This window comes from Artibeus jamaicensis, unplaced genomic scaffold (assembly GCF_021234435.1).
Source record: "Artibeus jamaicensis isolate MK-2021 breed Jamaican fruit bat unplaced genomic scaffold, CSHL_Jam_final contig_755, whole genome shotgun sequence".
Classification (NCBI taxonomy): domain Eukaryota; kingdom Metazoa; phylum Chordata; class Mammalia; order Chiroptera; family Phyllostomidae; genus Artibeus; species Artibeus jamaicensis.
This window is the reverse complement of record NW_026521950.1, coordinates 2,410,026-2,521,722: the sequence shown is the minus strand read 5'-3', so window position 1 is coordinate 2,521,722 and position 111,697 is coordinate 2,410,026. Positions and strand designations below refer to the sequence as shown.

The following is a 111,697-nucleotide window of genomic DNA, read 5'->3' as shown; positions in this document are numbered from 1 at the left end:
ATGGAGGGGGAGACAGCCAACCCCACAGATGGGTGGAGACAGTAATCCCACAGATGGAGGAGGAGACAGTCAACACCACAGATGGGGGTGAGACAGTCAACCCCACAGATTGGCGGAGACAGTAACCCCACAGATGGGGGTGAGACAGTCAACCCCACAGATTGGCGGAGACAGTAACCCCACAGATGGGGGTGAGATAGTCAACCCCACAGATTGGCGGAGACAGTAACCCCACAGATGGAGGGGGAGACAGTCAACCCCACAGATGGAGGGGGAGACAGTCAACCCCAGAGATGGGCGGAGACAGTAACCACACAGATGGGGTCTGTGGGGTTGACTGTCTCCCCCCCCATCTGTGAGGTTGACTGTCTCTCTCCCATCTGTGGGGTTACTGTCAACAGGAGAGACAGTAACCCCACAGATGGGAGGGAGGCAGACAACCCCACACATGGGGGGGGAGACAGTCAACCCCACGGAAGGGCGGAGACAGTAACCCCACACATGGAGAGGGAGACAGTCAACCCCACAGATGGGGGTGAGACAGCCAACCCCACAGATGGGCGGAGACAGTAACCCCACAGATGGAGTAGGAGACAGTCAACCCCACAGATGGGCAGAGACAGTAAGCACACAGATGGGCGGAGACAGTAACCCCCACAGATGGAGGGGGAGATAGTCAACCCAAAGATGGGCGGAGACCGTAAACCCCATAGATGGGCGGAGACAGTCAACCCTACAGATGGGCGGAGACAGTAACCCCACAGATGGAGGGGTAGACAGTCAACCCCACAGATCGTTGGACATAGTAACCTCACAGATGCAGCGGGAGACAGTCAACTCCACAGATCGGTGGAGATACTAACCTCACAGATGCAGGGGGAGACAGTCAACCCCACACATGGGCGGAGACAGTAACCACACAGATGGGGTCTGTGGGGTTGACTGTCTCTCCTCACATTTGTGGGGTGACTGTCTCTCCTCCCATCTGTGGGGTGACTGTCAACGAGGGAGACAGTCACCCCACAGATGTGAGGAGAGACAGTCAACCCCACAGATGGGTGGAGACAGTCAACCTCACAGATGAGGGAGACAGTGAACCCCACAGATGGGCGGAGACAGTCAACCTTACAGATGGGCGGAGACAGTAACCCCACAGATGGAGGGGGAGACAGTCTACCACACAGATGGAGGGGGAGACAGTGAACCCCAGAGATGGGCGGAGACAGTAACCCCACAGATGGAGGGGGAGACAGCCAACCCCACAGATGGGCGGAGACCGAAACTCCCAGATGGAGAGGGAGACACTCAACCCCACACATGGGCGGAGACAGTAACCACACAGATGGGGTCTGTGGGGTTGACTGTCTCTCCCCCCATCTCTGAGGTTGACTGTCTCTCCCCCATCTGTGGGGTTACTGTCAACAGGAGAGACAGTAACCCCACAGATGGGTGGGAGACAGTCAACGCCACACATGGGGGTGAGACAGTCAACCCCAGAGATGGGCGGAGACAGTAACCCCACAGATGGAGGGGGAGACAGTCAACCCCACACATGGGTGGAGACAGTAACCCCACAGATGGAGGGGGAGACAGTCAACCCCTCAGATGGGCGGAGACAGTAACCCCACAGATGGAGGGGGAGACAGTCAACCCCACAGATGGCGGTGAGACAGTCAACCCCACAATTGGCGGAGAAAGTAACCCCACAGATGGAGAGGGAGACAGTCAACCTCACAGATGGGGGAGACAGTAACCCCACAGATGGAGGGGGAGACAGTCAACCCCACAGATGGGGGTGAAACAGTCTACCCCACAGATTGGTGGAGACAGTAACCCCACAGATGGAGGGGGAGACAGCCAACTCCACAGATTGGCGGAGACAGTAACCCCACAGTTGGTGCGGGAGACAGTCAACCCCTCAGATGGGGGTGAGACAGTCAACCCCACAGATTGGCGGAGACAGTAACCCCACAGATGGGGGTGAGACAGTCAACCCCACAGATTGGCGGAGACAGTAACCCCACAGATGGAGGGGGAGACAGTCAACCCCAGAGATGGAGGGGGAGACAGTCAACCCCAGAGATGGGCGGAGACAGTAACCACACAGATGGGGTCTGTGGGGTTGACTGTCTCTCCCCATCTGTGAGGTTGACTGTCTCTCTCCCATCTGTGGGGTTACTGTCAACAGGAGAGACAGTAACCCCACAGATGGGAGGGAGACAACAACCCCACAGATGGGCGGAGACAGTAACCTCACAGATGGAGGGGGAGACAGTCAACCTCACAGATGGGGGTGAGACAGCCAACCCCGCAGATGGGCGGACAGTCAACCTCACAGATGGGGGAGATAGTGAACCCCACAGATGGGCGGAGACAGTCAACCTTACAGTAGGGCAGAGACAGTAACCCCACAGATGGAGGGGGAGACAGTCAACCCCACAGATGGGGGTGAGACAGTCAACCAACAGATTGGCGGAGACAGTAACCCCACAGATGGAGGAGGAGACAGTCAACCCCACAGATGGGGGTGCGACAGTCAACCCCACAGATTGGCGGAGACAGTAACCCCACAGATGGAGGGGGAGACAGCCAACCCCACAGATGGGCGGAGACCGAAACTCCCAGATGGAAAGGGAGACACTCAACCCCACACATGGGCGAGAGACAGTAACCACACATATGGGGTCTGTGGGGTTGACTGTGTCTCCCCCCATCTGTGAGGTTGACTGTCTCTCCCCCATCTGTGGGTTTACTGTCAACAGGAGAGACAGTAACCCCACAGATGGGAGGGAGACAGTTAACACCATAGATGGGGGTGAGACAGTCAACCCTACAGATGGGCGGAGACAGTAACCCCACAGATGGAGGGGGAGACAGTCAACCCCACAGATGGGGGTGAAACAGTCTACCCCACAGATTGGTGGAGACAGTAACCCCACAGATGGAGGGGGAGACAGCCAACTCCACAGATTGGCGGAGACAGTAACCCCACATTTGGAGCGGGGAGACAGTCAACCCCTCAGATGGGGGTGAGACAGTCAACCCCACAGATTGGCGGAGACAGTAACCCCACAGATGGGGGTGAGGCAGTCAACCCCACAGATTGGCGGAGACAGTAACCCCACAGATGGAGGGGGAGACAGTCAACCCCAGAGATGGAGGGGGAGACAGTCAACCCCAGAGATGGGCGGAGACAGTAACCACACAGATGGGGTCTGTGGGGTTGACTGTCTCTCCCCATCTGTGAGGTTGACTGTCTCTCCCATATGTGGGGTTACTGTCAACAGGAGAGACAGTAACCCCACAGATGGGAGGGAGACAGACAAACCCACAAATGGGGGTGAGACAGTCAACCCCACAGATGGGCGGAGACAGTAACCCCACAGATGGAGGGGGAGACAGTCAACCCCTCATATGGGCGGAGACATTAACCCCACAGATGGAGAGGGAGACAGTCAACCCCACAGATGTGGGTGAGACAGTCAACCCCACAGATTGGCGGAGACAGTAACCCCACAGATGGGGGTGAGACAGTCAACCCCATAGATTGGCGGAGACAGTAACCCCACAGATGGAGGGGGAGACAGTCAACCACACAGATGGAGGGGGAGACAGTGAACCCCAGAGATGGGCGGAGACAGTAACCCCACAGATGGAGGGGGAGACAGCCAACCCCACAGATGGGGGGAGACCGAAACTCCCAGATGGAGATGGAGACACGCAACCCCACACATGGGCGGAGACACTAACCACACAGATGGGGTCTGTGGGGTTGACTGTCTCTCCCCCCATCTGTGAGGTTGACTGTCTCTCCCCCATCTGTGGGGTTACTGTCAACAGGAGAGACAGTAACCCCACAGATGGGAGGGAGACAACAACCCCACAGATGGGCGGAGACAGTAACCTCACAGATGGAGGGGGAGACAGTCAACCTCACAGATGGGGGTGAGACAGCCAACTCCGCAGATGGGCGGACAGTCACCTCACAGATGGGGGAGATAGTGAACCCCACAGATGGGAGGGAGACAGTCAACCTTACAGATGGGCAGAGACAGTAACCCCACAGATGGAGGGGGAGACAGTCAACCCCACAGATGGGGGTGAGACAGTCAACCAACTGATTGGCGGAGACAGTAACCCCACAGATGGAGGAGGAGACAGTCAACACCACAGATTGGCGGAGACAGTAACCCCACAGATGGAGGGGGAGACAGCCAACCCCACAGATGGGCGGAGACAGTAATCCCACAGATGGAGGAGGAGACAGTCAACACCACAGATGGGGTGAGACAGTCAACCCCACAGATTGGCGGAGAGAGTAACCCCACAGATGGGGGTGAGACAGTCAACCCCACAGATTGGCGGAGACAGTAACCCCACAGATGGGGGTGAGACAGTCAACTCCACAGATTGGCGGAGACAGTAACCCCACAGATGGAGGGGGGAGACAGTCAACCCCACAGATGGAGGGGGAGACAGTAACCACACAGATGGGCGGAGACAGTAACCACACAGATGGGGTCTGTGGGGTTGACTGTCTCCTCACATCTGTGGGGTGACTGTCTCTCCTCCCATCTGTGGGGTGACTGTCAACGAGGGAGACAGTCACCCCACAGATGGGAGGAGAGACAGTCACCCCACAGATGTGAGGAGAGACAGTCAACCCCACAGATGGGTGGAGACAGTAAAGCCACAGAACGAGAAGGAGACAGTCAACCCCACAGATGGGCGGAGACGGTAAACCCTACAGACGGGCGGAGACAGTAACTCCACAGATGGAGGGGGAGACAGTCAACCCTACAGATGGGGGTGAGACAGCCAACCCCACAGATGGGCGGAGAAAGTAACCCCACGATGGAGGCGGAGACAGTCTACCCCACAGATGGGCGGAGACAGTCAACCTCACAGATGAGGGAGACCGTGAACCCCACAGATGGGCGGAGACAGTCAACCTTACAGATGGGCGGAGACAGTAACCCCACAGATGGAGGGGGAGACAGTCAACCCCACAGATGTGGGTGAGACAGTCAACCCCACAGATTGGCGGAGACAGTAACCCCACAGATGGAGGAGGAGACAGTCAACCCCACAGATGGGGGTGAGACAGTCAACCCCACAGATTGGCGGAGACAGTAACCCCACAGATGGGGGGTGAGACAGTCAACCCCATAGATTGGCGGAGACAGTAACCCCACAGATGGGGGTGAGATAGTCAACCCCACAGATTGGCGGAGACAGTAACCCCACAGATGGAGGGGGAGACAGTCAACCCCACAGATGGAGGGGGAGACAGTCAACCCCAGAGATGGGCGGAGACAGTAACCACACAGATGGGGTCTGTGGGGTTGACTGTCTCCCCCCATCTGTGAGGTTGACTGTCTCTCTCCCATCTGTGGGGTTACTGTCAACAGGAGAGACAGTAACCCCACAGATGGGAGGGAGGCAGACAACCCCACACATGGGGGGGGGGAGACAGTCAACCCCACGGAAGGGCGGAGACAGTAACCCCACACATGGAGAGGGAGACAGTCAACCCCACAGATGGGGGTGAGACAGCCAACCCCACAGATGGGCGGAGACAGTAACCCCACAGATGGAGTAGGAGACAGTCAACCCCACAGATGGGCAGAGACAGTAAGCACACAGATGGGCGGAGACAGTAACCCCACAGATGGAGGGGGAGATAGTCAACCCAAAGATGGGCGGAGACCGTAAACCCCATAGATGGGCGGAGACAGTCAACCCTACAGATGGGCGGAGACAGTAACCCCACAGATGGAGGGGTAGACAGTCAACCCCACAGATCGTTGGACATAGTAACCTCACAGATGCAGCGGGAGACAGTCAACTCCACAGATCGGTGGAGATACTAACCTCACAGATGCAGGGGGAGACAGTCAACCCCACACATGGGCGGAGACAGTAACCACACAGATGGGGTCTGTGGGGTTGACTGTCTCTCCTCACATTTGTGGGGTGACTGTCTCTCCTCCCATCTGTGGGGTGACTGTCAACGAGGGAGACAGTCAACCCACAGATGGGAGGAGAGACAGTCACCCCACAGATGTGAGGAGAGACAGTCAACCCCACAGATGGGTGGAGACAGTCAACCTCACAGATGAGGGAGACAGTGAACCCCACAGATGGGCGGAGACAGTCAACCTTACAGATGGGCGGAGACAGTAACCCCACAGATGGAGGGGGAGACAGTCTACCACACAGATGGAGGGGGGAGACAGTGAACCCCAGAGATGGGCGGAGACAGTAACCCCACAGATGGAGGGGGAGACAGCCAACCCCACAGATGGGCGGAGACCGAAACTCCCAGATGGAGAGGGGAGACACTCAACCCCACACATGGGCGGAGACAGTAACCACACAGATGGGGTCTGTGGGGTTGACTGTCTCTCCCCCCATCTCTGAGGTTGACTGTCTCTCCCCATCTGTGGGGTTACTGTCAACAGGAGAGACAGTAACCCCACAGATGGGTGGGAGACAGTCAACGCCACACATGGGGGTGAGACAGTCAACCCCAGAGATGGGCGGAGACAGTAACCCCACAGATGGAGGGGGAGACAGTCAACCCCACACATGGGTGGAGACAGTAACCCCACAGATGGAGGGGGAGACAGTCAACCCCTCAGATGGGCGGAGACAGTAACCCCACAGATGGAGGGGGAGACAGTCAACCCCACAGATGGGGGTGAAACAGTCTACCCCACAGATTGGTGGAGACAGTAACCCCACAGATGGAGGGGGAGACAGCCAACTCCACAGATTGGCGGAGACAGTAACCCCACAGTTGGAGCGGGAGACAGTCAACCCCTCAGATGGGGGTGAGACAGTCAACCCCACAGATTGGCGGAGACAGTAACCCCACAGATGGGGGTGAGACAGTCAACCCCACAGATTGGCGGAGACAGTAACCCCACAGATGGAGGGGGAGACAGTCAACCCCAGAGATGGAGGGGGAGACAGTCAACCCCAGAGATGGGCGGAGACAGTAACCACACAGATGGGGTCTGTGGGGTTGACTGTCTCTCCCCCATCTGTGAGGTTGACTGTCTCTCTCCCATCTGTGGGGTTACTGTCAACAGGAGAGACAGTAACCCCACAGATGGGAGGGAGACAACAACCCCACAGATGGGCGGAGACAGTAACCTCACAGATGGAGGGGGAGACAGTCAACCTCACAGATGGGGGTGAGACAGCCAACCCCGCAGATGGGCGGACAGTCAACCTCACAGATGGGGGAGATAGTGAACCCCACAGATGGGCGGAGACAGTCAACCTTACAGTAGGGCAGAGACAGTAACCCCACAGATGGAGGGGGAGACAGTCAACCCCACAGATGGGGGTGAGACAGTCAACCAACAGATTGGCGGAGACAGTAACCCCACAGATGGAGGAGGGAGACAGTCAACCCCACAGATGGGGGTGCGACAGTCAACCCCACAGATTGGCGGAGACAGTAACCCCACAGATGGAGGGGGGAGACAGCCAACCCCACAGATGGGCGGAGACCGAAACTCCCAGATGGAAAGGGAGACACTCAACCCCACACATGGGCGAGAGACAGTAACCACACATATGGGGTCTGTGGGGTTGACTGTGTCTCCCGCATCTGTGAGGTTGACTGTCTCTCCCCCATCTGTGGGTTTACTGTCAACAGGAGAGACAGTAACCCCACAGATGGGAGGGAGACAGTTAACACCATAGATGGGGGTGAGACAGTCAACCCTACAGATGGGCGGAGACAGTAACCCCACAGATGGGGGTGAGACAGTAACCCCACAGATTGGCGGAGACAGTAACCCCACAGATGGAGGGGGAGACAGCCAACCCCACAGATTGGCGGAGACAGTAACCCCACAGATGGAGGAGGAGACAGTCAACACCACAGATGGGGTGAGACAGTCAACCCCACAGATTGGCGGAGACAGTAACCCCACAGATGGGGGTGAGACAGTCAACCCCACAGATTGGCGGAGACAGTAACCCCACAGATGGGGGTGAGACAGTCAACCCCACAGATTGGCGGAGACAGTAACCCCACAGATGGAGGGGGAGACAGTCAACCCCACAGATGGAGGGGGAGACAGTAACCACACAGATGGGCGGAGACAGTAACCACACAGATGGGGTCTGTGGGGTTGACTGTCTCTCCTCACATCTGTGGGGTGACTGTCTCTCCTCCCATCTGTGGGGTGACTGTCAACGAGGGAGACAGTCACCCCACAGATGGGAGGAGAGACAGTCAACCCCACAGATGGGTGGAGACAGTAAAGCCACAGAACGAGAAGGAGACAGTCAACCCCAGAGATGGGCGGAGACGGTAAACCCTACAGACGGGCGGAGACAGTAACTCCACAGATGGAGGGGGAGACAGTCAACCCTACAGATGGGGGTGAGACAGCCAACCCCACAGATGGGCGGAGACAGTAACCCCACGATGGAGGCGGAGACAGTCTACCCCACAGATGGGCGGAGACAGTCAACCTTACAGATGGGCGGAGACAGTAACCCCACAGATGGAGGGGGAGACAGTCAACCCCACAGATGTGGGTGAGACAGTCAACCCCACAGATTGGCGGAGACAGTAACCCCACAGATGGGGGTGAGACAGTCAACCCCACAGATTGGCGGAGACAGTAACCCCACAGATGGAGGGGGAGACAGTCAACCACACAGATGGAGGGGGAGACAGTGAACCCCAGAGATGGGCGGAGACAGTAACCCCACAGATGGAGGGGGAGACAGCCAACCCCACAGAGGGGCGGAGACCGAAACTCCCAGATGGAGAGGGAGACACTCAACCCCACACATGGGCGGAGACAGTAACCACACAGATGGGGTCTGTGGGGTTGACTGTCTCTCCCCCCATCTGTGAGGTTGACTGTCTCTCCCCCATCTGTGGGGTTACTGTCAACAGGAGAGACAGTAACCCCACAGATGGGTGGGAGACAGTCAACGCCACACATGGGGGTGAGACAGTCAACCCCAGAGATGGGCGGAGACAGTAACCCCACAGATGGAGGAGGAGACAGTCAACCCCACACATGGGTGGAGACAGTAACCCCACAGATGGAGGGGGAGACAGTCAACCCCACAGATGGGGGTGAAACAGTCTACCCCACAGATTGGTGGAGACAGTAACCCCACAGATGGAGGGGGAGACAGCCAACTCCACAGATTGGCGGAGACAGTAACCCCACATTTGGAGTGGGAGACAGTCAACCCCTCAGATGGGGGTGAGACAGTCAACCCCACAGATTGGCGGAGACAGTAACCCCACAGATGGGGGTGAGGCAGTCAACCCCACAGATTGGCGGAGACAGTAACCCCACAGATGGAGGGGGAGACAGTCAACCCCAGAGATGGAGGGGGAGACAGTCAACCCCAGAGATGGGCGGAGACAGTAACCACACAGATGGGGTCTGTGGGGTTGACTGTCTCTCCCCCATCTGTGAGGTTGACTGTCTCTCTCCCATATGTGGGGTTACTGTCAACAGGAGAGACAGTAACCCCACAGATGGGAGGGAGACAGACAAACCCACAAATGGGGGTGAGACAGTCAACCCCACAGATGGGCGGAGACAGTCTACCCCACAGATGGGCGGAGACAGTCAACCTCACAGATGAGGGAGACAGTGAACCCCACAGATGGACGGAGACAGTCAACCTTACAGATGGGCGGAGACAGTAACCCCACAGATGGAGGGGGAGACAGTCAACCCCACAGATGTGGGTGAGACAGTCAACCCCACAGATTGGCGGAGACAGTAACCCCACAGATGGGGGTGAGACAGTCAACCCCACAGATTGGCGGAGACAGTAACCCCACAGATGGAGGGGGAGACAGTCAACCACACAGATGGAGGGGGGAGACAGTGAACCCCAGAGATGGGCGGAGACAGTAACCCCACAGATGGAGGGGGAGACAGCCAACCCCACAGATGGGCGGAGACCGAAACTCCCAGATGGAGAGGGAGACACTCAACCCCACACATGGGCGGAGACAGTAACCACACAGATGGGGTCTGTGGGGTTGACTGTCTCTCCCCATCTGTGAGGTTGACTGTCTCTCCCCATCTGTGGGGTTACTGTCAACAGGAGAGACAGTAACCCCACAGATGGGAGTGAGACAACAACCCCACAGATGGGCGGAGACAGTAACCTCACAGATGGAGGGGGAGACAGTCAACCTCACAGATGGGGGTGAGACAGCCAACTCCGCAGATGGGCGGACAGTCAACCTCACAGATGGGGGAGATAGTGAACCCCACAGATGGGCGGAGACAGTCAACCTTACAGATGGGCAGAGACAGTAACCCCACAGATGGAGGGGGGAGACAGTCAACCCCACAGATGGGGGTGAGACAGTCAACCAACAGTTTGGCGGAGACAGTAACCCCACAGATGGAGGAGGAGACAGTCAACCCCACAGATGGGGGTGAGACAGTCAACCCCACAGATTGGCGGAGACAGTAACCCCACAGATGGAGGGGGAGACAGCCAACCCCACAGATGGGCGGAGACCGAAACTCCCAGATGGACAGGGAGACACTCAACCCCACACATGGGCGAGAGACAGTAACCACACAGATGGGGTCTGTGGGGTTGACTGTGTCTCCCCCCATCTGTGAGGTTGACTGTCTCTCCCCCATCTGTGGGTTTACTGTCAACAGGAGAGACAGTAACCCCACAGATGGGAGGGAGACAGTCAACCCCATAGATGGGGGTGAGACAGTCAACCCCACAGATGGGCGGAGACAGTAACCCCACAGATGGGGGTGAGACAGTCAACCCCACAGATTGGCGGAGACAGTAACCCCACAGATGGGGGTGAGACAGTCAACCCCACAGATTGGCGGAGACAGTAACCCCACAGATGGAGGGGGAGACAGTCAACCCCACAGATGGAGGGGGAGACAGTCAACCCCAGAGATGGGCGGAGACAGTAACCACATAGATGGGGTCTGTGGGGTTGACTGTCTCCCCCCCATCTGTGAGGTTGACTGTCTCTCTCCCATCTGTGGGGTTACTGTCAACAGGAGAGACAGTAACCCCACAGATGGGAGGGAGGCAGACAACCCCACACATGGGGGGGGGAGACAGTCAACCCCACGGAAGGGCGGAGACAGTAACCCCACACATGGAGAGGGAGACAGTCAACCCCACAGATGGGGGTGAGACAGCCAACCCCACAGATGGGCGGAGACAGTAACCCCACAGATGGAGTAGGAGACAGTCAACCCCACAGATGGGCAGAGACAGTAAGCACACAGATGGGCGGAGACAGTAACCCCACAGATGGAGGGGGAGATAGTCAACCCAAAGATGGGCGGAGACCGTAAACCCCATAGATGGGCGGAGACAGTCAACCCTACAGATGGGCGGAGACAGTAACCCCACAGATGGAGGGGTAGACAGTCAACCCCACAGATCGTTGGACATAGTAACCTCACAGATGCAGCGGGAGACAGTCAACTCCACAGATCGGTGGAGATACTAACCTCACAGATGCAGGGGGAGACAGTCAACCCCACACATGGGCGGAGACAGTAACCACACAGATGGGGTCTGTGGGGTTGACTGTCTCTCCTCACATTTGTGGGGTGACTGTCTCTCCTCCCATCTGTGGGGTGACTGTCAACGAGGGAGACAGTCAACCCACAGATGGGAGGAGAGACAGTCACCCCACAGATGTGAGGAGAGACAGTCAACCCCACAGATGGGTGGAGACAGTCAACCTCACAGATGAGGGAGACAGTGAACCCCACAGATGGGCGGAGACAGTCAACCTTACAGATGGGCGGAGACAGTCAACCTTACAGATGGGCGGAGACAGTAACCCCACAGATGGAGGGGGAGACAGTCAACCCCACAGATGTGGGTGAGACAGTCAACCCCACAGATTGGCGGAGACAGTAACCCCACAGATGGAGGGGGAGACAGTCAACCACACAGATGGAGGGGGAGACAGTGAACCCCAGAGATGGGCGGAGACAGTAACCCCACAGATGGAGGGGGAGACAGCCAACCCCACAGATGGGCGGAGACCTAAACTCCCAGATGGAGAGGGAGATACTCAACCCCACACATGGGCGGAGACAGTAACCACACAGATGGGGTCTGTGGGGTTGACTGTCTCTCCCCCCATCTGTGAGGTTGACTGTCTCTCCCCATCTGTGGGGTTACTGTCAACAGGAGACACAGTAACCCCACAGATGGGTGGGAGACAGTCAACGCCACACATGGGGGTGAGACAGTCAACCCCAGAGATGGGCGGAGACAGTAACCCCACAGATGGAGGGGGAGACAGTCAACCCCACAGATGGGTGGAGACAGTAACCCCACAGATGGAGGGGGAGACAGTCAACCCCTCAGATGGGCGGAGACAGTAACCCCACAGATGGAGGGGGAGACAGTCAACCCCACAGATGGGGGTGAAACAGTCTACCCCACAGATTGGTGGAGACAGTAACCCCACAGATGGAGGGGGAGACAGCCAACTCCACAGATTGGCGGAGACAGTAACCCCACAGTTGGAGCGGGAGACAGTCAACCCCTCAGATGGGGGTGAGACAGTCAACCCCACAGATTGGCGGAGACAGTAACCCCACAGATGGGGGTGAGACAGTCAACCCCACAGATTGGCGGAGACAGTAACCCCACAGATGGAGGGGGAGACAGTCAACCCCAGAGATGGAGGGGGAGACAGTCAACCCCAGAGATGGGCAGAGACAGTAACCACACAGATGGGGTCTGTGGGGTTGACTGTCTCTCCCCCATCTGTGAGGTTGACTGTCTCTCTCCCATCAGTGGGGTTACTGTCAACAGGAGAGACAGTAACCCCACAGATGGGAGGGAGACAGACAAACCCACAAATGGGGGTGAGACAGTCAACCCCACAGATGGGCGGAGACAGTAACCCCACAGATGGAGAGGGAGACAGTCAACCCCTCATATGGGCGGAGACATTAACCCCACAGATGGAGAGGGAGACAGTCAACCCCACAGATGTGGGTGAGACAGTCAACCCCACAGATTGGCGGAGACAGTAACCCCACAGATGGGGGTGAGACAGTCAACCCCACAGTTTGGCGGAGACAGTAACCCCACAGATGGAGGGGGAGACAGTCAACCACACAGATGGAGGGGGAGACAGTGAACCCCAGAGATGGGCGGAGACAGTAACCACACAGATGGAGGGGGAGACAGCCAACCCCACAGATGGGCGGAGACAGTAACCACACAGATGGGGTCTGTGGGGTTGACTGTCTCTCCCCCATCTGTGGGGTTACTGTCAACAGGAGAGACAGTAACCCCACAGATGGGAGGGAGACAACAACCCCACAGATGGGCGGAGACAGTAACCTCACAGATGGAGGGGGAGACAGTCAACCTCACAGATGGGGGTGAGACAGCCAACCCTGCAGATGGGCGGACAGTCAACCTCACAGATGGGGGAGATAGTGAACCCCACAGATGGGCGGAGACAGTCAACCTTACAGATGGGCAGAGACAGTAACCCCACAGATGGAGGGGGAGACAGTCAACCCCACAGATGGGGGTGAGACAGTCAACCAACAGATTGGCGGAGACAGTAACCCCACAGATGGAGGAGGAGACAGTCAACCCCACAGATGGGGGTGAGACAGTCAACCCCACAGATTGGCAGAGACAGTAACCCCACAGATGGAGGGGGAGACAGTCAACCCCACAGATGGAGGGGGAGACAGCCAACCCCACAGATTGGCGGAGACAGTAACCCCACAGATGGAGGAAGAGACAGTCAACCCCACAGATGGGGGTGAGACAGTCAATCCCACAGATTGGCGGAGACAGTAACCCCACAGATGGGGGTGAGACAGTCAACCAGATTGGCGGGCGAGGGGGTGAGACAGTCAACCCCACAGATTGGCGGAGACAGTAACCCCACAGATGGAGGGGGAGACAGTCAACCCCACAGATGGAGGGGGAGACAGTCAACCATGGGCGGAGACAGTAACCACACAGATGGGGTCTGTGGGGTTGACTGTCTCCCCCCATCTGTGAGGTTGACTGTCTCTCTCCCATCTGTGGGGTTACTGTCAACAGGAGAGACAGTAACCCCACAGATGGGAGGGAGGCAGACAACCCCACACATGGAGGGGGAGACAGTCAACCCCACGGAAGGGCGGAGACAGTAACCCCACACATGGAGAGCGAGACAGTCAACCCCACAGATGGGGGGGAGACAGCCAACCCCACAGATGGGCGGAGACAGTAACCCCACAGATGGAGGGGGAGACAGTCAACCCCACAGATGGGGGTGAGACAGTCAACCCCACAGATGGGCGGAGACAGTAACCCCACAGATGGAGGGGGAGACAGTCAACCCCACAGATGGGGGAGACAGTGAACCCCACAGATGGGGGGAGACAGTCAACCTTACAGATGGGCGGAGACAGTAACCCCACAGATGGAGGGGGAGACAGTCAACCCCACAGATGGGGGGGAGACAGTCAACCCCACAGATGGGCGGAGACAGTAAACACACAGATGGGGTCTGTGGGGTTGACTGTCTCTCCCCCCATCTGTGAGGTTGACTGTCTCTCCGCTCACCTGTGGGGTTACCGTCAACAGTAGAGAGAGTAACCCCACAGATGGGCGGGAGACAGTCAACCCCACACATGGGGGTGAGACAGTCAACCCCACAGATGGGGGAGACAGTGAACCCCACAGATGGGCGGAGACAGTCAACCCTACAGATGGGCGGAGACAGTAACCCCACAGATGGAGGAGGAGACAGTCAAACCCACAGATGGGCAGAGACAGTCAACCTCACAGATGGGGGAGACAGTGAACCCCACAGATGGGCGGAGACAGTCAACCCTACAGATGGGCGGAGACAGTAACCCCACAGATGGAGGAGGAGACAGTCAAACCCACAGATCAGTGGAGATAGTAACCTCACAGATGCAGCGGGAGACAGTCAACCCCACAGATGGGGGTGAGACAGTCAACCCCACAGATTGGCGGAGACGGAACCCCACAGATGGAGGGGGAGACAGTCAACCCCACAGATGGGCGGAGACAGTAACCCCACAGATGGAGGGGGAGACAGTCAACCTCAAGATGGGCGGAGACCGTAAACCCCACAGATGGGCGGAGACAGTCAACCTCACAGATGGGGGAGACAGTGAACCCCACAGATGGGCGGAGACAGTCAACCCTACATATGGGCGGAGACAGTAACCCCACAGATGGAGGAGGAGACAGTCAAACCCAAAGATGGGCCGAGACAGTCAACCTCTCAGATGGGGGAGACAGTGAACCCCACAGATGGGCGGAGACAGTCAACCCTACAGATGGGCGGAGACAGTAACCCCACAGATGGAGGAGGAGACAGTCAAACCCACAGATGGGCGGAGACAGTCAACCCCACAGATGGGGGAGACAGTGAACCCCACAGATGGGCGGAGACAGTCAACACTACAGATGGGCGGAGACAGTAACCCCATAGATGGAGGGGGAGACAGTCAACCCCACAGATCGGTGGAGATAGTAACCTCACAGATGCAGTGGGAGACAGTCAACTCCACAGATCAGTGGAGATAGTAACCTCACAGATGCAGGGGGAGACAGTCAACCCCATACATGGGCGGAGACAGTAACCACACAGATGGGGTCTGTGGGGTTGACTGTCTCTCCTCACATCTGTGGGGTGACTGTCTCTCCCCCCATCTGTGGGGCTGACTGTCAACGAGGGAGACAGTCACCCCACAGATGGGAGGGACAGTCAACCCACAGATGGGCGGAGACAGTAAAGCCACAGAACGAGAAGGAGACAGTCAACCCCACAGATGGGCGGAGACGTAAACCCTACAGATGGGCGGAGACAGTAACCCCACAGATGGAGGGGGAGACAGTCAACCCCAAGATGGGCTGAGACAGCCAACCTCACAGATGGGGGAGACAGTGAACCCCACAGATGGGCGGAGACAGTCAACCCCACAGATGGGCGGAGACAGTAACCCCACAGATGGGCGGAGACAGTCAACCTCACAGATGGGGGAGACAGTGAACCCCACAGATGGGCGGAGATAGTCAACCCTACAGATGGGCGGAGATAGTAACCCCACAGATGGAGGGGCAGACAGTCAACCCCACAGATCGGTGGAGATAGTAACCTCACAGATGCAGGGGGAGACAGTCAACCCCATACATGGGCGGGGACAGTAACCACACAGATGGGGTCTGTGGGGTTGACTGTCTCTCCTCACATCTGTGGGGTGACTGTCTCTCCCCCCATCTGTGGGGCTGTCAACGAGGGAGACAGTCACCCCACAGATGGGAGGGACAGTCAACCCACAGATGGGCGGAGACAGTAAAGCCACAGAACCAGAAGGAGACAGTCAACCCCACAGATGGGCGGAGACGGTAAACCCTACAGATGGGCGGAGACAGTAACCCCACAGATGGAGGGGGAGACAGTCAACCCCACAGATGGGGGTGAGACAGCCACCCCACAGATTGGCGGAGACAGTAACCCCAGAGATGGAGGGGGAGACAGTCTACCCCACAGATGGGGGAGACAGTGAACCCCACAGATGGGCAGAGACAGGAACCACAGAGATGGGCGGAGACAGTAACCCCACAGATGGAGTGGGAGACAGTCAACCCCAAGATGGGCGGAGACCGTAAACCTCACAGATGGGCGGAGACAGTCCACCTCACAGATGGGGGAGACAGTGAACCCCACAGATGGGCGGAGACAGTCAACCCTACATATGGGCGGAGACAGTAACCCCACAGATGGAGGAGGAGACAGTCAAACCCACAGATGGGCGGAGGCAGTCAACCTCAAAGATGGGGGAGACAGTGAACCCCACAGATGGGGGTGAGACAGTCAACCCCACAGATTGCCGGAGACAGTAACCCCACAGATGGAGGGGGAGACAGTCAACCCCACACATGGGCGGAGACGGTAACCACACAGATGGGGTCTGTGGGGTTGACTGTCTCTCCCCCCATCTGTGGGGTTGACTGTCTCTCCCACCACCTGTGGGGTTACTGTCAACAAGAGAGACAGTAACCCCACAGATGGGAAGGAGACAGTGAACCCCACAGTTTGGGGGAGACAGGCAACCCCACAGATGGTGGTGAGACAGTCAACCCCACAGATGGGCGGAGACAGTAACCCCACAGATGGAGGGGGAGACAGTCAACCCCACAGTTTGGGGGAGACAGGCAACCCCACAGATGGTGGTGAGACAGTCAACCCCACAGATGGACGGAGATAGGCAACCCCACAGATGGAGGGGGAGACAGTAACCCCAGAGATGGACGGGGAGATAGTCAACCCCACAGATGGAGGGGGAGACAGCCAACCCCACAGATCGGTAGAGACAGTAACCTCACAGAATCAGGGGGAGACAGACAACCCCACAGATGGTGGTGAGACACTCAACCCAACAGATGGGCGGAGACAGTAACCTCAGAGATGGAGGGGGAGACAATAAACCCCACAGATGGGCGGAGACAGTAAACCCACAGATGGAGGGGAGACAGTTAACCCCACAGATGGGGGTGAGACAGTCAACCGCACAGATTGGTGGGGACAGTAACCCCACAGATGGAGGGGGAGAAAGTCAACCCCACAGATGGAGGGGGAGACAGTAACCACACAGATGGGGTCTGTGAGGTTGACTCTCTCTCCCCCCATCTGTGGGGCTGACTGTCAACGAGGGATACAGTAATCCCACAGATGGGAGGGAGACAGTCAACCCCACAGATGGGTGGAGACAGGAAACCCACAGATGGGGGGGAGGCAGTAACCCCACAGATGGAGGGGGAGACAGTCAACCCCACAGACGGGGGGAGGCAGTAACCCCACAGATGGAGGGAGAGACAGTCAACCCCACAGATGGGGGGAGGCAGTAACCCCACAGTTGGAGGGGGAGACAGTCAACCCCACAGATGGGGGGAGGCAGTAACCCCACAGATGGAGGGGGAGACAGTCAACCCCACAGATGGGGGGAGGCAGTAACCCCACAGATGGAGGGAGAGATAGTCAACCCCACAGATGGGGGGAGGCAGTAACCCCACAGTTGGAGGGGGAGACAGTCAACCCCACAGATGGGGGGAGGCAGTAACCCCACAGATGGAGGGGGAGACAGTCAACCCCACAGATGGGGGGGAGGCAGTAACCCCACAGATGGAGGGAGAGACAGTCAACCCCACAGATGGGCGGAGACAGTAAGCCTACAGATGGGGGGGAAAGGCTGAATTCCTAACAAGCAGCCACTCTTCTGCCCCTGATTCGCTTTAACCGTGCCAAGGTTTGTGTTCACGATGCAGCCCTCGGTCACGGCGGGCTTGTCTGCCGCCCGATTCGGAAAACACGTCAGGAGACCCTGACCTCAAGCGCCATTCCTGCAGGGCTTGGCCGAGTGCCAGGAGCACCTCCTCTACACGAGTTCAGGGACCGGGCTACCGTGCCACCTGCTGAAGGAATCAGGTCCCCAAATGGCCTAGGCTCTTGTCGTTTTAAACGATGTGCACGAAAACTGACAAACACGACCACACAGATACTAAATAACTTGTTACCAAACAACGAATGGGGTAACAGTGAGACCCAGGGAGAACTCACCCAAGACACCTGGGAATGAAAATGAACAAACAACAACCCAGAACCCTGGGACACAGCGATGGCGTCCCAACAGGGCAATTCACAGCACCTGAGGCCTGCTTCGAGAAGCCGCAACCTAACTTCACACCTAAAGGGACCAGGAAAGGAACGAACAAAACCGAAAGGGAGTGGAAGGAAGGAAACACGAAAGATCGGGGCAGATAAAAATGAGAAGTCAGTGAGACCAAGAGTCAGTTCTTTGAGAAGAGTAAATATTAGACCAGACTCAAGATAAAAAGGGACGGGACCCAAACACACACGATCAGAAATGAAACAAGTAACAACTGAAACCATGGAAATAGGAAGGATTGTAAGGAAGTACCACAAACAACTAAGTACTGAGAAAACTGGACATTTGGACGCAATGGACAAATTCCTAGAAACATACCACCTTCTAGAACTGGGTCAGGGAGAATCAGAGAATTTGGACAAACAGATACGATTAGTGAAAGTGAGGCAGCAATCAGAAAACTCAACAAACGGGAGTTTTATTTGTTGACAACCTTGCAGAACAATTTCACCAAACATTCCAGGAAGAACCAACAGCCACCCTTCTCAAACCTTCCAGAAAATTCAAGAGGAGGGGAGACTCCCAAGCTCATTTTTGAGGGCTGCATTATCTGAATTACTAAACCAGATAAAGACATTACAAAGACAGGAAATTATAGGCCAACATCCCCAATGAATACAGATGCTAACATCCTCTACGAAGCAAACCGGGGATTTAGTCAGGGATGCAAGGTGGGTACAATACCCGCAACTCAATGAATGTGGTACACCGCACACACAAACGGAAAGATAAAAATCACATGACTGTTATCAACAGATGCAGAAAAAGCATCCAATAAAACCCAGCCCCCACTTATGACAAAACTGCTCAGCAAAGTGGGAATGGAAGGGACATATTGGTACCTCAACATAACAGAGGCCACACAGGATGAACCCACAGCCGGCATGACACCCCATGGGCAGAAACTAAGCGTGTTTCCCTTCAGATCGGGAGCAGGACGGGGTGACCGCTTTCACCTCTCTTACTGGACAGAGCCCAGGAGGTCCTGGCCACGGCAATCAGACCAGGAGAAAAGACAGGCCCCCGAACCACAAAGGAGGCAGCGGAACTATCGCTGCTCGCAGACAACATGGTGCTGTGCGCAGAGGGCCCTGAAGATCCCACCCGAACCACTAGACCTGGTCCATGAATCCAGTAAGTAGCAAGATACGAAATTAACATCTAAGTTGCATGTTTATACACCACCAGTGAACTGTCAGAAAGGGAAACTAAGAAAACCGTCCCATTGACAGCTGCATCAAAAATAAATACATAGAAAATAAACCTAGGGACAAATTTAACTGAGGACATAAAAACTTGTACTCAGAGACTTCCGCCAAGATGGAGGCATAGGTGGATGTGCCGTGCCTTCTCACACAACCAAGTTTAGAGACAACTAAATATTAGCAACAGAAAACACAGCCAGAACACGGAAAATTGAACTTTTCGGAAGTCCGTTAACAACAAATTCTTCAGCCTGACCGGTAAGGGGCAAAACCAGTGGCTGGTGAAGCGGGGTAGCACAGGAGGACTCAGTCAGACGGACTCAGGCGCGTGGAATCCAGGCACAGGGTTGGACCCAGTGAGCGACCCAGCGAGCGACCAGGCGAGCGACCGCGGGGGAGACAGAGGGGGAGCAGTGCTGCGTGTTGACTGCGGGTGGACAGGCGAGGGAGTGGGCAGTTGGACCGGGCCCAGTGGGTCCCCGCAGCAAGTGGCAGTGGAGGGCGCCGCCATTTCCCTGCTCTGACCCCACCTCCACATACAGCGTCATAACCCAGCGACTCTGAGTGGCCCGGCCCTGGAGAACCACCTAAGGCACTGCTCCTCACCCAGCTGTGAAAAACAGCAGAGGAGGTCGCCATTTCCCCGCTCTGACCACGCCTCCACATACAGCGTCACAACCCAGCGACCTGGGAGTCCAAGGCGCCGCTTCTCACACTTAAAGGACCCGAACAGACCAAAAGTGTCGCAAGAAGATCTCAAAGCCCCAGAGCCCATACATAGATCTAAGCGATGAAGAAATAGCAAAACTCTCAGACGCACAGTTTAAAACACTGGTCATCAGGATCCTCACAGAACTGGTTGATTATAGCCAGAAATTAGACAAATATATGAAGGCCAAACTAATTGAAATGAATGGAATTGCACAGGACACCAATAGCAATGAAAAGGAAACTGGGACTCAAATCAATAGAGTGGACCAGAAGAAAGCAAATAATGGCCAAACAGAAAAGAGTCAAGAAGCAAGAATTCAAAGAAATGAGGAGAGTCTTAGGAACCTCCAGGACATCTTTAAACGCTCCAACATCCGAATTATAGGGGTACCAGAAGGGGGAAAGGCACAGCCACCAGTGGAAAACTTATTTGAACAAATAATAAAGGAGAACGTCCCCAATCTATGGCAAAGGCGATAGACTTCCAGGAAATCCAGGAAGCTCAGAGAGTCCCAAAGAAGTTGGACCCAAGAAGGAACACACCAAGGCACATCATAATTACATTAGCCAAGATTAAAATGAAGGAGAGAATCCTAGAAGCAGCAAGAGATAAGGGGACAGTCACCTACAAAGGAGTCCCCATCGGACTGTCAGTGGATTTCTCAAAAGAGACCTTACAGGCAAGAAGGGGCTGGAAAAAGGTATTCCAAATCATGAAATCCAAAGACCTACAACCAAGACTGCTCTATCCAGCAAAACTTTCATTTAGAATGGAAGGACAGATAAGGTGCTTCTCAGATAAGATCAAATTCAAGGAGTTCATCATCACCAAGCCCTTATTATATGAAAGGTTAAAGGGACTTACCTACGAAAAAGAAGATAAAGAAGATGAACAGTGAAAGAACAGCAAACTCACAGTTATTAAGAACCACACCTAAAACAAAAGCAAACTAAGAGGACAGCTAGATCAGGAGCAGAACCATAGAAATGAAGATCTCATGGAGGGTTAGCAACAGGGGAGTGGGAGAAGGAGAAGGGGGGAGAAGGTACAGAAAATAAGTAGCACAAACGGTAGATAGAAAATAGATAGGGGGGAGGGCAAGAATAGTATGGGAAATACAGAATCTAAAGAAATTGAGACACATGGTCATAAACTAAAGGGGGGAATGGTGGGAGGGGGTGCAGGGTGGAGGGGAATGAGGGGGGAATAGAACAACTGTAATGGCATAATCAATAAAATATATTAAAAAAAAGAAAATGAAAAGACACTGAAGAACGGAACTGAAGTTACAAACAAGTGGAAGCACGTACTGTGCTCATGGATACAAAGAATTAACATCGTTAAAATGTCCGTACTACCCAAAACAATCTACAGGTTCAACGCAATTCCTATCCAGATACCAAGAGTCTTTCACGGAACTGGAACAAATATTCCAAAAACGTGTATGGACCCACACCAGGCTCCAGGTAGCAACAGCCATCCCAAGAAAGAAGAGCAAAGCTGGAGGGGTCAGGCGACCCGACGTCCAACTAACTGCACTGCACGTACACAGACCACACCTCGCGCCCAAGCCACCACCCTGGGCCGGCGTGGAGGGCAGCGGTGGTCGGCCGAGTGCAGCCCTCCCACGTCGGGTGCGCAGGGCTCGCTGCGGGCCTGCTGGCGACCTCCGGCCTTGGGGCCCAGCGGCCGGTGACCTACTTCCCATCGCTGCCTAAAATGAAGGCGCTCCCAGAACAGCATTCCCCTTCCCCTCATTCTGCTGTGACCCAAAATTTAGTCGGGTGACTGACGACTGAACACCCTGCAGATGCCCACATAGGTGGATTTTATCGGTGTTTCCATAAGGAGTTTAAGCCGTGGATCTAGGTGTAGAGAATTTTTTCAAAACACAGCAATCAGACACGGTTAGTCTCCACTTCAGTTTGCACGTCATGCTGCTTGATTTCCCACCTCCCCACGGACCGGACCGCAGGAGCCTGGCGCTCTGTGGGAGCACGGGAGCTCCCCCGGGCCCCCCCCCCCCCCGGACCCGCTACACCCACACCGTGCACTGCCCGCCCTGCCCGCCGAACACGGCCCCGACCCGCAGCGCCGCTGCTGCTGCGGCCAGACGGCAGTCTTCTCCCTCAGCAAGTCCTCGTTTTCAGTGGAAGGAAAAACATGTGGGAGGTGGTTTTCTAAGACTGATGAAAATTTAAAATATGAATTACAGCTGTGAAACGTCTGTATGTGTAAAACTAAGGCATTCACAGGAAGGAGGCCGTTCCGCATTTAAAAGCACGGTTAAAGCACGGTCACGTAAAGTGCACAAGCAACCCACGAGGAGGGCCCCTGAGCGGGATGCCGCACTCACCGGGAGCACGAGGCCGCGCAGTGTGATTTCCCCGGTCATGGCCATGTCCGAGCGCACCAGCCGCCCGCTGAAGAGGGAGGCGAGGCAGGTCACGATGGTGACCCCTGCCGAGGGCCCGTCTTTCGTCACAGCCCCAGCTGGGAAGTGCAGATGGACGTCTGTGTTGTCCAGAAGGTCAAAGCTTCCAGAGGCTTTAAAAAGGAAGACAGGATTTTAATGCAGGAAAGTTAAACCTGTTTTTACTCCTAAAAACGAAAATCAGTAATGTGTTGGATGAAGGACCACTCCCTCAGAACATGAGCAGGCAGGGAGGCCGAGGTGGAAAGCAATCTCGTTCTACTCACAGTGCGGCTAGAAATGACAAACCCTCGGAGTCAGCGTCTGGCTCAGGCTCTCGCCGATGGCCCTGGCGTGGGACCAGCGCTTCCACGTCCCCCGCCCCCGCCCCGTGCAGGCCCGTCCCTCAGTGAGGGCAGCTGCCCGCCAAAGCCGGCCTCGGTCTCTGCTGGGTTGGGACCTGCTGGGGCTCACAGTGCGTCTCCCGCCGCTGCGACCCCCGCCACTCACCGTTGGTCAGATGGTACTTCTTGGCGTTGCTGCGGAGCCAGCTGATGGCCAGGTGGGCAGACTCCTTCATGACGTCCCCCAGCTGGCCGGTCAGAGTTAGCTGGCCCTCGCCGTCCATGCGACTTGCCTCCACAAACATGATCTCCCCGCCCAGGGGGGACCACGCCAGGCCTATGGCCACGCCCGGCTGGCTCAGGCGCTCGGACACCTGTGCAGAGCGGAGGTGACGGCCGGTCGGCCAGGGCCCAGGCACCTCCGCCGGCTCCCTGGACCTCTGAGCACCTGCCTCACCAGGACTGGGAGGCCCCACGCCACCTGCCGAGGAAGGCTCTCCGCCGGGAGCGAGGCTGACTCCCCTCTCCTGACTTCCAGGGAGCACACCCATCCACCAGACTCTGCAGGACCGCTGTCTCGGGGCTGCGTGGACGCTTAGCCCTAGGCCCCGCTGCGTCGCCCCGAGTCTGTCTCAGGAGGCACAGACCCCCCCTCCACACAGCGAGGAGTCAGGGGCCCTGGAGGCTCCTGGCTCTGTTCCTGCCCATGCCCCGGGACTCCCTGGTCCCTCCCTGGAGCTTGGATGCCAGCAGCACTGCCTGGATGCCGCTTCAAACTGAACATGCCCCTCGCCTGAGGCCACGGGTCTAGTGCTGAGCCAAATACATGAGCAGAGCCAAGTCAGAGAAACAGAGTGGCCGTGGGAGACACCCTGCACCCTACTGAAGACACGGTGTCCGAGAGCGGAGTGCAATGCCTGCCAGCGCTCCCCGGAGAGTGTGACCTTCCCCGGGGCCAGTTACACTCGGGAGTGGCAGGGCTGAGGCCTGAGGACCAGCCAGGGCTGCTGATGCTCGGCCTTTTCCAAGGGACCAAGGTGGTGAGAACCCTGACTTTAAAATGTTCTCCAAAATCACGGTGGCAGCCAAGGAGGCTGCTGGGCACTATCACACATCACAGACCACTGGGACAGGAAATTAAACAGCTCTGGGGACCGAGATGACTCTCGGACTCAGACGGGGGGGGGAGGGTGACCATACTCTAGTCACGTCCCCAGAGCCCTGCGTGGGTCCTGTCTGCGGCTGGGACAGGTGCCACAGGGGAGGCCAGCCGGCACCCAGGACTGGAGACACAGGTGGCGCTGAGGGCCTTCCTTCCAGGGGCACGGCTCCCGCCGCACTGCCCACGCCCAACACAGGGCAGTGTCCCTCTGCCTGCTTCTACCAAGTCTGACTTGAGCCCCAGCCTGGACTCAGTGGCCAAGCCAGTATCCCTGTTGTAAATCTGTTAGAGCGGTGCCCACAGTGGGGAGGGCAGGCCCGCTCCCCATGTGGGGTGCTGGAGCCCCCGCCGCCTGGCGCAGGGTCGTGCGGCACAGCTGCCGAGGAAGAGGAGGGTCAGACCCCCAACTGTCTCTCATGAGGCACTGACGCTCACCCCCCTGGAGAAAACACGTCTCCAAGCTGAGGGCAAAGTGCAGCCTCCCCGAGCACCCGGTTCCACCGGTGCCCCTGTCCGCCAAGCTGCTGGCAGAGGGAGCCGCGTGGGGGGAAAACCCGAGGCCAAGACCGCTCACCTCCATCTCGTACATCGGCGGCCCCAGGATGTCCTTGAGCGCGTGGAAATCGATCAGGATGGGCATCTCGGGCGGCAGGCCAAGGTCAGCCGTGCCACTGATGGACTCGGGTTTGGTGTCCAGGACGTGCTCTCTGCACCCTGAGAGGGAGACCCCGGTTAGGGATTCTCAGAGCCTTGCGCGGGAGTCGGACAGAAGCACAGAGGAGTCCAACGGCTCAGCCCTGCGCATGTTCCCGAAGGCACAAGATTTCAGCTGTGTCTGCACCTCGGGCAGGAGACTCAGCCCTTCCGGAGCCCCCCCCAGGGGGGTGCCTCACCTTGTGCACGCAGCCCCCACGTGTGTCGTCTGCCCCCATGCCAGTGTGAGCTCCCGGAGGACAGTGACCTCGCCTGTCTTCCCCTTAAACGTTACATTCTTATCCCAAGAATGAGGCCCAGCAGTGTCCGATGGACAACCTGTGGGGGCCAGGGGTCAAGTGCAGCCAATGACCGTGCAGCCAATGACCTCGTACAGCTCTGTCAGACTGAGAGCACCAAGCCTTCCCGGCCCCTCTTCAGAGGGGTCCCACCAGCCATCCTGTTTCCTGAGAGGCAACGTGAACTTAGAAATGATGGACCCCACACAAGCAACGCCTCTTCGATAAACCGCGGCTCCATTCCACGGTTTCCCAGCGAGAAAGCACGTCCCCGCCACTGGCAGCCCCCCAGGGCGGGGAGCTGGGGCGTCCTCGGCTCTGGCCCCGGCCGGCACGTGAGGGTTGTGAGACACCACCTTTCTTTCGTGACCCTTGCCCCTCACACCAGGACTTTGGGAAACGACTACTGCGTGTGTCAGTGCGCAACGTGCAACAATCGCAGCCGCCTAGTGCCGCACAACCACAACACACTAGTTTGGCTGTGACTCTTCCGTTTTGCTTTCTCCCTAAGTTGAAAAGCTGTTTTTCACGAACTCCTTCCCTTTCAAAACTGGTTACTGACTACGTGTAATGACATCGCACCCTAATTTTAGGGCCCACTGATGACTGGACGCATCGCGAGTGTCCCTCAGTGGTGCCCACGCCCTGCGGCTCTGGTGTGACCCTCGGGCAAGGGCTCCTCCTGGACACGGAACCACAAGTGACACGGGAGACAGAGTGGACAGCGGGTCGGCCGTCCTGCCGCTGGCGGGCGACCGACCCTGCACGGAGCGTCAGGCCCCGTCTCTCTTCTCCCTGCAGGGCTCGGGGACCATCGGCCTCTTCTCTGTCATGCCACTGGATCTTTCGGAGTCTGGCTCAGCCACACCCGAGGGAGTCTCCGGATCTGCCCACTTTCCACGGCACTTGTCTGTTCCCAAGGCCTGGCGGTCAGCGGGTCACTCGGCAGCCTGAGGGGAAGGGCCTTCTGCCTGCAGCCGCCTGCGCAGGGTCAGAGCCCAGGCCCGTGGCAGGGAGGCGCTCCGCTGGCCAGCGCAGCTGCACGGCGCTCTCGGGGGAGAACCGGAAGCAGGTGCCACAGCCCCGTTAAAACTGACTCGGGGAAGAAACGCGCCGGTTTCCAGTTACCGCACCCTCAGGACCGAGCTCTGTGAAACCCCAGCTGACGCCGGAAGGGGCCGCAGGCTTCTCTGAGGCCTGATCACTGTCGCCGGCCCGGATCCCATTACCTCGGGAGGAGGGGAAGCGGGGGTGGGGGAGTTAGGGTGAAAGCCAACCCCCAGGTACGTAGCCAGGACACCTGGCCCCTTTGCAGGGAGCAGTGAACCCAGAGCTCTGAGCACTGAGGGGGGAGCGATTTCCAGAACAACCAGACCCAACTGCGTGAGAGACGATTCAAGCTTTAGGCACAGCAGCCGTGCCACGAGGAACTCAGCAACCGCAGAACCGACCTGCGTTTCGTCATGTTCCACGCTCAGGACACGAGCCCAGGGCACTGAATGAAGTGGCCTTCAGTGGTCTACAGGGACAGGCTGGGGGTGGCCTGAAAGACTCTCCGCCAGGCCTGTGGGAGGCGCAGTGAGAGGGGGTGCAGAACGCTGCCAGGGCTCCCCACTAAGACTGGAAGCAACAAGCAAAGTGTCATCTCCTGGAGACGCCACTGGGAATGTGCCCAGGACACAGCTGCACGCGTCCCCTGCACAAGCCTGTGGGGACCGCTCAGCTAGTGCCACACGTCCCCTGCCAGGAGGGGCGGCTGCAGCCAAGAGGAGGTGGGGGCAGAGCCCCCAGGATGCAGTGGTGGCCTCACCCAGACAAACATTCAAGCGATGTGGACTTTTTCGGGCCAGACGAGCAAAGCCAGGGAAAAAAGTCCAACCTCCCAACACAACGCGGGCCCCGCCCCCCAAGTCTTCCTGCTGGAATCGCGACCCTTTCTTCCTCTGGGTGCTGCTCTCGGGCTAACACAGCGGCCCTCAACACACGGAGCGTAGTCACAGGGAAAAGTGGCTGTTTCACCAAGGAGCAGAGGGCCAGGGAGAAGCACGTACGTGCTGTGGTTACCGAAGCGAGGGCGCTGGGAAAGGAGTTTCGGAAGTAACGAAGGGCACGGCTGAGAAAGCACAGGGACCGCCGACGCTGGCTCCCGAGGGCAGGGACTGGTGTGGCCTCTTGGGCGCACGGCACTCGGAGGGCCTGCCGGTCCGGTTCTGCAGGGACAGAGCCGAAGCGCAGATGGCAGTGCAGAGGGCAGCTCAGCCCTCGGCTCCCTCCCAGCAGTGCCGTCCACAACCGCCCAGGCCGGGCACACTGGGCTCGAGGAGCCAGGGCGTGAGCTGAGGCTGCCCTCCCCCTGAAATGCTCTCCTTGGTGGTTCTGAGCAACGTGAGAACATCCCTGGGAACCGGTATCGAGTTAAGGAAGGAGCGGTGTTCTCACTAATGCGGCACAAACACAGTGACAATGAGGCTAGTGACGTCACCTGAGGTGCCACTGAGGCTGCTCGAGCAGCTACGAGACGGAGTCAAGGCCACTGATGAGCTTCCAGTCAACGTGAGGTGAGGGTCCCGTCTTCCCTTCGCTGACGAAACTGTCCTCTCCCCAGCGGGAGGCCGGGGGACCCCAGGGGCGGGCCTTCGTTCCTGCGCCCTCGGCTCTGTGCCCTCGGCTCTGCACCGCTCTGCGGGGAGTTCGGAGCCAGGAGGCGTGAGTCGCCCACTCTGTTCTTCTTTTTCAAGCCTGTTCCGGCTCTTTGGGACCCACCCCAATCCCATAGGAAGTTTAAGATCGGTCCGCTTCTCTGGAAAGGCCGCTGGAGTTTTGGAAGAGGCCGCACTGCATCTGCAGATCGTGGCAACGTTAAGGCCTCCTGCCTGTGATCACACGGCCTACTAATTTCGTTTTTCTCTGTTGCTGTTCATGGACATTCTCCTTGCTTTCATTTTTAAAACGTCCTTTATTTCTCTTACTTTACTTCATTTTATTGTATTTCCCCGTCATCCGGCTCCCTAGCCTGGCTCTCCCACTGCGCATTTCGCTTACCACCTACACGCCGGTCCTTCCTAAGTCGCTGCTGTAACTGTCGTTTCCAGGCTTCAGCACCGTTGGTAGTTTCTCGCCCCAAATTCAGCAAATCCCGAACTTGTAAGAGTCGCATTGGAGGTGGACCGCACGTAGGGCCAGCATCCTTTCTCACCACCTGTCCCGCTGCTCCTAACCCTTTCTGGCGGGAGGACTGGCTGCCCAGCCTCAGGCCGGACCGTAACTGACCACTAGGGAGGACCGTGGTCTGGGCGAGGAAGTGGGCCCCAGGTTCCCGGTCTGTGAAGCGGAGGTCGGGCCAGGCGACCTCGCCCCTCTCCACCGCATTTCACCCGGTGCCGCACACAGAGCCGGTGGCTACTCTGGTCTCCTGCCTTCCACTGAGTTCGGGCTGTGTGGTTCTGAAACCTTAACACCACCTGCGGGCCTCTGACAAACCAAAATACTTCATCCCAACCCTCATCTGCCCCAAAACTACTCAGTTCTTAACAACGCTGACTTTGGCATGTAAACCACGTTTTTCATCAGTAAAAATTAACCACATGATGAAATTATTACTAAATGGTCAAAATTTTTCTTGAAAGTTGAACCCACATGCAGACGGCGCGCTGAGCGGCGTCCGTGAGCAGGTGGGGGAGGGGTCACTAGGGCCCAGCGCGCTGGCAGGGGGGGTGCTTGACCCAGTGCAGAAGGAACTGCCGACGGCTCAGCTCCAGTGCACAGGGGCCCGCGATCAGGGGTCAGGCCCCATTTACACGGGAAGAGAGAGGCCGGTGTGGCTGCAGGTGTAATAACAACTAAGTCTTCATTTTTTCCTAAACCAAGTTGACAGCAAAAAGTGAGCTGCTCGCTGAGATTATCAGTGGCTTTGTTGTTCCTTGCGCGATGGTGCAAGTGCGTGCCTCGGGGCACACCGACCACGGAGGCACTAGCTCTGAGAGGCTCCTCTTGGGAAGGCAGAAAGAGGAAAGCAAAGCATCTTCAAAACCAATCCGAGGAGCCTGAATGTTCCCAACTGTGTACCACGCGCTGTCAGCCTCAGGTTAATTTTTCCCAGAGAGGCCGCGCTCCCGGCCAGAGGAAGCATGTGCCCTCGGCGGGGATGTGAGACCCTGCGCAGGGCGGCCATGACCACGGTTGGGGCCTCCATGGAGACGCCCGAGGGTCTGATGCCCAGAAAAACCTACATACCAGCAAGAAAGTCTTCGAAGTCCTTTCTGCCAGTATTTCCTTCATTTTTTTTGGGGGGGGGACAATAAGACAACCCTCATATTACCAAATACAATTTCAAGTTCACCTACGAAACCTTTCTACTACGTAGCAACTATTGAGATAGAAATGGAACTTGTGACTATGAACCATTTCTCAACTTCAATAACAGTTACCTATTCCTGAAAATAAAGGACACCGCGAGAGAGCACACCCAGAAACACGCCTCCCATCTCCTGACCCCTGAACGGACCTCGGGATGTCGGCAGAGGATCGTTTCATCTCAGCTCCCGAAACCCGCGGTGCCTCGCACGGGGAGCGAGAGGGCACTCTCCACGGAGGGTGTGGGGGTCCCTGCCCCTAACAACTACCGTTCCCAACCCCCCCCCCCACGGACTGCCTGTCTGCTAGTGGTCGGCCATCCTCTCCCCAGAACGCCCCCCAGACCTGGCGCGTGGGAGCACCCCGGGACGCTGGCTGCCCACGGGTGAAATGGGTCCATGTCACTCACACGTGGTCCCAGACACAGGGCCCGGACTGCGCCACACGGGGGAGCCTGCGGCTGACTTCCAGTGAGCTTTTTTTTTTCATTAATAAATCTCATTTCCTGTATTACAAATTCAGAAAATAGACTATTAGTCCTGCTAATAGTCTGATTAGCAGTTGAAAGGCAGAGACCATCTGTAACATAAAAAGAGGTATTGCATCAATTTACTGTCTTGCAACTTTAAAGACCGGCCTTGAGGACGTGTGACCGGGACAGCCGCAGGCTCTGCCTCTCCCTCCCACTTGCTGACGGCCAGGGACCGGTCAGGTGGGCTCCGCCTTCGCCGAGCAGCCGCTCTGTCCCGCAAGTGGCACTGACGAGGGTGTAGTCACCCGTGTGCTGCCGGCAGTGGACACAGTGTTTTCATCTCCACACGAGAACACCGCCTGATGCTGGGTGTTTGGACACACCGTGCTTCCCAGCAGCCCCACTGATGCAAAGAACTCACTACACAAAGTCTGATCTCTGGGTGCAGTTGTTTGTAATCTCGATTGGCTGTCACGGAACCCTACACACGCCCGAAGCTTTGGGCCCGGCCAGCCGGGTGCCTGGGAGCCAAGCCTTGCGCAGACGCCCACGTGGCTCAGTGGTTAACCGAGGGGCCCAGGGCTCCCGGAGACTTCTGTACCCTGTGCCACTCACAGCTGCAGGGAAGGCAGGCGAGCACGGACTGATGAAGCGTGGCTGTGAGGGCTGGAGACGAAACACTGAGCCGGAAGCCGCAGCCTCCCGGGCGGCCTGAAGCTCCGGGAGCAACCAGCTGGGGTCCGAGGGGCTGTGCTCAGCGGCACCGACCACGATGCCGATGCCGGGGCTTAGAGAAGCCCCTCTGCTGACCCAGCGTCCCACACTGCGGCGGCTGCTGAACAGCTGGCCTTTTACATCAGTAAGTTCTATGGAAACAAAGCTAAATTCTCAAAGTTACGCTGCTTTAAGACTGGAACGCGCAGGCCGATTTAGGCCCCGCCCCCACTACATGACTGAAAGTAGGACCTGTCCCGCTGCGTTCCGGCCCCATCACCCCCGCACAGGCGCTTCTCTGGACACCACAGCTCTGGCCTCTGCGCATCACACCCATGGAGAAGCGCAGCCCAGCTTTAGGTTCAGAGGCACATGCAAATTACTCTCTTGTGTGTGTGTGCTAACTCCAGCCAGAAAGGAAGACAAAGGATTTCACTGAGATGTTTGAGGGCTTTTTAAGTAACTGGAACCAAGGAAGAGAAAAGTTCCAATTGTCCTTATTTAACTGAAAACAGCTAACACACTTTTAGGCCCCAAAGCAAAACAAATGAGAACACAACTCAATCCACATTAAAGGCTGAGAAATCAAGGCTCTTTCGGTTGTTGCTGAAGCTCCCGTTCGCCTGTGGGTGTCACCGAGCTCACCTTCCCGAGGCCTCCCCCCAACAGGCAGCGCCGCCCCCTCAGCGGTCCCTGCAGGGAGGGGAGGTCCGCCCTCCACCGCCAGCCCGACCACGACCACGGGCTTTCTGTTCGGTGCCCTTCCTCACGACCAGTGGCCCGGCCCCGTGCTGAGCCTGCGGAGGGCCCAGTGCCGCTGAACTGGAGACAGGGCCGGTGGTCAGCAAGGAGCTGAGCTCCGCTAACAGGCCCTCCGATGCCTGGGAGGGAAACTTCACTGTGAGAGAGAAACATCGGCCAGTCGCCTCTCCCGGGTCCCCCCACTGGGGACCTGGCCTGCAACCTAGGCATGTGCCCTGACTGGGAATCGAACCTGACTGGGAATTCAACCCTTTGGTTTGTAGGCTGGTGCTCAATCCACTGAGCCACACCAGCCAGGGCTGAATACTCTTATTTTTTAAAAACATAATTGAGACGCTCCGTATTCTGAGAAACCTTGCAAGGGTTGATCCCAAGACAAATCCTTTGCTGCGGACATTTTTTGAGGAAACATCCTCACTAGATATTAATGAGTGTACATGGTACCCGAGCACCTGAACAGTGGATGTGGCCTCTTCCAGAGAAGCATCCGCGTTGGCGACACTGGACCCATGGGGCAGCACCCTCGCGAAGAGCAGGCAACAAGCAGCAGCAGACCTCGGGCACAGCCTCTCTCTCAGCCCAGCTCAGGACGTCCCGGGGAGGGACGGGGCGGTTCTGAAGACATGCGCGGCCGTGAAGCGACTCCCGCGTCCACAGTGAGCAACCGCCCGCCAGTGCACGGCCCCCAGCACCATCCCGCCTGACGCTTTGCTGTTGTTTGCTGCTCCACTGCCGGCGAAGACCCCCCAACACAAGGGCCGGCTGTTCGCACACCGGTGCTTCTGGGGCCCCTCCAGGATGCCCCTTCGGCACAGTGGCGGTGTCTGTTTTGAAGCTGATGGCCCGAAATGCCTTCTTTCCTGGCAGTCACTCTGAGTCCGGCAATATTTTTAACATTCAAAACAACTCCCTCACCGCATTACTTGAAATTTCGAAAACAACTGCTTTATTTTAGACTCTCATTTTAAAGAATTCGCTTCCTGATGAGAAACTTTCAGTTACTGAGCTAGCGCGGGCTGAACTCGGTGGCACAGAAGCCCACAGTGGGCTTTTCTGTAGACGGTTTTCCTCTGGGCTGGCTGGGGTCAAGGACACCAAATTCAGGACACCTTGTCCTTATCTGGCTGGAACCTGGAGCAGAGTCACTGTAACTCTGGGACACCTTTCACAACATCAAAACTGCTTGGAGTCCTCGTGCCGCTGATAAAAACTACAACCAAAAGGATCCTCAAGAGACAAGCATTCATCCTAATTATTGATCGGAATGTCCTACGTAATGTTGTAACTGCCCAAATCTACTTGTTTCATTTGGGAGTTTTTCCTGTGAATCACAGATGTAAAAACCAAACCAAACCAATAGATGGCACGGTGAAAAACTGCATGTTCTCCCAAAGGACACAAGCTGTTTGAACAAGTTCTTGACTGTTCCGGGCTGTCTTTAAATAGCTACTGGGATCAGAGGCTGACGGGCGGCGTGACCAGTGCAAGGCGCGTACTTGCAACGGGCTGCCCGTGACAGCAACCCCCTCGAACGGCTCGTCACCAAAACACACCACCCAGACCCTGCGCGCGTTTCCAGAGCGTGCTGTCCACACAGACCCGTCCCGCTCTGCCCTTCTAGGGCCTCGCAGACAAGGACAAAAGACACCAGCTCAGGGCTCAGACCCTGGCACAGTGGGGGGGTGGGGGGGGCTGAGAACAAGAAGGGGAAATTCCAGGAGGACCCGGCCACCCGGTCAGAACAAAGGACGTGCAGTGACCGCTCGCCACCAGTGCGTCCATTCTTATTTGTTTCCTTTTTTTCACTTTCAGAATTTATTTTGAATTATAACAGATGTGCAGCATTGTGTTAGTTTCAGGCCTACGACGTTACTTCCCCACCTCACTGAGTGGTCTCCGTTAAGCCCCGCTCCCGCGTGCTCTGTGCTCGGTGTTGCGGCGTCCCTGGTGGCCACCCCGGGGGTGTCCCTGCGTCTCCGTGACGTGGAGAAAGTGCACGACCCCACTCTCCAGCCCCGCCCCTCCCCACCCAAGGGCTCCATTCCTGACAGACTACCACTCATGTAGGGTGCTTTTTAGAAACGCAGATTCTTAAAAAAACGGTGGCCTGAGCATGTATTTATCTTTAAACTTCCTCTCCAAGTCCTATGAAAATGAGAAGAAATTTAAAAAAAGAAAAAACCCACAAGATGCCCTGGCTGGTGTAGCTCAGTGGACTGAGCGCAGGCTTGTGAACTAAAGGATAGAGGTTCAATTCCCAGTTAGGGCACATGCCTGGGTTGCAGGCCAGTTCCCAGCAGAGAATGCATTAGAGGCAACCACACATTGATATTTCTCTCCCTCTCTCCTTCCCTTCCCCCTCTAAAGATAAATAAATAACATCTTTAAAAAAACCCCACAAGAACAAAAAAATTGAGAGAGAAGACCAGAGCTGACTGAGAGGTCAACAGGGCTGTGAGGAGCGGGAGGGCCTGCGGAGGAAGGAACCACAAGCGAGGGGGGCCTGAGCCCGTGGGGCCGGGGGCCGTGAGACCCTGCAGGGCTCAGGGACCTGAGGTCGGTCCTGAGCACGTGGGTGAGGGGTGGGCAAGTCTGTGTAAGAAACCGTGGGAGCTCAGGGTGGCGGGGGTGGGGTGCTCCCCGGGGCGGGAGGAGAGGGAACCCCGAGAGCCCCGGGTGCTGGGGCGGGGTGCTCCACCGCGCTGGGAGCAGGGGGTTCTGGGAACGCCGCTGTTCTGATGACCGTGCTGTTGATGCAACAGAAAGGAAAACAGCGAAGGTGTGTGAGTCTCTGTTCCGCGGGCCGACCACAGATCATGGCGCTTCAACCACGCTTACTGGCTCCTTTCTAGAAAGACCCACGGACACGGCAGGACATCTAATAAAGTCACTTTGCTGTGAGAAATTTCCAGTGCCCTACCACTGAGTCACATTTGAGTTTGGGCCACCCACGCAGCGGCGGAACTGAGGCCCCCCAGGGTCTGGGGCAGGAAGGCAACAGATTTTAACTGGGCCCTGGCTGGTGTGGCTCAGTGGATGAGTGCCAGGCTGCAAAGCAATGGTTCACTGGTTCAATTCCCACTTGGGATACATGCCTGTGTTGTGGGCCAGGTCCCCAGTAGGGGGCGCATGACAGGTGACCGCACATGGATGTTTGTCTCCCTCTCTTTCTTCCTCCCTTCCCCTCTCTACAAAATAAATCTTAAAAAAAAAAAAAAAAAGGATTTTAACTGGGTACCAAAAAAGTCCACATTTGATTAATTCTGGTAACAGAACCCTTCCCTTTCTTTCCCTTCCACCACCTGCACGTTATTTTTTAAAGAAACAATAACTTAGGTTACATTAAATCATGTGGCTGGCACAGACAATGCACGAGAAAGACAGACAAATCACCTACGAAGCCACTGCCCTGTCTGCGTCGGCCGACGGGAGCCCGAACTGTCGTGACAACTTTCGCAGCTGTAAACAGCAGAAGCCCGGACACCAATGCGCATCAGGAGGAGAGACGAGGCCCCGGAACGGGGGCACGAGGCGCAGCAGGTCCCCAGGCGGCGGTCCTCAGCCGCTGACCGTCCAAGGCGGGGGCCCCGGCCCCTTCTCCCCCTCATGTGGCCCAATGTAAACCCAGTGACAGCCCCCACAACAGCACCCGCCTGGGGAACGCCCTGCCTCGGACCACAAATGCATGGGTCACATGATCCAGCTGTGTCTTACGGGTCACATCGCATCCTGAGGTTGCACCGATGGCTTATTCTTGGCACTAGAAATGCTTATACACAAGTAGAGGCACCTGATTTTATAAAGTGTCACTTTGGAGCAAAAAGGGTAGGTAATTACTATTATCTATGATTATTACTTTTTTCCTGGTAAATCAATCAAATTATACCTCTTTTTGTCAAATCAGCAAAAAATATGTATTTTTTTTTGATGTGCCACAGAAGTTTAGTAGCTTATGTATCAGGAGATGAGAAAGACTAAAAATCGCAGCCTTAAAGCACCCGCCCGAGTGTGACCCCAGCTAAAAGTGTGTGGGCCTGAGAGGGAGAGCCCTCTCGGTGAACACTCGTGGGACCCGCTGACCAGGACACAGGGCCCTGCTTCTGGGAGCCCCGGCACCGCCCTCGCCCTCGCCCCAACCTTCTGCCTGCCCCCTGCTCCGCCCGAGTGCGCCGGTCAGGTCACAAACCTTCTGCCTCCGCGGCGTCAGCACGGTCCAGCCTGGCTTCCTTGTGCTGTCCTTCTGCGACCTTCACAGCGACGGCGCGGCAGATGGCCCCCAGCTTCCGGTCCAGAGAGCGGACCCCCGCCTCTCGGGTGTACCTGTCATCAGAGAGCAACCCGTGATTTTTGGCTCAACACCCCTTGCAGAGATAAAAGGACCGTGATCGGCATTTACACTAAACGTGTAAACTTCCACTTACAAGTTCACTGCGAGGTTCCTGAGTACCAAGCCCCTTGCACGTAAAACCTCCTTAGGAAAGCGCGATTAGTCCTTAAACAGGCAGGCATCACCTCAGCTACAACTGTTCCCTCCGCACACACTCACGCGGTCGCCCTGGGCTTACGGGTGAGTCCCTGGCTCTTCGGAGCCAAACTGGCCACACACAAAACATCACCTCCTTTTTGAGGGTATGTGTGAGCTCTTTCTTGAACAAAATCAGCTTAAGAAAATGCCAGAGAAATTTATTTTGTTTTGAGTATTGCTGATAAAAAAAACCCCACACGGAACTTTTTTTCCCACTAAAAGCAAAAAATCAGCTGAGACAGAAACTTAGTTTTCACGAGAAACTGCAAATCACCTCCACTCCGTGTCTTTCCATCGCAGAGATTTCTGAAGAAAGAGCACTAAGTGATGTTAAGTGTTGTGCTTTTGTGTGGAAGACACTAAACGAGCTTACGCAGAGCTGCCTTAAAACCCTCCATGTCCGACACGTGTCCCTGCGCCATGTCAGTGGCCACGCGGCTGCCCGGCTCCGGGACGGCTCGCACAGGCAGTGCGAGTCACAGAATCCGCTTCACTGTGCAGCATGGACCGACTGGCGGTCAGACCCTCTATTCTAGACTTTCAGGGAGGCGGGTTTTCAAGGTTCTGAGAAAAGACAACGGGAAGCTCTTGGCTAAACACTCTCAGACCCATTTCCATCAACAGGACGGGGGCTGGAAGGGTGAAGTCCGTGCTACACAGCCGCATGTAACCCCAGGAGGCAGGGAAGCAGGGAGGCATCTGAAAAGTGGACAAACCAACAGAGAAACAAAGCCAAACAGCCGAGGCAGCTCCCCAGACGGCCCTCCGCTCCGCTCTGCTCCAGTGAAGCGGTCCGCACAGGCGATGGGAGGGGGGAGCGGAGGAAGCTCCCAGGGAGTCGCACCAACTCTCAAAAACGGCAAAGGGCGCTCAGGCAGCACCAACAGGTCACAGCCATGAGGGCGGCGCCACCCTTCTGTCTGGAGTTTGGAACAGGAACGGGCAGGGCCTGTGCAGACATGGCAACGCTGCAGCTGATCAAAGGAGCCAGATGCGCCGCTGCACCGGAAGGGAAGCATCGCCGGCAGCAGCGCGAACTCCTTTGTCGTGATTCGGACAGGAAAGTGCTGGAGATTCCAACTTTCAGAGCAGAGAAAACTAACATTCTTCAGCACTTTCTTTGTAAGGGCAGAGGGCTGTGCGGGGGAGGAGCGCTGGACTCCAGGCGCTCGCGCAGGGCCCAATGAGAGAAGCGTGTCTTGGTGCCAAGGAGTGGCCGGTGGGGGGTCGGCCGCCAGGGAGGTGTATAGGTGGCAGCTCCCCCTGGGAGGGCAGCCCAGCTGATGACGTCTGAGGTCCCCCCTTCTCCAGGGAGTCATGGGTCCGTGACTGTGACGTGGAAAGGACGAAAGCGGCCTCAAGGAAAAAACACATCCTAAACCTGGTAACTCACCAAGTATTGAAAAAGGTGCCCAGAGTCGCAAATACCTCTGCTGCCTTTAAAAATATCAGAACTGCTTACAGCAATTTCCTGATGTCCATGGCTTTTCACACCTGAGGTTTTGAGCTAATAATAGGAAAGTGATAGCTCTCCAGGCAACACCCGGTCAATACTAAGTGATTACTCTTTGAGTCATTATTCAGACCCATACGGCCACGAGGATGTTGTTCCATCCCCCAAATTTTACAGGTGGAGAAGCTCTCAGTCGGTTACGTGACTTCCTGAAAGGGACCCAAAGGCACCAGGGGTGTCATCTGGAAGAAAGCTATTGCTGGAAGGCGCTGGCATATAAATCACCTGATTCACTTCTCCTGGCATCACCCACACAGTAAATCTCAAGTTAAGAAAACGAACTCTCAGGTCGGATGTAGTTTTATGGTTGTGCATATAAATTTAAACACACCTCCGAAGAAGGCTGGCTTCGACCACAAACCAGGCCGGGCAACCCGACGTCGAGGTGTGGCGGTCGCCGAAGGACCGCCTGTGGAGCGCTGGGCAGAGTGGCCCAGGGGGCCAGGTGACGCAACGGGCCGGCAACGCCGAGCCAGGGGAACCGGGAGAGGCGGCTGCAGATGTAAATCTCAACGGGCACACTCTCCTTCCAAACACGGGGCCTCTAACTCAGACGGAGCAGCAGCCTCAGCAAGTGTGCGCCTGCCCGCCACAGGTGTGAGGGCGGGGCGGCTGCCGGGAGGCACCTCCTCCATCGCTCCATTAACTCTGCAGACAAAAACTCTAAGGATTTTAAAAATCTCTTAAAGAGAAGAGAGGGAAATCCGAAAAACTTAGAGCAGATGTCTGAAAACAGAACCTCACACACTAAGGGAATCTGGATCTTAAGATCCTGGGCCATAAAAGGTGTCTCAACATTTTCCATGATTGGGTTCTTGATTTAGCGCATCAATCCCTGCACCGCTACGGTGTGTGCCGGGCTCCGCCGGAGGCCACTCTGCCAGACCCAACGTCACCGACGCTCAGGGGGCTGACCCACCTGGTGATGATGTCCAGCGTCGTCACCTGAGGGATCTGGATCTGCTGAGGGGTCAGCCCGTGCTGCCCCAGCTGCTTGGGGATCAGGTGCCTGTGCGCAATCTCGATCTTCTCCTCCTGGGTGTACCCTGTGGGGGGGTGGGCAGTGGTTCGAGGTGCTTGCGTGGCCGAGAGCTGAGCGCTTTCGGAGTGAGTTTGAGTGCTACTTCGACTGAGATTGCATAATCAGAAGAAAGAAAGCTACTGCCCCATCAACGACAACAATTCCCTGACTCTCCCCAAACAAAGCATTTACTCAGCACAGCATCTCACAGTCCTCTGGTTAAATGCCATCTCTCTCAAAGCAGAGGAAAGAAATCTTGAACCTCAGAGAGAACTATCTCCGTAGCTCATATTCAAGTTACTTCATTATTTAATAGGGAACACGTCCTTTTCTGTAGCATAACTTGGTACATATTTGAGAAGACCTAAAACGCAACACCACTTCCATTAAATATCAGCAGGTTCCACGGGGAAAGCCACACACAGGTTTCAGCAACAGGACAACCCCAGAGCTCAGGTGACCCTATAAAAGTTTATTCCCTCTGTAGGTTGTCGCTAGATATATAATTTATATATTTAAAAGACAACGTTCTTAGTTATTTAAAAGCCTCAATGAGTACAAATTTACTTTGTCTTTAAACCAGTGAGATGAACTTCCCCCTAAAAAACCACCCACTTTCCACTGCACAAGCACGAGTTAGGATGGACCAGTACGACACCTTCTGAACAGCACCAGAGAAGGGAGAGGAGGGGCCGCCTGCAGGCGGGGGGGCCGGTGTGCGCCCCCCTCTTGCCCCAGTGCATCTTGTGAGTGCTCTGCCTTAATTTGGGCTCTCCGGGCCCTTGGGTTTCATGGCTTACTTATTTTAGTCTCAGAAATGTGCACAAAGCAGCTATTTACTCCACTGTATTTTCAAACTAAGTACAGGAACTGGCAGGGCTCACAGGTAACCAAGAAATGCAGTCACCACTCACTTGCTAGTAACAATACACTTCAGATTCATATGAAATATATCCACTTGGACTACATTTAGGACCTAAATACAATTAGACTCTACGCTACTTTCATTTTAATGAATACCCACTGACATCAGATGTCTTCTAGGGAAAGATGATTCTGAGCAATTAAAGCAGGGGGCAAACACCAGGATTTACTTGCTGTTGGTAACTAAAGTGCACTCTGCATGTTCCAGTGGAAGAGGAAACACAGGGAAAATGCAGACAGACAGACAGACAAAAACACTACTTGACTGGCCCAACTAAATAGAGGGGATGAATTCCCCACACCAATGAGGAAAGCGAAGCCAGGCGAGGTGAACAGAAAGGCCACTGCCCTTCACGGCCTGCGTGTCCCCAACGGGCAGAGGTGGCCGTACTTGCCCAGAGACGGGGAAGCTTCGCCGTCGGACACACGGGGAGCTCCACTGGCCACGCAAAGACCTGCTTTCGGTTTTGAGAGACTTTGCAAAAGAATTATTTTTGTCTGCGATTTTAGAAATTGCTTCAAAGAAGAATGCCTTGTTTTTTAATAAGACATGATTATTCTTTAATGCTAAATTCAATCTGAAATTATTATGCAAAATTGGCTCCTGATACTTTTACTGGGTTAAAGTAAACAGAGCCAGTTCTCAGAACCTGAGAAGATTGTATGTCAGCAAATCAACTTTTCACTCCAAGCCCCGTAGCCCAGCCACCTTCCGAGGGTTGTGTTCAGAAAGCAACGTCAAAAAAAAAAAGGAAAGAAAGCAATGTCAAACAGCGCCTTGGTCTGCGAGGCCGGTACCTGGCACTTGAATGATCTCCATCCTGTCCAGCAAGGCCGGGGGGATCGTGGCTGTGGTGTTGGCGGTCGCAATGAAGAGAACTTGGGAAAGGTCGAAGGCCACGTTGAGATAATGATCGGTGAAGTTATGGTTTTGTTCCGGGTCTAACACCTGCAGGAGCGAGAAACTGCAGATGCAGCAGTTGCAACAAGGAGGGGGGGGCGCCGAGGCACAGGACAGCTTGGCGCGGCTGGCACTTGTGCTGGGCCCCGCACTGCACCTTCCCCACACACCAGATACCATTGTCAAAAGTGAAACCATTTCTGAGAACAGAAAAGCACAAAGCAGCAAAAATTACCCTTTCGACTTTACTCTTAGATCTATTTATTAACAACTGACCTACTGCGTGGCCACAGCTAGCCTGACGGCCCAGCCCCGCACATGCACACGCATGCACGCACTCATAGTCCCTTGGCAAGGAGTGGGGCCTGCTGCTCCAGGGACACGAGCAAATCTGTGTCAGATCGAGAGGTGACCACTGGACAGGGCGGACACCTTTGGTGGCTACCGTGAGGTGAGAGAGACCGCAGACCCCAGAGGACGAGAGCAGGGGCATCACTGAACCAACAGCAACAACACTGAGTCCCAGGGCGGGGACCCGACTCCATGATTTAAATATGATGACAGCACTTCACACATTCAGTTACAACAAAGAAATCACGAGACAGGAAGAAACACAAGGACCAGAGGTGGACTTCTACGAAGAGTTTAAATCAGCTATTTAAATACGTTCACTGCGAAGCAAGGGACCACTGGTTCGATTCCCAATCAGGGCACATGCCTGGGTTGCAGGCCAGGTCTCCAGTAGGGGGCGCATGAGAGGCAACCACACATCGATGTTTCTCTCCCTCTCTTTCTCCCTCCCTTCCCCTTTCTCTAAAAATAAATAAATAAAATCTTTAAAAAAATAAACACGCCCAAAAAACAAATGCTACTACATGGATGCACCTAAGGACGTTATACAAAGTGAAATAAACCAGTTACAGAAAGACAAGCACCACGATTCCACTTACACCAAGTACAGAGATGAGTCAACTAAGAGGAGCAGAAAGGGGCCAGGAAGGCAGCTGTGGGGCTGAGGGCGGGGGGAGGGCTGCCGTGCGGGGAGGGCAGCGTCTCAGCTCTGCGAGACGCGTGCGGTGTTGGTTGTGTAACAACGCGAACGTGCCTCACCCCGCTGTGCCGGACGCTGAACAACGGCTAAGGTGGCACATCATGTCGTGTGTATTTCACCACGGTTAGGAAACATGAACCAAAGGAACCCACGTCTAAAGCATTACAGGAAAATATGAGAACGATGCTCTGACAAATACAGGTCACCACGAGACAGGAACGATAAAGGAGCACACAGAGACCTTAAAGTTGAGAACCACAGCGCTTTAAATGAAAAACTCACTGGAAGGTCTAAACAGCATTTGCAGCTGGCGGAAGACAGAATCAGAACCTGAAGATGGGCCACAATTACTGTCTCTGTTTCTCTCGGGTGCTTGCTTTTTTGTTATTGTTTGTTTTCACTTTTTATTTTACTACCAAATCCAGTGAGGGTCCTTGTAGGGACAGAACTATGTATGACAAGGGCCAGGACGTGGGCCCCACGTTGGAATCCCTGAGAGAACGACCTCGAGGAAGGCAGAAAGAAGGCTTGGTGATGACCTAGTCACAGACTCATGGCAATGACCCCCAGCTACTCCACCAGTAATTTTCATGCAAATGACCACAGTCAAATCACCAATCAATGTGAGGGAAACATAAAGACATCATGCAAATTACCGTAGTCAAATCACCAATCAATATGAGGGAAACATAAAGACACTGCCAGACAAGCAACACCGAAAACCATTCACCACCCACGATAGCTTTCTCAAGGAACAACTGGGGGTTAAGCCAGGCAAGTGGGAGGGCAGGGAGAGAGGAGGACCCAGGACACAGGAAACAGAAAGTCCCACACGGTGGCAGACACAGGGAGGGCCCGGGAGGACAGCGGCGTGACAGAGGGGGGAGACGCTTAGCTCTCCCAGGGGCTTACACGAGATAAACCTGATAGAACACGTGGTGTCCGAACATCTCGGAAAATAAATCAGACAGTTGGTGAAAGCAAACCAAAGAAGCAGGCCAATTATTAACTCTGAAAAGATTTTTAAAAACGTGTACAGACAAACAAAAGGGGAAACAGAGAGTGAGGAGTGAGTTTACCACGCGGCTCAGGTGTGAAAGCACCCACATAACTGTAAAAATGTAAATACTCAGCGAGTTAAAGTCAGGATAACGTTCCCACTGGGAGACGGGGCACAAGACCCACAGCGGGGCAGAGGGAGGAGAGCCGACAGCACCCTCACCCCCTGGAAGGCCCCGAACTGCACGGCAAGAAGCAGCAGCCCGGCCCCACCACGGGGAGCAGCAGGAGCCGCCTCCAAGTTCAAGGTCCAAGGACGGAAGGGTACCCGGGGCCCAGGGAGAAGGAGGCTCAGACGCTCTTGCGTAATAAACAACCTGGTAGACTCACTGGTCTGCCGGCAACACGAGGCTGAGGTTTCGAAAAACTAGTTGATGAAAACAAAGAAACAACTGAGGAAGAGGAATCTCTAAGACACTAAAATGTAACTATCGCACTGCTTCTGGCCGCAGTCTGTCTCCCTGCAGTCTGTCTCCCTCCGTTTTCCCTGAGACTGCCCCACAGGGACACCCGCGTGGCTCCCACGTGCAGTAGGTCCCCCCCCCACTCACCTCGAGCAGAGCTGCGGCCGGGTCGCCCTGCAGGCTCTTCCCCAGCTTGTCCACCTCGTCCAGAAGGAACACCGGGTTGTTCACCGCCACCGTCTTCAGGCCGTTGATGATGCGGCCGGGCATGCTGCCCACGTAGGTGCGCCTGCAGAGAGCCAGCACGTGAGCGGGTGGGCGTGGGGGCGGGCGCGGGGGCGGCTCAGCGGTTACCCGAGTCTGGGGTAAGTGCCAGGGCACTGGGACCGCTGTGTCTCATTTAGGCCACTTTGTGAAACGGAGAAACACGCACTTGAGTCATAGCACTATGTATGGTCCCTGCCCCACGATTCTGAGACATCCAAACCCTGCCATTTAACCCCATACTGTGCAGTTTTCCAGAGCGCCCTCGCCATACCCCACCCCCGTTCACTAGGAACAGCAGAGTAACGAGGCCGGCGCCTGCCCACTGTCACTGTTACAGCCACACGAGTCTCTGGGTACAGCCTGGACAAAGTATGCGACCCCAGCCGCAGTTTCCTCACCTGTAAAATAGGGACTGTCACGGTGCCAACCTCGTGAGCACGGCAGGCACAGGACAAGCTTTCAGACACGTGACCTGTGCTTTCTATCAGTAACAACTACTGAAAATCCACGGACAGTATCTGCCCGCGACGGGCCCATCTCGCGCCAGGAGGAACGGCAGCGTGCAGCTCGCTGACGGAAGACACAGGGTACCTGTCCTTGAAGGGGGGAAGGGGCCTCTTTCATGCCCCTGAGGCAGGAGCGCGATGCAAACACAGCCAGGCCCGCACAGCAGACCCACGTCCCAATCTCCCTCAGACGCACAAAGCGCTCTGTGCCGCTCTGCGGGAGTGGAGTGGAGCGAGACCGCGGGTGCCGCGGGACACGGAACGCCTGCTCGGCCGAGCTCGCACTTGGCATGTACTCGGGGTTCCCGCAGTGATGTAACCACATTCTCTACCATGCAGCTGGTAAACTACTGCTGAAGAGTTTGTATCAGCCCTCGGCTGAGACCTGGCATAACGCTCGGTGCGCTCCTTCGAGGAGCAGCTAATGAGAAACAGGTCTTACGCAGACGTGATTCCATAAAAGTTCACCCTAAAAGAAGTCACGTTTAATTCCTATGAACTGACTTAAATTACTTAAATGCAACGCTTAAGTATAAAAATGTAAGTTGTAAAAACTGATACATGAGAACTGTGGCTTATAAGATTAGACAGAAAAATCCCAGTGGAGACAAACCCAGATGAGAAATGCGGAGAAGACTGAAAAACCCCACTCGTTAACACAGGGCATCAACATGACTGATCTTCCTTTAAGCCAATCGGAACGACAGGAGCAGAAAAACAGCTGGACCTTCTGGCTCACGGGCTGGTGCTCAATCCGCTGGGCCACGCAGCCAGGCCACCCGCGGACCGACACTCAGTCGGGTCGCTATCCCTTCCCCAGCGTGAGGTTTAAATGAAAACCGGTCTTTCTCGCGTCCCACCTCACTGCCACCGAACGCTCTGGCTCCTTTACAATCAGTTCCTACCATTACAGTAGCAGCTTCCTTCACATAAGCAAGCACTTGTGGCAAGAGCCCGCAGCCCCGAGCCTGGGAGAAGGAAGGAAAGTGAGGGGCGAATCGGCCGCACGACGAGGATGTGACATAAAGCAGCTCTGTTTGTCCTCAGCTGCTTCAAACCACAGGACAGTGCAGCCCACCCAGAGGCAGCAAAAGCAAAACTCCGCACGAGCCCCACTTGGGGGCATGTGACCTCTGCGCAAAGGCCCAAGACCGGCGACCAGCAGCTTCCGAATGCCCAAGGGTCACGGGGAGGGCTGGCCCCTCACAGCCCACCCTGCCGTCCCCCTCCGAGGCCCTGTCCTCAGGCTCTCCGCCCCCGACAACCGCACCCACTGTCCACCTGCTGCCCGACAGGGTTCCAAAGGAAAAGCCTCTGCAGGCGTGGACACCGACAACCAGACACCACAGAGGGCAGGCGGCTGTCCTGCCAAATGGAACCCCTGGCAGGGTGATGGCTGGGGGCGCTGCCCAGCGAGGCGCACGGAAAATCGGGCCTCGAGCCAACGCCGTGACCCGGAGGGGCCCCTACACTCCCCGGCTGGTGGCGAGCACTGACTCAGTCCACGCCGCACGCGTCCAGAGCACCACACCTGGGTGGTTCGGGCAGATGCGCAACCTTCTACCAAACAGTTTCTCTTCTCTACGTCCGGTTCTCCTCACGACAGTCACACGTGGGAGTCTACTCACTTGGAACGACGGAACACACTTCACAGCCATCAGTGTTGGCAGATGTAAGGCTGAGGTCTGCTCCTACCCGCCAGGTGTCACGGGAGGGGCTGAGGGCTGTGGTGCGGCCCACGGCCCACCAGCAGGGCTGCGAAAACACACCGCCCCACCGTTTGGCCACACAAATCAGACAACCACACCGAGGGCTGGAGGTCTGGGGTACAACTGAAGTCTCAGACTGAATTTTACAAAAAGGTGTATTGAAACATGAAAACCTAAACGCCCCCTGAGCATTTAGACTTAAAAGAGCAACGAAAGTTGACTTTGTGGACTGCTGCCCACGCCGGGGCCTTGGGGCCGCTTTTTGAGCCTCGAGGGATCGCCAACCCCAGTGTGGGAAGGAACAAGGGCTGACCACGTGTGTGTCACGTGCCCGAGATGCTAACTTCACACGAGAATAACCGAACCAGCCGTTCCCTGGCTCCCGTCAAAAACACGACACTGTGCTTGAGGTCACAAAAGAAGAAGTAACAAAACTACCCGGAGTGCCCGAGCCACATCACTCGAACGAGGAAGACCCCCCCCCCAAGCTCGGCAGCTGAAACTGGAGGACGCAGGCCCAGGAGCCAGCAGCCCCCAAACTGGTCTAATCTCTTTACAGAGCCGACTGCAGCCTCTAGTGGCGTGAGCGAGAATACACCACTCTCGGTAACAAAAAGAGCATTTGAAATTGCCAGAAAGAATGGTCCAAGTCCATTCCCTGACTAACCTGGGCGCTCACTGCTTATCCACTGAAATCTTGGAATGAGTTTTCTTTAATGCATGAGAACCGTAAGCAAACAAAAAAGAATAAAAAGAACCATTTCTCATGCCAGTTTCTGAAGCTTCCCTCCCGCCCCAAGGCCAGGGATCTTTGAAGAGCCAAGTGGAAAATCAGGTGCCTTAAAAGCATCAGATCCTTTCCCCACAACCCCAGTGCCATCCACACTGGCCTGTCAGTGTGCAGTGGAAGGGCCCTGGGCCCAGGGGGCACCGGCCACATGTGCAAGCCCCCACTCCAAACCTGGGTGTCCTCACTCCAAACCTGGGTGTCCTGCACGACCGCACGACCGAGGGTCTCATCTCGAGGGCAGAGGCTTTATGTCCAGCCTGATCGCTCTGACGGGAGCTCAGCAGGTTCTTTGGAACGCACATCTGAGTCCCGATTTGGCTCACACACACCCCCCACGTCACCGAGTCCGAGGTGCACAGCACGCCACGCCTCAGAGAAGCAAGTGCAGCCACGAGGTGCCCTGACCACACACATCACCTCACAGGCTGCCCTTGCTCTGTCCCCTGAGCCTGGGAAACAGGGGTTCACGCTGCCCCAAGCATCTTCCGTCTGAGCAGCAGCGTGCAGGGAGCTAACACGCATGCGATCCCACACAGCAGGAGAGCACTCAGTTCTCACAGCTCCATGTGTTTTCAGTGTCAATCACGCAAGGACGAGCCTGAACAGCGATGCTAACCTTTCCCCTTGTAACTCCTGTTCCCGCCATAAAGCAGCTTCTCAAACGAGAGTTTCAGCTGCAGACAGGAGAAACTGGCCATCGGGGACCTCCCACCCCTCCTCCCTGCCCTCTCCGCGCTGTGCCTACTCTTCAACCTCCCAGGGCTCTGGCCGCTACACCTGAGAGACTACGGGGCCAGAATGCGGTAAAAGTGCCTTCATCGTGGCCGATTTACACCTGCACACACGTGAGGCTCTGGGAGAGCGGAGGGGACCCCGTTATGGTGAGGCGCATGCCCCTTCCACTCACTCAGCACCCCTTAACAGTCCTGCAGAGAAAGCCCCGCTGTGCCTCCGGGCAGCCGAGTCACGAGGGGAGGGCGAGAGCAACAGACGCGGCCGGGGAAGGGCGCTACCTGTGTCCCCGGATATCGGACTGGTCGCACACGCCTCCGAGCGCGATCCTGTGGAACTCCCGGCCGAGGGTCTTGGCCACGGACCTCCCCACGCTTGTCTTCCCGACTCCAGGGGGGCCAACGAAGCACAGGATGGGGCCCTTCAGGTCGTGCTTCAGCTGCCGGACAGCCAAGTACTCCAGCACCCGCCTCTTCAGCTTCTCCATGGCGTAGTGGTCGCTGTCCAGGAGGGCCCGGGCCGCGCGGATGTCCAGGCGGTCTGCGGAGGGACCCGACAACATACCTGGCGTGAGCGCGCGGAGTTGGGGGCGGAAGGCTCCCCTCAGGCCTGGCGGGGCCCAAACATCGCTCGCGAAGAGAGGGGCGCAAGGGCAGACTCGGACCCCCCACTGCCTCTCCGGGGCAGACCCGACCTGGTGGCCCCCCTAAGACGCAGTCACCACAGAAACAGGAGGGGCTGCACCCAAACGTGAGGAGCTGACACTCCCACCATTTTCTCTGGGACGGTTTTCTGGATACAGGTTTCTACGGAAACAATTTCTGCACATTCTGTCTGTTCGGGCACTTGCTTTCGAAGTGTTTTTTCCTCCTACTACTTCTGTCCTGTGTGCTCATGCCAGAAACCCCGATGGCATTCATCAAAAAGAGTCACCTGTCACCTCCCGCCCCAAGACGGCACCGCTGCCCCCTCTCTGGTAGGTGCTATTCCAGGTTCTCGGCGTGTGTCTCCTACGTCCTGCTTTTCAAAGCGGCAGCCTCATGAGACCGGGTTTGGCGAGGGGTTTTCTCACCCAGTACACTACGCACATCTTCCCGCGTCCAATGTATTCCTCAGTGGTACTGGAGTGGCTGCGTAACATCCCGTCATTTACGTATGTGTGCTCATTTAACTCATTCCCTGCGGCCGCGCGTTTAGGTTCTCTACAGATCTCACAGTTACAAAGCACTCTTCCCAGTGCCTCCTTTTAGCTAAATCTCCACATTTACCTGGCATTCTTTCCTTTACCTGGTCTTCTATAGACAGAAGTGCAGGAGGAAAAAAACACACTAAGACACAAGGACATGCCCGAGTCCCGCTGATCACGGCGTCACCAGAGGTGTGAGCTGGGCTGTTTCCGAACACAAGCTTTCACCAGGTTCCCTGACGCGCTGTGTACTTAGAACACTCTCACAGATGAAACGGCAGGTCGGGGAAGCCAAAATAAATGGCTCCACGGGCAGCAGTCGGGGTGAGGCACGGCCGCCGGACCACATTCCCAGAGAAAGGGGGGGAGAGGGAGGGAGAAGCGCACACAACCCACCCTTTCCCCGGGTGTTCGGGACTCGCTGGTGTTTTTCACAGGAGAAGAATGTCTTTCAGTAAGAGTTCAGCTCCCGAGACGCTGTGTAAAACCCCAGCTAAGAAGCAACACACGTAATTTAATTGAAGGACTATTGATTTCAGTGAGTCCCGGCTGAGTGATTAGGCTTTGTTCAGAACCCAACCAATAAATGTGAATAAACCAAAGAGTGGAAGTTCCCCAACTGTTTGCTCAGCACTGACCTTGGCACTGAGACCTGGCCCAACAAACTCCAAGGAAAACTCCAGAATGATTCTACACAGTGTCTCCAAAGACCAAAAAGTCCCGCGGGGTTTGCGTTAGCTGGGCCGATACGAGGACACCAAGGCATTTATTGTATCACCACAGCCACGGAGAAACCGTCTCACTGAGGTGTCATTTTGTTGGTAACGGTTTTATAATGCAACATCTATTCCTAATTAACGTCTAGTAAATTAAAAACCAAATTCTATGCAACGCAGAAAAAAAAATAATAATACTGTGAAGGAATTTCTTCCAAGAAATGTGCCAAGTAAAGAAAATTTTAAAAAGGAAGTTCCTCCGAACTTGTGAGAAGAGACCAATCCCACACTCTACACGCGTTCCTTCCGGCTGCCCTTTTCAACGGCTCGGATGGCACACTTCCTGTTTTGAATAATACAGGTGGTTACGTGGGAAATAGTTTAACCTCACTTGAACAAATTTCCCTATTTACACTGGAAGTTTGAAATGGTCCCACTGGCTCCTTCCGCTCAAGGACGGAACATCAGAAAACCTGCGCCCCCCCCAACGCTTCTGCTCCCCCGGCTGAGGGCCTCTGCTTGCGTGGCAGCAGCGCCCTGGGGCGGCACAGAAGGCCTTTCCGCGGTCTCCTCGCCGCGCCCACAGCGCAGTTAGACCTGGGTCTGCCCGGGCCGGCGGGGCCAGGCACTCGGCACACGCCTTCGCCATAGTCCCCTACTCTCTGCCCGACGACGGGCCGCGGCCTGGCTCTACAGCAGACACGTGCTCAGTTTCTGGCACGTGAGTGGCCCCCTTCCCTAGGTGTAAAAACAGTCATTGCTTTGCCCTGTGTGTATGCTGTCTTGGCTATTTTCGTAAAAAATGGGAATCAGCTCTCTGTTCAATAAACATTCCCCCCCCCCCCAAGTCGCTACACTTGTACTGCACACACCCAGTAAAAACTCCCGGAATGTAATTAATTTCACGTTGTAAACAGGACGTGTGCGAGGCAGGAAGCTGCACGCCAGTTCCCAACGGCGCAGAATCAGAGCTGCATTTCCGTGTCCTCAGGTCATCACACCACATGCCCCCTGCGTTTTTCCTCGGTCACTAGTGAAAATCAATCCTGCGACACAGGACAATGCTACCGAGAAAATGCGTGTCGTGCAAAGAGAGAGGCGTCGCAAACTCATCGGCAACACAGACGGAGGCCTATCGGTCAGGCACTGGCTGCGAAGGGAAACGCCCCTTCCTCTGCGGGGGGCCGGCAGGACTGGGCGGGTGGGCACAGGTCACTGGGGGGTCTGCAGGGTCCGGAGTGAGGAGAGGACCACCTGAACCGAATGGTACTGAGAAACACATGTTTCTCAGCTACGGAAACCCTGCTTCCTCTGAAATCGGGCACACGGGACTTGCAGGGGTGCCTCCTTTTCCCATCCAACCCCAAGACCTCGGCGCCGGGAGTTCCGTGTGCACACCGTTCACGCCAAGGGCAGGAGGACGGCCGCGGGCCAGCGTCCCCGCAGAAGCTGCGCGCACGCGTGTGGCCCACCAACGGGACCATAACCAGGCTGGTGCCAGCCAGCTCACCGGTCGTGCTCTTGTTCCAGGGAAGTTCCACCATGAGCTCCAAGTAGCTCCTTGTCAGGGTGTATTCCGGCATCGACTGAGGCATCTTTTTGAGTCTGCGGGGAAAGAACACATAGCAAACATGTTCAGGAAAAACGCACTCCATAAAAAGAAAAAACTCAGCCTTATCTCCGCTTTTTGGCCAGACACGTCACCGTATTTGGTTAACCGAATCTGGGAAGTTTTGCCTGTCTAGTGAACAAAACATTTATTCTGTTTGGAAGGTACGCTGCAAAACACAATTAAAGCGATACCTGCAAACTGGGGGGAGGGTGGGGAACCCGGGTCTGACGGTGGCCTTGAAACGTGGCCTAATCGGAGTCGGCACATCACGGAGTCTCACGTCACGTGTGGCCACGATCTCCTCACCACAGTGAGACTTCAGTGCCCTGCCCCACACAACTGTGTTTTACGTCGGAGCTGAAGTCGCACAAGGACGCTCTGGCACTGGCTGTCAAGATGCGGCCCCGACGGTGTACGCAGGGTGGCCGTGTTCTGTTCACACAGGGCGTCACTATGAAACGTCCCTCAGCTGTGCACATTGAGGCTCATAACTGTGAGGCTCAGACAGTGAGCCCTGAGTGGGGCCTGTCATGATTCACCGATACGAGACACTAAAATGTGGCTGTGATGGCAGAGGCACCCCATGGCCCACCCGAACGTCACCCCCCACAGAGAGGCGGACCGCCCCGCCCTCTGAAGCACACGGTGACCGTGGAGGACACGGTGAGCAAACAGGCATGCCGTCTACCCCCAGGGTGGCCTGCTCCCCAAGACAACAGACACGGCAGTGACCGCATCTGACGCACACCCAGCATGTGGAAGGGTGGACCCGCGCATGCTCAGCATCGCAGGAGGAGAGGAGGGGCAGTGCCGTGAACCCAGGGGCAGGAAGGCCGTGCCAGGGGGTGAGGGATGAAGAGGGGACCGTCCTCCTGACCACGGCGAGAGCCTGAGAACTGGGGAAGGCAGGGGGCCGAGAGCTGCCGACGCAGGGACAAAGGTGGACAGAGTGGTCCGAGTCCACGCTAACGAAAGAAATGGAGAGAGAGCGGAGCACCTTGCTGACCGACTCGCCTCTCAGTTTCCGATGCAGAGCAGCAGGTCCGTTGTCACGGGCGACACTTTCACACATGAAGGCGGGGAGAGCCACCGACTCACCGTCTGATCTCTTTGACACAGACCTTGTGGGCCTGCTCCGGCATGTGGGACGTTCGGATTTTTTTCTCTAGCATGACAATGTCATCGTTATCTTCCTCCTCCTCCTCGTCTTCTAAAGTGCCCGGGAGGGGCATGACCCTCCGAGTGGGGCGGACAGCTATCACCTACGGGAGAAAGGGGGGGGTGAAACCGGGTGTCAGCCCACCCTGGAGATGGACGGAGCTCCCAGCCACACTGAAGCTCACGCTCGGGCTGAGTAAACACTCTATGGCTGCTAGCGACTAGATCCTCAGAAACCAAGGTTCAGAGCAACCCCTCCCAGGCACACGCAGAGGTGAAGGTGGCAGAAAGCGACAGTCGACCACGACCACGTGGTGTGACTCTGTGGCATCTGCCCACAGCACCTTGGAGGAACATCACTGGGAAACCGACTGCCAGAGGCAACGAAAGCATGAGGCGGGGCACCCTTCTTCGCACTGCTGTCCCCGCCACTGGGCCCCGGACACACGCACCACCCACGGCTCCACAGCTGAACCGATCCCACCCTGCCTCCGACATCTCAACCTCTCCACGTGTCTGTCCTCCCCACCATCACCGCGGGTCTGTGTCTGGGACACACGGGGAAGGAAGCCTTCCTCCTCTCGGAACAGCTGCTCTGACCCGCATCCCTCCCAGGTGCCACCCCCAGCGACTTCCTTCCTGGGAAGCTCTGCCTTTCCAGCCGGGTGCGGGGCTTCCCCTCCCCTCCCCTCCCCTCCCCTCCTCCCCTCCCCTCCCCTCCCCTCCCCTCCCCCTCCCCTCCCCTCCCCTCCCCTTCCCCCTCCCCTCCCCTCCCGCGCCACACTGCTTCACCCAGGGCACTTCCTACAGGCTTCCGTCTGCACCCCGCGGACACAGTCCTTCACACAACCATGTTGAGAGCCTGCCTGTGCGCCTGTCCCATCCCTGACGTAGTGACTGAGCTCCAGCTGTCACTGCAGCAAAATGTGCTGCTGGCATTGCATTCAGAAGCCTCAGAACTCTCTTTTTTAGCCCATGACATGACCCATTTACTACGTTGAAATATAAAAAGTTAAAAATGCAAAGCAGGGAACAATAACGTAACTTTATAAAAACAGAAATGTTAAATATATACTTTTAGCCCTACACAAGCTGGTAGCAGGTAAAAGTCAATAAAGTATAAAAAACTGAAAATGCAATATTTTATTTCAGAGTGAGATTAAAAATAAAGCACATCAATAAACAAAGCTTCACCGTTGGGATGAAGCGCTTTTTCACGCAGAACCCCTCCCCACTGCTCCGAGAACAGTGCTCAGAGTCCACAAGGAGGTTGTCGACCCCAAACAGGGCCCTGAGTTTCCCATTTTTGAATACTGCCCCCACCGGGTGATTTTCTGGAAAGATTCTGAACAGTTTCTTTTTGAGTAATGACGACGTCTACTGACAGCGAGCTGCCGTTTTCTACCTCCCAATGCAGAGGGTGCCCCGGCCTGTCCTGCCTCAGACGAAGAACTGAGTTAACAGTGTGATCTCATGCCAGAAACGATTGGGACTCGTGGCGTTTGCTTTAAGCAGCGCGGTGTGTGGGAGTACACACCCCGGAAGGCTGCTCCCTCTCTCGGCTTCCTGTCACTCCTCCTTCCATCTGTCCACCCATCCGTCAGTCCGTCCCAGCAGGGGCAGAGCCTTCGCCTCCACTCTGCAGCTGTCAGACCTCTGGCCTGGCCCTTGACCACTGGCTGCGTCTCCGAGGGCCTGTGAGGACCCTCCTTTCCACCCCTGCCCGGGTCGGGCAGGGTTTCCTGATCTCAACTCTGCCCACGGGGCTCGCGGTCTTTGCCTAATGTTACGTTCCGTAAAAAAAAAGTTATACTCAGACACTCGGAGTAAACCTTTGCTGATTTTTAAACCATAAAAAACAGTGAAAACTACACACAATGTCTGGCAGAAAGGAGAATGGCTGAGTACATCATTCTTTTTTGATGATCACCGAAACAAAATCTGAGAAGAGAAAATGTTCACCTGCTCAGAAAATAAAAAAAGATTCTGGCATGAAAAAGACTAGAGGGAAACATACTAAAATGGAAAATTTTATCGGTAGCTCGATTGGTAAGAGACAATAAACTTTCCTTCTGCTGGCTGCTTTATTCCCTCCCCCCTTTTTTCCTTCAAAGAGCACCGAGTCTGGTGGCACGTGAGGACAACTGGGAACCTGGGGACGTGGGTCACTGGAAGTACTTGCCCGCTCATCCCCGTCCTGCTTGTGTTTCCTGGTTTTCTGGAGCAGCTTCAGGCCTTCGATCTGCCGCGCGAGCAGCGGGATGGTCATCTTGAAGCGCTCCTCCAGGCTCACGGCATCTAAAATCTAAGGGGACCGCGCCGTGAGAGACCCGCTCTCCCGGAGCCACGCACGCCCGAGGCCGGCGCCCACAGTCTTCACAGCTGCCCTGTGGCTAACGCGACCCAATTAACTAGACCAATCCCACTGTCTGACGCCAACACCAGAACCCCCCGAAGCAGGAAAAGGGCAGCCCGAGTTTTCATTTAGAAATGAAGCTGCGTGTGCTGTTCCAGGAGCAAGAACAAAACCCACGCTTCATATCAGCTCCTTCTGGGAATTCTCTTACAGCTGAGACTGTGTGTCAGTATTAGGTGTGAGCAAGTTCCAGGTTCAAGATATTAAAGTCTCTCTCTCTCTCTCTCTCTCTCTCTCACACACACACACACACACACACACACACACGAGACTAGAAGCGCTTTAAGCACCTCCCACGCCAAGTTGTCCGAGCGCTGAGCCCCTACACCCTCGGACTGCTACACCCAGCAGAACTGCTGTGCCCGCGCCTGCCCGCGCCAGGGACTGGGGCCCCTGCGACCCCCACCCCGCCGGCCGAACCGAGCTCCGGGGCTACACCCAGCGGTCTGTACTGGCTGCACCTGCTGGACTTGAGTGTTAAATAAACAGATGAAGTAAGGAGGGTTGTTCCATTGCAAACCAGCTTCAATGTTCTAGGACGATTCCAAAAAGCACACTGCTAAAAAATACTATAAAAATAAGTTTGCAAGAGAACTTTCATGGTTTGGGGGAAATGCAAATCTACAACTTTGTACTTGTATTCTTTTTCACTTGAAAGACACAGAAGTGGAAATCTGCAGTGAACTTGCCCTGATGGCAGTCCCCGTGAGAAACACCAGACATGGTAGTGGCAAGATCGCGGCGCCACTGGCTCAGAATCGCCGAGACAGAGTTTTTCACAGCAAACATCTGCCGTCGTCACTATTCTCTGCTTCAGCCTCCTCCGTGAACTGACAAACAGCTACCGCTGACAATGTGGTAATGGCCATCGCCTTCAGAGTGGACGTAACTACTTCCGTGAGCCGCAAGTGTCCCTGACCTGGGTCCAAGTTCACTCCCCATCTAGACCCAACCGACAAGTGGCAACCCAAGTCCGCCCTCCAGCAGGGGGCGCTACCTGGAGCTTCTCCTTGTTGCTGGTGCGGATGATGGAGGTCAGAATGTCGGGGAGCGCCTCCCTGGGAAGGCTGTCCAGGAGCTGCCTCAGCTTCGCTACGGCGGGGACAGACATGTCCAACATTTCGACCAGCTGCAAGGGGAGAGAAAGACGCCTGGTGTGAGTGCCGAGTCTCGGAACTCAGCTGCACACGTGCCATGTCTGGGCCTTGACCCCTGTGGCTGTGGTCAAGAGGTCACTGACTGTCACAGCGCAGGGTCCGTGCGGCCTCAGAGGGGTCCGTTCAGGACACCCACCAGAATGAAGAGCAAAAATGGCTCAAAGAGAAGTGCATAATAGTAATGTTTAAAAAAGTGTTATGAATTTGTGATTTTATTTTAAATTACATTGAGAAAATAATGGACATCTACAGAAAAGTGGCATCAGTGCAATAAACTGTATGTCCTTCCCTAACCTCACCAACTGTGAACACTTGCCGCACTGCCTTGCTTTCTTTCCACACTTCCACTCCCACCCGTGACCACTGCGCAGCACGGCAGAGAAGCTGCGGGCACCCTGGCCCTCGCTCCGAGAACAGGGCCTTCTCTTACAGAATCGCAGCACGATCGGTAAGTTCTGGAAGCTGAATGTAGCTGACGCTTTTCCGCCAACCAGTCAGTAGCTGAAACACTGCTCTTCAGGAGGACATTTGGGTCCACGAGAATCTGAACACGGACTGTGAACGAGTTTTGTGAATCAGCTTCCAGGGTGCATGGTGGTGTGGAGCACGTTCTGTTCAAGGCCACTTTCAGTAACAGTAGCTGGGGTCGTTGGCGGGGCCGCTGACAAAGACCCCGCCTTCCTCTGGGCACCTGGTAGGACTGCTTTCCCACCTGTCCTGGACACCCAGGTGGCTGTGAGCCCCTCCTGCCCTACAAACAGGAGGGGGAGCGCCAGCTCCTGCTGGCAGAAGCCTCACGGCCTCTGAGAGGCACTGTGCCCTTTTCCCGCCCCAGGGCAGCGGAGGCACTGTTGAGACCAGCCTCCAACTCGCCTGGGTCCCTCGCTCAGAATTGATCTGCTACTCGCTGCACCTTCCGGCGTCACCGTCGGGCACGGTGTCAGCTGGCACAGTGTCAGCTGGCGCAGTGTCTGTGACCAGACGTCCAAACCAGCGTAGCTTGTGTAACTCGGTGCCTCAACACTCTGTGATGAACAGCAGTATTTTCATTTTTAAAGTTGTTTACTTTCAATAGCTGTCTGGTTCGGAGATACTTCAGCAGCTATAAGGACAATTCTAGGAATGCTTTTTGGGAAAAATGTCCAAAGGGTTGACTGGTATGTCCTAGAATGACTCAGGTATCATCCTGGAGATGGGCAAGTTGAAATTAACGCACTGCTAAATCAGGTCAACACAGGCTGCCCTGAAACTTCACCGCCCGCCGAACCGGCCCTCTCTCGGGGCGGCAGAGGCGCCGGAGGGCAGGCGCCCCGAGGACAGGTCTGGCGGCGGCTCACCTGCACGGCGTACTTGTAGAACTGCTCCGACAGCTCGCCCAGCCCCTCCCTCGCCCCGCCACCGCGGGGGCGCTCCTCCAGCCGGTCCAGCTGCTCCACCTCGGCAACCGGGTACGGCTTCTCCTTCAGAACCTGGATGATCTGGAAGCGGCACAGGCCGGTGATCAGCAGGGTGTAGTGGGGCTTCGGCCAGTTGCTGCCCACCACCTGCACGGCCAGGGCGGCCGTCCCGATCCTGGAACACACACACAAGCACCCGCATTACAGACGTTCAGTCTACGGACACAGGCACCCACCTCCCAAGCCGCTGCCTCATCTGGGAGCTTCGCTCGGACTCAGAGAACGTGCTGCTCCGTGTGACTTGGCACCGGGGCTCGGGGGCCCGGTCGCTGCCATCGGCCCGGGGCAGTGCCTTCTCGTCAGCACCCCTTTCAAGAATTGGGTAGAATCCAAATCCTACACATTTGGATTCTTTAGGCATAAAAACATAAAAGTAGTTGACAACTACATAACTTGGTTTTCCTACCTCGGCATGAGGTAATCCTACGGCAGAGTAAGTGTTAGCGATTTAAACAGACTTACTCAGCATGATGTAAACCAACGGAAGGGTCTCTGCTCCAACACCCAGTCTGAGCTGGGACTTTCACGAGGCCTGCAGAGCTCCTACAAACCCTCAACACCAAGTGAGGTCTGGGAATTCACACACACTCTTAACCATGGAGTTTCTACAAGCGGTGGTTAAATACCAGAGGCCCACAAGGTCAAGGTCACGGTCACGGAGTGGGGGAGTTAGAGACCTACATCCATCTCCAGAGGGTACACACTGAATTCTGTTCTCTGGTAGTCACCTCGCCTGATACAAGTTGAAAAGCCTGTATTACACTTAAGTCTAAACTGCTTGTAAAACACATGATGCTGACCACATAACATACAAATTTAGTTCACAGAGAGGAAGTCCCATCCAAACTAAGCCGAAGTGATACAGAGTAGGAAGATCGATGTTCAGAAGACACTTCCAGATCCTAAACTGAGACTGTATTTTCTCTCTTTGGCCAGAGAAAAGGCCATAATTTCAGAAAGGAACTGAAGGGCCCAGAGCCCCCGACACCCTGGGCACAGTAACACTGCCCTCGCCCCTCAAACAGGACACGGCACCTGCAGACGGGGCACAGGATGGACCTGGTGCGTCTGTGCACAGGCACCACACACGTGGCCGCTCCTTGCAAACCCCTCCTGTAGGTTGCGAGTTACCTCGGCTGGACAGCGTTCCCCACCACCCTTCCAGCCCTATCACGGGCACAGGGGTAAAAACTGACTTAAACACTCGTTTCCACCAAAAAGGCAGGAAGATAGTTTGGTGGGGAGAAAGAAGCCCTACGCTTTAGAAACTGGACACGCCGTGGCAACGATCTATTACAGAGTCATCTGTGTTGTGGCTGCTGAAAGGGGGTGTCTCCCCCGTTTCCTGGAAACCAGCTCAGGCTGCCTGAGCAAGTTGGCGCAGCCGGAGACAGAGACCAGCTGAGACCTGAGTTCACTGCGGACGGAGCTCACTGATCGAGCTCTCTCAGTGCGGGAGGAGTCCAGGACTGTCCACTGGCCGCAGCAACCGGTGGGGAGCCGGGTCCCTGGCCCCAGGGGTTTGCAGCCTGGGAACCAGAGGGAGAGGGGAGGTGACCCCAATGCCCAGATCAGGAGATGAGCTTATTTATTTGGGCCGCATCACTGATCATAGGAGAGACTAAAAACGGGTTTTCTCACAATGCCGATAAAATGCTTCCGCTACCTGGGAAAAGAAGAGGTACGTACACTGCGTCCTTCCTCCTGAGAAGACAAACTCTCCAGAGGTTCGAAAGCAGGCTAGTCGGCTCTCACTCCCAGTCACTCACAGCTGACTCGAACGTGCCCCTTCAAAGAAACCCAGTGTCGCACGGACTTTGGTTCCCAGGGCACACAGAGGCTGTGCTCGCCCCGTGTGGCAGTCTGCTCAGCAGCACGGTGCCTTCGGTGACAATGCCCATCCGTTCACTAGGAAACGCTTTCTGACTTTCTCCCCAACAGACTCAGACACCCCGTCCCAGTGGCACTCCGTCTCTCTCAGCGCCAGGTGTGGGGCCGAGGCTGGTGACGCCCCCCACCCCAGGGTAGGTGGGGGGACAGGCCTGCGCACCCTCCCGCTGTCCGAGCACCTTCCATTCCTAGCAACCCTCCAGACCAGCCGACTCAGAGGAGGGAGAAGTGGGGACGTCACTAAGGGTTTTGAAAACAACATCCTATCACCTTTTTTTAAAAAGAGGGCTTGGCGCCAGGAGGAGAGAGCCGGTCAGAGACGGATTCTCTGTGCGGGTCTTGCAGGGGGAGAGGAGCCAACTAACGGGACGAGGGAGCCACAGTGTCACTCAGGAGCAGGTGCTTGGCTGTCACGTGACTGCGCTGGTGACCGGTGGCACTGTCCCCACCATCCCTGCCCTGTCTCTGGGTGTGGGGGAAGGCAGGAGAGCTCACCCAGTGTGTCGATGGGCAGCTTGAAAAAGAAAGGAAAAAAAAGAAAATGCTTTACTGGTAGCAAATGCGCTCCGCCTCTGAGCCTTCACGGCCGTACTCCCTTTGTGGGGGGGGGGGCGGCCGGTGGGGAGGAGGCCTCGCCGTGATGCCGATGGCTGCCCACTGCTGGGGGGGGTGCTGGGCGCTGTGGCAGTTTCTTGACACGAGACAGCACGAACCCCAGTGCACCGGCTGACTCCTCCCTTCAGGAGGGACTTCTCTGCAGTGCGCACTGCCGTCACCGGCATCTCACCCGCCGAGCCCGGGCACTGGAGTCAACCCCTGCAGTCCTGCCGCTGCGGTGCTAGCTAGAGCTTTGTGACACCCCAAACCCTCCGCTACCTTTCTACTACCTCCCGCTGCGGCCACTGAGTGGGCTCCATCTCGGGAAACTGCTCCTTGCTCGTCCGCCAGGTGCGCCCCTCACCCACGCGAGTCCTACACCGAGGCCACGACAGCCGCTCCCACCTCCAGGCCCACTGCCGATGCCAGACTGCCCGCCGCTCCCTCCACGGCCGCAGTCACTTCCTCTGCCGGAGTCACCCCAGGGGGCTGGAATCTCATTCTTCCCAATTCCTGCTGATGCTGACACTCCGACTTCTTCCCACGGGTTGAGAATGCCCCTGGTGGCATCAGGAAGGTGACTCCTTCCCTGGGGTTTCCACGTCGCTCTGCCCAGACCCACCGGGGGACCCCTATCTAGGAGATTATTTTCCCCAGTAGTAAGACCCGCAGGTCGGAATTACTCCTTGGTCCGCGGGCTGCAGAGTGGGCGCCATGTGAGCAGGCGTGAACGCACTCGCCAGCCTTGTCCGTCTCCGTTAGAGCTCTTGCAGAGGGAGCTGCATTACCAATAGTGGTCGTATTTGGAAGAAAATTCGGAACAGGTCTCAGCAGTGGCCTTAAACTAACCAGTGACCCGTGCTGTGCACAGGTGTGTGCGCCCCAGGGCGTGCGGTGCGTTTACCGGCACCGGCACAGTGGAGTTAGCATCACTCTGACGGTCCCCAGGGTTTCCGGGCGGCGTGTGAGCATCGGCCCCGAGGAGGGAGCCAGCCTGTCCACCTCCGGAGCTTTGAAGCCCGGCACCGACTCCTCCCCAGCCACAGGAGTCCTCATCGGCATCTTCTTCCAACAGAAGGCTCCTCTCTGCTTTGGAGACCTGCTGTTCGCCGCAGCCACCTTCGTGCATTGTCTCAGCCAGGCCTTCCGGAGACCACGCCGCGCCCCCTGGCGCCTCATGGCGTGGAGAGGGCTTCTGTCCTCAGCCCCCATGAGCCCCTCTGCCAGCGGCGAGCCTTTCTTCTGCAGCCTCCTTGCCTCGCGCAGCCTTCACAGAATTGTGGAGCGTTCGGGACTGGCTCTGGACTAGGCTGTGGATGGAGGGAAGGTGGTGGCTGGGCCGGTCCTCCCTCCAGACCACTGACACTCTCCCCATGACCAGCGACAAGGCCGTCTCCCTCTCCCATCATCTGTGTGCTCCTCAGAGCGCTCGGCACCTTGATTTCCCGCAGGAATGCCTGCTTCCCACTCGCCCGGTGTCAGCTCGAGCTGGCTTTCCACACACTTCCTCACTGAGCTTAACCCTTTCTAGCTTTTGATTTTAAGGGAGAGATGTGAGACTCCTCCTTTCACTGGAATACCCAGAGGCCATTGCAGGGTTACTCTACGGCCTAATTTCAAAACTGTTGTGTCTCAGGTAACAGAGAGGCTGTGGACAGGGAGTGAGATGGGCCACAGCCAGTCGCTGGAGCAATCAGGACACAGCCCGCCAGCAAGTTCCCACTTACATGGGTGCAGCCCACGGCACCCCAAAATGACTGCAATAGCATAGCAGCATCAAAGATCAGGGGTCACAGGTCACCAGGACACGTACAACAACGAAAAGGGCTGGGACACTGAGAATGAGCAGGCTGTGACAGAGACAGGACGTGAGCATGCGCGGTGAGGAGCGCGTACAGACACCCGCCCAATGACGCAGGGCTGCCCCAGGCCTGCACCGCGTGCACACCCAGGGTCTGAGAAGGGCCCACAGCACACACACCTGTACTTCAAAACAGGAGTTAAGCAAACAAAGTAGCCAGTTAACTGAATACTTTCCTTCTTACTAGTAGCACTTGATACATAGTAGACCTTGTATCAAGTTGGTCACCTTTCTAAATAACACACCCTTTACTGGGCATGACCAAAAAGCAACACTTCGACTCTGCCGCAGATCAGGGTCTGGACCGACCACCGGCGCTGCTTCCTCTCCAGGCTGCAGCCGTTCTGGGGATCCGCACCCTGAGCGCTGTCCTCTTTTAAGGTCCAAAGACTTTCTGAAAGTCCTAACTGGGATCTACCCTCAGATGAATGCAAATTTAGGAAGCTCTAACTAGAGCTAATCATGACACATTTGCTACTATAGAAGATTAAAATTTAAAACCTTACTATCACCAGTATTTCCTTGGTCGGTGCCGCAGAATCCTAGCAGATAGAACCAGGAATCAGGCACAGGCCGTGGGTCCAAATGACAAAACTGAACACCTGCACTACATATATGACGCATTCGTTTCCCGTTAGACAACTGCTAAGGAAACTAGTTTGGGGTCTCGGAGGCGGAGAAGGAGCCACAGGATGCAGAGGCGTAGAAACCAGCCCTGATGAACAGGAGGGCAGAGGGAGGTCAGACAACATGACCTGCATGCAGGCGGTGCAAACTCGTACACGTATTCATTAAGAAAGCAATGGGTCCCTCCGGAGCCACTAAAAATACAGCCCAGTTAAGCAGGGTGGCCTGCGGTGGCATGGGCGCTGGGTCCCAAGTCCCAGCCTGCAGGGATGACCCACAGCTCTTCCTGGGAAGAGGCCTGGCGTCAGGTACTGCTTGCACCCCAACAGGCGGAACAGGGCTGTGGTTCGGGACCACAGAGGAGCTGGTTCCGTAAGTCAACATCTGGCCCCGCTCTTCCGTGTGGCAAGGAGCCCAGGGGACAGACTGACTTCTGCTGCTCCTGCAAGACTCTGTCAGTGTCCCCTGGATGGTGTAAAGGAACAGACGGGAGCAGAGGGAGCCCCGGCCTTCCCCACGGAGACTGCCGTCTGGCAGAGCAGGTAACCCACGAGGGAAGACTGCATAGCAAAACAGAATAATGTTATGAGTAACTCGATGTCTGTGCGGGTAAAGTGGGTTTTTTTATTTTTTTAAGTAAAGAGTGCTCCAAGATCATGTCAGAGAAAAAAGACAATGGGAGCGTGGCCGTTCCACACCGACTGTCCAGGAAGCAAACAGTGTTCCTGGGAGAGCTGGGTGGTCTGGTGGGTCCTTCTGAAGCTGGAATTCTATGAAAAATTTTCTAACTTAAGTGAATAAATTTTAACATCGCTATTCATGCAAAACAAAGGCAGCAACGTGAGCCTCGAGGGCCAGAGGTCGCCCCATCTGAATCTCAGTGCCCACTTCCGGGCAGGAGGGTGCAGGGTCCAGTTACTGGTCTTTTCACAGGGACTTACATCAAAGAAATTAAAAAACCCTCCAGTATCTGGCCAGAATAATACCGACACCCAGTCCCTCCAACCTATGCTAGGGCTACACACGCCTCTGAGACTCACAGCGTGCCCACGGGTAATCACCGTGCATGCGCACAAGAGGAAGACAATGCAGAAATCAAACCCTGGCCGCTCCGATTCGACAGGCACCTAAGTGCCTGGGCACGGGAACTCAGGGAGGGGTCAACAGAGCCTTTAGGGTCGGGTCAAGAGTCAGGGGTCAGGGTAAGGAAACCAGCAACTGGTACAATTCACCAGAGTTCACTGGACCTGGAAAGTGTCACCCCAGCCTGGCTCCGGCAATCCCCGACGGACCGAAGCCAAAATGTTGGGAAAAGCAAAGTTTTCCCAACACAGGCTGATAATGGGCTGTTCGCTCTCTTGGGGTTTGTTTTGTTCAGCTTTGTTTTGGGGGATGGGGGAAGAGGCTCTAGTCTCCTTTGGGAATTTGAAGAAAGCTACTGATTTGCTTTTTAAAAAAATGTATCCAGTCACAAGGTTTTGGGTAAAAACGAGGCTGTCTTAAGGCTCCCACGGAAACCCACGGAGCCTGAGCCTGGAGGCCTGAAACTTATGTGAGGGTACCTGCAGGCAAACAAGGGGCTCTAAGGTGGAGACCCCTCAAGGCGAGCTAGGGATGGGAGGCGGGGGCCTGGGAGGTGGGTCTGAGGGGCCAGCAAATGCAATGCAAGTCACACACACAGTTTTAGTGCTCGCATGATAAGATAATCAGATACAGGCAAAAATGCTAATGTTTTGTTTAAGTGCGAAGAGCCAAAATCTTACCATTCCAGGGCCTAGTCTACAGAAAATGTAGTCCTTCAGTGGATTACTAAAGGACATCAAGTCTTCAGATCAAGTTTTCCAAATCTAGTGTGTGTGGTACATTTACGGTGCACGTTTAGGGTGAGGGGTTTGTCTGGGACCAAGGACTCTTTCAGTGAGAAAACCAGGAGAGTCCTCAGCAAATGGGGACGATGGGCCATTCCAGCGTCCCAGTCTGCACCAGTGGCTAGTGCCCACCATCTGGACAGGCAACTAACTCCCTGCCAGGCAGTGCAAAGCAGACGACACATTATTTCACTTGATCTTCCCCCACACACCCAAGAGATGGACCATTTGAGTCCACGTGCGAGAGGAAGAAAGACACAGACACAGACACAGGTCGAGTCTCCCAACCAAAGTCACACAACCACAGCCAGGGCGCAGGGCGCTCTTTTGGAAAACAGGGGCCTGAGAAATGCTCAGAGACAAGGTGCAGAGATGAGGAGCGAGCGCCAGGGGAGGAGTCAAGGGCACCTGTGAGCAGGAAAGGCCTGTTCAGAAGGAAAACAGGGAGGGGAAGAGATGGGGCAGGCACGGGAGTGTGGAAGACAGGCGGCCGCCAGTTAATGGCAGGGGTGATGCGGTTCAGGATGGGATAGAAAAAAAGGAAAACCTGCGGAGTAGCGAGTGTCACAGTCCAAAGTCTGAAGTGACAGGCAGGAAGGGAAGGAAGGTAGAGAACGGAGCGGCCTGGAAAGTTAAGACCTGGGGGTGGGAGGTGGCGGTTCGTGAAGGGGGATTCCGATCAAATTGTTCGCAGTGACAGCTCACTGTAGCGTCGCACTGCCTCCTGAGCTCTCTCACTGAGCGGTCGCGAGCGGACACCAGTCGCCTCTACTTCACCTGTTAGGGGGCAGCACCCAGCCGCGAAGGCCGCCCCTCCCCCCTCAGGAGCCGCGCCGGCCGGGCCGGGGTCAATGTGCCACCGCGGGGCCGCGCGCCCACCTGTGCAGCGGCGGCAGGTCCTGAGCGTCGCTAGCCGGGTCGGGCGTGTTGGGGATGACGCCCAGGATGGTGCTCTGCAGCGACGTGCCCTTGAGCAGGCGGCTGCGCACCAGCTGCAGGTTGCGGGCCGAGTCCACACTGATACGCATGGTGGAACCCGGCAGCAGCACGCCCTCGTGGGTGAGCAGCAGCGGCAGGCGGCTAGGAATCTGGATGGGGCTCACCGACGACATGGCGCCGGCCGTGGGCCCGGGCACCTCGCACCACGGAGTACAGAGAGCTCTACGCGTCCGACTCCGGAGCTGCCGGCCACGGGCGCGCACGCACTTCCGGCCCCGGGCTACGGCCCGCCCCGAGGCTCAGACGCAGCGGCGGCGCGCTCGCCACTCGCGGGGCCGCGCGGCCGAACGCGCGTCGTAATTACGCGAAAAGAGGCGCAAATGCGTCTCACCCCGTGCGATACACCTCTCCTCGCCTGCCCACCCGCGCCTGCTTTCTCGTGGGACTGGGACGATCGAGTGTAAATTCTAGCTACTCGAGATGTTTTTAAATGATAATGGGAAAACATACAATAAAAATTTTTAAAGAGGAAGTGTTTTAAACCTTTGATTCAAGTTGAGTTAAGCTGTACAAAAGCGTTGCAGAAATCTAATGACAAGGTCCCGTGCGTGCATCTTCTGTTCAACTTCCTCTGCAATTATCTTACAATGTCACAGTTTAATGAGAGCAACCAGGCGCTGAGTCATTGTGCTCTGAGCTAAGACATTACTTAAATGTTGCCCGTTTTCTGGCTACTGCCCTTTTTTTCTGGCTGAGGAACCCACATTTCATTTAGCTGTGACGCTTGCTCAATCAGTTTGGTTTTCCTTTTAAAACCTTGGTAGTTTTTAAATGTTTTTGGTCCATTGTTTTGTAGAATGTTCTTCTATTTGGGATTATCGGCTGTTTTCTCTTGGTGGGGTCAAGAGAAAACATACGCATTTTGGGGAGAAAGACCACGAAAGTGGTGTGGGGACTACAGACGAGGAGGAGGCCCTGGCGGGGAGCCTCGCTCTTCTTACTCCAGGCCTGATGCAAGCGACTGCAGGTTTCAACTTGCATGAAAACATTGCCAGGCTTATGTTCTCAAAAGAGCGTTTTTGCTGCAGTGTGAAGAATGGAGTGTAAGGGTTTAAGGTAAAAAACAGGGACGCCAGTGAGGAGGGGGTTGCGCCTGTTGAGGCAATAGGTGAGAGTGATCAGGGGTCACGCCATGTTCCAATGTAGCTGCAGCAGAGCACGCTGGTGGATTGGACATGGCGAGGGAAGGACAGCCACTGTCAAGGGTGTCTCCTAGACGGGGACGGAGCCTCTAGGGCTTAGAGGGAAGTTCAGGGGCGACTGAAGATGCTGAATGGTGTCCCTGGATGTGCACCGTGCGTCCTCTGATCGACGCTGGGGGTGGCCCAGGACCACAGGGGCTTACCTCTTCATCGAGGTCTCTCCCAGGGCACGGGGTGGGGGACGGCATTTTTGAGGCTCCCGGTGTTTTAACAAAGAACTTCAAACACCAGTGCATCTTACAAACTTCGCAGTGTATTTTTTTTAAACACGTGTTTAACGCTTTTAATGCACACGCCCCCGCCACCACCATCAACAAACCTTCCCAGTGTTTTATTCCCATAACGATGGCTGGATCAATTACTTTCTGAAATACAGTTTCAGACCCACCATAGGAGGTGTACAGTGAGAATGGGCCCGTGTTTAAATCACTTGCTCGGCGAACACTTCCCTTTCACCCTTTTGGTGCATCTCTGCGCTGGGATAGGTCAGTCCACTGAGGCCAAGGTCAAAATACAGACGCGAGGCCTGCAGAGCGCATGTGCAGCTCTCCTGCTTCAACGGGCTCTGCGACTGCTTCTTGCTTGCGGCCAGCAGGCATGCGTACTGAGCTTCTGCTACGTGCTGGCGCAGTTCCAGATTCCAGCGTCAACCAGCGCTGCAAGGAGCTGGCGGGAGGATGCTCTCGGCAGAGATCAGGATCAGAGCAAAGATGAAGGAGGGAAGGAGCCTCCCAGTGTCTGGGACAGAGGAAAGGTGCAGGCAGTGGCATGTGGGGGCTCAGCAGTCGACCCCGAAATGGCCAGCGATGGCCTCCAGAAGCCATTGGAACTGGCAGAGGGAGTAAAGCTAAGAGCCAGGAGGGTAACCGGCACGACCTGCCTGGGTGAGAGACGTATAGGAGGAGGAAGGTCTGACCTCCACCTCCTACCAGGCCTAGCTGGCAGGTGGCTCTGCCCTGTGGCTCTGGGCACCTTCTGGCCTTGGACCTGGGCCACAGTTTACCTTGCTCCGGTGCCCCCTTCCTGTTCACAGGCCATTTCAACATAGGCAAATAGCCCACATCCAAACCAAGTTCACAGCCATGACTTTGGTCCCCGGGGGTTGGGGAGGACACAGGCTGGAAGCATGGTCCCTCTCTGTTTTATTCCCAGCCATGTCCTGGTTCCCACCCTGCCTGCAACGACTGCCTTGCCACTAAGTAGAGTGAATGACCTTCAGCTCTGACTTTCTCCCGAGAGGAAGTCGGGAGGCCAGGGAATTTCTCAAGAGCTGCTGAAGGAAGCTCTGGCTCTGGAGGGAATTCTCCTGGCCAGTCCAGGAACCAGAGCTGGGCCCCTTCGGGTTGGAAGGCGGCCGAACTAACACGGAGCTAAGCCCCAGGTACGCTGGAGCGAGTGGCTGGTGTTCTGCAAACATAGCGATTTCGCAAGTTCGCATCGCCTTCCCTGTCCCTTGGTTTACTTTTCCCTGGAGTTTCTTTCCCGGACCCGCCCCTCACAGCCCCACCTTGGACAGCCTCATTGCCTCTCTGGACATGTGACTCTAAAGAGACCAGGTGAAGAAACCACACTGCAGCTGAAAGGAGGAAGAAAGGGGAATTTCTTGAGCTGCTCCCTAAGAACCTGGCCTTCCTCCTGAAAACCTCCCTGCTGTTTAGTGAGGAAAAAGCAGATACTGATGCTCCCTCCCCATTGTAAGATCTGGTTCCAATCCAGTCACTGAAACAGCTCCGTGAGCAGTGCCCTGTGAAGGCTCGGTCTCAGATGCGGGGTCCTGGGCACACTGTCCTTGGCTCCTCAGCTTTCCCAAAGAACGTCTTTTGTCCACCTGGTCACCGAGTGACCTGCTGTCACTGGAGGATCTGCTGGAGGCTTCAAGCAGCTTTTGGCTTGCTCATGGCCTGGTGCTGTCCCCAGGGTGGCTAGGCCTCTCTTGGCACCAGACTCCCCTCCCATGGTTCTCATTTATTTGCAGTCTGGGTGGGCCATTAGGCCCCACGGGCAAGGCCTTCACCCCGACTTCCAGCTACTTCTTGCTCCCACCCGCGTCTCGGGGGAGCCAGGAAAGCGACTCCCAGGCACAGCCAAAAGGAGCCCGTGGAGCACACGGGAGTGAATTGGACAAAGATGTTCCTGATGAGAAGATTTATTTTAAAAGTGCCACTTTTTCTGGATAGATGTGATGGTGGTCTGGTCATTCAGGTCCGTGGGACCGACTGTCAAATTCTCAGGGACTTTGAGGGCCCCATTGTTAAATGCAAGCATCCGGAGAAATGACAGACACGCTTCCTGAATATACTCTGTCAAAGACAAAGGGAGGACTCCAGGTTCATCTCTCCCCCGTTATTTTACTTCATTTGGCATTCTTGAGGCAATTCATGCACCTTGGGTCTGCACAGTGGACAGGCTGCCTGAAGTCTGACCACCCCTCTCTTCCAAATTCCACACTCCACTGTCCTGCCGGTGGCTGGAAGTCAGTCATGGTGGGAGTATTTTCACTGCCATAATCAACAAAAACTCCAGATCAGGGTTTGTTTTATTGCTATTTCATTGAGTATCTAGGCTTAAGAAATGTGGGCAGCATCAATCACACAGACAGAATTGACAAGCGGGTGGTGTCTGCCGAGACTTTGTGAAGAGCACCGAACGACCGGGGAGCCGTTCTTTCCCTGTTTGAAAACCGTCCGGCACAGCTGGTCCGGCCGTGGGCACACGAGTGCAGATCCAACGAGCACCGTCTTGGACGTTTCGTTCTCCTCTTGCTCCTTAGCACAAAGCAAAACGCCAAGCGGTCTTCATGTGTAACCATGCTGACTCACAAGCTGCAACAAGAGGCTGGTGACGTGCAGACACCTGTGGGCACAACCCAGTGCCAGGGCGCATGACTTGCAGTCTAGAATTTGCTGACCGCTCCCCCTGCCCCCCAGCTCCCTCCCCTGGGGACCTTTGCACAGTGAACCAAGCGGACAGCAGCAAACACGGTCCTCTGCCCCAGGCCTCTCTCCGTGGAATCGGGCCAACTTTACTTGAATGTGTCTATGAGCCCAGCTGGTTCAAGGCAGCCAGAAACCTGGCCTCTTTGCAGAGTCTTCGACGAGGAGCTTGCGACACCCTCTTACCTAACACTTCTTCTCTCTTTTTCCTTTTGCATCAGCCCTGGGAGGCCCACTTCGACCCTGGCTCTAGCTTGTGCCTGGCGCCTTCCCGGGGAGTCAGTCTACCTGTATACTCTATAGGAAAATTCCAGAAACGGAGGCCACCAAATTGGGCTCTGATTTGCAAAAAAATAAGGTCAGGGGGAGGAGGGATACAAGAATTGAGCAAATCTTGTCCCAGGACCATAGGCTAGCCTGCAAGGCTGTTTACGTGAAGCACAATCCAAGATGTGAACGTCAAACTCTGTATCGCAACGCCAGGGCAGTGTGAACATGTGGGGCTCCGTGTTGGAAATTATTAAGAGCTTCAAGTTGGGCCCTGGCAGGTGTGGGCTCAGTGGGTTGAGTGTCAGCCCGCGAACCAAAGGATCACAGGTTCGATTCCCAGTCAGGGCATGTGCCTGGGTTGCGGGCCAGGTCCCCAGTTGGGGGGCGCTCGAGAGGCAACCACACATTGATGTTTCTCTTCCTCTTTCTCCCTCCCTTCCCCTCTGTCTAAAAATAAAATAAAATAAATCTTTAAAAGAAAAGAATTTCAAGTTCCAGGGGCCCTAGTGAGGCACCAGTCATGCCCCAGATGCTGCTGGGGTGTCCACGTTCTCTTTTCGCCCCCTCATCGCGGTCCTTCTCCCTCAGGCAGCAGCCATGTTGGGACAGAGTCACGACATGACTCTGAAAGGCGGAAACGAAAAGCATGTCAGTACATTGTAAAAACGCCTGGTTATTCAAGGCTCCCCAGTCGTGCCCGAACCCCCTGCCCTGGGTTCTGAAAACCAAGAGTCAGGAAATGGCAAAATCACACGCCTTTCCCTTTTTTGTCATTTGGTCACTGAGCACCTGGCCTATATACCTCGTGCCGTCCCTGGGGTTCCCCAGTGAGCAAAGCGGACAGGTGCCTGCCTCCCCGTGTAGTGCAGGAAATGACCCGGGACAAATAGCGATGGGCCTGAGTGCACAGTTACAGACTGGGAGAGGGGAAGAAGCATCGTTTTGTGAGCAGACTGGTCGATCGGAGCAGACGGACGTGGCACCAGGGTGTGGGGTCTGGGGTAGTTGTTTCAGAGACAGTTTCCCTCGGTGACATTGGGCTGAGGCCAGAGTAGATGTTTGAGAAGAGGGAGCTGAGTCCGTCCCAGGCAGAGGGCAGGGCAGGGGCCAGGATGGTGGCCTACCCTGGCCACGGCTGCTGCGCGCTCCCTGCCGGGTGCCGTCCTCCCTCCTGCCTGTGCAGGTCTGGACCTGAGCTGCTTCGGCCTGTTGTGTTTGCAGATTCTCTGATTTTGGACAACGAGGAATTGGCAGGACAACTGAAAATGACCAGGAAGAAGGAACACCAGGTCACCAGGTCTTCAAATGGCCTCGTGAATCTTGGCCTGGACATGGGTGACGACATGGTCTTGGGACTTAGCTACGTAAGTTGGTCTCCTTTGCATCAGAGCCCCCAGAAACGGAGTTGGCAGGGTGATCCCAATGCTCAGAACTTAGGTCAAGGCACGATGTCCCGTACGTATTCAACCTTGATTTTTTTAATGGCCCCCAGGCTTCTATAATTAGATAAACCATAACCCTTGGTCATGACCCAACCTTCACGGCTCATGCATGTGTATGTATGTATTAACTATTATCTATGTATCTATGCATTTATTGCATACATATGTATCTATTACCTATTACCTACACATCATAATATACGAGCGCCCACGAGCCCACCAGTGATGTGCCAGATTGGACCTTGACCACCACATCCAGCTGTCGGCCTCCTCCTTCTCCCCCAACCCCTCACCCCTGCCCTAAAGGAACCACCTGAACCCTTCCCCAGCGACCCATTGCTGGGCTTTTAAGGTCATATCACTTACTCCATACAAAATCCCAGAGATGATATATCTCTTTTTTATTTTAGTCACTTCCCACTTTCTCAGAAGGGTAACATCATGTTTTGGGATTTGATTTTTTTACGTACTGATTTCTTTTCAGGAGGTTGGCCCTCGGAGGGTGACTCAGCCTCACATTCTGTGGGCGACTAGCCGTCGCCCCCTCTTCTTGTCTACGTGGGGTGTCTGGCGACAGATGACAATCCGGGGAGGTGGAGTGACCTGCCCAGAGTCACCAAGAGACTTTGGGGCGGAGCCAGGGTTGGCACCTGGTTTTCCTGACTCTTGGCTCAGTGCTCACTCCCTGCCTGCCAGCATTTCATTCATTCATTCATTCATTCATTCATTCATTCTTATTGAGATAGAACTGACATGCAACAGTGTTGCTTTCTGGCGTACAACCTAGTACTCAGTATTTCCGTATGTTGTGAGATGGTCGCCGCCATCAGTCTAGTTAACACCCATCACCGCACAGAGGGACACATTGTTTTCTCATGATGAGAACCTTTAAGATCTCCTCTCTCGGTAACTCCTCGGACACAATGTGCTATTGCTACCTATAGTGGCCGCGCCGTGAGTTCCATCCCCTGCACTTTTTTATTCTGTAGCTGGAAGTTTGCACCTTTTGACCTTCACCCACTTACCCACCGTGTCTGGTGACCACCATCTGTCTTCTGCATCCATGAGCTACCTTATTGTTTTTTTTAAAGATGCGACGTGTAAGTGAGAGCATCCAGTAGTCTGTCCGTCTGACTCTGGAGCTGGATGTGGAAGGACCCATCTTCTGTGGGTGGCTGCTCTCCTGCTCCCTCGGGACAGTAGTTATGAAACTAACGCTCTTTGGTTTTCTTTCCCAAGAAAACGTGTACTCTGGAGGACACGCCCCGGAGCCAGCAGGCAAGGAAGCCGGAGGAGGCAGCGGGGAGTGCAGGGGCCCCCCCTGCAGGGAAGGACAGGGACTGGAAAGTGATGATCCCCTTCCAGCTCAAGTCAAAGTGAGTCCTGGGCAGGGCGAGGGGCAGGCAGCAGGAACCGGCCCCTCCCGATGCTTCCCCTCTGTCTCCTATGGGATGGACATGCCGCACTCTCCTTTCTTTGAAACTCAGTCCCCTGACCACGGGCATTGTCCCACTACCACACGTAACTGAGTCATTAGAACACACCTGTGTTTGTACGTCTGGATGGCCATGTGGCGACTGTTACAGAGTCACACTGTTCATCAGCTCAGAGCCTTGCCCTTGACCTCACTTTCCCTCTCGAGAGCCGGCACCCTCGTGGTGACCGTGTTATCTGCGACCCCTAGGTCTCCTTCCCCTAACCCTATTGACAACGCTGGCCTGTTCTCCTACCTCACGGTGTCCTGGATCACCGGGCTCATGGTCCGAGGCCTGCAGAGACGCCTGGACGAGAACTCCGTGCCTCCTCTGTCGCGGCGCGATGCCTCAGCTCGGAACTCCAGAAGGTGCGGCCTTGCCGGGCGAGCCGCCGGGTTGGTGAGAGACCGTGTCTTAGGGGGAAGGAGACCGGAGATGTTGAGAGTAGGTAGGGCCCACGGTCAGGCAGCCGGGTCGGATCTACCTCTATACCAAGGGCCTCCCTCTCATCTGGAGTTCCCTTACCTGGGGCTCAGGAATCTCCAGAAAGAGCATACATTCTTGAGGCATATGGCTAGAGATTTTTTTTCTGGACCAAGAATTCACATCTTCTGCCCTGGCCGGTGTGGCTCAGTTGGTTGGAGGGTTGTCTCATAACCAAAAGGTTGCGGGTTTGAGACCCCGTCGGATCCTGGGCCCGGCACGGAGGACCCCCGGTCCGGGCGTGCGCAGGAGGCAGCCAGTCGATGTTTCTCCCTCCCATGGAGGTCTCTCTGAATCCCTTCCGCTCTCTCTAAAAGCAATGACACAATGTTCTCGAGTGAGGGTAAAATTTTTTTAAAAAGAATTCACATCTTTTATCAGATTTTCCCTAGGGCCCAGGACCCCAAGAAAGGTAAACATGACACTTCTAGTCCCTTTTGCTTTTCCTCCTGGATCAGGTGTTTATCAGTGTCGTGGGCCCTTCTCTTTGGGGTTGGTGGCTTTGTCTCTCAGTCCCTGAGTCACTGTGAACTGGTTGTGGGATTAACTTTCCTGACTTACTCACCCTACGAGGTAACACGGGGGGAAATGAACTGACCGGAAATTCCCTGCACACTCTTCCCACCTCCAGGTACCTCCTGAGAGTCAGCGGGTGTGGAGTGTCCATTCCAGACTCGTTCTGGGACCTGGCGGCCCCGGGGGGCCCTGAGGAGAGCCTTCAGGGGCCAGGCAGTGTCCCGTCCTGGAGCCAGGCCTCAGGGGTTGGCAAAGCAAATCAGAGTCTGGTTAAATGGCCACCACCTCGCAGGGAGGCACTCATCAAATCCAGAACACGGGACACTCTACACATACCACAGGCTGCAAACACGAGGCCCGCGTACTGAACCCGGCCCTCCACCGGTTTCATCCGGCCCGGCACCCCATTTCTACCGGGTAGCAGTGCCGAGCTCTTGCCCCTAGTTAAGCAGTAGTTACACGTACACAGTCCTAAAATGACATTTGGCCCTTCGAAGGCCACCACGAGGCTGATCTGGCCCCCAGTGAACATGAATGAGTTCAACACCCCCGCTCTGCAGCATAAAAACGCGGTTTCTGTCACTGAAGAACGGCAGAAAGTGCACAGAAAGAGAACCGCTACAGGTTAAAATGAGATGTGAGAGGCCTCTCAGATGTGTTTTTTGAAAAAGATCCTATGCGCCCCGTTTGTATCTTGCGGTAGGCAAGCTACCTGCAAGAAGATACTTTCAAAATGAGATACATTTGAAAACAGACTGGGTGTTCAACACCACAAAGAAATCGTTACTATGTTATTAATGTGTAACTACTGATTGTGAGGAAGAAGTATTGTTATTATGGCTGCTGTGGGGGGAGTGTAAAAGGCTTACCTGGCAGAGATCCACCCTGAGTCCCTGAGATATGTCTGGGATTTGCTTGGCATGTAACGAGAAAAAGAAAAGTGCAGGGGAGACAGACCTGGCCGCTGTCGATGATGCTCGAATGGGTGTTTGCGGGAGGCCCTCTCTTCTGGCCGCCTTCGGCTACGTTTGGGAATTTCTTTAACGGAGCCTGTGCTAGCCAGACCTGGGACATTCGGGGGACACTGGCAGAGAGACTTCACGTGGCTCAACGTTCCTCTTTTCAAGGCTCCATCGCCTCTGGGAAGAGGAAGTCTCTAGGAGCGGGATCAGAAAAGCTTCCCTGTTTCCTGTGTTGCTGAGATTCCAAAGCACACGGGTTATGATCTACATGATTCTGGCCATGTGCCTGTCGGTCTCAAGTGTGCTGGGGCCGGTGAGTGGCGGGCTTGGTGACATCTGGGGGCCCCGGGCTGGGGAGGTCAGCACGTGCCAGTCTGCACCGGGAGTCGGGGATGTGTTTGTCCCCCAGACGCTGCTCCGAACGTGAGGCTCTCAGGTGGGTGGGGGTGGAGTGGAGCAAATGAGAAGAGTGTGAATTCTGCAGCCCTTGCTTGGGTTCAAACCTTGGCCCTTCTGCTCAGAGGCTGGGTGACCTTGGGCAATTTGTTTACCTTCTCTGGGCCTTCATTCATCACGGAGCCCCATGACACTGTCAGAGATAGACGTCCTGGAGATGCTCAGGCGTCACCTGCCTCAGAGGGTGACGTTAAATGGGTTAAGTCTATAAGTACACAGAGCGTGACCTGGTTCATTCCATGCTAGCCGCTCTGAGAAATGGCCAAGCAGCCCCAGGGGATGCAGGTGGAGGGACCTGGTGGTCTCTTCTGTGCGCCCTGCTTGGGTGGAACCAGCTGTTCTAGGTCCTCGGGTTCCTCAGTTCAAGATCCAATCACAAAGAGAGAGTGGGTTGTCCCAGCCGGGGTCGCTGTGGGCCACCAGAGGGGAGGGCAGCGTGGTCTAAACCACAGGCAATGGGGCAGGTGACGGTGCTCCCCAAGAACAGAGAAGTGCTGTGACCAGCTAAGGGGAAAATGGACACAGGATGAGACAACAGTGGAAGTCACCCCGGAGATCACAGAGCACAAGAGTTGGGGCCCCTTGCCTCCTGCCTTCTGGTGGGGCGTGACCAGTGGGAGGTGCCAACAGGAGACTCTCGGGGAGAAGAAAGTCAGGGTAGAAGGTACGTTCCTCTGACCGCCTCCCTGTCCTTCGCTGGAGGCCACTAGAGTCTTGTGAGGGGCCTTTTCTGAGGGGCTCTTCCCCTGGGCTCCAGGAACCCCACCCCTCTCTGTCTTCAGGCCTGGGGTCATGAGTGACCCTCGCGGTCCCCAGGCCCATGGTGCTCCATCAGCCCTGGTGGGTTGCCTCAATTCTGCACACACATTCAGAAATGGCCCGATAACTCCCGGTTACTCTGTGTGTGTGTGTGTCTGCCAGGGCCAGTGAGGAGGTGGCAGAACTGGGGTTCAGATCTGGGTCAGCTGAACTAAGCTTCCCCCTCTTGACTATATGACCCCGAGGCAGGACCCCGAGACCCTGGCGCCCAGCCGGTGTTTGACTCCTCCCCTGAAAGAAGAATTGGAAGGTCTGCACGGCCCGAACTCCCGGCTCTCATTTCAGACGCTGCTCATCCCAAAGATCCTGGATTATTCCCAAGAGCCGTCCAAGGACCCCGTCTACGGCGTGGGTCTCTGCCTCATCCTGCTCTTCACCGAGTGTATGAAAATGATGTGCATGTGCAGCGGCTGGGTCATCCAGCAGCGCACGGGCGTCAGGTTCCGCACGGCCGCCCTGGCCGTCGGCTTTGAGAAGCTGATGCAGTTCAAGTCCCTGACGCACATCAGCACCGGCGAGGTCAGTGCCCGGGCTGCACCCTGGTTGCACCCAAGGGAGACGCACGGGATCATCTTTGGGGTCCACTTTTACATGAAAGGGACTATGTGACTTACGTCGGTTTGTAGCTTGCCCCCCCCCCTTTGTGTCCGAGCTTCCGTGTTCGCACACCGAGGTTTCCTCCGAGCCCCGGCCCTGCCCTCCCTCCCGGTTTCTGTCGGGACCTAATCCGCACGCGGCGACCTTGCGTTAGTCCGAGGCACAGGACGGAACGATGGGGCCTCCACGTGGCAAAACGGCGACCACAGCAGGTCTAGTTAACGCCCTTCGCCACGCAGTTACACGTTTCTTCTTTTGCCTGATGAGAACTTTGAAGACCCACTCTCACGGCAGCCATCAGGTGTACACAGCGCTGCTGTGGCCTCCGACTCCACGCTGTGAGCCGCATGCCCGGGCGACCTATCCCATCACCGGAAGCTGGTACCTTTGACCCCCTCCTCCCACCCCCAGAGCACGTTCCACGTGCCCGGATCGCTCAGTGGGCGTCGTCCCCTCCCGCTGTCCAATCAGCACCACGAAGCGGGCTGCGTCACCGTCCCCGTGTTCCTGGGGAGCTGAGCGAGGCCCAGAGAGACTGAGTAGTGTGGCTGTGGCTGCACAGCTTAGTCGACAGCAGGTCTGGGACCTCGTGGTACCCGGTCCATCCTGGGCGGGCCCATCGGCCTTTCCCACTGACGAGGGTCTGGGATGTTTCCACGGTCTGGCTGCCGTAGGCGGTGCGGCAGGGAACGTCTTATAAGGGCTTCCCCGGCCCGTGGAAATATCTCATTGTGAAAGATACGGCGAAGCTGCCCTCGGAAGGGGCCGTCCGAGTTACACTCCCTCATACACTGAGCATTTTTATAAAGGCTCAGCCTGGGCACGTACAGGTGGCTGGAAGGAGGCCAGGTTCAAGTTCCAATGAAATCATTTCTGAAGGGATTCAAATGGGCCAGTCTGAAAGACATTAATGAGTGGGTTCCTTAAATACGTCCTGAGTTGGACTGTTGGCTTTTGTATAACACCGGGCTCAGTGGTACATGTCGGGGAATCGACAAGAGGGAAGAAGAGTTAAGCCAAAAAAAGAAAACGCAGAGGAGAAAAAAACCCCTCAGGTCCTACCTAAAAAAACTCAGTTATTATTACTATCCGTCATGGCAGGAGTAGAATGGAACAGGGTGGCGGAGAAGACCAGACACTGCTCTCTGGAGTCTGGGTGTGAGCATTAGCAGCAACAGTATCGCCCAACGGAACTCTCCTGGGGCACAGTCCCTGAGCACGGACACTGTATCTCGTGGCGAGTCTCAGCGCCAAGCAGGCGTGGTCATTCTAGGTTTCCAGGGAGCGAGGCTGAGGCTCAGTGCGGTCGCATAGCCCGTCTGGGGTCACCCCCGCAGCTGGGGACCCGCCTCTGGGGCCATCCTGCCAGGAGGAGGCCCGGTGAAGCCGCCTGCCGGGGGTGCACGGAGCCCCATCTGGGTGACGGGAGAGGTGACGCCTGTGCGCTTGGGCTCCATGTCTTCCAGGCCATCAGTTTCTTCACCACCGACGTCAACTACCTGTTTGAAGGCATGTACTACGGCCCCATGATCTTCATCTCCTTCGCGGCAGCGGTCACCTGCACCATCAGCTCCTGCCTCCTGCTCGGCCCCACGGGGCTCATCACCACCGTTTTCTACCTGCTGGTTCTGCTGCTGTTGGTAAGGTCGGACGCGCCCCAGAACCCCCTGCGCTCCCGGGGGCGCTTCTGAGTGGGAACGTTGGCCCTTCGCCTTCCACTCCCACCTCAGACGGTTCTCTGGCCCCAGCGGTCAGCCCAGGGACCTGGAGGTGCCGCTGGCGTCCGTGGCCGCCGCGTAGCTTTCCCCGGAGGGGTGTCCGTTTCGTGCTGTCCTCATAGCACGAAAGCGTGGGCAGCCTCCCACACTTTTGCCCCTTCTCTTCCACCCAGAGCTTGCTGATGTAAGAACACAGACAGCTTTTGACAGCTGGCTGAGCACCAGATTATGGGGACGCAGGGTGCAGGGAGTGGGACTCACATGCTGCCTAAATTTCAGGGGAAATCGAGGGGCCGATGCCTGGATTCCCAGTGCTCTGACTCCCTGAGACCGAGGTCTTCCTCCCTCGGCACAGGGCTGCGGGGAAGGTGGCCATGACCGGTCCAGGGTTAGGATTCCCCACAGCAGAGGTGTCCGACTTCAGTTGGTTAGCCACATCCTGGTTCAGCAGCTAGGAGAGCAAGACGCCCACCCCCACGGGGTGTGGGAGGTGGATGCCCCAGGGCATGAGGGCCCCGGGGTGGACTGGGGCGTGGGGGGCTCCAGAACAGCCTCCAGTGGGGACCTGGACTCGGCCTGCCTGGATTTGAACAGTGCGGGGGGACACCCGGGGGTCCAGGGCAGCTGCGGTTTCCCTTGGGGAGCCCTGCCCTTCCCAATGGACATTCCTGCTGCATCCCGGCCACAGGGGCTCCTAACCCTCAGGTTGGTGAAGACTCACAGGCAGGTCTCCAAGGTCAGCGACCAGCGCATCCGTGTGACCAGCGAAGTTCTCACCAGCATCAAGCTGATTAAAATGTACACATGGGAGAAAGCATTTGAAAAAATCATTAAAGGTACAGAAAATCGGGCTTTCCCCTCAGAGCCTGCGGACCAAACGGGGGTGGGGTGGGGGTGGGGGTGGGGTGCTGAGCCTCCCCCACCGCGGGGATTTCCTCCGTGTTCTGCGGGTGGTTCCGCGTCTTTGCAGAAGGCTAGAGTGCCTTCCCTCAGGGCGTCTCCTCGTTCCCCCCCAGATCTCAGGAGGAAAGAGAGGAAGTTGCTGGAGAAAAACGGGCTCATCCAGAGCCTGAACACCACCATCCTGTTTGTGGCCCCCTCCCTGGCCATGGTGGTGACGTTTCTTAGCCACACAGGCTTGCAGCTGAAACTCACGCCCTTGGTGGTAAGTGTGTGGCGCTGTCTCGTTTTTCCTCTTGTGGTCGACAGGGTTTTTCTCGTGTGCCTTTTCCCAGCTCATGCCCCTCAAAGATCCAGAGGCACTGCCAATGGAGACTAAGAATCCATTTAAAGTTTCCAGGCTTTCTTCCATCCCAACCTGAGGGAGAAACTGGCAGCCCTTGGAGAGCAGCCCTGGGAGGAAGGGAGGCAGGGAGGGAGGGACGAGGCGTCTCTGGGTGCGGGGGAGGCAGAATGTATAGTTGTAACCCCAATGACTCCGACACACGTCTTGAGTTCGGGAACCCAAAATCAATGAGTTTCTCTGATGCCCACAGAGATCCCTGAAAATACCCTTTAAATGAAAAGATCTAGTTTCTTCTGCATTTCTCTTTGTGGCCTGACCCTGGCCTGGGGACAGATCCACTGCCCTTTTGGGTTAGGGATCCCAGGTCTTTGAGGAGAACAGGACAGGGTGTGAGAGGTTGGAATCAGCTCGGACAGCCAGGGGCCTGCACCCAAAGGAAAAGGGGTGTCCCTTGGGAGCCCAAGGCCAAGGGCGCACTGCCCTGGGACAGCAGTCCCCTCTGCTGGGCGCAGGCTTGCCCCAGGGAAGTGCTGGAGTCGGAGGGTAGAAGCAGGCACCTCCAGCTCTGGGATCCTGAAAGCCGGGGTGGTTTCCAATAGTCAGGTAGGCTCCCCTGCGGAAGAGGGAGCCGTGGATCAGGCCTGACGAGTAGGGGCATTTCGAATGACAGAGAATAACGGAACGTTGAAGGCGAAGAAGAAGAAATTGGCTCTTAACAGCAATAATAGTGCCACGCCGTGCAGACAGCGGAGAAAGCTGCCTGGCCCGTATTTCCTTTGTGTTGCCCAGACTCCCTTCTGGTCCCAGGTTTATGGTTCTGGGCAATATGTCCACTGGGGCTCCCCACTGGCTGAGTGACTAGACGGACCCGGCCTTCGGATGGGGAGGCTTTAGACAGCTGCTCTTTTTCACCAGCTGTTTGTCTCCCCAAGACGGCAGTCCAGCCCCTGCCGAGTGAAGGACCTGCTTGTGGGAAACTGCGGGTCGGAATGGGGATCTGCGGGGTGGAGGGGGCAGGGCAGGGCCAAGACCCTCAGCGCCACCCCCCGCCCCACCCCCATCCAGGCCTTCAACGTGATGGCCATCTGGAACATCATGCGGGTATCCATGTTCTTCGTGCCCTTCTCCGTGAAGGGCTTCAGCAATTCCATGTCTGCAGTGGAGAGGTTCCAGGTGAGGGCTTGGGACCAGTGGCGCGGCCCTCAGCACCGGGTGGGGCTCGCCTGCAGCTTCAACCCGCTCTCCCCCGGATGTGGGGTCAGTGGTTACGGGTGGTGCTTGGAGGGCGTGGAGCACCTGGGGTGTCCCTGCGGGGGGCTGAGCGGCTCGGGCGGGACCCCGGGGATGGGGATGGGTCTTGGCTCTCGGGCTCCGTGCGGCTTCTGGGAAAGAGTGAATGAAGAGGGACGTGCTCGGTTATGAAAGAGGGACCCTGCCGTCTGAAAACTGGGAACCCTCGAAGCCTCCCCAGCCGAAACGAGCCTGCTCTCCGTCGATGGTAGTTTTTCGAACTTATCCTGATTATGAGTTCAGAAACCAGTCCCAGGGCCCATCCAGCCAAAGGGGTCCTCATTCCTGCTGGAGTGGGGACCACAGTGCATCCTCTCTGCCTTTCTTCTGTCTGCACAGAGGTTTTTCCTGCAGCAGAGCCCCAGTTTGTACGTCCAGGCCCTGGAAGACCCCAGCAAAGCACTGGTTTTGGAGGAGGCCACCTTGTCCTGGAGAAAGACCTGCCCTGAGGTCGTTAACAAAGCCTTTGAGCTGGAGAGGAACAGACATGCTTCCCCCAAGGGGACAGCCAGGACCCAGCCACCTCTGGGTGCCCTTGGGCCAGAGGACAAAGGGGAAAACCCGGCCCCAGAGCTTCGCAAGATAAACCTGGTGGTGTCAAAGGTAACCTCCCCCGGCCATGTGGGCAGGCTGGGTGCCAGGCTTTCAAGGCCTGAGGCTAGGAACCTGGCCTCGCACACCACCATTTCCTAGGCTAAAAACTGCTTTCTCCAAATCTTCCTTTAAAATACAAAGTTTTCATGGAAGGCACATACTGGCAGTCTTTCACACTTTAGTGTGAACCAGCTGATCATCTGAAATTGTTATGCAATGGAAAACCCCAGAAGAGTAGGCTGCATGCATGCTGGTCTTTGGAGGGACTGAGGACACGAGGAGGGGATGGGGAAGGAGATCACACCAACAATAAGTTCCTAGTATGTGCCAAGCGCTGCCCTACCCCTGAACGCACCTTCTCTGGCTTCCTCTCTGAGTAGTACTGGCAAGAGCTGGCTTCCCTGCTCTGTCCTCGCTTGCTTCTGTGCCATCCTTCTCTGTGATCTCTTCATGTCTTGTGATGGGTAATACAGATATATAATAATAATACAGGTGGAGCTTGTAGACACTGATCTACATCTCAGGGTAGAGGTACGTCAAATACATAGTTGTCTTTAGTAGGAGTCAAGGTTACCCTCTAATAGCCCTCTGCAGGGCACCGCTTTAAACTCCCTCTCTGAGCCGCTCTCTGCAGCTGGGAAGTCTCCTCTGAGCTGCAGACTTGACTGGCAATTTATGGACTATTTCCTCTGCGACAATTACCGCGCATTTCCAACCCAACAAGACCCCCTCACCCCGTCTTCCCCTCTCCGGAGCGGGTGCAGAGGACCTGGAAGTCAAAGTCGAGTCCTTCCGTTCGCTCCCACCAACCTGACTCATCTGTGAGAACGGTCGGCTCCCCTTCCACATCTCAGGGCCGCCACTTCCCACTCAGCCCCCTCCATCACCCCAGCCTAGGCGACGGCTCCCGGCTCCTCCTGGAGCCTCCAGCCAGCCTCTCTGCTCCCGCTTTGCCCTTTTCCAATTCACGTCACCCAGAGGGATCTCGTTAAGGCGTACACCAGTCTGGTTCTCTCTCCCGCTTCAACGCCTCAGTGACAAGACACAGGGGAGGGATCCCGGGTTGCTGAGCACTCTGCCCACGTCCTGCTGCCTCCTTCTCCCACTGACTGTCTGCATGCCACCCACACCGGCCCTGCTCTCTGGCAGCCAGCCTCATTCCTGTCTCAGGACCTTTGCACCTGCCGTTCCCATAGCACCTCCAGGTCTTCCTGTGTCTGGCTCCTTTTTGTCAGTGGGTCTCAGCAGCCACGGCACCTGCTGTGAGAAGCCCCCTCCTTGGCCCTACAGTCACCTTAACCCCCAACTGTCTGAAACGGTCGCCACTCTCATCTGGCTTCTGCCACTTGTCACCACCCGCTGTGGCTTGTTTGTTGGCTTATGTCCTGGTTTTCCTCTCCCCACTAGCACGTAAGCTCAATGAGAGCTTCTTCTTCCTTACTTGGTACCTAGAAGACACTCAAATGACTGTTTGATGGAGTGAATGAATAAGTGCGTGGATGAAGGCATGAATTCGGCAAAGCTGGCTTTGCTGCCCCATTTTACAGATGCAGAAACTGAGAGCAGAGGGGCACCGTGGCTTGCCCAGAGTCGTAGAGTAGAATGCAGGCAGGACTGGACTGTGGGTTCCCCGAGACCGGACCACCTATCTATCAGTTTCTCTGTGCCGCTCGCCCCAGACCACCTTGCCTTGCGGTGGCCCAGCCCTGCCTCGGCAGACTGGCCGCACACCTCCTCCGGAGGTTTGCTTGTCTGAGGGGCTTTGGAGGGGTGCGCTTATTTTGTTTTCTGTTTGTACCTGTATTCAAACAGCAGCCCCACCCTGGGTGAGTGGGAGGGCCGTGCTGTCCCAACGCCTGTCCGTCCTCCTTGGCTTTGCAGGGGACCATGGTAGGGGTCTGCGGCAACACGGGGAGCGGCAAGAGCAGCCTGTTCTCGGCCATCCTGGGGGAGGTGAGTGACCCCTGACCGTGCGTGTCCACTGTCAGCCAGACCAGGGCCACCCAAGTTCAAGTTCCCCCAGTGAGCAACGCCATCACTTCCTTCCTCAGAGGGGTCTGAGCCAACCAAACACGTCTCGATAAATTGCAAACAGTGGTGTGGGCCCCGAGGGGCAGGGGAGGCAGAGCGGTGCCCTGCCCAAGGTCAGAGCAGGGAAGGCACGGGGCCGGGGCTGAGGGCCAGGCCCCCGCCCGGAGGTGGTCGGAGCTTTGCTTCTCCTCGCAGCCGCATTCCCTGGTGGCTTCTGTTCAAGGCCACCCTCCTACGTAGCCAGTGGTTTGTTTCCTCTTCCAAGGAACCAGCTGCTTTCAGGCCAAAAAAAGTAAACAGAAAGATGTCACTTTAAAGACTTGTTCTTCCAGATCGGGAGCAGGGAGCCCAGGATAAGAGAGAGAAAGCAACACGGGGCGCGGGCCCCTTGGCTGCGGTGACGAGGCGAGGGCTGTGGTCTCTACCTCATTAACACGTGTCTTTAAGTGGAGCGCCCAGAAAAGCAGGCGGAGCCCCCGAGGGAAGGAGCCCCACGCCCGGTGCCCAGACCGGACAGTCAGTGGCGCTCGCCCCATCTGTGCAGAAATATATTTTGTGGAACTATTTTTGAGGACAGAGGTGATGGCGCTGTCCCACTAGCCACTTCCTGGTGAAGTCCAAACCAGGAGGCCGTTGCCCATCTCACCTCTGTGACACCGTGACACTAGCAACAGCTTTGGCGTGTCCAGGGCCAGGCCCCAGAGGGGCTGGGACGTAGGAGGGAGAAAGCCCGGGGTGTTCAGCCGCTGCGGGGTCTGGCCTGGCTCGGCTCGTGTCCTCAGGGCCGGGCCCCCTCCACGCAGGCGGGGCCCAGGGTCCGCAGGGCCTGCCGGTGCTCAGGCTGGGCTCCGTCTCTCACAGATGCACCTGCTGGAGGGTGAGGTGGGGGTGTGCGGGAGCCTGGCCTACGTGCCACAGCAGGCCTGGATCTTCTCCGGCAACGTCAGGGACAACATCCTCATGGGGAAGAAGTTCGAGGAAGCCTGGTGAGCCTCTGGGGAGGGACCCGGGGGGTCCGCTGGGGCCAAGACAGGCACCACTGGCAGGCCCGGCCCGCTCCTCCCGACCCAGAAAGACAGGTTCTCATCACGCCCATTTTCTAGGGGAGCCACTGAGACCCCAAGAGGTTAACCAGCTGGCACGAAGGCAGGCAGCCGGTGGGGTTTGGAATGACCGGCATTGAACCCGGTCGCTCTCAGACATTTCATGTTTAACTACATTATTATCGGGACTGAAATAATCCTCACCATCCAAAGGGCTCATTTAAAGCTTTGTACCGATTCGTTCCTGACCTCTAGGTCTCAAGGTTAGTCCCTCGGGGGATGAGCTCATGAGTGTGGAGGGACAGCTTTTGGATCCACGGCCTGGGGGGGGGCCTCCCCTCCCTGGGTGCTGGGTGGACCCGCGGGGTCCAGTCACGTGGAAATCGCAGTGAAGTCTCTTCAGAGGAGGGTCCCACCATTGTTACCTCTGGCCTCTGGCTGTGGGGCACAGGCCTCTGCGGATTCTTGGCTCCATTTTGCAATCTGCCCCTGCCCCCCGCGGGAACAGCCCTGAGGGCCTAGACTTGTGGGTGTTTGTACTGGCCAGCTGCGGCCGAATGTCCGGCCGCCTCCTCGACACCAGGCCCGACCCCCAACTGCCCAGTGCGGTGTCACGACATCACAGAACTGCGTCCCCCAGCCGGCCGGCCGCCCCCTGCTCAGCTCCCCCGCTTCCCATTGTCCACCAGCCCCGGCCCAGTCCCTCCCGTTTCTCTCTGCCCGCGCCTCTGTCTCTCTCTGCAGCCAGGCGGGGGCTGCGGTCTCCGGCCGGGACTGTCCTCCTGCCCCGGCCCCCAGTGCCCGATCTCCTCTGACCGTCGCTCTGCCCACAGATGGACATGACGCGGGCCCGTTTGGAAACATCTCCACAAAATTACAGCAGGCTCGGCAACGCTGGGTGTTTAATGGGCAGATGGTTTCGCCCACGCACACCAAGACCCGTGTGCAAGAGTGTTCACACTGCACACTGACCACAGTAAAGACCAGAAAGGGCCCAAGCGTCCCCGCCGGGGCACTGGTTGAAACCTTCACGGCGCAGCCATGTGGCGGCGTTAGGGTGATACGAGCCTGTGTACCCTGCGCACAAAGAAAGGGAGAGTCCGTTTCTCAATAAATACCCGAGAAAGCGCAAGGGCGGCGGCTTCTAAGAGAAGCCCCTGAAGGTCAAAGACACGAGAGAGACGCATTCCCTCTGCCTCTTCTTTTTGTTCCGTTCAAATATTCATGAAGTATCCATATTAGATTCAAAGCGAAGGAAGGTAGAGGAAAGGAAAAGAGCCCCCGTGGTTAGCCAGTGCGCGCACGGCCAACCCGACCCTCCTAGCGCAGGGTAACGACGGTCCCTCTCCCTGTCCCCTCCGCTCCCTGACCTGGCAGGTACCTGGAAGTAATCCACGCCTGCTCCCTGAACCGCGACCTGGACATCCTGCCCTTCGGAGACATGACGGAGGTGAGTGGGAGGTGAGCACCCCCCAGGTCTGCGGTGCTGCTCCGGGGTCCCCCAGCTGCCTCGCCGGGTGAAGGAGACCGGGACCCCGGCTTCTTCCCAGAGCTGCCCAAGCTGCTACTGCAGAGCCTCCCCATCAAGGAGAAAAAAGTGAGGAGATAAGAAACCTCCACCTGCCTCCTTGGCCCCCACCCACCTGCCCCTCACTGGCCACCACTCCCCTCCCTGGGGGGACATCAGCCGCGGCGTCCCAGAGGGGCGGTTTGGGTTCTGACTTGCATTTTTTGGATAATTCACCACCTCTTCCACCTGCAGCCGCCTTCGCTCCACAGATCACCCTTGGTGAGACAGAAGCAGCGTGGTCGTCTCGGTTTTAGTACCTGGCCACGGCGCAGCCTGTGGCCCCCTGGCCCTGTGCAGAGTGCTGTTCTGGCACCTTGAGGGCAGGCATTGCTTCCGGGTGGGGGGCTCAGACGCCCCGCCCCTTCTCCCTCTGAGGGCTGCCATCCTGTTGTGTTGCCGATGAAGTTGTTAGTCGTGTTCTCGATGAAGTTGTTAGTCGCGTTCATGGATCTTTTGCCTTCTGTTCCATTTCCCACTTGCGAGTGGAACCGCGTGTCTCTGTCCTTTTCTGCCTGACTTTCCTCACCCAGCCCGACACTCTCCAGGTCCACCCGTGTTGTTGCGAGTGGTGGGACTTCACCCTTTCCTGTGGCTGAGTGGTGTTTTGTTGTACACACCGGCCACACCCTCTTGGCATGGTCGTCCATGGGAGGACACTGGCCACTACGCCAACTTTGAAACTATTTTTTAAATGCCAGGGATGCCAAATCATGAGGTGGCTAGGAGTGTGTGCAGTGGGGGTTTAGCCTGCTCTGTCTGCCCACTGGGCCGGTGTGAGCATGCCTGGCTGTGCCCCCTGCACTAGACACGGTGCCTTGGCCCCTGTCCGCAGATCGGGGAGCGGGGCCTCAACCTCTCCGGGGGGCAGAGGCAGAGGGTCAGCTTGGCCCGCGCCGTCTACTCCAACCATGACATCTACCTGCTGGACGACCCCCTGTCGGCCGTGGACACCCACGTGGGACAGCACATCTTTGAGCAGTGCATTAAGAAGATGCTCCGGGGGAAGACGGTCGTCCTGGTCACCCACCAGCTGCAGGTGACCGCTCCCTCTTCCCTGTTGTGATTTAATAACCACCTCAGAGCAGCTACCCCTTCGGTTCAGACTGGACCCCAAAGTTCAGAGGTTGCTGTAAAGAACTTGGATTTCCTTTGCATTCCGTGGGAAGGAGATAGGCTGGTAAAAACTGAAACCCAGTGTCTGAGCGGGCCAGCGCTGGTGAGGAGAACACGCCCTGGAGGGGAGGGTCAAGGGCGACGCTGAGCCCCAGGCTGCCACTGAGCCCCGGGCTGCCGCCCACAGGTCTTTTCTACTGGGTATTTTCATACTTGGTTTTGGCCTTGATGCATTCTTGTTATTTCTCCCTCCTCATCTTGCATTTTGGCCTTGAGGTTTTTTTTCCGGGTTAGAAGATTTAAGATGCATAAAAAGGCTTTACAAAGCGATTTAACAAAAACGCACCCATCTGGCTCCTGGGGGACCTCAACAGACACCGGCCCTCCCGGGTGGCGCCTGTCCCCTCCCACCTTTGCCGGCTGCGGTTGCGTGGTCGCAGCTCCCGGGTGTGTTTTCGTCCCCTTCACCACACACGTGTGGACCTTCGAGCCCCGTAAAGTCTTGTCTCCTTTCCCACATTTTTAAATCTTCATCCAGTTGCTATTTTCCTCTCTGCGTCCTGGGTTAACTTGCCTTTTCACTCAACCCCACATTTCCTGGGTCTTCCCTGTTGACACGGGGACCTGAATTCTCCCCGGTGAGCGTTCCAGTACCCGAACGTGCCACCGGAATGTATTTCTCTAAGGTGGACATTTCGGGTTCGCCCTTCATTTTTCACTTTTACAAAAAAAAAAAAAAAAAGAAAGCTTCAGTGCGCTCTTGAGAGGTTTTTTTGTTTTGAGGACAGAGTTTTAACGGTTTGACTGCGGTTCGTAATTCTTCAGAAACCTTTCGCTTGACGAGATGCGGTCACATTGTTTTCCAAAGGCATCGTACCGGTCTACGACCCACCCCCACGCCCCTCTAGGAGTTGCCCCCCCAACCTCCAGTCACCACTGCTGCCCGGGGTTGTCCAGCGTGACATCATGATATTTTGTCATGAGGTGAATCTGCGTTTTCCTTCTGAATAGCGAAGTTGAACATCCCTGTACATTCCCCGGGAAACTTATTCCTTCCGACTCTTCAGTTTTTACAGTTCTGTGACCAGATCATTTTGCTGGAAGATGGTGAAATCTCTGAAAGAGGGACTCACAGGGAGTTAATCCAGAAGCAGGGGCAATACGCCCACCTCATCTGGAGGACGCACAGGGAAGGCAAGCAGGTGACGTGCACCCCCCGTCCCACCCCCGAAGTCCCCAGGGGCAGGAGCACCCCTGCACTCACGGCCCCGCCTTCTCCCAGGATGTGTTTCAGGACACAGAAAAGGCGGCCCAAGAGCATCAGGTGCAAGGTCAAGCCCAGGCCACCTGCCAGCAAGAGCCTCAGAGTGACAATGCTGGTAAGGAGGCTGGGGACAGGCCAAAACATCCCTGTGTCTGCCGGGGTCCCCCAGAGGCCCTGGCACTTCCTCCCAGTCCTAGGCCGGGCCAGGTCCCTCGTGGTGGGGGGCCCCAGACACCACGCACACCGCAGGCTACAGGGCCCTACGGGCCCAGAGCCGTGGGGGTGCCAGTCAGGAGGCCAGAGTGTCCAGGAAGTGAGTGCCATGGGGGTGCGGCGGAGGGTGTGCAGAGGCTGAGGCAGGATGGGGGGCGCTGTGGCTTGAAGTGGCCTGCGTGGAAAATGTCACATCTGGGCTTCCACTCGTTCCACCTCTGTGGAGAGCAAACGTTGAAAACGAAGGGACTGAAATCAGAAAGGCCCCGGGCCCGGGCCCGGCCGTCCGGCCACTCAAGGCCTCGTCCTTTTCTTCATCCGGGCAGCAGGGACAGGCAGACCTTGAATCTGAAGTGACACAAGTTCTGGGTGCTGTCGCAGACCTGCCGCCACAAGGCTGTGCGGCCTCACCCCTCTGACCTCTCCTCGGCAAACGGGGGAGTCACAGGGTGGACTCTGCAGCGTGGGGGTTGGACAGAGTCCGGTGTAGAGAAGCCCAGCGCCTGCCCGGCACCTCGCAGGCCCCTGTCACTCCTCGAGTCCCCACCTGTGGAGGACAGACACGGATGTGGGCAGAAAAGTAACTGGAAGGCGAGGGCAGAGACCACAGAGTGGAAAGTAAAGTTGGAGCGCCAGGCCTCCGCAGCGCTGGGGGCGCTCAGGAGCCGGTGCAGGTGCAGGGCCCATCTGAAAAAACCTACCCTGGCCCTGGCTGGTGTGGCTCAGCGGACTGAATGCTGACCTGCTAACCAAAGGGTCACCGGTTCAATTCCCAGTCAGGGCACATGCCTGGGTTATGGGCTGGGTCCCCAGTAGGGGGCGCGTGAGAGGCAACCATACATTGATGTTTCCCTCTCTTTCTCCCTCACTTCCCTTTTCTGTAAACATAAATAAATAAAACCTTTAAAAGAAAGAAAAGACAAGATACCTACCCTGAATATTTCCCTCCCTGGTATAATTTCCCTCAAGATTCAAATTCCAGGAAGAGCCCCTCCTCCCCCAGGAAATATCGGGGCATTGCTGTAGGACGAGAAGGGGCATCTAGAGAGACGTCAGGGCACCTAGAGATAAGGGACGTCCTCCACATGCTGCCTCCTGCGTGGTTGTCGTCAGCAGCCCCTGCTGGCATCCCCGGGCCCCGGCCTCCGGGCCCTGCTCTGGACCAAGAACCCGCCCAGGCTGTTGTTGCAGAGGTTTTGGGGGGCTGTCCAAGAAGCATCTGGCTGCAGGGCACCTTCCCCCCCCCGGTTTTCAGATGAGGACGCAGAGAGGTTCGGTGGTCTGCCTGAGGTTGCCCAGTCTTGTGGTGACAATGATGGAACCCAGTTTTCTGGTCCGAGGTCACTGCTTCCTCCACTCTCCCCACCTGTCTCTCTCAGTCCGTCTGGCCGTCGGGAGCCCCAGGCCCGCTAGGGTTTACTGCAGAGTCGGGGGTGGACCCCGATTTCCCAGACTCTGGAGTCTAGAGTCTTCCGTGGAGAGTCGGCCAGTTTGGGTCGGGCGGAGTGGCGCACAGCAGCTGGGAGGCGAGGGGCTGGGAAAGGGGGGCTGGGAAAGGGGGGGCCAGGAGCAGGAGGCTTTGCAGGGCCCCTCATGCAGTGGGATGGATCCCATGAGCACACTGGTTCCTTCTTCTCTCCCCCACCCGCAGGGCTGGAGAATCAGCTCACCACGAAGGAGAAGGTAGAAGAAGGGCCCATGACCTGGCGTGTCTACCACGCCTACATCCAGGCAGCCGGAGGTACGGTCTGTCAGCTGCCTCCTGCCCAGCCCGGGGCTCTCCGGGACCAGCCCTGCCCCCAAGGCTGGGTCAGGTTGGAAGACGTGAGGTCACCCGCGGTCCAGAGGCGCAGAGGAGCGGTGCCTCGCAGGGCGGTCCTCGCACAGTCCCGGCCACCCTCAGTTCTGGCAGCTCCACCCTCAGCCGACGCTGGGAGGCGCCCCTGTGTGTCCTTGTGTGACAGCGCACCCAGGCTTTGTTTTGTGTGGGCGGGGTCAGACACATGGACACAGAAGTGACAGTCACCCAGGAAGAGCTGTGTGCTCACAGGTCTCTAGAAATAGCCGGCACTCCAGGCACGTGGGGCCGCACAGGGAGGCCCCTCCGTCAGTCAGGAGGCCGGGGGCAGAGAAGGGAGAGCGAGGCCCGGAGCCCTTACTTGGGTTTTCGTGGGCAAAGGCAGGGTGAACACACTGAGTAAGCTTAGGATTGGATGGATGACTCGAATGCTTTCGGGAGGCTCTGGGCTCTCGGGGTGTCCCCTCATTGTTCGGTGGCTGGCTCTGGGGCAGTGCAGGGCAGGGGGAGCACTGGCGTGATGAATGAGACCTGAGGTGTGTGGGCTGTGGATGGGCCCACGGTGCCTGCTCTAGTCACGGCTGACCCCGGGAAGGGCGGCCTCTCTGGGACCAAGGCCCCAATTCCAAAGCACCCAGATACACAATCTGAGAAAGCATGGTTTGTGTTTTCCAAGCTGCACCGCAGCGAAATCAATGGAGCTGCATTCTTAGCAGCACGGAGAGATGGAACAGGACGAACCGTCTGCACTGCTGGACCGGGGGTGCAGCTTCTTTTACGATGGCATTAAGTTGCATTTCTGAAGGCGGGTGGCTGTGAGGTTCAGAACCCCCGCGTCCTGGGACGGTGCGGGCTGTGCAGTCCACGTGCGTGCCGAGGCACACTGTTGGCACCCCGAAACCGGGGCGTGGTTCTGCATTCTTCGAGTGATTTAAGAAACTCAGAGCCATTCTGACTCCGTGACAACTTTTTACACTTCCCTGACTTTGGAACTCTGTGAGAGGTGGATCCGTTCTCAGAGACTCAGTGAATGGGGAGAGGGGGGAAGGACCCCTAACTCGGAGATGGCGCACATGTGTGGGGCCACCTCTGGCGCGTCACACACAAGAGCTCGCACCACAGAAGTGGGGCTGGTGTTGTTATTTTGAAAACTGAACCCCAGCCCCTGCATAAGAGGGAGCTGGCTTCTCCAGGACGCTGCTTGTGGACTGACACGGGGCTGGGGGCCAGACCCAGGTCATTCCATGTCCTCGTAACAGCAGCCCTGGAGGCTGCTGTGACTACCATCACCATTTCACAGCTGAGGAAGTGGCGTGTCACTGACATTTGGTGCCTCGCCTGGGATCATACCGCTTGTAAGAAGCAGAGGTAGAATTTGAACCCAGGGCTTTCTGACCTCAGAGCCCAGCTGTTTTTGGTCCTTCACGGTGTCCAAGGTGGATGGGAGGGGGTCGGAGAGATCCAAGGGCCTGGGGTGGACGAGCAGCTTTGTCTGTAGTTGCTGTGTGCTGTCCTGGGGCACCCATGTCGCTGTCCCGGGCACCCCCGTCACCGCCCCCTCCCTCTGCAGGGTACCTCGTCTGCATCATGGTTTTACTCGTCCTGGTGACGTTCATCTTCCTCATAGCCTTCAACTTCTGGTGGCTGAGCTACTGGTTGGAGCAGGGCGCAGGGGTGAGTGTGCGGTGGGAGTGGGCGGCCTCTCTGAGGACCAGAGCACAGGCTGGGGACCCCACGAGCTGCCTGGGGCGCCAGTGCTGAGATGACGCGGGGAACCCCAGGAGGGCCTCTGGGAGGAGGCGTCTGGGGCTGCTCCACCCCAGCTCGAACCGGTGTTCACCGCATGAGCCGTCACCTGCGCAGACTTTTGGTGACAAAACCAAGACGTTTCTGTCCGCAGGCAGCTCCCCAAGTCTGCTCTCCATCCCACCCCAGTGACTTTTTCCTGGGGGGGGCAGCTTTACCTCCTGGCTCTGTGTTATTTCAGATACGCCCCTGCCCTGGGTGGGTGCTTGAGCTTGAGAGGCTTCATGGAAGAGAAGCTTAGTGAAGCAGGGAAAACGGGTTTTATCCAGTCACTCCTGGCAGCCAGCGGAAGGGCTGTGCTCCACTCGTGCTCCACTCTGGTGCGGGGGTCTAGAGGGAGAAAGAAGGAGCGGGTGGGCGGAGCTCTGTGGAGTCAGATACGTGACACCTCTGGGGGAGGCTTCGTTCAGTGCCAGCTGGCTCAAGCCAACCCTCCCCCAGACCCTTTTAGTGAGTGGAGAAAGGCAGCTCAGGGGAGTGTGGAGGCGCTGGCTGGAACCGCCCGGAAATTCGCGGGGCAGCCCCTCAGCTTTCTCAGACAGGCATTTTAGTCGGAGGGGCCGGGGCCCTGCTGTGGACACGCCTTGAATCGCTGGCATCCATGCTCCAGTCTGCCTGTGCCACAGAGGCGGTTAATGACGTCGCCAGCCCCTCCCCCACTGGCAAGAGCACGTGGTGGGGCTGAAGAGTCCAGGTTTTTACTGATGGCTTGGTCTCCCTGAGACCAGCCCCACCCCGAGGCCAGGCAGGGCCCCGGCCACCTGCCGCCCGTCAGCTACGAAGCCTCTCTTACTGCTCGGGAGACTCCGAGGGGCCCCGATGCTCCCGTGTCAGAATCAGAGTCAGAGGCCAAGCTCTGGAACAAAAGGAATGCGTAGCTCCGCCTCGAGTGGGAAATAACGAGGGTTGCAGGACCTCTGTGTCGGGGTCCGGACAAAGACCAAACACGAGCACTGCCACACCCTGTCCCTGTTCTCTCCCGAAGACCAACAGCAGCCGAGGGGCCAACGGGACCGCCACAGGAGACCCGGGCGACATCCTGGACAACCCCCACCTGCTCTTCTACCAACTGGTGTTCGGCCTCAGCACCGTGGCCCTGACCTTCGTGGGCTGCTGCTTCTCGGTGCTGTTCACCAAGGTCACAAAGAAGGCGTCCACAGCTCTGCACAACAAGCTCTTCCACAGGGTGGGGCCTGGCCTCATCCTTCTCGTTCTGCCTTCATTTTCTTTCATGACTAGATTTCACTTTCTGAGCAGTTTTTGGTTTCAGAAAAACTGAGTGGAAGGGACAGAGGGCTCTCACCTGCACCTGAGCAATCTCCTCCCTTTCATTAACCTCCTGCAGCCCTGTGGGGTGTGTCACAGTGGAGGAACCCGCGTGGGTCTATTATACTGTGTTATTAACCGAGACTCACAGTTGGCATTAAGGTTCGCTCTCGGCGCTGTGAGTTCTAGGGTTTTGAGGAGGGTGTGCCAGCGTGGATCTGCCATTTAGTATCGTGCAGACTATTTTCTCTGCCCTAAGCACCACCCCCCCCCCCCCCCAGGCCCACCTGCTCCTTCCTCCCCCACCCCCCACCCCTGGCAGCCACCCAGCTGTGGACTGTCTCCCTAGTTTTGCCTTTCCCAGAGCGTCTCATGGGCGCAAGGGGGCACGGAGGCCCGAGGCAGAGGCAGACAGGTCAGAGCCGGTGGGCTGAAGCGCCCCCTGCTGGCGGCGGGACTCCAGTGTCCCGGTGAGGCCTACAGCTCCGCTCAGGACCCGCGCTCTGGTCCCCACAGGTTTCCCAAAGCCCCGCGAGCTTCTTTGACACAACACCCACAGGCCGGCTCCTGAACTGCTTTGTGGGGGACTTGGACCAGCTGGACCGGTTGTTGCCCGTCCTGATAGAAGAGTTCCTGGCGCTGCTCCTGGTGGTGATCTACAACCTGGTGGTGTCCAGCTTGCTGTCACCATTCATCCTGCTGATCAGCCTTGTGCTGATGGCGCTGTGCCTCATCGGTCACATGTGAGGGGCTTTCTCTTGCTTATGAGTGGGCTTTGCGACTTGGGGTTCGAGGTGGGGACCTACCCAGACCCGGGTGGTCCCAGAGGCAGGCAGCCCAGGCCACTCCCTGTCCCTCTCGACGCAGGAAGTTCAAGAGGGCCATCTTCAAGTTCAAGAGGCTGGAGAACTACAGTCGTTCCCCTTTATTCTCCCACATCCTCACCTCGCTGCAGGGGCTGAGCTCCATCCACATCTACGGGAAAACCAAAGACTTCATCAGCGAGTGAGTCCTCCTGCCGCTGGGGGTGGGAGCCGCGGGTGGCAGGGGGCAGGAGAGTCCCAGGAACAGCGCCATCTGCAGGAGGCTCAGAGAAAAGCTGGTTTTACTCCGTGTATTCCTCGGAGCTTCCACAACCTCCTCCGTTCAGATGATACCGAGAGGAACGAAACCTACAGCGATACAGAAAATGTGTGTGACCTTGATACCCGAGGGGGTGAGGACGCCTCTCTTTGTAGGGTTACAGGGACAAGTCTCTCTGGGGCAGCACTGCTTTCCTGGTTTTCCCTTTCACGTCCAAACAGGTGTCTAAATTTCTTAGCAGAGGAAGGAACAAGATCCATCTAAGGAACAGACTTTCCTTTACTGCTCACATGCGCCGGTTTGCTGTCTAAAATGTTGGTTGAAACAAACAAAAATCCAGTGGTAGTTGCTGGGGGCTCACCGTGCCCTCTGAGCTCAGCTACTTGCAAAAATTGGTCCCATGTGGTCTGCCCTGACTGACAGGAAGCTCACACTCTGGAGGAAGATGGGAGACGCCAACTAGTGCATGTTTTGGGGATAACCTAGGGCTGACTGTGAAAGGCAGCAGAGGGGACGAGCAGGCGAAATACCAGACGGGTTTGGGGGGAAATGAGGCGGCCTGCTGGGGATATCAGGGAAGGCTCTCAGGAGGAGGTGGTGTCTGAGATAGCTCTGGAGCCTGCCGAGCTGTGGGCACGGGAGATGGCGAGAGCCCAGCCACCTGGAATATCAGAGGGATCGTGGCGAGGGACCTCGAGGGCGGTGAAGACAGTAGGGCTGAGGGACCTTTGGGGTGATGCCTTCATGCAGTCAGCCCTAAGAGCCCACGTGGTGCTCAGCACCCACTGGGGACACTCAGTGGACCAGGCACACACAGCCCCACTCGGAGGGGCCTCCCCCCCACTCACAGATCCCAGCACCCACTATTCCCTCTCCTCGGCCCATCGAGAGTCACTTAGCTGTCCTTGAACCTGTCACCGAGGCTGGGATGAGCATGGGTAGGGAGGCCGACATTGCCCAGAGCCCTACTCCTAGATCTGGGGTCAGGTCTATTCTGCAGCCTGAGAAAGGGGCAGGGAGGAGAAGTCCCCCAGAGCAAGGTCAGGTCGTATGGGTGGAGGCAGGGAGCTGGATGCGGGGGCGGGAGGAGCAGCTAGTGTCTGCCCTTGGTAAACCTCGGGCCCGCCAAGCCCGCGCATGTGCCTTTCAGGTGGTCCCTTCTTTCCCAGGTTTAACAGGCTGACCGATGTGCAGAATAACTACCTGCTGATGTTTCTATCTGCCACTCAATGGTTGACGTTGAGGATGGAGCTCCTGGCCAACCTGGTGTCCTTTACTGTGGCCTTGTTTGTGGCTTTCGACATTTCCTCTGCTTCCTATTCTTACAAAACCATGGCTATCAGCCTCGTCCTGCAGGTGAGGGAGGGGGCTCAGTCTGGGGCCTGCGGGCATGGGATTGCGATCACACCTTGGGCCACTGGTGATCTTATGGGTCGTGGCCTTGGCCTCCTGCATCTGTTGCTGTTTCCACGTCACCTCTGAACTGGGAAGTCTGTATTTAAAGATATTACATGGAATCATAGAATATTGGCATCAAAGGGGAAACCAACTCTCTATTGCGAAGATGGGTAAACTGAGGCCCAGGGAAGGAAAGGAGTCGTTGGAACAGACAAGGGCATTAGAAGCACAGCCAGGGTGAGAATGCCCACCCCCTCGGTTGCCCAGCTGGTTCTTTTCCTGTCACTGTTCACGCCCTGCAAACCTGTCTGAGTCACCTGGGGAGGTGGCATGGGTCCCAGGGCTCCCAGGCTAGCTCAGTGTGGAGTCACAGAGTCAAGTCCTGGCTGGCAGGGTCTGGGGTCTGATTTTAAAGCCAGGTTGCCTTGGAGGGGGTCTGATGTGGTGGTCTGCCTACCTCCTGGGGCTCTGGGGGCGAGAGGGGACTGGGTGGTCAAGGTTCATGTCCGCAGATTCCTGCAGAAGGGCTGTCTGTCCTTGAAGGGCTGTGAGGCCAGAGGCCGGCTCAGCAGCCACCTCCACGAGCCCAGGCTGCCGGTCCCCGTCCCCCCAACCCCCGTCACCCACTGCCCGGAAGGTTCATGAACCGTCCCCCGTGCTGTGCGGCTTCCTCTGGAACTGCTTCGGAGCTGAGAGCCCCAGTGCCGGCGTCTCCTTTTGGGCAAGCGAAGGGCTCCATGTTGCTCTTGGGCGGGGCGGTGCAGCATGTCCGCACACGTCTGCACACGTCTGCACACGCACCCTCCCCCGCCCACGCCTGTGCGCACAGGCCCTTCCCCAGCACACGGCCACTCGGACCGCCGTGCCGTGCTCACCACAGTGTTCTCATCACATGCTAAGGGACACCTCGAAGTGGTTAAGAGCGTGTGGTTTCAGACAGGCGGCGGCGCCCCGGGCGTTGCCGCCACTCGCAGTGTGACTTTGGGGAAGTCTATTGTCCTTGTGCTTGGGACTCTTCATCTGTGAAGTGGAGGTCACGCCTCTCAGCCTCGTGAGGAGTGCGCGTGGGCCTGAGGGTCAGAGTGTGTGGAACACCAGGAAGACCTGCACCTCCCCCATTTGCAGGGGGGACGGGCTGCAAGAGCTCGTGTCCCCACAGCTGGTGGCAGGCTTGCGGTCTCTCTCCTGGTCTCCAGCACACAGACACACACCCCCTGGATGTGTTCCTCCCAAGCCTCCCAAGGATGCAGGGCGGAGGGGCCACATGGTGTCCTAGGGGACTTAAGAGTCATTAAGGCCAGAGACCGCCCCTGGCCGTGGGGAGGACCAGGTTCAGGGGAAAGGGTGTCCTGAGCCGGCGCAAGGGAGCGTGGGCAGAGGCTCACCTGTCCCACAGGGCGCTGCTCCCAGGAACTCCTGGCTCCGTCCTGCAGGAACCAGTGAGGGACTCTGCCTGCAGGCCTGGCCTGGCCACAGAGCAGCCCCAGGTGTGTCCTTTCTGCTTGAGGTCAGCTGCCCTGCCCCATCTGTGTCCTACCTGAACATAGCAGAAGAAAGAAGGGATCAGCTATGGGTTAGGCAGGCAGTGTGTCTGATCTGCTGATTGGAGGAAAGACAGTCCCCCAGCCTGCCCTTGACCTCCTTTCCCAACCTAGTGCCACGACAGGGTTCCCCTTCTCTCACGTACAGAAGGCTCTCCCACCTGGTCCCGGACCCTGGACTTCTGGGGCCTGGGCACATCCTGCTATTTGATGACCTTCAGCACTTTGCCCCTATTTGCAACACCTGGCTCCGCCCACTTTTCACCTGCTAACTCCCACCTCTCCTTCAAAGTGTACCTTAGTGCCAACTCCCCGTGACCCCCGCCTGGGTGACTGTCCCTTGGGCCGCGATGGCTCTCCATGCTGACTGTGTCGTGGAGAGCACCGTTCTCTGTCGACCTGTCTTCTCTCCCCATCGGACGGGATGCTCCTGGCAGGCGGGCCCGTGTCGGTGGCACTCGGGGGCATGAAGCGCAGCCTCGGGGTTTGGTGACCGACCACGGTGGGAAGGGGTCGCCCAGCACTCTGCACCGCCTGTCTGCCCAGGTCTGGAGCCCGGAGGCGGGGCCCCGCCCGGCTCTGCCACTGGCTCCCGGACACGCAGGGAGGCTCCTCTGCCTCCGTTCCCTCAGCTGTGGTGCCACCAGTCCTCGGGAGCCCCCAGGACTCCGTAGCCTGCCTGGGCTCCCCTGAAGGCAGAGCCTGGCACCAAGGCCGTGGGTGCGGGCGGATTGTCCGGGCGATGCTCTGGAAGACAGGCCTCGGGTGGCAGGGAAGGGGGCACTGCGTCACAAGGGTGTGTCGTCGAGGTCTCTGGTCTGGGTCGCCAGCACAGGACTGACCGGGATCAGCGTACAGGATGCTCCCTGGGTTGTCGGTGAAGGCTGAGAGAACGGGGGCCTCGTCCCCTGTCTCCTGTCCCCATTCGGTGAGGGTCCCCCCTGGGGCCTGCACTCTGCCCTTTCTGGGTACTGAGGTGCCCCTGGGATTCTCACCTGGAACTGCCCACCGCAGCCGCGCCTCCCCTTGGGGCATGGCGGTGGCCCGGTCTCAGGAGCATCGAGAGCCTGGACACACACCCGCGCAGTCCCACGTGTCTCCTTCCTTCCAGCTGGCGTCCAGCTTCCAGGCCTGGGGCCGCATGGCCTCGGAGATGGAGGCGCACTTCATGGCGGCGGAGCGGATGCTGCGGTACATGAAGGTGAGCGCACTGCCGGGTCCGCGCGGGCCCGGGGCTCGGCCTCTGTGGTCTCCGCAGGTCCCCGGGGCCCTGAGGCTTTGCCAGGAGGCCACCAGGGCTCGGGGCACTTGCTCCCTGTCTTCCTGGAGCGACTTCCTCTCCGAAGCCCTTCTGTACTCACTGGCTCGCACTGACCAATCCGTCTGCGCGCCAGCGTTCCTGGGTGAAGAGGGAATGATCTCCCCTTTCTAGAAACGAGGGGTTTGTCCAAGTCTAACAACAGCAGCAGTAGTCCTTGCTGCTGCTCTGTTTATGTCAGAGTAGTGAAGCACGCAGGTGTCGGACCCCAACCAGCTGTGCAGCCAGGGGTATCTGATGCCGCCCTCTGCTCCTCATCTCTGAAACGAGAGACATCCCAGGCACTCGTCACTGGATTAGTACACAGGTTAGACAGTGTGGCCTCTGAAGCTCTGAGCGGAGCCTGGCCTGTAGGGAAGCCTCAGTCAGCAAAACCAGAAAACCCTTGTGTGAGTTCGACTGAATTCGTATCATTCTCCTGCGGCCAGGCCCCTGTGGGGTCCTATGAGCGGAAGTTGTGAGCCGCCCAGTTGGGTCCCGTGCCCTGGCAGCGGGCTGCGGTGACCCTGTGCCGGGGAGTGGGGGAAGGGCAAGCTGTGCTGTGCCCCAGCTTCCTCTCCATGGTCCTTTCCTACCCACTGGGCTTGTGGCCTTGGAGCCGGCGGCCCTGGGCCGGAGTCCTTGCCTGTCCAGTCCCCAGCTCTGGAACCTCAAGCTCGCGGTGGGCGCGGTCTGAGCCTCTGCTTCCTCGCCCGTCTGTGAGATGCGCTCAGGAAAATGCGCACCCACCTCGCAAGGAGAGAAGGAGGGAGGCCTGGTCTGCCGCAGGCTCTGCGCTGCCCACCTCGCCCTGCAGGGGGCGTGCTTCCCTGCTGCCCCAGTCACCATGACCCTGGACCCTATTTCTTTTGGGTCTCAGACAGTAGATTAGAAAAAGTTCTCTCTGCCAGTAACAAGGGGGCTGGCTGCGTGGTTTCTCTCACTTTGGGGATAAAGCTGTGTGCCTTTCATGGGCGTGGGGGCAGAGAAGTTCCTCTGGGGGTTTTTCTGTGATCACCCCACCTGGGGACTGGACCACACCGCAGGGCGGCCTGGGTGTCCGCACACACCCCACGGCTGGAGCCGGTGGGTGGGCAGTGGGTGGGCGAAGGTGGGTGGTAACTGTTGATTCCTTTTTTCTTTCTTCAAAACCCAGATGTGTGTCCCCGAGGCTCCTTCACACGTGAAAGGCGCGAGTTGTCCCCACGGGTGGCCGCAGCACGGGGAAATCACCTTCCAGGACTATCAGATGAAGTACCGGGACCACACGCCCCTTGTCCTCAAACGCATCAACCTGAGGATCCGCAGCCAGGAAGTGGTGGGAATCATAGGCAGAACGGGCTCCGGTGAGCTGAGCGTCCCGCACGCCCCGTCCTCAGCTTTGGTCTTGCGGTGTTGGACCTATTTGGGGCGTGGGTTTGCTCGGTGCCCCGCAGATGTTTGCTGACCCTCCCTGTGTGCTGGGCCCTGTCCTGGACACTGGCCAGTAAAGCCCCCAGCCGCTGCTGTTGAGGGATCGCAATGGAGGGGATGGGTGTGGAACCAGTGGTCAGACGGGGAAATGAGCAAGATACGGACAGGCGTGGTGTGCGGAGGAAGTAGGAGGGGTGGCATCCAACCTAGTGGCGGGTTGGCGGTCCTGAAGCCACAGTGGCCTGGGCCCTGAGGCCAGCATCGGAGCCGAAACAGGAAGACCAGGGTGCAGGGGAGGAGCGCTTCAGGCAGGGGGCAAGCAGGCCACGGAGTGAAATCTGGGTCCTCTTTTCCTTCCTCCCACCCCGCCCTCCCTTCCTGGACCTTTATCGGCCCCCTTCTCCCCTCTCCTTTCTGACTTCTTTCCTTCCCTCCCAGCACGTTTGGGAGATCTGGCCCAAGGTCACTCCCTCCTGATCTTCACCGGTTCAAAGACGTCGCTCAGCCTTGGTTCTTGCCCTACCTTTGTGCGCTTTGGAGCTGCCACCTCCAGGAAGCCCCCCAGGGTTGAGCATGGCCTTCACTGGGCTGCTCCTCCTCAGGCCCCTGCAGGGCTCACACCGCTGCTGGGTGAAGGGCTTCAGGTTGGACCCTGTAGCGCACTCGCGGGCAATGGGACTGGGGGGATTGACTCTGAACTGAAGTTCTCAGCTGACCCTGGGCCAGAGAACTGTGTTCACTCCGTAGGCATTAACTGAACATCAGTGAGCTTGGCAATAGGGACGCCAAGGTCAACAAGAACAAGCATTGACCCTGTCTTTTCGAGCAGAGGCTGGCCACTCACGCGTGCTGGGGCCTGGCAAGTGGCCTGGATGAGTGGAGTGGGGATGGGGGCAGGGTGGGCCTCGAGCTGCGCTGGGGAACACAGGTCTCTCTCTCGGGGAAGCAGCTCCAGCTGCTGGTCACCCGGGGTCGTGGGGCTAGAAGCGTGTAATCCGGATTTTATGTACAGGACCCTTTGGCTGTTGGAGATGTCGGCAGAGGATTTTTTAAAGTAACAGTAACACCATGTGTGTGAAATGAAACACAGACCTGGCTGGATTTGAGACTCTGGCCCCCACTCCCCACCCCACCCCACCCCGCCTCCCGATCCCAGCTCTAAGAAGGCTACCTGTCGGACGCCGCCTGCAGGGGAGATTCTCGCCCTCTCCCCAACTCTGTGCCCGTGCTGACCAAGAGTGTCCGGGGAGCAGGTCCGGTGTGCGCGTCGGGGTCCCTGTGCAGACTCAGGAAACAGACGCCCCCCTGTCTCTCGCCTGACAGGGAAGTCCTCCCTGGGGGTGGCGCTCTTCCGGCTGGTGGAACCTGCCGAGGGCCGGATCCTCATCGACGGCGTGGACATCAGCAGCATCAGCCTGGAGGCCCTGCGGTCCAAGCTGTCCATCATCCCCCAAGATCCTGTCCTGTTCTCAGGGACTGTCAGGTGAGGGCTGGGACCCGGTGTCAGGGCTCGGCTGCCAGGCAAGGCCCCAGGGCACTGAGCTGTCCTTGAAGATCGAAGGAGACTCTGGTAAACACAAGGCCTCTTGGGGACCCGTCACATCCAAACCAGAGCGAGGTGCAGTTTTCACAGCCGATTTCAGTTCACTGTTCGGCATGTGCACCATGATGACCAGACACTTCTCTGTCTGGGGCCGTTTAGTCATGTCTCTCCACCCGCTGGGGACAGTTGAGGCCAGACGTTGTTAGCAAGGGGTCCTTCCCAGGACATACATTCTAGGCAGGGGGGAGCGAGAAGCGGCCCAGGTGGCTTCTCTGTGAGCACACAGAGGAGACACAGGCTGTAGCCCCCTGAAGGCAACTCAGGGGCCCCACTTCAGCTACTGAGAGCTCCCGGTTGCCCGGCGTGTGTGTTAGCTGTGTGGGACCACCAAGACTTGGCGACCGAGGGGGACTAAGGCACTGAACATGAAGCTCAGCTTCACTGAACATGAAGCAGTTTGGGGGATGGGGATATTGCAGAGACGTAAGACCTGACTCATTATAAGGCCAGGAGCTAATTGCTGGGTCAGAGGTGTGAGCAAAGTGTCATACGCACGCTGTGTATCTATCGACACATAAGCTACAGCACAGCTGGGCCTCGGAGACATTGTGCTTTGTGGAATGAGGCAGGCAGAGAGGACAAATATTATGTGTTTCCACTTAAACCAGGTAACTGGAACAGGCAAACTCACAGAGACATAAAGGAGAACCGATGCTCGGAGGGGCTGGGGTGGGGAGGGAGATGGTTGGATGGAAGAAATTTTGTTGTGGCTGATAAGTTTTAGCGGATGGTTACACGACATTGTGAATACATTGATACCACTGTTTGTATGGTTAGAAAAGTGAAAGTGATGAGCGTGTTATGCACATTTCTCTCTCTCTCAAACACACACACACACATACACACACCCTGCAAATGGCTTGAGCTAGAAAGTCCCCTTTTGCCTCATGACCCGGGGAGGCCTGGGCTGATTCCAGGGCCAGGGTCCCCTCCCCAGCCCTGCTCCATTCTCAGACCCCAGTGAGGGCCCTGGGGGGCTCCATGTGCCCCTCCTGGAGCAGGATGGTCGCAGCCTCTCCTGCTGAGTCAGAGAAAGAGTTTCCTTCCAGTGAATGTCTTAAAAGTCCCGAGATGCACTCGGCACGGTGACCTGCCACCCCCAACTGACCCCTGTGGCCGGGGGCTCACCGCACATGATCTGCTCGTACCTGAGTCACTTGCTCCGTCCACTCCCGGGGTTGCTGAGAGGGCCCCGCGTGGACCACGTGGGCTTGGGGGCTGGGGGCCAGGGGGCCACCAAACCAGACTGGGGGTGCTGCCGACAGAAGGAGCAGGTCCCGACCGGCACGAGACAGACCCACGCGTGGCAGTCCCGTGGGCTTCTGTGCCCCAGTGTCCATTCTAAGCATCCTTGGTCTTTCCCAGTGTCTAGGACAGACCGCTCGGTGGCTGAGATGGTCACCGAACTCTCGCCTTCCTCTCCCGGGCAGGTCCAACCTGGATCCCTTCAACAGCTACACGGATGAGCAGATCTGGGGCGCTTTGGAGAAGATGTCCTTCAGCCAGACGGTCAGTGGCCCGACGGGATCTGAGCCTGCACCTCCCACAGGGCGCGCCCCGCACGGTGCTCTCGAGGGGGCCACGCTGGGTGGTAGGCAGGGCCGTCTCATGCAGATGGCGTGGCCTGAGATTCCTTGGCATGGGCCGATGGCGCCCAGACATGAGCAGTGTACCAGGCACATGCCGGGCTTGGGGACGGAGCAGAGAAGAGGCGAGCGGGGTCTCTATGCTCCAGCATTCGGTGGGAGGTACAGGCAACCAGCCTGTGACCAGGGAGATCCTTTCCGATGGTGGATGGGGCTGGAAGGGGTGCAGGGAGACCACTAGCCTTTCCATGGGAGTGGGGGTGGGGAGCAGCCCCTGTGCCTGGGCTGGCCCGGCAGGGCCCCTTTAAGGACCGGAGCTGGGACCAGACATGGACAGGCGGGCGCAGGCAAGGAAGGAGACCGCCATGGTGGAGCGCTGAGGAGGAGAGGGACAGGACGGGACAGCAGCCTCAGGGGGGTCAGCGTAGGTCCCACCGCACAGCACGCACAGGCCCGCATGACCTCCTCTCCTCTGCACCGATGTGACAGATCTTAAAGCTGCCCCAAGGGCTGCAAGCCGAAGTCTTGGAGAATGGCAGGAACTTCTCCGTGGGGGAGAGGCAGCTGCTGTGCATCGCCCGAGCCCTGCTCCGCAACTCCAAGGTCAGGCCAGGGCAGCGCCAGAGGACGTCTCCCTCCGCTGCTGCAGGGTGGTCCACGCATGGTGGGGGTGGTGAGGTGTAACAGGCAGGGCTGGCACCTGTGTCCTCAGCCCCCACGCCCCGCACCGGAGCCCAGGCGCGGGCCGCAGAACCGAAAAGCTCAGGGGTCAGGAGCTGACTGATTTGAAAGTGGTTCACCGCACATTCTTCTAACACGAGGGGGCAAGGATGCCCCCTTGTCCTTATTAGAACCGAGACTGAGAGCTCCGCCGTTCCAGGGCCAAATCATACAGGTTTGAGAAATTTCCTCTGACAGTGTTCCTTGAAGTTTTCTAAATAATTTCACCAGTAATTACAGGTAGTTGACCCCCTGGGCTCGTTAGCAGCAAGCTTTCTCTCACCAGCAAAGCACAAGGTGCACACACATATGTGTGCATGAACTCCTGATTTTGCCGTGTCTGCGTGCCCTCTGATTCACTCACGACGCCCCCTCTTTAGGAAGGGTCTCCTGGTCAACAGTAACATTCGTGAAACCACACTCCATGCTTGCCGTATCTCCCTAACGCGGATCGTTAGTGAAACAAGTTAAAAGATGCTGCAGTGAAAAGAATGATGGTCTGTGGGGGAGGAGGGCTCTCGCGGCTGGTGAGGTGCCCCCCCCACCGCCCGGCCCTGTGGCATATGCCTGACCCCGCTGTGCGAGTCCTTGATCTGCATTCATTCGGCAGAAAAGTGGTTCAAAAACCAGAAGGGCCACTGGGGCATTTCCAAGAGTTTGATTCTCACTGTGGCTGGGTGCTCAGTTGGTCAGGCATCACTCCAACAGGCCAAGGCCGAGGGTCCCAGGCCCAGGCCGGGCACGTACAGGGATCAACCCATGAACCTGTGAATACGTGGAACAGCAGATCAATGTTTCTCTCTGTAATCAGTAAATTCAGAAAAAGATTTTAACTGGAAAATAGTTAGCGCTTGGTGGTGACCTAATAGTGTCTTCAAAACGTCACCAGTAACAAGAGCTCACAGGGGATTTCGGACGCGGTCCCAAGCTCTCAGCGTGCAGCCAAGGGTCTCGGCAGATTAGGGTCTGACCCACGGCCAGACCCAGGCTCAGAGCCCAAGGCCACCTTCACCCCCTATCTGTGTCCGCCAGATCCTCCTCATCGACGAAGCCACAGCCTCTGTGGACATGGAGACCGACGCCCTGGTCCAGCACACGATCCGAGAAGCCTTCCGGGGCTGCACGGTGCTGGTCATCGCCCACCGCATCACCACCATCCTCTACTGCAACCGCATCCTGGTCATGGACAACGGGCAGGTGAGGGCGGCAACCTGGGCCGGAGGAGGACTGGTGTGCACGCCAGTGCCCGGTGCGGGGGGGGGGGGGGGGCCTTCCTTCCTTCCAGTCTGAGCTCAAGCGGGTCGCTGTCCCTTCCTTTCTCCGCCCTCCAGGTTGTGGAGTTCGACAAGCCTGAGGTCCTGCGGAGGCAGCCCGGGTCCATGTTCTCATCCCTGCTGGCCCAGTCTCGGGGCTTAGGAGAGGCGGGGGCTGAGGGCCGAGCTGATCACCGTGGTTTACTGGGTGCGTCGCTGTGACCCTCTGGGGCAGGGGCAGCAGAGAGGTGTCCTGAAAGCCGGGCTGATGGGGGCTGAGGGAGGGGACGCAAAAGAAGACCAAGGGAGGTTTGGGGAATGCTGAGAACCTCAGCATTCTCTGAGACCATGGGGTCAAATGATCTTGTGTCTCTTTTTAACTGATGCGTTGAGTGATTTCATGGTAATGTAAAAGCTTATTATACTTTTCTGATCTGTGTGAAGAGTCTTGCAAATGATGTATTAACTCTGCAAAGAAAAGTCTCATTCTTCATCCTGCTTTCTACTTGAGCTAATACTCCTTCGGCCGCTAGGAGCAGAAACTCCCTTAAACTAATGTCTGGGAAAGGGAGCTTGATCGGCTCAGGTATTGGAAAGGTCCAGGAGAAGGATGCCTGACTTGCCGACGCTGCCCCTCTTCTTCTCTCAGCTCTGTTTTCCTTTGTTTGGCTTCACTCTCTGGCCACCGCCCTCCTCGTGGTGGCAGAATGGCTGCCAGCAGCCCTAAGCTTGCATCCCACCAGCCTAGCACCCTGGGCTCTGGAACCTCCAATGACTCTACCAGAAGCTCCAGGGCTAAATCTCATCCGGGCATGTGCTCATCCTTGAACCAATCACGTGCTAGGCTGTTGCAATACAGCATCACAGATCACAGGCCCACACCTGGGCCTGGGGATGGGCTCAGCTGCCCGGAATCACAGAAACCGAGAATGGAATTGTTTCTGCCAAATAGCCTCGGGGGGGGGGAGGGCTTCTACAGTACGGACGAGGGGCGGATCTGGGGGCCGGGCAGGCCCCAAGCAGGAGCTGCCTGACCTTGTGTTTGTTTGGGTGGAATGAAGAGTTAGTTGGTAACAGGACAACTGTAAATAAGACCATTTGCTGCCTCTCCCACGTTGGTTATAGACAGGTCATTAAAAAGGTAATTGTGTTCGATGTACCTGTCAGTGCGTGACACCTCATTGCTGTGGGGAAATACGTTGCGGGTGGGGGTGCGTGCAGGGATGCCCTGCCCTCGTGGAATCTGCCCTCTTGAGCAAACAGGGAACAAGAGAACAGAACCAAGTGACAGGAGGGGAGGACAGTCCGGGAGGGCTTCCTGGAGGAGGGGAGGTCGTGGTTTACTGAGACCTGAAAAACAAACATTTGCTTGGATGAGAGGGATTGGGGCAGGAAAGACAGCTCCAGGTGGAGAAGAGCAAACCAGTCCCCGTGGCAATGAACTCTGGCAGCAGGCCAAATTCGGAGAGCACCCTCCTGCTGAGTGACAGGTGTGCCTCCCTTCTGTTCCCACCTGGGCCTCCTAGGCAGCACCTGCCTCTCTTCCCAGGGCAGTTTCTGGGTGAATGTCTTCTCTTTCTTAAAAGCCCCTTTGCCCGGGTGGACCCCCTTCCGCTCAGTTCTCGTCATTTCCCCTGGCGCCTGAAGGGTGCCTGAGGACTCCTCCTGCCCCCATCTCAACCCAGCCCCGCAGGGTTTGCAGGTTGGAGGGGACCCTGCTCACCTGGCCAGTCCCCTCCAAGAGCTGCCCTGAGAAAATGCTCCCAGAGGCATGTTCCTCATGGTGGCCAGCAGATGGCAGGCTCTTCCTAAAAATCCAGATCCGCTACAATCCTCCAGGGAAAAGGGCTGACCCCTGAGTCAGAGGCCGGGAAACAGGCCCCATTTCCATTTCATCCTCAGGTTGCCCCGCCCCTCGCCCCGCCTCACCTCTCAGCAGCCTCTCCCCGGAGCCTCTCGCGACCAGGCTGCACACTGGAGTCACGCACATTTTTTAAAATGCTCCCAGAGGGTCTGGTGTCCCTGGTTTGGGGTGGAGACTGAGCTTGCAAGTGCATCTGAAGTGCTGCAGAACTTGAGAACCTCCGCTTCCAGCTGCAGTAAACGATATAGAATTTTTTAAAGTCGGTTTCCCCCCCCTGGCTGGTGTGGCTCAGGAAATTGAGTGCCAGCCTGTGAACCAAAGGGTCAGTGGTTCGATTCCCAGTCAGGGCCCATGCCTGGGTTGCAGGCAGGTCCCCGATTCAGGTCGTGTGAGAGGCAGCCAGGTGCTGTATTGCTCACACATCGACGTTTCTCTCCCTCTCTTTCTCCCTCCCACCTCTCTAAAAATAAATTAATAAAATCCTTTAAAAATAAAATGTTTTTTAAAATAGCATATTTTTAACAGCATTGGCAATATTTCATCTCTTAACCTGAGTGATGAGATATGAGTCTGTTTCCTTGAAAGAATTCTTTACGTATTTGGGGGCACCAGACTATTTTGTAATACAATTATAAAAAATTGATATTTAAAAATAATACAAAAATAAGTGTAATGAGGGAACGTACACCTTGGTTCTACTTCCGTATTTGTATTCAATGGTTCGCTCTTGCTTTTTCAGTTGTGCCCCGGTGGGGAGGGTGCCGGGGGTTCTGCACCCTCCCTCTGTCCCAGGGGCGGCCCTCCACGTGGTCAACACCTTGAGCACGAGCTCCGTGACCCTGGCCCACCAGTGACAGTGGCTGACACTCCCCCACCCATGCCCCGCCCCCTGTCCCCACTCTGACACCCTTTAAGAGAACCCTGGTAAACGAAGCTCTTCCAAGGACAACCAGCAGGGGGGGCCTGAAAATCCGCCGTGAGAGGACCCAGGGAGGAAGGGCCCAGATTCCATCTCCGCCCTCCTGAAGTCCTCTTCTGGAAATGGCTCCCGGGGACTGGCTGCGTGAGGGGCCTCCGGGGGCTCTGGAAGCCCCCCCGGGTCAGGGGTGGGGACTCATACCCTCCGCCCCGAGAGTGGTCCCACAAGGCCCGGTGGCATCTGGAGTCTGCTCAGAGGGGATATTGGACGGGGTGACTTCCGCAGGGGACATGGCTCTGGGTACAATCGTGGGCAGGACACGGTCTTGCGGGGGGGGGGGGGGGGTCCTCAGACTGTGCGAAGCATCAGAACAGCCCCACCCCCAGGCTTTCTGACTCAGTAGGTGCCTGGTAGGGCTTACGAATCTGTCTTTCTCACGACTTCCCAGTTGTTGCTGGTGCTGCTGATCTGGGGTGTCCGTCCCGAGAACCCCGAGGTGAGCCAGGTGGCCCTGTCGCATGTGATCTAGAGGGGAGGGGTTCGAACCCCCATTCTAACATCATCCCACGAGTTTCTGTGCTTTTAGGGCACTTTTGTGTTTATGACCCATCCTGGTTTGGGCGTCCCGAGCGCCTCATGAACGCTCATGGCTTCTGCTTCACATTGACCTAGAAAGAGAACTTCCTTGTTACCATCAGTATTTTTTATATGTCAGTGACCTCAGGGAAGTTTTGGACTAGAGGAGGGGTTTCCACCCCAGTAATTCCACAACTTCCACTTGAGAATTGAGCACCCATTTTCTTAAGGGGTCTCCGCATCTCCACCCTTGGGGTCTGGTCTCTTCCCTGCCGTTATCCCCGGAGTCCTCCCGGCCCCCACCTCCCCGTTCCTGGACCCCCGTCACAGACAGCAGCTGGGCTCTCAGCAGGGACGGCGCCCCTTCCTGCCGACGAGTCCTCGGGCCTTGTTGTGTACCCCCAAGAGACACACCACGGACGCTCTAAACCCACAGTTTCACCCTCCGCTGAGCTCTGGCGCCAGCTGTTAAGGCTGTAAAATTTCGCCCCATTATCCTAAGTGTCCCCTAGTCTGCCCCTGTCTCATTAAATAACACTGGACTCCCGCTGCGTGGGAGTCGGAAGCAGCCTCAGAGATGGGCCTTCCGGATGTGCACGCCCGTGGACTGGCCCGCGGACTCCTGAGCGAGGGGCAGGGGAGGGGCACCTGGGTGTGGCTGGGACCAAATGATGTCTGTGTTTTTACTAACGGAGACTCAGCCTTCCCAGTCACCGACGAGGCAGCGGACGACGCTAGCAGGCACGGTGCTGGGACCCTATCCCCGACCCCAACCGCGGACACGCCTGGATCGCGTTCCCACTGTGGCAAACACCCCCAGCGGTCACTTCCGTGCTTCCCTGCTTTGAGATGAGGGCAGTTATGAAGTCCAACAACCACTTACTGCTAATCATGTGATTAATGCCACGATAGGGAAGCATGTGTTACCATATTCGATTTGGGTTTTTTAATGCGTATTTTGGTTACCCTGCTTTAGTGTAAATTGGTTTTCTTGGCAAGCCTTTGTATTTTATTTTACACACTAGGCACGCTATTCTGAGAGAGCAGGATAAAATGACAGCGATCCAGGCACCTTGCCCGCAGGGCCCGTCTTCCCCACGACTGTCCCCAGGCCTCCCCGGTCCCCACCACCCTTTGGGTAAGAAGAGAAGTCTCTTCTGGGGCCGGCCGCCTCCTTCCTCCTCTGTGAATTCCGTCCCCAGAAGCAGCCGGCAGGGGGAGGGAGTGGCCGGATTGTGAGTAGGGAGAGGGCTTGGGCAGGTTTAAAATCCTACAGCTTCAAAATCTGTCCTAGATTCACGGGAGTTAGGTGAAAGCAGTCTTCTAAGGCGTCTGAATAATTCTCGAAGACATGTCCAGATATGTTATGTCTGAATCTGGACACGTGGCTCCCTTCCAGCCGCCCACCTGTCACCGGGGCTTCGCTGCCCCTCCCAGCTTGGGCCCGCTTTCTGAGCCGAGCGCTGCGTGGGGCCGGGCACTTAACGAACGGGACTCGTGACGTCGGGAAAGGCCTGTGCTGGAGTCCAGCGAGCCCGGAATGAGGTACACAGGACCGTCTCACGTTCTTCAGGAACCTGTCTCACACTCGAGAGCGCGCTGCGGGCACCGGTGCCCGGCTCTCACTTAATGGTGACAATGGGGCTCGACGGCCATTCACTTTTGGGTCAGTGCACGGGAACGAACAGACTGGTCTGTCTTGGAGATGGGCGTCCCCTCCCACCCCTGACGGCGGAACTGCCCCCATGCGCAGGGACACAGCGGGGGCTCGCCTTCTGGGAGCAGGAGCCTGGCCCCCAGGCCTGCTGTCCCTGGGTCCTGCAGTGGGCAGAGTGGGGACTAGGGGAGGATTTTGTTGTCCTCTGCACGGAGCTGGGACGTGACAGGCCGGGGAAGGGGTGACAGTGTCCTCCCAGGAGGAGGCAGAGCCCTTCCCTGAGTGTGTGAGGGCGGAAGGAATGTTGGCCCCCCCAGAGTTCCCTCCCCAGGTGCAGGGTGGGGGGGCGGCAGTTGACTCGGCGGTTGGGCAGGAGGCCTCGCCCGGTGCAGCGAGGCAGCCGGATCTGGGGCCGCGCAGAGGGGCCCAGCCAGCACCCTCAGAGCCCCGCGCCTGCCTGCTGACCGGCCCTCCTCTCGCTCTCCTTGGGGCCACAAGTGCTTCCTGCCCAGGTAACGCTGCTCCCTGCGGCCAGCAGCCTCGGGCAGCCCCGGGGCCTTGTCGGCTGCGCTGAGTGACACAATCCAGTACTGCCGTGTGGGAGGGGACAGAGGCCGGGCACACCGGGCTGGTGGGGGGCGGGGCGGGGGCACCTCCATAAAAGAAAGAGTAGCAACATCAACCACAGGCTTTCCACATCTGTGACCCACAAAGGCCTACGTTTACCAAATGAAGTCTCCTCTCTCTCACTGACTCTCTCTCTCTTTCTCACACACAATTTAATCACAGGGTTTATTTTTTAAAGCCTTGAATTCAGGGTCCACTACTGTGTGGCCCGCACAGGTCTGAAATGAGAGTCCCCATTTTTCTTCCTTGTCTTGTCCGAACCTCGCTAACTGAATGGGTGACCTCACCTGGAGAGGACAGACACCGCCACCAGCTTCACTGTTTGGGGCCTCCGGGAATGAGAGCACTGTAGCCAAGCCCCGCCCCCCGATCCTGCCCCATGCCCTCCCCTGCTCCTGCTGCCCAGTGCACTAACACCAGCTGCAGGCACTCACCGGTCCTTCTCTCGGTCTGGCCACTCAGGTGGCTGCTGCAGACAGCTGGGAGGGCAGACAGGAGTGGTGAGGGACAGGGGCTGAGGAGCGCTTCTGGTAGCTTCTCCTGTGAGCTGGAGGCTGGTCAGGGCCTGGAGGGAGTGGCTGAGAGCTGGGGGCAGGGCGTGGGACCACCAGATGTTGGACGGGGGTGGTGTTAAATGAAGGATGGACTCACTAAGAAAGGAACAGGAGGCTTTGTGATGAAGAGTGGACCTTAGAGCACGTGGCTAGTGCAGGGGAGTCCTGCGGAAGGCTTCAGAATCCAGCTCTCAAACAAGGTGTCGTTCGTCACTCATTTTCTGGGTTAGAGAGGCAAAAATAGAACATAATCGAGCGAAGTGGAAAGTGTTTCTTCTTGAAATGCCCTCTGGGCATCTTTCATCCCCCTCCTGGGGGAGGAACAAGGAAAGAGGAAAGTGGGTCTGCTGTGAGGAAGTCGGCCGGGCACTGTGGTGCAGGAGGGCAGGTCACGCAGAGCCCCGGCACCGGGGCACAAGAAGGCGTGGTGGGGACTGTGGCAAACTGCGGCCTGTGGGTCCTGCCTGCCAGGGGCTGACTCTGTGCGGCTCGAACCGACAGCAGCCGCAGGGAACACAGTGCTCCTTCCCGGGGGGGACAGCCACAGGGCTCCGTTTTTTATTGTGATATCTCTTCATTCAAATTCATAAAACTAAAAGCACTGTGCGTGCCTTGGCTCAGTGGGTTGGGTGTCGTCGTATGGCCAAAAGGTCATGGGTTCGACCCCTGGTCAGG

The 111,697-nt window shown here is 56.8% G+C and overlaps 2 protein-coding genes across 2 annotated transcripts; one reads left to right on the top strand and one right to left on the bottom strand.

Moving 5' to 3' along the window:
* Nucleotides 1-22,860: 22,860 nt before the first annotated feature.
* On the bottom strand, nucleotides 22,861-65,042 carry LONP2 (lon peptidase 2, peroxisomal). Its single transcript, XM_037144797.2, has 14 exons — nucleotides 64,705-65,042; nucleotides 56,863-57,097; nucleotides 55,366-55,497; nucleotides 54,135-54,257; nucleotides 51,893-52,056; nucleotides 50,693-50,787; nucleotides 47,562-47,820; nucleotides 43,424-43,565; nucleotides 40,660-40,810; nucleotides 38,836-38,962; nucleotides 36,065-36,198; nucleotides 25,160-25,299; nucleotides 23,590-23,797; nucleotides 22,861-23,213 (listed from the first exon to the last, which is right to left on the bottom strand). The coding sequence occupies exons 1-14, from the start codon at nucleotides 64,935-64,937 to the stop codon at nucleotides 22,876-22,878; spliced, it is 2,481 nt and encodes an 826-aa protein (XP_037000692.2). The 5' UTR covers nucleotides 64,938-65,042; the 3' UTR covers nucleotides 22,861-22,875.
* ABCC11 (ATP binding cassette subfamily C member 11) lies at nucleotides 62,440-105,066 on the top strand. Its single transcript, XM_037144806.2, has 30 exons — nucleotides 62,440-62,499; nucleotides 70,451-70,593; nucleotides 71,911-72,047; nucleotides 72,356-72,514; nucleotides 74,273-74,420; nucleotides 75,668-75,901; nucleotides 77,446-77,619; nucleotides 78,386-78,533; nucleotides 78,714-78,862; nucleotides 80,009-80,116; nucleotides 80,573-80,836; nucleotides 82,709-82,780; nucleotides 83,720-83,844; nucleotides 85,279-85,351; nucleotides 86,304-86,507; nucleotides 87,652-87,786; nucleotides 87,867-87,963; nucleotides 89,713-89,802; nucleotides 91,430-91,533; nucleotides 92,651-92,851; nucleotides 93,448-93,674; nucleotides 93,799-93,936; nucleotides 95,184-95,370; nucleotides 98,065-98,154; nucleotides 99,407-99,596; nucleotides 100,987-101,146; nucleotides 102,697-102,775; nucleotides 103,342-103,455; nucleotides 104,605-104,769; nucleotides 104,904-105,066. The coding sequence occupies exons 2-30, from the start codon at nucleotides 70,495-70,497 to the stop codon at nucleotides 105,045-105,047; spliced, it is 4,215 nt and encodes a 1,404-aa protein (XP_037000701.2). The 5' UTR covers nucleotides 62,440-62,499; nucleotides 70,451-70,494; the 3' UTR covers nucleotides 105,048-105,066.
* Nucleotides 105,067-111,697: the final 6,631 nt, after the last annotated feature.

Bases quoted from the DNA above. Each gene is read 5' to 3' on its own strand.
- LONP2 (XM_037144797.2), bottom strand. From the start codon at position 64,937: ATGTCGTCGGTGAGCCCCATCCAGATTCCTAGCCGCCTGCCGCTGCTG. The intron at 50,788-51,892 runs GTGAGTCGGTGG...CTTTCCCCGCAG, and splicing joins TGTGTCAAAGAGATCAGACG to ACTCAAAAAGATGCCTCAGT. The intron at 23,214-23,589 runs GTGAGTGGCGGG...TCCTTTTTAAAG, and splicing joins GAAGTACCATCTGACCAACG to CCTCTGGAAGCTTTGACCTT.
- ABCC11 (XM_037144806.2), top strand. From the start codon at position 70,495: ATGACCAGGAAGAAGGAACACCAGGTCACCAGGTCTTCAAATGGCCTC. The intron at 74,421-75,667 runs GTGAGTGGCGGG...CTCTCATTTCAG, and splicing joins TCTCAAGTGTGCTGGGGCCG to ACGCTGCTCATCCCAAAGAT. The intron at 95,371-98,064 runs GTGAGGGAGGGG...CCTTCCTTCCAG, and splicing joins CTATCAGCCTCGTCCTGCAG to CTGGCGTCCAGCTTCCAGGC.